Genomic DNA, 144,179 nt, shown 5'->3' with positions numbered 1-144,179 from the left:
CTAGAGCGGTCAGTAATGTAATAATCTGCAGAATATATCACTATGTATCTGTCAGGGTTAGATGAGCAGAGCAATGTTCTGCAGATCTCTAGAGAGATCAGTAAGGTAATAATCTGCAGAATATATCACTATGTGTCTGTCAGGGTTAGATGGAGCAGAGCAATGTTCTGCAGATCTCTAGAGAGATCAGTAAAGTAATATTCTGCAGAATATATCACTGTGTCTGTCATGGGGTAGATGGAGCAGAGCAATGTTCTGCAGATCTCTAGAGAGATCAGTAATGTAATAATCTGCAGAATATATCACTGTGTCTGTCATGGGGTAGATGGAGCAGAGCAATGTTCTGCAGATCTCTAGAGAGGTCAGTAATGTAATAATCTGCAGAATATATCACTATATATCTGTCAGGGTTAGCTGGAACAGAGCAATGTTCTGCAGATCTCTAGAGTGGTCAGTAATGTAATAATCTGCAGAATATATCACTATGTATCTGTCAGGGTTAGGTGGAACAGAGCAATGTTCTGCAGATCTCTAGAGAGGTCAGTAATGTAATAATCTGCAGAATATCACTATGTGTCAGGGTTAGGTGGAACAGAGCAATGTTCTGCAGATCTCTAGAGCGGTCAGTAATGTAATAATCTGCAGCATATATCACTATGTATCTGTCAGGGATAGGTGGAACAGAGCAATGTTCTGCAGATCTCTAGAGAGGTCAGTAATGTAATAATCTGCAGAATATATCACTATGTGTCTGTCAGGGTTAGGTGGAACAGAGCAATGTTCTGCAGATCTCTAGAGAGGTCAGTAATGTAATCATCTGCAGAATATATCACTATATATCTGTCAGGGTTAGGTGGAACAGAGCAATGTTCTGCAGATCTCTAGAGAGGTCAATGATGTAATCAGCTGCAGAATATATCACTATGTACCTGTCAGGGTTAGGTGGAAAAGAGCAATGTTCTGCAGATCACTAGAGAGGTCAGTAATGTAATCAGCTGCAGAATATATCACTATGTATCTGTCAGGGTTAGGTGGAACAGAGCAATGTTCTGCAGATCACTAGAGCGGTCAGTAAAGTAATAATCTGCAGAATATATCACTATGTATCTGTCAGGGTTAGGTGGAACAGAGCAATGTTCTGCAGATCACTAGAGAGGTCAGTAATGTAATCAGCTGCAGAATATATCACTATGTATCTGTCAGGGTTAGGTGGAACAGAGCAATGTTCTGCAGATCACTAGAGCGGTCAGTAAGGTAATAATCTGCAGAATATTTTACTATGTGTCTGTCGGGGTTAGGTGGAACAGAGCAATGTTCTGCAGATCACTAGAGAGGTCAGTAATGTAATCAGCTGCAGAATATATCACTATGTGTCTGTCAGGGTTAGGTGGAACAGAGCAATGTTCTGCAGATCTCTAGAGAGGTCAGTAATGTAATAATCTGCAGAATATATCACTATGTGTCTGTTAGGGTTTGGTGGAACAGAGCAATGTTCTGCAGATCACTAGAGCGGTCAGTAATGTAATAATCTGCAGAATATATCACTATGTGTCTGTCGGGGTTAGGTGGAACAGAACAAAGTTCTGCAGATCTCTAGAGACGTCAGTAATGTAATAATCTGCAGTATATATCTCTATGTGTCTGTCAGGGTTAGGTTGAACAGAGCAATGTTCTGCAGATCGCAATAGCTGTCAGTAAGGTAATAATCTGCAGAATATATCACTATGTGTCTGTCGGGATTAGGTGGAACAGAGCAATGTTCTGCAGATCTCTAGAGAGGTCAGTAATGTAATAATCTGCAGAATATATCACTATGTATCTGTCATGGGGTAGATGGAGCAGAGCAATGTTCTGCAGATCTCTAGAGCGGTCAGTAATGTAATAATCTGCAGAATATATCACTGTGTATCTGTCGGGGTTAGATGGGACAGAGCAATGTTCTACAGATCCCTAGAGAGATCAGTAATGTAATAATCTGCAGAATATATCACTGTGTCTGTCATGGGGTAGATGGAGCAGAGCAATGTTCTGCAGATCTCTAGAGAGGTCAGTAATGTAATAATCTGCAGAAAATATAACTATGCATCTGTCATGGGGTAGATGGACCAGAGCAATGTTCTGCAATTCACTAGAGAGGTCAGTAATGTAATAATCTGCAGAATATATCACTATATATCTGTCAGGGTTAGCTGGAACAGAGCAATGTTCTGCAGATCTCTAGACTGGTCAGTAATGTAATAATCTGCAGAATATATCACTATGTATCTGTCAGGGTTAGGTGGAACAAAGCAATGTTCTGCAGATCTCTAGAGAGGTCAGTAATGTAATAATCTGCAGAATATCACTATGTGTCAGGGTTAGGTGGAATAAAGCAATGTTCTGCAGATCTCTAGAGCGGTCAGTAATGTAATAATCTGCAGCATATATCACTATGTATCTGTCAGGGTTAGGTGGAACAGAGCAATGTTCTGCAGATCTCTAGAGAGGTCAGTAATGTAATAATCTGCAGAATATATCACTATGTGTCTGTCAGGGTTAGGTGGAACAGAGCAATGTTCTGCAGATCTCTAGAGAGGAGAGTAATCTAATAATCTGCAGAATATATCACTATGTGTCTGTCAGGGTTAGGTAGAACAGAGCAATGTTCTGCAGATCTCTAGAGAGGTCAATGATGTAATAATCTGCAGAATATATCACTATGTGTTTGTCAGGGTTAGTTGGAACAGAGCAATGTTCTGCAGATCTCTAGAGAGGTCAGTAATGTAATAATCTGCAGAATATATCACTATATATCTGTCAGGGTTAGTTGGAACAGAGCAATGTTCTGCAGATCTCTAGAGAGGTCAGTAATGTAATAATCTGCAGAATATATCACTATGTATCTGTCAGGGTTAGGTGGAACAGAGCAATGTTCTGCAGATCTCTAGAGAGGTCAGTAATGTAATCATCTGCAGAATATATCACTATGTATCTGTCAGGGTTAGGTGGAACAGAGCAATGTTCTTCAGATCTCTAGAGAGGTCAGTAATGTAATCATCTTCAGAATATATCACTATGTATCTGTCAGGGTTAGGTGGAACAGAGCAATGTTCTGCAGATCACTAGAGAGGTCAGTAATGTAATCAGCTGCAGAATATTTTACTATGTGTCTGTCGGGGTTAGGTGGAACAGAGCAATGTTCTGCAGATCACTAGAGCGGTCAGTAATGTAATCAGCTGCAGAATATATCACTATGTGTCTGTCAGGGTTAGGTGGAACAGAGCAATGTTCTGCAGATCTCTAGAGAGGTCAGTAATGTAATAATCTGCAGAATATATCACTATGTGTCTGTCAGGGTTAGGTGGAACAGAGCAATGTTCTGCAGATCACTAGAGCGGTCAGTAATGTAATAATCTGCAGAATATATCACTATGTGTCTGTCGGGGTTAGGTGGAACAGAGCAATGTTCTGCAGATCTCTAGAGTGGTCAGTAATGTAATAATCTGCAGAATATATCACTATGTATCTGTCAGGGTTAGGTGGAACAGAGCAATGTTCTGCAGATCACTAGAGCGGTCAGTAATGTAATAATCTGCAGAAAATATCACTATGTGTCTGTCGGGGTTATGTGGAACAGAACAATGTTCTGCAAATCTCTAGAGACGTCAGTAATGTAATAATCTGCATTATATATATCTATGTGTCTGTCAGGGTTTGGTTGAACAGAGCAATGTTCTGCAGATCACAAGAGCTGTCAGTAAGGTAATAATCTGCAGAATATATCACTATGTGTCTGTCGGGGTTAGGTGGAACAGAGCAATGTTCTGCAGATCTCTAGAGAGGTCAGTAATGTAATAATCTGCAGAATATATCACTATGTATCTGTCATGGGGTAGATGGAGCAGAGCAATGTTTTGCAGATCTCTAGAGCGGTCAGTAATGTAATAATCTGCAGAATATATCACTGTGTTTCTGTCGGGGTTAGATAGGACAGAGGAATGTTCTGCAGATCACTAGAGAGATCAGTAATGTAATAATCTGCAGAATATATCACTATGTGTCTGTCATGGTTAGGTGTAACAGAGCAATGTTCTGCAGATCACTGGAGAGGTCAGTAATGTACTAATCTGCAGAATTTATCACTATGTATCTGTCAGGGTTAGGTGGAACAGAGCAATGTTCTGCAGATCTCTAGAGCAGTCAGTAATGTAATAATCTTCAGAATATATCACTGTGTATCTGTCAGGGTTAGATGAGCAGAGCAATGTTCTGCAGATCCCTAGAGAGATCAGTAATGTAATAATCTGCAGAATATATCACTGTGTCTGTCATGGGGTAGATGGAGCAGAGCAATGTTCTGCAGATCTCTAGAGAGGTCAGTAATGTAATAATCTGCAGAAAATATAACTATGCATCTGTCATTGGGTAGATGGACCAGAGCAATGTTCTGCAATTCACTAGAGAGGTCAGTAATGTAATAATCTGCAGAATATATCACTATATATCTGTCAGGGATAGCTGGAACAGAGCAATGTTCTGCAGATCTCTAGAGTGGTCAGTAATGTAATAATCTGCAGAATATATCACTATGTATCTGTCAGGGTTAGGTGGAACAGAGCAATGTTCTGCAGATCTCTAGAGAGGTCAGTAATGTAATCATCTGCAGAATATATCACTATGTATCTGTCAGGGTTAGGTGGAACAGAGCAATGTTCTGCAGATCTCTACAGAGGTCAGTAATGTAATAATCTGCAGCATATATCACTTTGTCTGTCATGGGGTAGATGGAGCAGAGCAATGTTCTGCAGATCTCTAGAGAGGTCAGTAATGTAATAATCTGCAAAAAATATAACTATGCATTTGTCATGGGGTAGATGGAACAGAGCAATGTTCTGCAGATCACTAGAGCGGTCAGTAATGTAATAATCTGCAGAATATATCACTATGTATCTGTCAGGGTTAGATGAGCAGAGCAATGTTCTGCAGATCTCTAGAGAGATCAGTAAAGTAATATTCTGCAGAATATATCACTGTGTCTGTCATGGGGTAGATGGAGCAGAGCAATGTTCTGCAGATCTCTAGAGAGATCAGTAATGTAATAATCTGCAGAATATATCACTGTGTCTGTCATGGGGTAGATGGAGCAGAGCAATGTTCTGCAGATCTCTAGAGAGGCCAGTAATGTAATAATCTGCAGAAAATATAACTATGCATCTGTCATGGGGTAGATGGACCAGAGCAATGTTCTGCAATTCACTAGAGAGGTCAGTAATGTAATAATTTGCAGAATATATCACTATATATCTGTCAGGGTTAGCTGGAACAGAGCAATGTTCTGCAGATCTCTAGAGTGGTCAGTAATGTAATAATCTGCAGAATATATCACTATGTATCTGTCAGGGTTAGGTGGAACAGAGCAATGTTCTGCAGATCTCTAGAGAGGTCAGTAATGTAATAATCTGCAGAATATCACTATGTGTCAGGGTTAGGTGGAACAGAGCAATGTTCTGCAGATCTCTAGAGCGGTCAGTAATGTAATAATCTGCAGCATATATCACTATGTATCTGTCAGGGTTAGGTGGAACAGAGCAATGTTCTGCAGATCTCTAGAGAGGTCAGTAATGTAATAATCTGCAGAATATATCACTATGTGTCTGTCAGGGTTAGGTGGAACAGAGCAATGTTCTGCAGATCTCTAGAGAGGTCAGTAATCTAATAATCTGCAGAATATATCACTGTGTCTGTCATGGGGTAGATGGAGCAGAGCAATGTTCTGCAGATCTCTAGAGAGGTCAGTAATGTAATAATCTGCAGAAAATATAACTATGCATCTGTCATGGGGTAGATGGACCAGAGCAATGTTCTGCAATTCACTAGAGAGGTCAGTAATGTAATAATCTGCAGAATATATCACTATATATCTGTCAGGGTTAGCTTCAACAGAGCAATGTTCTGCAGATCTCTAGAGTGGTCAGTAATGTAATAATCTGCAGAATATATCACTATGTATCTGTCAGGGTTAGGTGGAACAGAGCAATGTTCTGCAGATCTCTAGAGAGGTCAGTAACGTAATCATCTGCAGAATATATCACTATGTATCTGTCAGGACTAGGTGGAACAGAGCAATGTTCTGCAGATCTCTAGAGAGGTCAGTAATGTAATAATCTGCAAAAAATATAACTGCATTTGTCATGGGGTAGATGGAACAGAGCAATGTTCTGCAGATCACTAGAGCGGTCAGTAATGTAATAATCTGCAGAATATATCACTATGTATCTGTCAGGGTTAGATGAGCAGAGCAATGTTCTGCAGATCTCTAGAGAGATCAGTAAGGTAATAATCTGCAGAATATATCACTATGTGTCTGTCAGGGTTAGATGGAGCAGAGCAATGTTCTGCAGATCTCTAGAGAGATCAGTAAAGTAATATTCTGCAGAATATATCACTGTGTCTGTCATGGGGTAGATGGAGCAGAGCAATGTTCTGCAGATCTCTAGAGAGATCAGTAATGTAATAATCTGCAGAATATATCACTGTGTCTGTCATGGGGTAGATGGAGCAGAGCAATGTTCTGCAGATCTCTAGAGAGGTCAGTAATGTAATAATCTGCAGAAAATATAACTATGCATCTGTCATGGGGTAGATGGACAAGAGCAATGTTCTGCAATTCACTAGAGAGGTCAGTAATGTAATAATCTGCAGAATATATCACTATATATCTGTCAGGGTTAGCTGGAACAGAGCAATGTTCTGCAGATCTCTAGAGTGGTCAGTAATGTAATAATCTGCAGAATATATCACTATGTATCTGTCAGGGTTAGGTGGAACAGAGCAATGTTCTGCAGATCTCTAGAGAGGTCAGTAATGTAATAATCTGCAGAATATCACTATGTGTCAGGGTTAGGTGGAACAGAGCAATGTTCTGCAGATCTCTAGAGCGGTCAGTAATGTAATAATCTGCAGCATATATCACTATGTATCTGTCAGGGTTAGGTGGAACAGAGCAATGTTCTGCAGATCTCTAGAGAGGTCAGTAATGTAATAATCTGCAGAATATATCACTATGTGTCTGTCAGGGTTAGGTGGAACAGAGCAATGTTCTGCAGATCTCTAGAGAGGTCAGTAATGTAATCATCTGCAGAATATATCACTTTATATCTGTCAGGGTTAGGTGGAACAGAGCAATGTTCTGCAGATCTCTAGAGAGGTCAATGATGTAATCAGCTGCAGAATATATCACTATGTACCTGTCAGGGTTAGGTGGAAAAGAGCAATGTTCTGCAGATCACTAGAGAGGTCAGTAATGTAATCAGCTGCAGAATATATCACTATGTATCTGTCAGGGTTAGGTGGAACAGAGCAATGTTCTGCAGATCACTAGAGCGGTCAGTAAAGTAATAATCTGCAGAATATATCACTATGTATCTGTCAGGGTTAGGTGGAACAGAGCAATGTTCTGCAGATCACTAGAGAGGTCAGTAATGTAATCAGCTGCAGAATATATCACTATGTGTCTGTCAGGGGGCAGACGGTACAGAGCAATGTTCTGCAGATCTCTAGAGAGGTCAGTAATGTTATAATCTGCAGAAAATATAACTATGCATCTGTCATGGGGTAGGTGGAACAGAGAAATGTTCTGCAGATCTCTAGAGTAGTCAGTAATGTAATAATCTGCAGAATATATCACTATATATCTGTTAGGGTTAGTTGGAACAAAGAAATGTTCTGCAGATCTCTAGAGTGGTCAGTAATGTAATAATCTGCAGAATATATCACTATGTATCTGTCAGGGTTAGGTGGAACAGAGCAATGTTCTGCAGATCTCTAGAGACGTCAGTAATGTAATAATCTGCAGTATATATCTCTATGTGTCTGTCAGGGTTAAGTGGAACAGAGCAATGTTCTACAGATCACTAGAGAGGTCAGTAATGTAATCAGCTGCAGAATATATCACTATGTATCTGTCAGGGTTAGGTGGAACAGCAATGTTCTGCAGATCTCTAGAGAGGTCAGTAATGTAATAATCTGCAGAATATATCACTATGTATCTGTCATGGGGTAGATGGAGCAGAGCAATGTTCTGCAGATCTCTAGAGCGGTCAGTAATGTAATAATCTGCAGAATATATCACTGTGTATCTGTCGGGGTTAGATTGGACAGAGGAATGTTCTGCAGATCACTAGAGAGATCAGTAATGTAATAATCTGCAGAATATATCACTATGTGTCTGTCATGGTTAGGTGTAACAGAGCAATGTTCTGCAGATCACTGGAGAGGTCAGTAATGTAATAATCTTCAGAATATATCACTGTGTATCTGTCAGGGTTAGATGACCAGAGCAATGTTCTGCAGATCCCTAGAGAGATCAGTAATGTAATAATCTGCAGAATATATCACTGTGTCTGTCATGGGGTAGATGGAGCAGAGCAATGTTCTGCAGATCTCTAGAGAGGTCAGTAATGTAATAATCTGCAGAAAATATAACTATGCATCTGTCATGGGGTAGATGGACCAGAGCAATGTTCTGCAATTCACGAGAGAGGTCAGTAATGTAATAATCTGCAGAATATATCACTATATATCTGTCAGGGTTAGCTGGAACAGAGCAAAGTTCTGCAGATCTCTAGAGTGGTCAGTAATGTAATAATCTGCAGAATATATCACTATGTATCTGTCAGGGTTAGGTGGAACAGAGCAATGTTCTGCAGATCTCTAGAGGTCAGTAATGTAATCATCTGCAGAATATATCACTATGTATCTGTCAGGGTTAGGTGGAACAGAGCAATGTTCTGCAGATCTCTAGAGAGGTCAATAATGTAATAATCTGCAGCATATATCACTTTGTCTGTCATGGGGTAGATGGAGCAGAGCAATGTTCTGCAGATCTCTAGAGAGGTCAGTAATGTAATAATCTGCAAAAAATATAACTATGCATTTGTCATGGGGTAGATGGAACAGAGCAATGTTCTGCAGATCACTAGAGCGGTCAGTAATGTAATAATCTGCAGAATATATCACTATATATCTGTCAGGGTTAGATGAGCAGAGCAATGTTCTGCAGATCTCTAGAGAGATCAGTAATGTAATAATCTTCAGAATATATCACTATGTGTCTGTCAGGGTTAGATGGAGCAGAGCAATGTTCTGCAGATCTCTAGAGAGATCAGTAAAGTAATATTCTGCAGAATATATCACTGTGTCTGTCATGGGGTAGATGGAGCAGAGCAATGTTCTGCAGATCTCTAGAGAGATCAGTAATGTAATAATCTGCAGAATATATCACTGTGTCTGTCATGGGGTAGATGGAGCAGAGCAATGTTCTGCAGATCTCTAGAGAGGTCAGTAATGTAATAATCTGCAGAAAATATAACTATGCATCTGTCATGGGGTAGATGGACCAGAGCAATGTTCTGCAATTCACTAGAGAGGTCAGTAATGTAATAATCTGCAGAATATATCACTATATATCTGTCAGGGTTAGCTGGAACAGAGCAATGTTCTGCAGATCTCTAGAGAGGTCAGTAATGTAATAATCTGCAGAATATCACTATGTGTCAGGGTTAGGTGGAACAAAGCAATGTTCTGCAGATCTCTAGAGCGGTCAGTAATGTAATAATCTGAACCATATATCACTATGTATCTGTCAGGGTTAGGTGGAACAGTGCAATGTTCTGCAGATCTCTAGAGAGGTCAGTAATCTAATAATCTGCAGAATATATCACTATGTATCTGTCAGGGTTAGGTGGAACAGAGCAATGTTCTGCAGATCTCTAGAGAGGTCTATGATGTAATAATCTGCAGAATATATCACTATGTGTCTGTCAGGGTTAGTTGGAACAGAGCAATGTTCTGCAGATCTCTAGAGAGGTCAGTAATGTAATAATCTGCAGAATATATCACTATATATCTGTCAGGGTTAGTTGGAACAGAGCAATGTTCTGCAGATCTCTAGAGAGGTCAGTAATGTAATCATCTGCAGAATATATCACTATGTATCTGTCAGGGTTAGGTGGAACAGAGCAATGTTCTGCAGATCTCTAGAGAGGTCAGTAATGTAATCAGCTGCAGAATATATCACTATGTACCTGTCAGGGTTAGGTGGAACAGAGCAATGTTCTGCAGATCACTAGAGAGGTCAGTAATGTAATCAGCTGCAGAATATATCACTATGTATCTGTCAGGGTTAGGTGGAATAGAGCAATGTTCTGCAGATCACTAGAGCGGTCAGTAAAGTAATAATCTGCAGAATATATCAGTATGTATCTGTCAGGGTTAGGTGGAACAGAGCAATATTCTGCAGATCACTAGAGAGCTCAGTCATGTAATCAGCTGCAGAATATATCACTATGTATCTGTCAGGGTTAGGTGGAACAGAGCAATGTTCTGCAGATCACTAGAGCGGTCAGTAAGGTAATAATCTGCAGAATATTTACTATGTGTCTGTCGGGGTTAGGTGGAACAGAGCAATGTTGTGCAGATCACTAGAGAGGTCAGTAATGTAATCAGCTGCAGAATATATCACTATGTGTCTGTCAGGGTTAGGTGGAACAGAGCAATGTTCTGCAGATCTCTAGAGAGGTCAGTAATGTAATAATCTGCAGAATATATCACTATGTGTCTGTCAGGGATAGGTGGAACAGAGCAATGTTCTGCAGATCACTAGAGCGGTCAGTAATGTAATAATCTGCAGAATATATCACTATGTGTCTGTCGGGGTTAGGTGGAACAGAGCAATGTTCTGCAGATCTCTAGAGTGGTCAGTAATGTAATAATCTGCAGAATATATCACTATGTGTCTGTCGGGGTTAGGTGGAACAGAGCAATGTTCTGCAGATCTCTAGAGACGTCAGTAATGTAATAATCTGCAGTATATATCTCTATGTGTCTGTCAGGGTTAGGTTGAACAGAGCAATGTTCTGCAGATTGCAAGAGCTGTCAGTAAGGTAATAATCTGCAAAATATATCACTATGTGTCTGTCGGGGTTAGGTGGAACAGAGCAATGTTCTGCAGATCTCTAGAGAGGTCAGTAATGTAATAATCTGCAGAAAATAGAACTATGCATCTGTCATGGGGTAGGTGGAACAGAGCAATGTTCTGCAGATCACTAGAGCGGTCAGTAATGTAATAATCTGCAGAATATATCACTATGTGTCTGTCAGGGGGCAGACGGTACAGAGCAATGTTCTGCAGATCTCTAGAGAGGTCAGTAATGTTATAATCTGCAGAAAATATAACTATGCATCTGTCATGGGGTAGGTGGAACACAGCAATGTTCTGCAGATCACTAGAGTGGTCAGTAATGTAATAATCTGCAGAATATATCACTATATATCTGTCAGGGTTAGTTGGAACAAAGAAATGTTCTGCAGATCTCTAGAGTGGTCAGTAATGTAATAATCTGCAGAATATATCACTATGTATCTGTCAGGGTTAGGTGGAACAGAGCAATGATCTGCCGATCTCTAGAGAGGTCAATGATGTAATAATCTGCAGAATATATCACTATGTGTCTGTCAGGGGGTAGACGGTACAGAGTAATGTTCTGCTGATCTCTAGAGTGATCAGTAATGTAATAATCTGCAGAATATATCACTATATATCTGTCAGGGCTAGTTGGAACAGAGCAATGTTCTGCAGATCTCTAGAGAGGTCAGTAATGTAATAATCTGCAGAATATATCACTATGTATCTGTCAGGGTTAGGTGGAACAGAGCAATGTTCTGCAGATCTCTAGAGAGGTCAGTAACGTAATCATCTGCAGAATATATCACTATGTATCTGTCAGGACTAGGTGGAACAGAGCAATGTTCTGCAGATCTCTAGAGAGGTCAGTAATGTAATAATCTGCAAAAAATATAACTGCATTTGTCATGGGGTAGATGGAACAGAGCAATGTTCTGCAGATCACTAGAGCGGTCAGTAATGTAATAATCTGCAGAATATATCACTATGTATCTGTCAGGGTTAGATGAGCAGAGCAATGTTCTGCAGATCTCTAGAGAGATCAGTAAGGTAATAATCTGCAGAATATATCACTATGTGTCTGTCAGGGTTAGATGGAGCAGAGCAATGTTCTGCAGATCTCTAGAGAGATCAGTAAAGTAATATTCTGCAGAATATATCACTGTGTCTGTCATGGGGTAGATGGAGCAGAGCAATGTTCTGCAGATCTCTAGAGAGATCAGTAATGTAATAATCTGCAGAATATATCACTGTGTCTGTCATGGGGTAGATGGAGCAGAGCAATGTTCTGCAGATCTCTAGAGAGGTCAGTAATGTAATAATCTGCAGAAAATATAACTATGCATCTGTCATGGGGTAGATGGACAAGAGCAATGTTCTGCAATTCACTAGAGAGGTCAGTAATGTAATAATCTGCAGAATATATCACTATATATCTGTCAGGGTTAGCTGGAACAGAGCAATGTTCTGCAGATCTCTAGAGTGGTCAGTAATGTAATAATCTGCAGAATATATCACTATGTATCTGTCAGGGTTAGGTGGAACAGAGCAATGTTCTGCAGATCTCTAGAGAGGTCAGTAATGTAATAATCTGCAGAATATCACTATGTGTCAGGGTTAGGTGGAACAGAGCAATGTTCTGCAGATCTCTAGAGCGGTCAGTAATGTAATAATCTGCAGCATATATCACTATGTATCTGTCAGGGTTAGGTGGAACAGAGCAATGTTCTGCAGATCTCTAGAGAGGTCAGTAATGTAATAATCTGCAGAATATATCACTATGTGTCTGTCAGGGTTAGGTGGAACAGAGCAATGTTCTGCAGATCTCTAGAGAGGTCAGTAATGTAATCATCTGCAGAATATATCACTTTATATCTGTCAGGGTTAGGTGGAACAGAGCAATGTTCTGCAGATCTCTAGAGAGGTCAATGATGTAATCAGCTGCAGAATATATCACTATGTACCTGTCAGGGTTAGGTGGAAAAGAGCAATGTTCTGCAGATCACTAGAGAGGTCAGTAATGTAATCAGCTGCAGAATATATCACTATGTATCTGTCAGGGTTAGGTGGAACAGAGCAATGTTCTGCAGATCACTAGAGCGGTCAGTAAAGTAATAATCTGCAGAATATATCACTATGTATCTGTCAGGGTTAGGTGGAACAGAGCAATGTTCTGCAGATCACTAGAGAGGTCAGTAATGTAATCAGCTGCAGAATATATCACTATGTATCTGTCAGGGTTAGGTGGAACAGAGCAATGTTCTGCAGATCACTAGAGCGGTCAGTAAGGTAATAATCTGCAGAATATTTTACTATGTGTCTGTCGGGGTTAGGTGGAATAGAGCAATGTTCTGCAGATCACTAGAGAGGTCAGTAATGTAATCAGCTGCAGAATATATCACTATGTGTCTGTCAGGGTTAGGTGGAACAGAGCAATGTTCTGCAGATCTCTAGAGAGGTCAGTAATGTAATAATCTGCAGAATATATCACTGTGTGTCTGTTAGGGTTTGGTGGAACAGAGCAATGTTCTGCAGATCACTAGAGCGGTCAGTAATGTAATAATCTGCAGAATATATCACTATGTGTCTGTCGGGGTTAGGTGGAACAGAGCAATGTTCTGCAGATCTCTAGAGTGGTCAGTATTGTAATAATCTGCAGAATATATCACTATGTGTCTGTCGGGGTTAGGTGGAACAGAGCAATGTTCTGCAGATCTCTAGAGACGTCAGTAATGTAATAATCTGCAGTATATATCTCTATGTGTCTGTCAGGGTTAGGTTGAACAGAGCATTGTTCTGCAGATCGGAAGAGCTGTCAGTAAGGTAATAATCTGCAGAATATATCACTATGTGTCTGTCGGGGATAGGTGGAACAGAGCAATGTTCTGCAGATCTCTAGAGAGGTCAGTAATGTGATAATCTGCAGAAAATATAACTATGCATCTGTCATGGGGTAGGTGGAACAGAGCAATGTTCTGCAGATCACTAGAGCGGTCAGTAATGTAATAATCTGCAGAATATATCACTATGTGTCTGTCAGGGGGCAGACGGTACAGAGCAATGTTCTGCAGATCTCTAGAGAGGTCAGTAATGTTATAATCTGCAGAAAATATAACTATGCATCTGTCATGGGGTAGGTGGAACAGAGAAATGTTCTGCAGATCACTAGAGTAGTCAGTAATGTAATAATCTGCAGAATATATCACTATATATCTGTCAGGGTTAGTTGGAACAAAGAAATGTTCTGCAGATCTCTAGAGTGGTCAGTAATGTAATAATCTGCAGAATATATCACTATGTATCTGTCAGGGTTAGGTGGAACAGAGCAATGTTCTGCAGATCTCTAGAGACGTCAGTAATGTAATAATCTGCAGTATATATCTCTATGTGTCTGTCAGGGTTAAGTGGAACAGAGCAATGTTCTACAGATCACTAGAGAGGTCAGTAATGTAATCAGCTGCAGAATATATCACTATGTATCTGTCAGGGTTAGGTGGAACAGCAATGTTCTGCAGATCTCTAGAGAGGTCAGTAATGTAATAATCTGCAGAATATATCACTATGTATCTGTCATGGGGTAGATGGAGCAGAGCAATGTTCTGCAGATCTCTAGAGCGGTCAGTAATGTAATAATCTGCAGAATATATCACTGTGTATCTGTCGGGGTTAGATTGGACAGAGGAATGTTCTGCAGATCACTGGAGAGGTCAGTAATGTAATAATCTTCAGAATATATCACTGTGTATCTGTCAGGGTTAGATGACCAGAGCAATGTTCTGCAGATCCCTAGAGAGATCAGTAATGTAATAATCTGCAGAATATATCACTGTGTCTGTCATGGGGTAGATGGAGCAGAGCAATGTTCTGCAGATCTCTAGAGAGGTCAGTAATGTAATAATCTGCAGAAAATATAACTATGCATCTGTCATGGGGTAGATGGACCAGAGCAATGTTCTGCAATTCACTAGAGAGGTCAGTAATGTAATAATCTGCAGAATATATCACTATATATCTGTCAGGGTTAGCTGGAACAGAGCAAAGTTCTGCAGATCTCTAGAGTGGTCAGTAATGTAATAATCTGCAGAATATATCACTATGTGTCTGTCATGGTTAGGTGTAACAGAGCAATGTTCTGCAGATCACTGGAGAGGTCAGTAATGTAATAATCTTCAGAATATATCACTGTGTATCTGTCAGGGTTAGATGACCAGAGCAATGTTCTGCAGATCCCTATAGAGATCAGTAATGTAATAATCTGCAGAATATATCACTGTGTCTGTCATGGGGTAGATGGAGCAGAGCAATGTTCTGCAGATCTCTAGAGAGGTCAGTAATGTAATAATCTGCAGAAAATATAACTATGCATCTGTCATGGGGTAGATGGACCAGAGCAATGTTCTGCAATTCACTAGAGAGGTCAGTAATGTAATAATCTGCAGAATATATCACTATATATCTGTCAGGGTTAGCTGGAACAGAGCAAAGTTCTGCAGATCTCTAGAGTGGTCAGTAATGTAATAATCTGCAGAATATATCACTATGTATCTGTCAGGGTTAGGTGGAACAGAGCAATGTTCTGCAGATCTCTAGAGGTCAGTAATGTAATCATCTGCAGAATATATCACTATGTATCTGTCAGGGTTAGGTGGAACAGAGCAATGTTCTGCAGATCTCTAGAGAGGTCAATAATGTAATAATCTGCAGCATATATCACTTTGTCTGTCATGGGGTAGATGGAGCAGAGCAATGTTCTGCAGATCTCTAGAGAGGTCAGTAATGTAATAATCTGCAAAAAATATAACTATGCATTTGTCATGGGGTAGATGGAACAGAGCAATGTTCTGCAGATCACTAGAGCGGTCAGTAATGTAATAATCTGCAGAATATATCACTATATATCTGTCAGGGTTAGATGAGCAGAGCAATGTTCTGCAGATCTCTAGAGAGATCAGTAATGTAATAATCTGCAGAATATATCACTATGTGTCTGTCAGGGTTAGATGGAGCAGAGCAATGTTCTGCAGATCTCTAGAGAGATCAGTAAAGTAATATTCTGCAGAATATATCACTGTGTCTGTCATGGGGTAGATGGAGCAGAGCAATGTTCTGCAGATCTCTAGAGAGATCAGTAATGTAATAATCTGCAGAATATATCACTGTGTCTGTCATGGGGTAGATGGAGCAGAGCAATGTTCTGCAGATCTCTAGAGAGGTCAGTAATGTAATAATCTGCAGAAAATATAACTATGCATCTGTCATGGGGTAGATGGACCAGAGCAATGTTCTGCAATTCACTAGAGAGGTCAGTAATGTAATAATCTGCAGAATATATCACTATATATCTGTCAGGGTTAGCTGGAACAGAGCAATGTTCTGCAGATCTCTAGAGAGGTCAGTAATGTAATAATCTGCAGAATATCACTATGTGTCAGGGTTAGGTGGAACAAAGCAATGTTCTGCAGATCTCTAGAGCGGTCAGTAATGTAATAATCTGAACCATATATCACTATGTATCTGTCAGGGTTAGGTGGAACAGTGCAATGTTCTGCAGATCTCTAGAGAGGTCAGTAATCTAATAATCTGCAGAATATATCACTATGTATCTGTCAGGGTTAGGTGGAACAGAGCAATGTTCTGCAGATCTCTAGAGAGGTCTATGATGTAATAATCTGCAGAATATATCACTATGTGTCTGTCAGGGTTAGTTGGAACAGAGCAATGTTCTGCAGATCTCTAGAGAGGTCAGTAATGTAATAATCTGCAGAATATATCACTATATATCTGTCAGGGTTAGTTGGAACAGAGCAATGTTCTGCAGATCTCTAGAGAGGTCAGTAATGTAATCATCTGCAGAATATATCACTATGTATCTGTCAGGGTTAGGTGGAACAGAGCAATGTTCTGCAGATCTCTAGAGAGGTCAGTAATGTAATCAGCTGCAGAATATATCACTATGTACCTGTCAGGGTTAGGTGGAACAGAGCAATGTTCTGCAGATCACTAGAGAGGTCAGTAATGTAATCAGCTGCAGAATATATCACTATGTATCTGTCAGGGTTAGGTGGAATAGAGCAATGTTCTGCAGATCACTAGAGCGGTCAGTAAAGTAATAATCTGCAGAATATATCAGTATGTATCTGTCAGGGTTAGGTGGAACAGAGCAATATTCTGCAGATCACTAGAGAGCTCAGTCATGTAATCAGCTGCAGAATATATCACTATGTATCTGTCAGGGTTAGGTGGAACAGAGCAATGTTCTGCAGATCACTAGAGCGGTCAGTAAGGTAATAATCTGCAGAATATTTACTATGTGTCTGTCGGGGTTAGGTGGAACAGAGCAATGTTGTGCAGATCACTAGAGAGGTCAGTAATGTAATCAGCTGCAGAATATATCACTATGTGTCTGTCAGGGTTAGGTGGAACAGAGCAATGTTCTGCAGATCTCTAGAGAGGTCAGTAATGTAATAATCTGCAGAATATATCACTATGTGTCTGTCAGGGATAGGTGGAACAGAGCAATGTTCTGCAGATCACTAGAGCGGTCAGTAATGTAATAATCTGCAGAATATATCACTATGTGTCTGTCGGGGTGAGGTGGAACAGAGCAATGTTCTGCAGATCTCTAGAGTGGTCAGTAATGTAATAATCTGCAGAATATATCACTATGTGTCTGTCGGGGTTAGGTGGAACAGAGCAATGTTCTGCAGATCTCTAGAGACGTCAGTAATGTAATAATCTGCAGTATATATCTCTATGTGTCTGTCAGGGTTAGGTTGAACAGAGCAATGTTCTGCAGATTGCAAGAGCTGTCAGTAAGGTAATAATCTGCAGAATATATCACTATGTGTCTGTCGGGGTTAGGTGGAACAGAGCAATGTTCTGCAGATCTCTAGAGAGGTCAGTAATGTAATAATCTGCAGAAAATAGAACTATGCATCTGTCATGGGGTAGGTGGAACAGAGCAATGTTCTGCAGATCACTAGAGCGGTCAGTAATGTAATAATCTGCAGAATATATCACTATGTATCTGTCAGGGGGCAGACGGTACAGAGCAATGTTCTGCAGACCTCTAGAGAGGTCAGTAATGTTATAATCTGCAGAAAATATAACTATGCATCTGTCATGGGGTAGGTGGAACACAGCAATGTTCTGCAGATCACTAGAGTGGTCAGTAATGTAATAATCTGCAGAATATATCACTATATATCTGTCAGGGTTAGTTGGAACAAAGAAATGTTCTGCAGATCTCTAGAGTGGTCAGTAATGTAATAATCTGCAGAATATATCACTATGTATCTGTCAGGGTTAGGTGGAACAGAGCAATGATCTGCAGATCTCTAGAGAGGTCAATGATGTAATAATCTGCAGAATATATCACTATGTGTCTGTCAGGGGGTAGACGGTACAGAGTAATGTTCTGCTGATCTCTAGAGTGATCAGTAATGTAATAATCTGCAGAATATATCACTATATATCTGTCAGGGCTAGTTGGAACAGAGCAATGTTCTGCAGATCTCTAGAGAGGTCAGTAATGTAATAATCAGCAGAATATATCACTATATATCTGTCAGGATTAGTTGGAACAGAGCAATGTTCTGCAGATCTCTAGAGAGGTCAGTAATGTAATAATCTGCAGAATATATCACTATGTATCTGTCAGGGTTAGGTGGAACAGAGCAATGTTCTGCAGATCTCTAGAGAGCTCAGTCATGTAATCAGCTGCAGAATATATCACTATGTATCTGTCATGGTTAGGTAGAACAGAGCAATGTTCTGCAGATCACTAGAGCGGTCAGTAAGGTAATAATCTGCAGAATATTTTACTATGTGTCTGTCGGGGTTAGGTGGAACAGAGCAATGTTCTGCAGATCACTAGAGAGGTCAGTAATGTAATCAGCTGCAGAATATATCACTATGTGTCTGTCAGGGTTAGGTGGAACAGAGCAATGTTCTGCAGATCTCTAGAGAGGTCAGTAATGTAATAATCTGCAGAATATATCACTATGTATCTGTCAGGGTTAGGTGGAACAGAGCAATGTTCTGCAGATCTCTAGAGAGCTCAGTAATGTAATCAGCTGCAGAATATATCACTATGTATCTGTCAGGGTTAGGTAGAACAGAGCAATGTTCTGCAGATCACTAGAGCGGTCAGTAAGGTAATAATCTGCAGAATATTTTACTATGTGTCTGTCGGGGTTAGGTGGAACAGAGCAATGTTCTGCAGATCACTAGAGAGGTCAGTAATGTAATCAGCTGCAGAATATATCACTATGTATCTGTCAGGGTTAGGTAGAACAGAGCAATGTTCTGCAGATCACTAGAGCGGTCAGTAAGGTAATAATCTGCAGAATATTTTACTATGTGTCTGTCGGGGTTAGGTGGAACAGAGCAATGTTCTGCAGATCACTAGAGAGGTCAGTAATGTAATCAGCTGCAGAATATATCACTATGTGTCTGTCAGGGTTAGGTGGAACAGAGCAATGTTCTGCAGATCTCTAGAGAGGTCAGTAATGTAATAATCTGCAGAATATATCACTATGTGTCTGTCAGGGTTAGGTGGAACAGAGCAATGTTCTGCAGATCTCTAGAGTGGTCAGTAATGTAATAATCTGCAGAATATATCACTATGTGTCTGTCGGGGTTAGGTGGAACAGAGCAATGTTCTGCAGATTTCTAGAGACGTCAGTAATGTAATAATCTGCAGTATATTTCTCTATGTGTCTGTCAGGGTTAGGTTGAACAGAGCAATGTTCTGCAGATTGCAAGAGCTGTCAGTAAGGTAATAATCTGCAGAATATATCACTATGTGTCTGTCAGGGGGCAGACGGTACAGAGCAATGTTCTGCAGATCTCTAGAGAGGTCAGTAATGTAATAATCTGCAGAAAATATAACTATGCATCTGTCATGGGGTAGGTGGAACAGAGCAATGTTCTGCAGATCACTAGAGCGGTCAGTAATGTAATAATCTGCAGAATATATCACTATGTGTCTGTCAGGGGGCAGACGGTACAGAGCAATGTTCTGCAGATCTCTAGAGAGGTCAGTAATGTTATAATCTGCAGAAAATATAACTATGCATCTGTCATGGGGTAGGTGGAACACAGCAATGTTCTGCAGATCACTAGAGTGGTCAGTAATGTAATAATCTGTAGAATATATCACTATATATCTGTCAGGGTTAGTTGGAACAAAGAAATGTTCTGCAGATCTCTAGAGTGGTCAGTAATGTAATAATCTGCAGAATATATCACTATGTATCTGTCAGGGTTAGGTGGAACAGAGCAATGATCTGCAGATCTCTAGAGAGGTCAATGATGTAATAATCTGCAGAATATATCACTATGTGTCTGTCAGGGGGTAGACGGTACAGAGTAATGTTCTGCTGATCTCTAGAGTGATCAGTAATGTAATAATCTGCAGAATATATCACTATATATCTGTCAGGGCTAGTTGGAACAGAGCAATGTTCTGCAGATCTCTAGAGAGGTCAGTAATGTAATAATCTGCAGAATATATCACTATATATGTGTCAGGATTAGTTGGAACAGAGCAATGTTCTGCAGATCTCTAGAGAGGTCAGTAATGTAATAATCTGCAGAATATATCACTATGTATCTGTCAGGGTTAGGTGGAACATAGCAATGTTCTGCAGATCTCTAGAGAGGTCAGTAATGTAATCAGCTGCAGAATATATCACTATGTATCTGTCAGGGTTAGGTGGAACAGAGCAATGTTCTGCAGATCACTAGAGCAGTCAGTAAGGTAATAATCTGCAGAATATATCACTATGTGTCTGTCAGCGTTAGGTGGAACAGAGCAATGTTCTGCAGATCACTAGAGACGTCAGTAATGTAATAATCTGCAGTATATATCTCTATGTGTCTGTCAGGGTTAGGTTGAACAGAGCAATGTTCTGCAGATCGCAAGAGCTGTAAGTAAGGTAATAATCTGCAGAATATATCACTATGTGTCTGTCGGGGTTAGGTGGAACAGAGCAATGTTCTGCAATTCACTAGAGAGGTCAGTAAGGTAATAATATGCAGAATATATCACTATGTGTCTGTCGTGGTTAGTTGGAACAGAGCAATGTTCTGCAGATCACTAGAGTGGTCAATAATGTAATAATCTGCAGAATATATCACTATGTATCTGTCAGGGTTAGGTGGAACAGAGCAATGTTCTGCAGATCTCTAGAGAGGTCAGTAATGTAATAATCTGCAGAATATATCACTATGTATCTGTCAGGGTTAGGTGGTACAGAGCAATGTTCTACAGATCTCTAGAGAGGTCAATGATGTAATAATCTGCAGAATATATCACTATGTGTCTGTCAGGGGGTAGACGGTACAGAGTAATATTCTGCTGATCTCTAGAGTGATCAGTAATGTAATAATCTGCAGAATATATCACTATATATCTGTCAGGGTTAGTTGGAACAGAGCAATGTTCTGCAGATCTCTAGAGAGGTCAGTAATGTAATAATCTGCAGAATATATCACTATGTATCTGTCAGGGTTAGGTGGAACAGAGCAATGTTCTGCAGATCACTAGAGCGGTCAGTAAGGTAATAATCTGCAGATTATTTTACTATGTGTCTGTCGGGGTTAGGTGGAACAGAGCAATGTTCTGCAGATCACTAGAGCAGTCAGTAATGTAATAATCTGCAGAATATATCACTATGTGTCTGTCAGCGTTAGGTGGAACAGAGCAATGTTCTGCAGATCACTAGAGCGGTCAGTAATGTAATTATCTGCAGAATATATCACTATGTGTCTGTCGGGGTTAGGTGGAACAGAGCAATGTTCTGCAGATCTCTAGAGCGGTCAGTAATGTAATAATCTGCAGTATATATCTCTATGTGTCTGTCAGGGTTAGGTAGAACAGAGCAATGTTCTGCAGATCGCAAGAGCTGTCAGTAAGGTAATAATCTGCAGAATATATCACTATGTGTCTGTCAGGGTTAGGTGGAACAGAGCAATGTTCTGCAATTCACTAGAGAGGTCAGTAAGGTAATAATCTGCAGAATATATCACTATGTGTCTGTCGGGGTTAGTTGGAACAGAGCAATGTTCTGCAGATCACTAGAGCGGTCAGTAATGTAATAATCTGCAGAATATATCACTATGTATCTGTCAGGGTTAGGTGGAACAGAGCAATGTTCTGCAGATCACTAGAGCGGTCAGTAAGGTAATAATCTGCAGAATATATCACTATGTGTCTGCCAGGGTTAGGTGGAACAGAGCAATGTTCTGCAGATCTCTAGAGCGGTCAGTAAGGTAATAATCTGCAGTAAATATCACTATGTGTCTGTCGGGGTTAGGTGGAATAGAGCAATGTTCTGCAGATCACTAGAGCGGTCAGTAAGGTAATAATCTGCAGAATATATCACTATGTGTCTGTCAGGGTTAGGTGGAACAGAGCAATGTTCTGCAGATCACTAGAGAGGTCAGTAAGGTAATAATCTGCAGTATATATCACTATGTGTCTGTCAGGGTTAGGTGGAAAAGAGCAATGTTCTGCAGATCTCTAGAGCGGTCAGTAATGTAATAATCTGCAGAATATATCACTATGTATCTGTCATGGGGTAGATGGAGCAGAGCAATGTTCTGCAGATCTCTAGAGAAATCAGTAATGTAATAATCTGCAGAATATGTCACTATGTGTCTGTCAGGGTTAGATGGAGCAAAGCAATGTTCTGCAGATCTCTAGAGAAATCAGTAATGTAATAATCTGCAGAATATATCACTGTGTCTGTCATGGGGTAGATGGAGCAGAGCAATGTTCTGCAGATCTCTAGAGAGGTCAGTAATGTAATAATCTGCAGAATATATCACTATGTATCTGTCATGGAGTAGATGGAGCAGAGCAATGTTCTGCAGATCTCTAGAGCGGTCAGTAATGTAATAATCTGCAGAATATATCACTATGTATCTGTCGGGGTTAGATGGGACAGAGGAATGTTCTGCAGATCACTAGAGAGATCAGTAATGTAATAATCTGCAGAATATATAACTATGTGTCTGTCAGGGTTAGGTGTAACAGAGCAATGTTCTGCAGATCACTGGAGAGGTCAGTAATGTACTAATCTGCAGAATTTATCACTATGTATCTGTCAGGGTTAGGTGGAACAGAGCAATGTTCTGCAGATCTCTAGATTGGTCAGTAATGTAATAATCTTTAGAATATATCACTGTGTATCTGTCAGGGTTAGATGAGCAGAGCAATGTTCTGCAGATCCCTAGAGAGATCAGTAATGTAATAATCTGCAGAATATATCACTTTGTCTGTCATGGGGTAGATGGAGCAGAGCAATGTTCTGCAGATCTCTAGAGAGGTCAGTAATGTAATAATCTGCAAAAAATGTAACTATGCATCTGTCATGGGGTAGATGGAACAGAGCAATGTTCTGCAGATCACTAGAGCGGTCAGTAATGTAATAATCTGCAGAATATATCACTATGTATCTGTCAGGGTTAGGTGGAACAGAGCAATGTTCTGCAGATCACTAGAGTGGTCAGTAATGTAATAATCTGCAGCATATATCACTATGTATCTGTCAGGGTTAGGTGGAACAGAGCAATGTTTTGCAGATCTCTAGAGAGATCAGTAATGTAATAATCTGCAGAATATATCACTATGTGTCTGTCAGGGTTAGATGGAGCAGAGCAATGTTCTGCAGATCTCTAGAGAGATCAGTAATGTAATATTCTGCAGAATATATCACTGTGTCTGTCATGGGGTAGATGGAGCAGAGCAATGTTCTGCAGATCTCTAGAGAGATCAGTAATGTAATAATCTGCAGAATATATCACTGTGTCTGTCATGGGGTAGATAGAGCAGAGCAATGTTCTGCAGATCTCTAGAGAGGTCAGTAATGTAATAATCTGCAGAAAATATAACTATGCATCTGTCATGGGGTAGATGGACCAGAGCAATGTTCTGCAATTCACTAGAGAGGTCAGTAATGTAATAATCTTCAGAATATATCACTATGTTTCTGTCATGGTAGATGGGACAGAGCATTGTTCTGCAGATCACTAGAGAGATCAGTAATGTAATAATCTGCAGAATATATCACTATGTGTCTGTCAGGATTAGGTGGAACAGAGCAATGTTCTGCAGATCACTGGAGAGGTCAGTAATGTAATAATCTGCAGAATATATCACTATGTATCTGTCAGGGTTAGATGGAGCAGAGCAATGTTCTGCAGATCTCTAGAGAGGCCAGTAATGTAATAATCTTCAGAATATATCACTATGTATCTGTCAGGGTTAGATGAGCAGAGCAATGTTCTGCAGATCTCTAGAGGGATCAGTAATGTAATAATCTGCAGAATATATCACTTTGTCTGTCATGGGGTAGATGGAGCAGAGCAATGTTCTGCAGATCTCTAGAGAGGTCAGTAATGTAGTAATCTGCAGAAATTATAACTATGCATCTGTCATGGGGTAGATGGAACAAAGCAATGTTCTGCCGATCTCTAGAGAGGTTAGTAATGTAATAATCTGCAGAATATATCACTATGTGTCTGTCAGGGGGTAGACGGTACAGAGTAATGTTCTGCTGATCTCTAGAGTGGTAAGTAATGTAATAATCTGCAGAATATATCACTATGTATCTGTCAGGGTTAGATGGAACAGAGCAATGTTCTGCAGATCTCTAGAGCGGTCAGTAATGTAATAATCTGCAGAATATATCACTATATATCTGTCAGGCTTAGGTGGAACAGAGCAATGTTCTGCAGATCTCTAGAGCGGTCAGTAATGTAATCATCTGCAGAATATATCACTATGTATCTGTCAGGGTTAGGTGGAACAGAGCAATGTTCTGCAGATCTCTGGAGCGGTCAGTAATGTAATAATCTGCAGAATATATCACTATGTATCTGTCAGGGTTAGGTGGAACAGAGCAATGCTCTGATCTCTAGAGAGGTCAGTAATGTAATCATCTGCAGAATATATCACTATGTATCTGTCAGGGTTAGTTGGAACAGAGCAATGTTCTGCAGACCTCTAGAGTGGTCAGTAATGTAATCATCTGCAGAATATATCACTATGTATCTGTCAGGGTTAGGTGGAACAGAGCAAAGTTCTGCAGATCTGTAGAGTTGTCAGTAATGTAATCATCTGCAGAATATATCACTATGTATCTGTCAGGGTTAGGTGGAACAGAGCAATGTTCTGCAGATCTCTGGATCGGTCAGTAATGTAATAATCTGCAGAATATATCACTATGTATCTGTCAGAGTTAGGTGGAACAGAGCAATGTTCTGCAGATCTCTAGAGAGGTCAGTAATGTAATAATCTGCAGAATATATCACTATGTGTCTGTCAGGGTTAGACGGTACAGAGCAATGTTCTGCAGATCTCTAGAGCAGTCAGTAATGTAATAATCTGCAGAATATATCACTATGTATCTGTCATGGTTAGGTGGAACAGAGCAATGTTCTGCAGATCTCTAGAGAGGTCAGTAATGTAATAATCTGCAGAATATATCACTATGTGTCTGTCAGGGTTAGGTGGAACAGAGCAATGTTCTGCAGATCTCTAGATTGGTCAGTAATGTAATAATCTGCAGAATATATCACTATGTTTCTGTCAGGGTTAGGTGGAACAGAGCAATGTTCTGCAGATCTCTAGAGCAGTCAGTAATGTAATAATCTGCAGAATATATCACTATGTATCTGTCAGGGTTAGGTGGAACAGAGCAATGTTCTGCAGATCTCTAGAGAGGTCAGTAATGTAATAATCTGCAGAATATATCACTATGTGTCTGTCAGGGTTAGATGGGACAGAGCAATGTTCTGCAGATCTCTAGAGCGGTCAGTAATGTAATAATCTGCAGAATATATCACTATGTATCTGTCAGGGTTAGGTGGAACAGAGCAATGTTCTGCAGATCTCTAGAGCGGTCAGTAATGTAATAATCTGCAGAATATATCACTATGTGTCTGTCAGGGTTAGTTGGCACAGAGCAATGCTCTGCAGATCTCTAGAGCGGTCAGTAATGTAATAATCTGCAGAATATATCTCTATGTATTTGTCAGGGTTAGATGAGCAGAGCAATGTTCTGCAGATCTCTAGAGAGGGCAGTAATGTAATAATCTGCAGAATATATCACTATGGGGCATACTGTATTTACAAATGTTACTTTGTGGGAAATCTCCCAAAAAATAAAACAAGAAAACCCCATTTCTGGTTGATCCCCGCAGAAGGTAGGTATCCCCTAGGTGTAACACGGAGGGAACGCGGCACAAATTTCCGCAATACTAGGAAAACGTACTCTTTCCGGAGCTTGGACCGCGGCCCCTGGCACCAGCATGTATAATTATAAATGATACTTATGGGGCAGATAGGAGGAGAGGGGGGTCCCGGCAGGGTGCTAATGATGGTATATAGGCGAAGACTCGGTCCCTGAGATAGACTATATGTAACCTGTATATATCGTGCTGCACAGCTCAGTACAATCCCCATTCTCTGCACCGTAGCTGGGGAAGGACAATCTCACAGGCTCCTCTCCACTCTCACTGACTGTACCCTAAGCCAGCCCAGTGCTCCCAGTCTTGCAGGGATGCCAGCAGGGGACCTGTTATTTTGGAATGCAGCCCCATTGTCTGCAGCATCTGCCCATTGTCTCTATAAGATGACAGGTCTCCAGCAAAGGGGTTAAAGTCCTGAATGGTGCAGCAAAGATGTCCCTGCACTGCCTGGTGTCGTTATTCGGGGGGACCCAGGGGGTGGGCGACGCTGGAGGAGAGGACATAATAAGGGATGCCTTCCCTCCCATGGTGCACACCTTTCCCAGGCATCTCCTCTGCAGTGCTTAGCACACACCCTGCCCCTTCTGCATGGGAGAAAACCTCCCCCCTCCTCATCCCAGCTGTGACATCATGCAGCATGACAGGGCTCCTTATCATTCAGTGGAGCTGCACTAATAGAGAGGAGCTCAGTGCGCAGCCTCCAGCCTCTTCTCAGTCTTCTGCCAGCAGCAGGGATGCAGCAGATGCATCCACAGGACTCAGCTCCATAAAAGCTCCATTCAATTATCCCCCCCCTTCCCCAGAGTGCGCGTCCTGACACACACGGGGACCTCCGGGACTTACACAAGGAGCAGGGACGATGCCGGTGGAAGCCACGCAGGAGGAGAGGGCTGCGCAGAAAGATGTCAGGACCTTGCAGGCTGCAGGAGGTGAGAGGGAGGGGGCCCTGGGCATGGAATCCTGGCGTGTTTCGGGAAGGTAGAGAAGGACAGGGGGGGGATCAGGATGGGATTAGGGATGGGAGGATAAGATGGGTGGAGGAGCTGGTGACACGGGCGCAGGGATCAGCAGATCATATGATTGTGTACCTAGGAGCATGTGTAATTCACAGGATGACACCAAGCATCTCACTGTCTCCAGGCCTACAGCCTCAGGCTTAGTGTCACTTACAGGGATTAACTCTCTCGGCTAATCACTGCTAGGGCTGGCAGTAGTCCTTGTACGTCAGTGGCAGCCGACGTTTCACCATCATGTGTCTATCCAGTATCTACACCCAAATCCAGTAATACACCCAGACGTGTGGTGCCAGCTGTGGTCACTCAGACAGAGAGAGACCTGGGATAATGGAGAAAATTGTCTGTCCTGTTCCTAAAATGCTAGGCCCCCCACCTCCCCTCCCTTCCCTAGGCCTCAGTAATCGCAGTGACCCACTTACAAAAATTTTATTTTACCTCATTGTCATGTATACACTTACTCCGGTGGCTGGGCTCTGGCACATGCAGGGTTACATTGCTGAGACTTCTGCTCATGATTCTGGTAGAAGATAGAAAGGAATTTCCCAAATCCTCAGGGTGACAGACAGGCAGGTGACATCGGAATATTGGTTATTAGGGAGACTGGCAGTCTGGGCACCGGTAAGAGCAGCAGATTGGATACACAGGTTATTGGGGAGACTGGCAGTCTGGGCACTGGTAAGAGCGGCAGATTGGATACACAGGTTATTGGGGAGAATGGCAGTCTGGGCACCGGTAAGAGTGGCAGATTGGAATCACAGGTTATTGGGTAGACTGGCAATCTGGGCACTGATAAGAGCGGCAGATTGGATACACAGGTTATTGGGTAGACTGGCAGTCTGGGCACTGATAAGAGCGGCAGATTGGATACACAGGTTATTGGTGAGACTGGCAGTCTGGGCATCGGTAAGAGCGGCAGATTGGATACACAGGTTATTGGGGAGACTGGCAGTCTGGGCACCAGTAAGAGTGGAAGATTGGATACACAGGTTATTGGGGAGACTGGCAATCTGGGCACTGGTAAGAGTGGCAGATTGGATACACAGGTTATTGGGGAGACTGGCAGTTTGGGCACCGGTAAGAGTGGCAGATTGGATACAAAGGTTATTGGTGGAGACTGGCAATCTGGGCACCAGTAAGAGCAGCAGATTGGATACACAGGCTATTGGGGAGACTGGCAGTCTGGGCACCAGTAAGAGCAGCAGATTGGATACACAGGTTATTGGGGTGACTAGCAGTCTGGGTACCAGTAAGAGTGGAAGATTGGATACACAGGTTATTGGGGAGACTGGCAATCTGGGCACTAGTAAGAGTGGCAGATTGGATACACAGGTTATTGGGGAGGCTGGCAGTTTGGGCACCGGTAAGAGTGGCAGATTGGCTACAAAGGTTATTGGTGGAGACTGGCAATCTGGGCACCGTTAAGAGTGGCAGATTGGATACAAAGGTTATTGGGGAGACTGGCAGTCTGGGCACCGGCAAGAGCAGTAGATTGGATACACAGGTTATTGGGGAGACTGGCAGTCTGGGCACTGGTAGGAGTGGCAGATTGGATACACAGGTTATTGGGGAGACTTGTAGTCTGGGCACCAGTAAGAGCAGCAGATTGGATACACAGGTTATTGGGGTGACTAGCAGTCTGGGTACCAGTAAGAGTGGAAGATTGGATACACAGGTTATTGGGGAGACTGGCAATCTGGGCACTGGTAAGAGTGGCAGATTGGATACACAGGTTATTGGGGAGACTGGCCGTTTGGGCACCGGTAAGAGTGGCAGATTGGATACAAAGGTTATTGGTGGAGACTGGCAATCTGGGCACCGTTAAGAGTGGCAGATTGGATATAAAGGTTATTGGGGAGACTGGCAGTCTGGGCACCGGCAAGAGCAGTAGATTGGATACACAGGTTATTGGGGAGACTGGCAGTGGGCACCGGTAGGAGTGGCAGTAGATTGGATACACAGTTTATTGGGGTGACTGGCAGTCTGGGCACCAGTAAGAGTGGCAGATTGGATACATAGGCTATTAGGGAGACTGGCAGTCTGGGCACCGGTAAGAGCGGCAGATTGGATACACAGGTTATTGGGGTGACTGGCAGTCTGGGCACCGGCAAGAGCAGTAGATTGGATACACAGGTTATTGGGGAGACTGGCATTCTGGGCACCGGTAGGAGTGGCAGTAGATTGGATACACAGTTTATTGGGATGACTGGCAGTCTGGGCACCAGTAAGAGTGGCAGATTGGATACATAGGCTATTAGGGAGACTGGCAGTCTGGGCACCGGTAAGAGCGGCAGATTGGATACACAGGTTATTGGGGAGACTTGTAGTCTGAGCACCGGCAAGAGCCGTAGGTTCGTTACACAGGTTATTGGGGAGACTGGCAGTCTGGGCACCGGTAAGAGGGGCAGATTGGATACATAGGTTATTGGGAAGACTGGTAGTCTGGGCACCAGTAAGAGCGGTAGACTGGTTACACAGGTTATTGGGGAGACTGGCAGTCTCGGCACCAGTAAGTGTGGCAGATTGGATACACAGGTTATTGGGGAGACTGGCAGTCTGGGCACCAGAAAGAGCGACAGATTGGTTACACAGGTTATTGGGGAGACTGGCAGTCTGGGCACCAGAAAGAGCGACAGATTGGATACACAGGTTATTGGGGAGACTGGCAGTCTCCCCAATAACCTGAAAGAGCACCAGAAAGAGCGACAGATTGGCACCAGAAAGAGCGACAGATTGGTTACACAGGTTATTGGTGAGACTGGCAGTCTGGGCACAGGTTAGTGCGGCTGATTGGAAACACAGGTTATAGGGGAGACTGGCAGTCTGGGCACCGGTAAGAGCGGCAGATTGGATACACAGGTTATTGGGGAGACTGGCAGTCTGGACACCGGTAAGAGCGGCAGATTGGATACACAGGTTATTGGGGAGACTGGCAGTCTGGGCACCAGAAAGAGCGACAGATTGGTTACACAGGTTATTGGGGAGACTGGCAGTCTGGACACCGGTTCGAGCGGCAGATTGGATACACAGGTTATTGGCGAGACTGGCAGTCTGGGCACCAGAAAGAGCGACAGATTGGTTACACAGGTTATTGGGGAGACTGGCAGTCTGGACACCGGTTCGAGCGGCAGATTGGATACACAGGTTATTGGGGAGACTGGCAGTCTGGGCACCAGAAAGAGCGACAGATTGGTTACACAGGTTATTGGGGAGACTGGCAGTCTGGGCACCGGTAAGAGTGGCAGATTGGATACACAGATTATTTGGGAGACTGGCAGTCTGGGCATCAGTTAGAGTGGCAGATTGGATACACAGGTTATTGGGGAGACTGGCAGTCTGGGCACTGGTAAGAGCAGCAGATTGGATACACAGGTTATTGGGGAGACTGGCAGTCTGGGCACCAGTAAGAGCGACAGATTGGTTACACAGGTTATTGGGGTGACTGGCAGTCTGGGTACCAGTAAGAGCAGCAGATTGAATACACAGGTTATTGGGGAGACTGGCAGTCTGGGCACTGGTAAGAGGGGTAGATTGGATACACAGATTATTAGGGAGACTGGCAGTCTGGGCACCGGTAATAGCGGCAGAGTGGATACACAGGTTATTGGGGTGACTGTCAGTCTGGGCAACGATAAGAGTGGTAGATTGGATACACAGGTTATAGGGGAGACTGGCAGTCTGGGCACCGGTAAGAGCGGCAGATTGGATACACAGGTTATTGGGGAGACTGGCAGTATGGGCACTGATAAGTGCGGCAGATTGGATACACAGGCTATTGGGGAGACTGGCAGTCTGGGCACCAGTAACAGCGGTAGATTGGTTGCACAGTTTATTGGGGAGACTGGCATTCTGGGCACCGGTAAGAGCGGCAGATTAGATACACAGGTTATTGGGAAGACTGGCAGTCTAGGCACCTGTAAGAGCAGCAGATTGGTTACACAGGTTATTGGGGTGACAGGCAGTCTGTGCACCAAAAAGAGTGGCAGATTGGATACACAGGTTATTGGGAAGACTGGCAGTGTGGGCACCAGTAAGAATAACAGTTGGGATACACAGGTAGTTTGAGTACCTGAGATTTAGTTGGCAGTAAGAGGCGGTCATTCTGGTACCAGTGAAACGGGTAGTATGGGTAGACATGGGTGCAGCAGTTTGCGTACTTATAAAATAGTAAATTTGACACCAGTGAGACAGGTAGTTTTGGTACCAGTGAGTTATATACTCTGGCTGCAAACAAGTAGGACACTCTGGGTAGTAAAGATATGGGCATCTGAGTGCCAGTGGAGAAAGGTATACTATATACCAGTGGGAAAGGTACTCTTGACAAGGGGATTAAGATAGGCATCGAAATCCCGACACCTATCTTAATCCCGACGCCAGAATCCAGGAGGACGCGTACCCGAACAAAGGTATGCCGGGGTGCTCATAGTGTTAGCCACGGGGGGAGGGTTATGTTTAGGTCAGTTAGCGGGGTTAGCATTAAGTTTTGGGTGGAGGTTAGGGTTAGGCACCCCCAGGGGGGAGGGTTAGGGTCATTCACCACTGGGGGGGTTAGGTTTAGACATTAAGGGGGGAGGGTTAGGGTTAGGCACGAAGGGTGGAGACAGTTTTAGGAACTTCGGTTTAGACAGTTACTCTGAGTATCTGAGAGAGATGTATCTGGGAATTACATAGACAGTTATACTTGGTATTTGGTAGATGTGTAGGGGTATCAAAGAGATGCATACGCTGAGAATCTTGGAGAGAATATTTCTCTGGGTATCGCAAACTCAGTTACTCTGAGTGTATTGTAGAGGAGATGTATCTGGGTATCACAATTACTCTGAGTATCTGGTAGAGGATATGTATCTGGGTATCACAGTTTCTCTGAGTATCTGGTAGAGGAGATGTATCTGGGTATCACAGTTACTGTATCTGGTAGAGGAGATGTATCTGGGTATCAAAATTACTCTGAGTATCTGGTAGAGGAGATGTATCTGGGTATCAGTGTTACTCTGAGTATCTGGTAGAGGAGATGTATCTGGGTATCACAGTTTCTTTGAGTATCTGGTAGAGGAGATGTATCTGGGTATCACAGTTTCTGTGAGTATCTGGTAGAGGAGATGTATCTGGGTATCAGTTACTGTGAGTATTTGGTAGAGGAGATGTATCTGGGTATCAAAGTTACTCCGAGTATCTGGTAGAGGAGATGTATCTGGGTATCACAGTTACTCCGAGTATCTGGTAGAGGAGATGTATCTAGGTATCACAGTTACTCTGAGTATCTGGTAGAGGAGATGTATCTGGGTATCACAGTTACTCCGAGTATCTGGTAGAGGAGATGTATCTGGGTATTACAATTACTCCGAGTATCTGGTAGAGGAGATGTATCTGGGTATCACAGTTACTCCGAGTATCTGGTAGAGGAGATGTATCTAGGTATCACAGTTACTCTGAGTATCTGGTAGAGGAGATATATCTGGGTATCACAGTTACTCCAAGTATCTGGTAGAGGAGATGTATCTGGGTATCACAATTACTCCGAGTATCTGGTAGAGGAGATGTATCTGGGTATCACAATTACTCCGAGTATCTGGTAGAGGAGATTTATCTGGGTATCACAATTACTCCGAGTATCTGGTAGAGGAGATGTATCTGGGTATCACAATTACTCCGAGTATCTGGTAGAGGAGATGTATCTGGGTATCACAATTACTCCGAGTATCTGGTAGAGGAGATGTATCTGGGTATCACAGTTACTCCGAGTATCTGGTAGAGGAGATGTATCTGGGTATCACGGATGTTGCATGTACGTACGCACATTGCTCGATTGTCCACATGTGTATAAGCCGCACTGAGCATGCGTTGTAATAACACTGCAAATTTGCACGCAAAGAGGAATCCATCGCAGAGTGATTGACAGGCTGTGAGCATTTGGGGGTGGTGACGGGGGAAACGCAGTTGCATGGGCGTGTATAAATTAGCCACTACAATTGCATAAGCAGCCTGAGTACTCACTGCGTGCGAGGAGACTTGCAGTTTCTGCGGCTGGTCAGAACTGGTGTAAATTGTGCGTGGTGAGCCAATGTCTGTCGATGGTACCGATGTGCACGCAGGAGTGCAGGTTAGTATGGATGGGAGGAAGCAGCAGTGGGCGTCTCTATATACCGGCTGAGATGTGGCAGGCATTAGCATACATTCACAGCTGCTTTCTGTGTAAATATGCAACTACATACACAATAGCGATCCTTACTGACTCGGGCCCAAAACAGCAAAATCTAATGGGTCTCAACTACCAGAGGTTACACTGACTTTTCTGTTCAGCTCCTGACGCTGCAAAGAAAAATGCTGACTGAATTGGTCAGCTCCAACATTTACCCCACAGATAATTGGATATGCCCCATACTGTGAGTCTCTGGGAGAGATGTATCTGGGTATCACAGAGACAGTTACTGTGAGGGTCTGGGAAAGATGTGTCTGGGTATCACAGAGACAGTTACTGTGAGGATCTGGGAAAGATGTATCTGGGAATCACAGAGACAGTTACTGTGAGGATCTGGGATAGATGTATCTGGGTATCACAGAGACAGTTACTGTGAGGATCTGGGAGAGATGTATCTGGGTGTCACAGAGACAGTTACTGTGAGGATCTGGGATAGATGTATCTGGGTATCACAGAGACAGTTACTGTGAGGATCTGGGAGAGATGTATCTGGGTATCATAGACACAGTTACTGTGAGGATCTGGGAGAGATGTATCTGGGTATCAGAGACAGTTACTGTGAGGATATGGGAGAGATGTGTCTGGCTATCACAAAGACAGTTACTCTGAGTATCTGGGAGAGATGTATCTGGGTATCATAAACCCATTTACTGTGAGTATCTGGGAGAGATGTATCTGGGTATCAAAGACAGTTACTGTGAGGATCTTGGAGAGATGTATCTGGGTATCACAGAGACAGTTACTGTGAGTATCTGGGAAAGATGTATCTGGGTATCACAGAGGCAGTTACTGTGAGGATCTGGGAGATATGTATCTGGGTATCACAGAGACAGTTACTGTGAGGATCTGGGAGATATGTATCTGGGTATCACAGAGACCGCTACTGTGAGAATCTGGGAGAGATGTGTCTGGGTATCACAGAGACAGTTACTGTGAGGGTCTGGTAGAGATGTGTCTGGGTATCACAGAGGCAGTTACTGTGAGGATCTGGGAGGGATGTATCTGGGTATCAGAGACAGTTACTGTGAGGATCTGGGAGAGATGTATCTGGGTATCACAGAGGCAGTTACTGTGAGGATCTGGGAGAGATGTATCTGGGTATCACAGAGACAGTTACTGTGAGGATCTGGGAGAGATGTATCTGGGTATCACAGAGACTGTTACTGTGAGGATCTGGGAGAGATGTATCTGGGTATCACAGAGACAGTTACTCTGAATATATGGGAGAGATTTATCTGGGTATCACAGAGACAGTTACTGTGAGGATCTGGGAGAGATGTATCTGGGTATCACAGAGACAGTTACTATGAGGATCTGGGAGAGATGTATCTGGGTATCACAGACAGTTACTTTGAGGATCTGGGAGAGATGTATCTGGGTATCACAGAGACAGTTACTGTGAGGATCTGGTTGAGCAGATGTCTCGGGTATGACAGAGACAGTTACTGGAGTATCTGGGAGAGATGTATCTGGGTATCACAGAGGCAGTTACTGTGAGTTATCTGGGAGATATGTATCTGGGTATCATAGAGACAGTTACTGTGAGGATCTGGGAGAGATGTATCTGGGTATCACAGAGACAGTTACTGTGAGGATCTGGGAGAGATGTATCTGGGTATCACAGACACAGTTACTGTATCTGGTAGAGCAGATGTCTCGGGTATGACAGAGACAGTTTCTCTGAGTATCCCAGAGAGATGTATCTGGGTATCACAGAGACAGTTACTGTTAGTATCTGGTAGAGCAGATGTCTCAGGTATGACAGAGACAGTTACTGTGAGTATCTGGAAAAAGGAGATGTCTCGGGGCATCACGCAAAGTTACTCTGAGTATCTGGGAGAGATGTTTCTGGGTATCATAAACACATTTACTGTGAGTATCTGGGAGAGATGTATCAGGGTATCAAAGACAGTTACTGTGAGGATCTGGGAGAGATGTATCTGGGTATCAGAGACAGTTACTGTGAGGATCTGTGAGAGATGTATCTGGGTATCACAGTGACAGTTACTGTGAGGATCTGGGAGAGATGTATCTGGGTATCAGAGACAGTTACTGTGAGGATCTGGGAGAGATGTATCTGGGTATCAGAGACAGTTACTGTGAGGATCTGGGAGAGATGTATCTGGGTATCAGAGACAGTTACTGTGAGGATCTGGGAGAGATGTATCAGGGTATCACAGAGACAGTTACTGTGAGGATCTGGGAGAGATGTATCTGGGTATCACAGATAGTTACTTTGAGGATCTGGGAGAGATGTATCTGGGTATCACAGAGACAGTTACTGTGAGGATCTGGGAGAGATGTATCTGGGTATCACAGGGACAGTTACTGTGAGGATCTGGGAGAGATGTATCTGGGTATCACAAAGACAGTTACTGTGAGGCTCTGGGAGAGATGTATCTGGATATCACAGAGACAGTTAGTGTGAGTGTCTGGGAGAGATGTATCTGGGTATCACAGAGACAGTTACTGTGAGGATCTGGGAGAGATGTATCTGGGTATCACAGAGACAGTTACTCTGAATATATGGGAGAGATTTAACTGGGTATCACAGAGACAGTTACTGTGAGGATCTGGGAGAGATGTATCTGGGTATCACAGAGACAGTTACTATGAGGATCTGGGAGAGATGTATCTGGGTATCACAGACAGTTACTTTGAGGATCTGGGAGAGATGTATCTGGGTATCATAGAGACAGTTACTGTGAGGATCTGGGAGAGATGTATCTGGGAATCACAGGGACAGTTACTGTGAGGATCTGGGAGAGATGTATCTGGGTATCACAAATACAGTTACTGTGAGGATCTGGGAGAGATGTATCTGGGTATCACAGAGACAGTTACTGTGAGGATCTGGGAGAGATGTATCTGGGTATCACAGAGACAGTTACTGTGAGGATCTGGGAGAGATGTATATGGGTATCACAGAGATAGTTACTGTGAGGATTTGGGAGAGATGTATCTGGGTATCACAGAGACAGTTACTGTGAGGATCTGGTAGAGCAGATGTCTCGGGTATGACAGAGACAGTTACTGGAGTATCTGGGAGAGATGTATCTTGGTATCACAGAGGCAGTTACTGTGAGTTATCTGGGAGATATGTATCTGGGTATCATAGAGACAGTTACTGTGAGGATCTGGGAGATATGTATCTGGGTATCACAGAGACCGCTACTGTGAGTATCTGGGAGAGATGTGTCTCTCCCAGACAGTTACTGTGAGGGTCTGGTAGAGATGTGTCTGGGTATCACAGAGGCAGTTACTGTGAGGATCTGGGAGAGATGTATCTTGGTATCAGAGACAGTTACTGTGAGGATCTGGGAGAGATGTATCTGGGTATCACAGAGGCAATTACTGTGAGGATCTGGGAGAGATGTATCTGGGTATCACAGAGACAGTTACTGTGAGGATCTGGGAGAGATGTATCTGGGTATCACAGAGACTGTTACTGTGAGGATCTGGGAGAGATGTATCTGGGTATCACAGAGACAGTTACTCTGAGTATCTGGGAGAGATGTATCTGGGTATCACAGAGACAGTTAGGGTGAGTGTCTGGGAGAGATGTATCTGGGTATCACAGAGACAGTTACTGTGAGGATCTGGGAGAGATGTATCTGGGTATCACAGAGACAGTTACTCTGAATATATGGGAGAGATTTATCTGGGTATCACAGAGACAGTTACTATGAGGATCTGGGAGAGATGTATCTGGGTATCACAGACAGTTACTTTGAGGATCTGGCTTACTGGGTATCACAGAGACAGTTACTGTGAGGATCTGGGAGAGATGTATCTGGGTATCACTGGGACAGTTACTGTGAGGATCTGGGAGAGATGTATCCGGGTATCACAAAGACAGTTACTGTGAGGATCTGGGAGAGATGTATCTGGGTATCAGAGACAGTTACTGTGAGGATATGGGAGAGATGTGTCTGGCTATCACAAAGACAGTTACTCTGAGTATCAGGGAGAGATGTATCTGGGTATCATAAACCCATTTACTGTGAGTATCTGGGAGAGATGTATCTGGGTATCAAAGACAGTTACTGTGAGGATCTTGGAGAGATGTATCTGGGTATCACAGAGACAGTTACTGTGAGTATCTGGGAAAGATGTATCTGGGTATCACAGAGGCAGTTACTGTGAGGATCTGGGAGATATGTATCTGGGTATCACAGAGACAGTTACTGTGAGGATCTGGGAGATATGTATCTGGGTATCACAGAGACCGCTACTGTGAGAATCTGGGAGAGATGTGTCTGGGTATCACAGAGACAGTTACTGTGAGGGTCTGGTAGAGATGTGTCTGGGTATCACAGAGGCAGTTACTGTGAGGATCTGGGAGGGATGTATCTGGGTATCATAGACAGTTACTGTGAGGATCTGGGAGAGATGTATCTGGGTATCACAGAGGCAGTTACTGTGAGGATCTGGGAGAGATGTATCTGGGTATCACAGAGACAGTTACTGTGAGGATCTGGGAGAGATGTATCTGGGTATCACAGAGACTGTTACTGTGAGGATCTGGGAGAGATGTATCTGGGTATCACAGAGACAGTTACTCTGAATATATGGGAGAGATTTATCTGGGTATCACAGAGACAGTTACTGTGAGGATCTGGGAGAGATGTATCTGGGTATCACAGAGACAGTTACTATGAGGATCTGGGAGAGATGTATCTGGGTATCACAGACAGTTACTTTGAGGATCTGGGAGAGATGTATCTGGGTATCACAGAGACAGTTACTGTGAGGATCTGGTTGAGCAGATGTCTCGGGTATGACAGAGACAGTTACTGGAGTATCTGGGAGAGATGTATCTGGGTATCACAGAGGCAGTTACTGTGAGTTATCTGGGAGATATGTATCTGGGTATCATAGAGACAGTTACTGTGAGGATCTGGGAGAGATGTATCTGGGTATCACAGAGACAGTTACTGTGAGGATCTGGGAGAGATGTATCTGGGTATCACAGACACAGTTACTGTATCTGGTAGAGCAGATGTCTCGGGTATGACAGAGACAGTTTCTCTGAGTATCCCGGAGAGATGTATCTGGGTATCACAGAGACAGTTACTGTTAGTATCTGGTAGAGCAGATGTCTCAGGTATGACAGAGACAGTTACTGTGAGTATCTGGAAAAAGGAGATGTCTCGGGGCATCACGCAAAGTTACTCTGAGTATCTGGGAGAGATGTTTCTGGGTATCATAAACACATTTACTGTGAGTATCTGGGAGAGATGTATCAGGGTATCAAAGACAGTTACTGTGAGGATCTGGGAGAGATGTATCTGGGTATCAGAGACAGTTACTGTGAGGATCTGTGAGAGATGTATCTGGGTATCACAGTGACAGTTACTGTGAGGATCTGGGAGAGATGTATCTGGGTATCAGAGACAGTTACTGTGAGGATCTGGGAGAGATGTATCTGGGTATCAGAGACAGTTACTGTGAGGATCTGGGAGAGATGTATCTGGGTATCAGAGACAGTTACTGTGAGGATCTGGGAGAGATGTATCAGGGTATCACAGAGACAGTTACTGTGAGGATCTGGGAGAGATGTATCTGGGTATCACAGATAGTTACTTTGAGGATCTGGGAGAGATGTATCTGGGTATCACAGAGACAGTTACTGTGAGGATCTGGGAGAGATGTATCTGGGTATCACAGGGACAGTTACTGTGAGGATCTGGGAGAGATGTATCTGGGTATCACAAAGACAGTTACTGTGAGGCTCTGGGAGAGATGTATCTGGATATCACAGAGACAGTTACTGTGAGGATCTGGGAGAGATGTATATGGGTATCACAGAGACAGTTACTGTGAGGATCTGGGAGAGATGTATCTGGGTATCACAGAGACAGTTACTCTGAGTATCTGGGAGAGATGTATCTGGGTATCACAGAGACAGTTAGTGTGAGTGTCTGGGAGAGATGTATCTGGGTATCACAGAGACAGTTACTGTGAGGATCTGGGAGAGATGTATCTGGGTATCACAGAGACAGTTACTCTGAATATATGGGAGAGATTTAACTGGGTATCACAGAGACAGTTACTGTGAGGATCTGGGAGAGATGTATCTGGGTATCACAGAGACAGTTACTATGAGGATCTGGGAGAGATGTATCTGGGTATCACAGACAGTTACTTTGAGGATCTGGGAGAGATGTATCTGGGTATCACAGAGACAGTTACTGTGAGGATCTGGGAGAGATGTATCTGGGTATCACAGGGACAGTTACTGTGAGGATCTGGGAGAGATGTATCTGGGTATCACAAATACAGTTACTGTGAGGATCTGGGAGAGATGTATCTGGGTATCACAGAGACAGTTACTGTGAGGATCTGGGAGAGATGTATCTGGGTATCACAGAGACAGTTACTGTGAGGATCTGGGAGAGATGTATATGGGTATCACAGAGATAGTTACTGTGAGGATTTGGGAGAGATGTATCTGGGTATCACAGAGACAGTTACTGTGAGGATCTGGTAGAGCAGATGTCTCGGGTATGACAGAGACAGTTACTGGAGTATCTGGGAGAGATGTATCTTGGTATCACAGAGGCAGTTACTGTGAGTTATCTGGGAGATATGTATCTGGGTATCATAGAGACAGTTACTGTGAGGATCTGGGAGATATGTATCTGGGTATCACAGAGATCGCTACTGTGAGTATCTGGGAGAGATGTGTCTCTCCCAGACAGTTACTGTGAGGGTCTGGTAGAGATGTGTCTGGGTATCACAGAGGCAGTTACTGTGAGGATCTGGGAGAGATGTATCTTGGTATCAGAGACAGTTACTGTGAGGATCTGGGAGAGATGTATCTGGGTATCACAGAGGCAATTACTGTGAGGATCTGGGAGAGATGTATCTGGGTATCACAGAGACAGTTACTGTGAGGATCTGGGAGAGATGTATCTGGGTATCACAGAGACTGTTACTGTGAGGATCTGGGAGAGATGTATCTGGGTATCACAGAGACAGTTACTCTGAGTATCTGGGAGAGATGTATCTGGGTATCACAGAGACAGTTAGTGTGAGTGTCTGGGAGAGATGTATCTGGGTATCACAGAGACAGTTACTGTGAGGATCTGGGAGAGATGTATCTGGGTATCACAGAGACAGTTACTCTGAATATATGGGAGAGATTTATCTGGGTATCACAGAGACAGTTACTGTGAGGATCTGGGAGAGATGTATCTGGGTATCACAGAGACAGTTACTATGAGGATCTGGGAGAGATGTATCTGGGTATCACAGACAGTTACTTTGAGGATCTGGCTTACTGGGTATCACAGAGACAGTTACTGTGAGGATCTGGGAGAGATGTATCTGGGTATCACAGGGACAGTTACTGTGAGGATCTGGGAGAGATGTATCCGGGTATCACAAAGACAGTTACTGTGAGGATCTGGTAGAGATGTATCTGGGTATCACAGAGACAGTTACTGTGAGGATCTGGGAGAGATGTATCTGGGTATCACAGAGACAGTTACTGTGAGGATCTGGGAGAGCAGATGTCTCGGGTATGACAGAGACAGTTACTGGAGTATCTGGGAGAGATGTATCTGGGTATCACAGAGGCAGTTACTGTGAGTTATCTGGGAGATATGTATCTGGGTATCATAGAGACAGTTACTGTGAGGATCTGGGAGAGATGTATCTGGGTATCACAGAGACAGTTACTGTGAGGATCTGGGAGAGATGTATCTGGGTATCACAGACACAGTTACTGTATCTGGTAGAGCAGATGTCTCGGGTATGACAGAGACAGTTACTGTGAGTATCTGGTAAAGGAGATGTCTCGGGGCATCTCGCAAAGTTACTGTGAGTATCTGTGAGAGATGTATCTGGGTATCACAGAGACAGTTACTCTGAGTATCTGGGAGAGATGTATCTGGGTATCATAAACACATTTACTGTGAGTATCTGGGAGAGATGTATCAGGGTATCAAAGACAGTTACTGTGAGGATCTGGGAGAGATGTATCTGGGTATCAGAGACAGTTACTGTGAGGATCTGTGAGAGATGTATCTGGGTATAACAGTGACAGTTACTGTGAGGATCTGGGAGAGATGTATCAGGGTATCACAGAGACAGTTACTGTGAGGATCTGGGAGAGATGTATCTGGGTATCACAGATAGTTACTGTGAGGATCTGGGAGAGATGTATCTGGGTATCACAGAGACAGTTACTGTGAGGATCTGGGAACGATGTATCTGGGTATCACAGGGACAGTTACTGTGAGGATCTGGGAGAGATGTATCTGGGTATCACAAAGACAGTTACTGTGAGGCTCTGGGAGAGATGTATCTGGATATCACAGTGACAGTTACTGTGAGGATCTGGGAGAGATTTATATGGGTATCACAGAGACAGTTACTGTGAGGATCTGGGAGAGATGTATCTGGGTATCACAGAGACAGTTACTCTGAGTATCTGGGAGAGATGTATCTGGGTATCACAGAGACAGTTAGTGTCAGTGTCTGGGAGAGATGTATCTGGGTATCACAGAGACAGTTACTGTGAGGATCTGGGAGAGATGTATCTGGGTATCACAGAGACAGTTACTCTGAATATATGGGAGAGATTTATCTGGGTATCACAGAGACAGTTACTGTGAGGATCTGGGAGAGATGTATCTGGGTATCACAGAGACAGTTACTATGAGGATCTGGGAGAGATGTATCTGGGTATCACAGACAGTTACTTTGAGGATCTGGGAGAGATGTATCTGGGTATCACAGAGACAGTTACTGTGAGGATCTGGGAGAGATGTATCTGGGTATCACAGGGACAGTTACTGTGAGGATCTGGGAGAGATGTATCTGGGTATCACAAAGACAGTTACTGTGAGGATCTGGGAGAGATGTATCTGGGTATCACAGAGACAGTTACTGTGAGGATCTGGGAGAGATGTATCTGGGTATCACAGAGACAGTTACTGTGAGGATCTGGGAGAGATGTATCTGGGTATCACAGTGACTGTTACTGTGAGGATCTGGGAGAGATGTATCTGGCTATCAGAGACAGTTACTGTGAGGATCTGGGAGAGATGTATCTGGGTATCAGAGACAGTTATTGTGAGGATCTGGGAGAGATGTATCTGGGTATCAGAGACAGTTACTGTGAGGATCTGGGAAAGATGTATCAGGGTATCACAGAGACAGTTACTGTGAGGATCTGGGAGAGATGTATCTGGGTATCACAGATAGTTACTTTGAGGATCTGGGAGAGATGTATCTGGGTATCACAGAGACAGTTACTGTGAGGATCTGGGAGAGATGTATCTGGGTATCACAGAGACAGTTACTGTGAGGATCTGGTAGAGCAGATGTCTCGGGTATGACAGAGACAGTTACTGGAGTATCTGGGAGAGATGTATCTGGGTATCACAGAGGCAGTTACTGTGAGTATCTGGGAGATATGTATCTGAGTATCACAGAGACAGTTACTGTGAGGATCTGGGAGAGATGTATCTGGGTATCACAGAGACAGTTACTGTGAGGATCTGGGAGAGATGTATCTGGGTATCACAGACACAGTTACTGTATCTGGTAGAGCAGATGTCTCGGGTATGACAGAGACAGTTTCTCTGAGTATCCCGGAGAGATGTATCTGGGTATCACAGAGACAGTTACTGTTAGTATCTGGTAGAGCAGATGTCTCAGGTATGACAGAGACAGTTACTGTGAGTATCTGGTAAAGGAGATGTCTCGGGGCATCACGCAAAGTTACTGTGAGTATCTGGCAGAGATGTCTCGAGGCATCACAGAGACAGTTACTGTGAGTATCTGGTAGAGTAGATATCTCGGGGGATCATGCAGAGAGTTACTGTGAGTATCTGATAGAGCAGATGTCTCGGGGTATGACAGAGACAGTTTCTCATAGTGTAATTCCCTAGTTTGATTGATGATCTTAAGTGTGAATTTCTCACCATTCTAGTCATTCCTATTGCTTCTTCTTTCCCACGCCACAGCAGAGAGGCAGGAGGTCTCCAACCAACCACAATAATTGACACAATCCATAAAATAAACACTTTAGTAAGCTGGAACTCTTTCTCAATTCAGGAACCTCTTATGCAAGTGGTCAGCAATAATACATTACACATTATGACATATTCAGTCACTCATATAATTATGCAACACAGCACTTCAAATATACATATGATAGCACCATAAGTCATGAATTGTTACCATCAATTACTACTGTAATTAGCTATTAAAAGTTGTGGTTGAACTAAAAGTGAAGGTACAGCATCAACTGGAATATACTATAAGAAAGTAACAATACATAAATGTAATTTGTTCTCTCCTCAATATCCTTCACTGCTAAAGAGTTGTGATACTAACGATACCACAATAATCAAATAAAGTGTTCCAAGCACTTAGGGCTTGATTCAGACACGCTCACTATCTGCGTACACTTGCTGGATGCGTATGCAAATTTGTCAAAGTGACGCCACGGGAAGCGAACGCTCGCCAAAGGCATAAGCACGCTCACCATGTCTTAGCGAGCAGCTTACGCCCAATCACACAGGCAGAGCCACCCACCAGCACACGTCATCTCCAGGAAGTGTATTAAAACATTGGTACATCGAGCACCATCGCATGTGAACGCAGTGCTTGCGGTTGCTTTACCCTACCACAAGAATTGCAAGGAAATCAGTGTAAAAAAAAAGGCAAGTGACATGTACTATGACGCTGCCTGTTAATTATGCATGCCTCTAAAACGGCGTTGAAACATTCAGGCGTGCCTGCGTTCACATCTCCAACCCCCCGTTATTAGTGTCCTGCCCGTTACCACTCACAAACGGCCTCTCCTGTCACTCATTACCCTGGGCTGCATTTGCTGGGCGAGCGAGAGGGTTGCGATCACAGTGTGTAGCTCGCGCACGCACAGAATGAAGCATGCGCGTACGCTGAACATCGGGCCACTTGCGAACGCCCAGCGCAAGCAAGCGGCTCTGAATCAGCCCCTTAATTCAGGACAAGAAATAAGCAAGAAGGGAAAAGTTATAATTATACAAATACATAAACATGCCTATACTTTATCAGAAGCATTTCACATTACCCGACAGTTTCAATCTGTTATTCTTCCCCGGCCAGGCTTTATGTGGTGCACTGTTTATGGAAATTAACCCAATGGGCTAATAATCTGTTTAATTGTATGAACTTCTAGCTCAATAGGTTCGCACAGAGACTTGGTTGAAAAATTCTATGCTACTTCATAACAGACGTTCTTCCTCCTACGGGTTAGTTACCACAGGTTAACGACTCTTAGGGCCTGATTCAGAGGCACTCGCTATTTGCGAGCGCTCTCTCTGAATCAGGGTGGATTTTTTAAAAATTTTAAATCCGCCTCCAGGCCGCTCGCATAGCTGTGGGTGACCACCCACAGCTTTTGCGATGGTCGCAATTATTGCGACCATCGGGCTTGCGAAGAGACCCTTGTGGTAGGGTCTCAGGGCCTGATTCAGAGCCGCTCGTAAGCGGCCGCCCGTTCGCTCCGAGCGATGTTCGCACAACTGCGCATGCGTATGGGTCGTAATGCGCATGCGTCAACCAGTCATTGCGGTCGGAAATCGAGCGCTCTCAAAATAGCGAGTGCCTGCTAATTTGAGTGACAGGATGAGGCGTTTGTGGGTGGTAACAGGGGAAGGTGCTTGAAAACGGGGAGTGGTGATCCGAACGCAGGCGTGCCAAACGGTCAAAACGGGCGTTTTAAGGGTGTGCATAATTAACAAAGCAGCGTCATCGGCCACGTCACTTGGTTGTTTCTTAGCCTGAACTGTTCGCATGATTGCGGTAGGAAAATCCTACCACAAGCACTGCGAGCAGTTCATACGCCTTTCGATGTACTCGATTAATCTAATAAATAGCGGAGATGACGTAGGATGCGAGCGGCCAGGGGGCGTCTTTACAAAATAGCGAGCGCATGTTTCGTTCGCTCGCTCAGTCATAGAGGCGTCAACAGACCGCAAAGAGCGAGCGCTCAATTTAAATAGCCGGCCCCTTTTTCTGAACGAGCGAGCGCAAATAGCGTCTGGCTCTGAATCAGGCCCTCAGTTCCCGCAAGCCCGAGTGAAGTTCCTGCTCTAATAGAGGAGGAAGTTCACTACTGACATCACGAATGATGTCAGTAGGGCCGCCCACAAACGGCAGGCGTTCCTTCGGGAACGCCTCCGCTTGTCCAGCCATCCCCCCTCCCCGCCTACAAAACGGGGCGAGCTGTCAATCAACATCGACAGCCGCTCCGTTTTGTAGCGAGCCCTGGAGCGAGTGTAGTTCTCACTCGCTCCGGGAGCGAGTGAAGTTCTCACTCGCTTCGGGGCTCGCGCACGCGCATTGCACACCGCGTGTGCACTGGCCGAGCATCGACCCACTTGCGAGCGCTATGCACTCGCAAGCGGTTCTGAATCAGGCCCTGAGTCTGTATCCTTGATGGGAAAATTTAAAGTAGACGTTTCTATTTTCTTAACTTTTCCACCCTCTCTCTATATCGTCTCTTGCTGAGCACTACTTGTGCCTTAAAGGATTTCTCACTATATTTATTGGCAGACACAATCCAGCAATTAAGCTTGAAGCTAACGTGGCCCTTACAGCTTGTCTTCCTCTGCCAGTATAAAAGCTCTGTAGTAATAAGAGTGCCTCTCTGAGGTGTATAGATATTTTTAAGACTTCAGAGACCCATTTCAGATGAGTGCGTCCAAGTCCACTCCTGATCTCATCTTAGGTACTGCAATCAGACCTCTCTTCCCTTGTAGCCTCAATTCAGATGGGCACTAAAAGCTCCTCCCCAAAGCCATATTCCTCTCACTGGGATTAAGTATTGGATGTGGTCCACCTCCGGCACTGACTGATTCGGAGGGATGGTCGGCCTTGATCCTCAGCACCACAGATCAGTGCCACAAGCAGCTCTGTCTCACGGAGCCATGGTCTCTCAGATGTGGCTCTCACACAGTTGCTGCCAGTGACACCTCACAGCACAGGTCCCACTTTTCAGCAGTTACCTCAGGACCAACTCCTAATGGTCAGTTCCTGATCTTATATATTCTTGGCCTCATGCAGCTCTGTCCTGACCAACTGCCACTCGCTTCCAACTGTCACTTGCCTTACCACCTGACACTGCTCATGTGACCTTCTCCTGACCTCTGTCAGCTGCAGAGGCTGCTGGGAATTGTGACCTGTAATGACATCATACTTGCCTAGTTTTTTCCCTCCTCTTCGGGAGAATACTTCACTAGGAAGTTGTTAGGATGCGGGAGATCCACCTATTCTTCCAGGGGTTGTGGGGGACTACCCAAAAAATCAGGAGACTCCTGCAACATCTGGGAGAGTAGGCAAGTATGAATGATATGCACATGCACTGTAGCACGTTGCACAGTGTCAGACGTAATACTTTGCATAGTGGGATATTACAATAGTATCTGGGAGAGAAGATGCATCTGGGTATGACACAGACAGCTTCTCATAGTACCTGGGAGAGGAGATGTATCTAGGTACAATGAGAGTAGCTTCTGTCTCTCAGATAACAATGACGGTCATGGATGATGATGGCAGATAGGAGTGAGATCACCACAGACAGAACATTATAAAATAGACATTTCTTCCCTGTATAACTCATTGGATCTGTTATTAGAGGATGTTCTCTGTCAGTCAATGGCTGGTTACACAAAGGAGACATTCAGCAACCTCTCTATTTAGAATCCATACATTGTCTGGGGCCTATAAATTGGTTTCCAATACATGAAGCTCCCCTATTCAAGCAGGAGGTGGGGTATTGGGGGTGGGGGGTGGAATCACCCGTGTAACGCTAAGGTCACTACAGAAATTAGATTACATCAGTAAGCGCTAGTATGGAAAGCAAAGTCCAACAGACTGGATGGACCTGCAGGTTCTGTTCTGTCATTGCATTCGGCCACGCGTTGCCCCGGGAATGAGTGGCCATGCGTTGCCCCGGGAATGAGTGGCCATGCGTTGCCCCGGGAATGAGTGGCCATGCGTTGCCCCGGGAATGAGTGGCCATGCGTTGCCTCAGGAATGAGTAACCACATGTTGCTTTAGGAATGAGAGGCCACACATTGTCCCGGGAGTGAGTGGCCACACGTTGCCCTGGGTACGAGTGGCCACACATTGTACCGGGAGTGAGTGGCCACACATTGTCCCAGGAATGAGTGGCCACACATTGGGCCTCATTCAGAGGCGGTCGGAGGATGCAAGCGGTCGCTCAGAAACTGGGCGGCCACTTGCATCCTGACCGCCAGCCTCTGTTGCGGTCGTTAGGCTGTGAGTTTACACCCACAGCTGTAACGACCGCTAGGGTGATGGTCGCGATGGTCTCTGACCGGGGCTTACGACGAGACCCTAGGGTAGGGTCTCACTTGTCGTAAGCCCCGGAGAGCTTCTGGCTCTGTCAGAGCCGGAAGCTCTCCACTGACATCACTAGTGATGTCAGTGGGGCCTCCCCCAAACGGTAGGCGTTCCCATGGGAATGCCTCCGTTTGGGCTGCCACCCCCCCGGCCCGCCTTCCAAACGGGGCGAGCTGTCAATCAACATCGACAGCTCGCCCCCTTTGGAAAGAGACCCGCTACGACCGGCGCTGTCGGTCGTAGCGGGTCTCACACATGCGCACGAAGGAGCCGGCTCCCTCGTGCGCATGCGCACTTGACAAACATCGAGGCGGCCGTGCGGTCGTAGACCGTACGGCCGCCTCTGAATGAAGACCATTGTCCCAGCAGTGAGTGGCCACACGTTGCTCTGAAGTTTTTTGTTATATTTTTTTAAATTGATCCCAGGCTATGGCTAGGAATCTCCTCTTAATAAGATAATTCCATTTAAAGGGGCTGATATCTGGGCAACACCCATATCCAAGTATTGTTCCTCCATATGACAATTACAGTGGGATTGGGTCCTTTTGCCGGGATTTCCCCACTCTTCGCAGACTGTGCTGAACATGTCAAGGGAGGTCGCTCGTCACAGCAGAGGACTCAGGGCCTGATTTACTACGGAGCGCTATTCTGCTTAGACGCACGCAGCGCAGTAGCTAATATCAGCAGTGCGCACGCTATCAGCGCTATGGCTGCTTATGGCCGCGCACGCTATCATCGCTATGGCTGCTTATGGCCGCGCACGCTTTCAGCGCTATGGCAGCTTATGGCCGCGCACGCTATCAGCGCTATGGCTGCTTATGGCCGCGCACGCTATCAGCGCTATGGCAGCTTATGGCCGCGCACGCTATCAGCGCTATGGCAGCTTATGGCCGCGCACGCTATCAGCGCTATGGCAGCTTATGGCCGCGCATGCTATCAGCGCTAGGGCAGCTTATGGCCGCGCACGCTGTCAGCGCTATGGCAGCTTATGGCCGCGCACGCTGTCAGGGCTATGGCTGCTTATGGCCGCGCACGCTATCAGCGGTATGACTGCTTATGGCTACGCACGCTGTCAGGGCTATGGCTGCTTATGGCCACGCACGCTATCAGCGCTATGGCTGCTTATGGCCACGCACGCTATCAGCGCTATGGCAGCTTATGGCCACGCACGCTATCAGTGCTATGGCAGCTTATGGCCACGCACGCTATCAGTGCTATGGCTGCTTATGGCCACGCACGCTATCAGTGCTATGGCAGCTTATGGCCGCGCACGCTATCAGTGCTATGGCTGCTTATGGCCACGCACGCTATCAGTGCTATGGCTGCTTATGGCCACGCACGCTATCAGTGCTATGGCTGCTTATGGCCACGCACGCTATCAGTGCTATGGCTGCTTATGGCCACGCACGCTATCAGTGCTATGGCTGCTTATGGCCACGCACGCTATCAGTGCTATGGCTGCTTATGGTCATGCAGTGGATAATTTATGAATGCCCCTGCAATGGCGTTGCAACACACTGGCACGCCTGCGTCGCCCGACCATCCCCCCATCACCACCCACAAACGACACTTCCTGTCAATCACTCTGCTCTGGGTCGGCGTGGCCTCTGCGATCGCAGTTCCAAACGCAATTACTAGTTCGCACACGCACACTGCGATACATACGCATGCACAGTACGCAGCAATCGACCGATTGCGTGCTTATTAGCAACTGCGTTCCCTGCTGAATCAGGCCCTCAGTCCATCCAGTGCACGACAGAATAGGAATAGGTGGATTGTGGCGCTGATTCAGAGATTTACATTGAAGTGAGATTCACGCAAATCTCTGATTATTTTATTTTTAGATTTGCGCACGCCCAGGAGCAGCAATGCGCGTAACAGTAACGTCATTTACATTCTGTTGGCTTTTGGGGGCGGGTCAGGTGGTATTCCAGGAAATGGGGGCCTGTCCCCGGACGCAGCTTCACTCGCCCCAGCAGCAGAGTTTTCCCGGACATCCTGAGTAACCTGAGGGTTCCTCAGATGTTCGATGGCTGCAATGTTCATGCAGTTGATCTAATGCTGCGTCTTCAGACGCGTTGAATAGATGCCGTGCGCATGCGCACAGTATATTCACAGAAAAGAGGGACTGGTAGCATGCCTAGCAGCTCCCTTCCACGAAAATGGGGCACAGGGCCTGATTCAGAGCCGGATGCTCTGAAAAAGTGCTCGCTCTGAATCAGGGCATTTTTTTGTGTGTGTGTGCGGCCTCCTGGCCGCTCGCGTACCTGTGGGTGACCACCCACAGCTGTTGCGAGCGGCCAGGATGATGGTCGCGATGGTCAAGACCATCGCGACCATCAGGGCTTGCGATGAGACCCTTGTGGTAGGGTCTCGCGGCCGCAAGCCCCAGAGAGCTTCCGGCTCTAATAGAGCATGGGCGCCTCAGACCAATACACATTGAGCCGCACAGATGTACACAAGGGAGGGAGTTTGTATCGGCATCCGCATAAAGTCGCAGACAGGCGGCCGGCAATAGATGCCGCTGAGTGCTCTTCTGCGTCAGGCCGAGTGTTCATGGGGCACTGCTCTTATTTTAGGGACTTGCTCTTGTGGCATTAGCTTTTATGCTGTAATCGGTCCTCATAACTGACTGACAAGCTGATACTATGAGATCCTTTGCCAGGTCACGCTTTCGCAGTTCCTGTATGTTTGCCGGGTGTCTGTGCCCCAGGCCTCGGTGCCTCATTAGCATGCAGTTACTGTGTCTGTGTGTGCTTAACCTCATCTGTACCTCCGGGGAGGTAGAGGGTGAGAAGAATGTATTGGGTGACAGGAGGAGACAGTAGGTGACATCAGGAGGCAGAGAGTAACAGGGAAGGCTGAGGGTGATGGAGAGGCAGAGGGACACAGGGTGAGGCAATGGGTGACAGCAGAAGGTAGAGGGTGATAGGGTGAGGCAATGGGTGACAGTGGGAGGCAGAGGGTGATGGGGAAGCAGAGGGTGACAGGGGGAGACAATGGGTGAGTGGGAGGCAGAGGGTGATGGGGAGGCAGCAGATGATGGGGGAAGTAGAGTGTGACGGGGAGGCAGAGGGTGATAGAAGAATGTATTGGGTGACAGGAAGAGGCAGTAGGTGACAGGGAAGACATAGGGTGACAGGGTGAGGGAATAGGTGACAGCGAAAGGTAGAGGGTGATAGGGTGAGGCAATGGGTGACAGTGGGAGGCAGAGGGTGATGGGGAAGCAGAGGGTGACAGGGGGAGACAATGGGTGAGTGGGAGGCAGAGGGTGATGGGGAGGCAGCAGATGATGGGGGAAGTAGAGTGTGACGGGGAGGCAGAGGGTGATAGAAGAATGTATTGGGTGACAGGAAGAGGCAGTAGGTGACAGGGAAGACATAGGGTGACAGGGTGAGGGAATAGGTGACAGCGAAAGGTTGAGGGTGACAGTGTGAGGCTATGAGTGACAGCAGGAGGCAGAGGGTAACAGGGAAGGCTGAGGGTGATGGAGAGGCAGAGGGACACAGGGTGAGGCAATGGGTGACAGCAGAAGGTAGAGGGTGATAGGGTGAGGCAATGGGTGACAGTGGGAGGCAGAGGGTGATGGGGAAGCAGAGGGTGACAGGGGGAGACAATGGGTGAGTGGGAGGCAGAGGGTGATGGGGAGGCAGCAGATGATGGGGGAAGTAGAGTGTGACGGGGAGGCAGAGGGTGATAGAAGAATGTATTGGGTGACAGGAAGAGGCAGTAGGTGACAGGGAAGACATAGGGTGACAGGGTGAGGGAATAGGTGACAGCGAAAGGTAGAGGGTGACAGTGTGAGGCTATGAGTGACAGCAGGAGGCAGAGGGTAACAGGGAAGGCTGAGGGTTATGGGGAGGCAGTGGGTGACAGGGAGGCAGAGGATGATGGGGAGGTAGAGGGTGAGAAGAATGTATTGGGTGACAGGAGGAGACAGTAGATGACATCAGGAGGCAGAGAGTAACAGGGAAGGAGTGTCTGTACAGTGTGATGCAGGGAGGGTGTGTTTACAGCGTGACACAGGGAAGTGGTGTCTGTACAGTGTGATGCAGGGAAGTGGTGTCTGTACAGTGTAATGCAGGGAAGGTGTATCTGTAGGGAAGGAGTGTGTACAGTGTGACCCAGGGAAGGAGAGTCTCTACAGTGTGACACAATGAAGGAGGGTCTCTACAGTGACACAGTGAAGGAGGTTCTCTACAGTGTGACACAGGGAGGGTGTGTCTGTATAGTGTGACAGGGAAGGTGTGTCTGTACAGTGTGATGCAGGGAGGGTGTGTCTGTACAGTGTGACAGGGAGGGCGTGTCTGTACAGTGTAATGCAGGGAAGGCGTGTCTGCACAGTGTGATGCAGGGAGGGTGTGTCTGTACAGTGTGATGCAGGGAGGGTGTGTCTGTACAGTGTGACAGGGAGGGCGTGTCTGTACAGTGTAATGCAGGGAAGGCGTGTCTGCACAGTGTGATGCAGGGAGGGTGTGTCTGTACAGTGTGATGCAGGGAGGGTGTGTCTGTACAGTGTGACACAGGGAGGGTGTGTCTGTACAGTGTGACAGGGAGGGTGTGTCTGTACAGTGTGACACAGGGAGGGTGTGTCTGTACAGTGTGACAGGGAGGGTGTGTCTGTACAGTGTGATGCAGGGAGGGTGTGTCTGTACAGTGTCACACAGGGAAGGCGTGTCTGTACAGTGTGACAGGGAGGGCGTGTCTGTACAGTGTAATGCAGGGAAGGCGTGTCTGCACAGTGTGATGCAGGGAGGGTGTGTCTGTACAGTGTGATGCAGGGAGGGTGTGTCTGTACAGTGTGACAGGGAGGGTGTGTCTGTACAGTGTCACACAGGGAAGGCGTGTCTGTACAGTGTGATGCAGGGAGGGTGTGTCTGTACAGTGTGATTCAGGGAGGGTGTGTCTGTACAGTGTCACGCAGGGAAGGCGTGTCTGTACAGTGTCACGCAGGGAAGGCGTGTCTGTACAGTGTGACAGGGAGGGTGTGTCTGTACAGTGTGATGCAGGGAAGGCGTGTGTGTACAGTGTGATGCAGGGAGGGTGTGTCTGTACAGTGTGATGCAGGGAAGGCGTGTGTGTACAGTATGATGCAGGGAGGGTGTGTCTGTACAGTGTGATGCAGGGAGGGCGTGTCTGTACAGTGTGATGCAGGGAGGGTGTGTCTGTACAGTGTGACAGGGAGGGTGTGTCTGTACAGTATGATGCAGGGAGGGTGTGTCTGTACAGTGTCATACAGGGAAGGTGTGTCTGTACAGTGTGATGCAGGGAAGGCGTGTGTGTACAGTGTGATGCAGGGAGGGTGTGTATGTACAGTGTGATGCAGGGAGGGTGTGTCTGTACAGTGTGATGCAGGAAGGGTGTGTCTGTACAGTGTAACACAGGGAAGGAGTGTCTGTACAGTGTGACGCAGGGAAGTGGTGTCTGTACAGTGTAATGCAGGGAAGGTGTATCTGTAGGGAAGGAGTGTGTACAGTGTGACCCAGGGAAGGAGAGTCTCTACAGTGTGACACAATGAAGGAGGGTCTCTACAGTGACACAGTGAAGGAGGTTCTCTACAGTGTGACAGGGAGGGTGTGTCTTTACAGTGTGACACAGGGAGGGTGTGTCTGTATAGTGTGACAGGGAAGGTGTGTCTGTACAGTGTGACAGGGAGGGTGTGTCTGTACAGTGTGATGCAGGGAGGGTGTGTCTGTACAGTGTGACAGGGAGGGCGTGTCTGTACAGTGTAATTCAGGGAAGGCGTGTCTGCACAGTGTGATGCAGGGAGGGTGTGTCTGTACAGTGTGATGCAGGGAGGGTGTGTCTGTACAGTGTGATGCAGGGAGGGTGTGTCTGTACAGTGTGACAGGGAGGGTGTGTCTGTACAGTGTCACACAGGGAAGGCGTGTCTGTACAGTGTGATGCAGGGAGGGTGTGTCTGTACAGTGTGATGCAGGGAGGGTGTGTCTGTACAGTGTCACACAGGGAAGGCGTGTCTGTACAGTGTCACACAGGGAAGGCGTGTCTGTATAGTGTGACAGGGAGGGTGTGTCTGTACAGTGTGATGCAGGGAAGGCGTGTGTGTACAGTGTGATGCAGGGAGGGTGTGTCTGTACAGTGTGATGCAGGGAGGGTGTGTCTGTACAGTGTGATGCAGGGAGGGTGTGTCTGTACAGTGTCATACAGGGAAGGTGTGTCTGTACAGTGTGATGCAGGGAAGGCATGTGTGTACAGTGTGATGCAGGGAGGGTGTGTCTGTACAGTGTGATGCAGGGAGGGTGTGTCTGTACAGTGTGATGCAGGGAGGGTGTGTCTGTACAGTGTCACACAGGGAAGGTGTGTCTGTACAGTGTGATGCAGGGAAGGCGTGTGTGTCATACTTACTGACTCTGCAGGGAACCTTTCTGGTAGCAGCTGCTTCTCTCATCACGGCATTAGGCCTAGGCAATGTGTACCCAGCCCGATCGGGGGAGCAGGTGTCGGCACTGCATACCCACCTGCTGATGCGGGCAGCGACGGCGAGAGCTATGCTGCATTCAGCAACATGGCCCTCGCTAACGACATCCCCAGTTGGCCCTTTATGTAGAGCCGACAGAGGATGTAGCTGACCACGTGCCAGAGTGAGCATCGTCAGCGTCATAGAGGGTACACACTAGATGATGTGCCTAATATGTCGGTCCAATCCATCAGATCGGACGACATATTGTCTAGTGTGTGCCCAGCATGAGACTGCAGGGGGAAGACAGCTGCAGCTGTCAAGAGCAGGTTAGTGACTGCTGGGCCCCCTTAAGTGTGCCCCAAGCTCCTGTCCTTCCCTATTTACCACTGTGTGTCTGTGTGTGTGTGTGTGTGTGTATAACTATATATACACACACATATATATATATATATAAACACTTATATATATGTGTATATATAATATATATATACACACACCACAACCAGCACCTACCGCCCCGGGTTGCTGGGGATAGCCCCGGGCTATCAGCCTGGGGTGCCCTGGAGAGGGGGACCCCTTTATTGGGGGGTCCCTAGCTCCCCAGGGATCCCCGGCCTGAGCTGACTAGCGGTCAGGGCTGATGCTTTGGCTGGGGTTCCCCTGGCTGTGGCATCACCCCCCACTAGAAAGAGTCCAGTGCTGGTTCTGGTAAATACAGGGGGATCCTACGCATTTTTTTCCCCCTGTATTTCCAGAACCGGGGCTGGCTCAGAGCCCAGTGTTGGTTGCGCTGAATACAGGGGACCCCTACGTCATTTGTCCCCCATATTTTGGCAACCAGGGCTGGTTCTGACTAGCCCAATGCTGGTTGTTCTTAAGTACAGGGGACCCCTACGTTATTTTTCCTCTGTATTTAAACACAACCAGGACTTTTTAACATAGATGCGTAGATGGATCTCACTGCTGTGTTTGTGCCTCTGTGACTTATTGATTTTATTCTTCTCAGGTGCATATGCACACTACCAGTGAGCCCTCTGTCACCCGCTGATGCCCCTTTGCTCTGCACCACAGCTGCTGCCACTACCCCACACGCCTACAGCCGTCTTGCACTCTGCACCTCCCAAACCAACCTCCTGTGTGCTGTCTCCTCTTCCACCTGCGTTAGTGCACCATTGTGTTGCCATACTCCTCTGCAGGTGGCCCGGTTTGCTCATCCAAACCCTGATAGTTAATACATTTTAAAAAAGCTATGAAATTCCATAGACAAAAAACCTTACGGTTTCATATGTCCCATTAAGGCTTCTTAGACTTGATCTGAAAATTCACAAAACCTACTGAATATCTGCCACTCAAACTCCAAATAGCAATTAAATTACGATCATTAAGGCTGAAATCTTAATGGGCGTGTTCCTTGCACAATACAGATATGGTATGCCATCACACCCTTTGGTTAACGGCAGATTCAGCACTCTCACAGAATGAGATTGCTGTCACTCACAAAATGGTGGAGCTGCTAATTCACAGAATTGTGTGGTCATTGGAATACACACATACAGTCTATGCAACTGAGGTCTGAGCAGTTATGTGGCTCCCACATCTCATTCAGTGCCCACAATCATCCCATTCAGTCACCACAATAATCCCACTGGGTTCCAACATCCTTCTCACTCCATACATCCATCTCATTCATTATACACATTCAGCTCCCTAATTGCTAAAACTATCATACTCTGTCTATGCATGTACACTATCTGTGCCTCTATGCTGCTATAACTTCCCCAATCCCTACAGCTGTGTGATCTCTGAACTGTGCTAGTCTGCCCTCATCCACACCAATATGTCTTTCTCCATGTGCACCGTCCTGTCTATCTTTCCATCTGCACCACTGCCTTGCCCCCAGCCTTGTCATGGTGTCTGCCCCTCATCTCTGCCACTCTTTCTTCCTCCATCTGCACCACTCTGTCCCCCCCAACCATGCCACTCTGTCTTTTCCCTCCCTTCCGCGCCAATCTGTCTCCCCCAATCCCTATTGTTGTGTGTTCTCCCATTGTGCTGGTCTGTGTTCCTCATCCACACCCATCTGTCTTTACCCATCTGCACTGCTCTATCTTCCCGCATCCATGCTACTCTGTATTCCCTATTCATGTTGCTGTTCCCCCAAACCGTGCCACTCTGTCTCCCCCCCATGTGCACCACTATTTTCAACCTATCTGTACTGCTTAATCTTCCCCTCTGCACGCCTTTCTGTCTGCCCCATCCACAATGTCCTGTCTTCTCCTCCCATCCACCATACTCTTATGTCATCTGCGCAGCTCTATTCTCTGCTCAGACGTGTATTCCAATGAGCACACAATTCTGTGAATTAGCAGCTCCACCATTGTGTGTGACAGCAATCTCACTCTGTGAGAGTGCTGAATCTGCAGTTATCCACATGGTGCATGGCAAACCATATCTGTATTACGCAAGGAACATGTCCGTTAAGGCATCAGCCTTAATGATCGTAATTTCATTGCTTTTTGGAGTTTGAGAGGCAGAAATTCAGTAGGTTTCGTGAATTTTCAGATCATGTCTAAGCAGCCTTAATGGGACACGTGAAACCGTAAGGTTTTTTGTCTATGGAATATATATATATATATACACATATATATATATACAGTATATGCTCCTGTTCTCACCTTAACACATATATAAAGATAGATAAATAATTTACTTAGAAATAAATAAATTATATAACTCTCCAAGATCCGGCACTCACAGGTATACTTTATAGCTGTACCGGGTGCCCTCCTCACTGTGACCTCCAAGTGGGGATACACTGACACATACTCCAACAACAGGCGGCACTCCGGATGAAAAACGCTACGGACACATAGCTGGATTCAGCAACGTTTCAGCGCCTTTAATCAGCGCTTTTATCAAGCTTATACAATAATACAAATGCAAATGACAAACTTAAATAGCTCACTCCCAGCAAGCCAAACCTCCGGTGTTACACACGTGCGCTGCCAGACAGCAGTCGCACAGGAAATAACGTCATAGTCAGCCCTTGGTGTAACCATGGTGCTATGAATACACACTAATACAAGCTGTAACAGCTAATCAAATGATCACAGGGTATGTGCACACTCTGTGTCAAATCCGCTAACCGGCTTAAAACAGAATTTGCACCATTAAGTGACAGTAAATGGAAACACTGATACTATAAAGTAGGGATGTGCAGGCTCGGATAGGTTCGAGTTTGCACGTGGAGTTCGGATTTTTCCCTCCAAAAAAACGGAACTCAGAACGAGGCAAAACGTCATCTTACATGGACGAACATCATCATTCCTGGACAAAAGACCAGGAATGATGATGTTCGTCCATGTAAGATGACGTTTTGCCTCGTTCTGAGTTCCGTTTTTTTGGAGGGAAAAATCCGAACTCCACGTGCAAACTCGAACCTATCCGAGCCTGCACATCCCTACTATAAAGTTACCCTCGGCAAACGGCCGTAATTATATTAAAAACACCATGAGCACTACCTACACCTATACATACACGATTGACAACATCAATACGACATACCTTAAAAGTAAAACACATAACATTAAACACATGGAACAGCATCAATCACAATGTACAATAGCATATTAATGTACACGGTAATAAGACATCCAGTAGTAGACATGTACCCACTTTGCGTCAACCCTCAAAAATTTTTATGTTTTGACTATAATCAGGCCAAAGATATCATAAACTTCATTGTGGTGTAGAATAATACACAAACCTAACCAACAACCCCCATAGGTATGATAATCTACTAACCACTGCAGCAGTAAACACTGAATATTAGATAACTAACTGACTCACTGCTTATACAAAGCATTGTAGTCCTAAAGTCTCGTTCAAACCACGAGGTGCCAATGTATCTAACCTCATGATCCAATTGGCTTCACACTGCAGCAGTTTCTTACCACGATCACCACCTCTATATAGGGGAGGCACATGGTCAATAATGCGATAGCGTAACGTCACAATGCTGTGTTTGGCCACAGAAAAGTGTCTCGCTACTGGCTGTTCACTGGTACCACTAGCAATAGCAGCCCTAATAGCCGACCCATACGGACTCTGAGTGTACACTCTGTCTTCCCTATGTACATTTTAGAACATGGGCAGATGATCGCATAAACAATATACGAACTGGTACATGTAAGGTGATAACGTATATTATATTTCTCACCTGTAAATGGATGGAACAATGAGGGCCCTGTCTGTAAATAACTGCAAGTGGTGCAGTTGGAACATTTGTAGCAACCCAATTTTGGATTTCCCAAAAAGCTACTTTTCTTGGATTTACCCAATTGTGTGATGTCGTTACGCACTAAAAGATCTCTGAGGTCTTTACCTCTGCGATAGCAAGACATAAGAGATTAATTCCTAAAGGGTTTTAGATGCTTATCTGTACTAATGATTGGCCACAAACATTTAGTTGTCGGTTAATAGTGGAACTCATGTGGTTAAAGTTATTAACCCATATATGCCTGTTGGACTGAGCATTCTTGACGGTCCAAGGAACACCCAGGAGTTTATCTGCAGGAACTGCCAAAGCTTTAAGTTTGGCTTGTTCCAAAGATGACAAACTGTACCCTCTTTGTAAAAAATTAGTCAGCATCCTATCCAGTTGTTTAATACCTTCTTCACAGTCTTTGGCTATTCGCAAAGTGCGTAGAAACTGTGAGTATGGCAAAGAATTTTTTAATGGTGCTGGATGTGCACTACTGGCCAATAACACATTGTTCCTGTCGGTGGCCTTAATAAATAATGAGGGAACTAATCTACCTCCACACTTAGTAACCGTAACATCTAAGAAGTTCACCGTAGTGAAACTTGTGTGGTACGTGAATCTCACTGGTCTATGCAACTCATTATATTGCTCAATCATATTAACAATTGACTGTGTGGTACCTCCCCACACAATCAACAAATCATCGATATATCGGAAAAAAGCCAATATGTTTTTGGCAATATTAGGATCAGAAAAAAATACTTCATGTTCAATGGCGAACATATACGAATTAGCATATGATGGGGCCACATTGGACCCCATAGTGCAACCGAACAGCTGCAAGTAATAAGCGCCATTGAACATGAACTAATTTCTAGTAAGTGTTAATTCTAACAACTGTAGAAATACTTCCTCATTGATGCCCTTAAATAAGGGATTATCATGTATTAAATTCCTGGTGGCATGTAAACCTTCCCCATGGGGGATACACGTGTAGAGGCTACATACGTCCACCGAACACAAAACACAATCAAGGGGTAAATCAGGAAGATCCACAAAGGCCTTTAACAGAGTGTTGGTGTCCTTTAAATATGATGATCTAGCTTGAACACATGGTTGCAGCAAAGCGTCCAAATAAGTAGATGTCGGTTGGTACAGTGAGCCACGAGCAGCTTCCTCTATGTAATCCGCGAGGTTTAAAACAACAATCCCTCCACCCTTATCCGTTTGGCGGAATACGATGTCATCATATGCAGCTAGAAGTTTAAGGGCCATGCGTTCATCTTTAGTAAGATTCCAAAAAGCAGGTGTCTTATTGCTAGGAACCATCCCGGCAACTCAGTGATGTAACTACATATAAAAAGCTTGCACAAGATCCAACGTGTATTTTTAAAAAGGAATTGGACGCCATATTGGATGAAGCTTGTCGTATGGGAACTATTCCTGCTGCTATTAAAAAATTTTTGGAAGTAAAGTTTCCCATTAGACCATTGTTTTATTTGATTCCTAAGTTACATAAAGATCCCATCAGGCCGCCGGGTCGGCCCATCATTGCTGCTCGTGGCTCACTGTACCAACCGACATCTACTTATTTGGACGCTTTGCTGCAACCATGTGTTCAAGCTAGATCATCATATTTAAAGGACACCAACACTCTGTTAAAGGCCTTTGTGGATCTTCCTGATATACCCCTTGATTGTGTTTTGTGTTCGGTGGACGTATGTAGCCTCTACACGTGTATCCCCCATGGGGAAGGTTTACATGCCACCAGGAATTTAATACATGATAATCCCTTATTTAAGGGCATCAATGAGGAAGTATTTCTACAGTTGTTAGAATTAACACTTACTAGAAATTAGTTCATGTTCAATGGCGCTTATTACTTGCAGCTGTCCGGTTGCGCTATGGGGTCCAATGTGGCCCCATCATATGCTAATTCGTATATGTTCGCCATTGAACATGAAGTATTTTTTTCTGATCCTAATATTGCCAAAAACATATTGGCTTTTTTCCGATATATCGATGATTTGTTGATTGTGTGGGGAGGTACCACACAGTCATTTGTTAATATGATTGAGCAATATAATGAGTTGCATAGACCAGTGAGATTCACGTACCACACAAGTCTCACTACGGTGAACTTCTTAGATGTTACGGTTACTAAGTGTGGAGGTAGATTAGTTCCCTCATTATTTATTAAGGCCACCGACAGGAACAATGTGTTATTGGCCAGTAGTGCACATCCAGCACCATTAAAAAATTCTTTGCCATACTCACAGTTTCTACGCGCTTTGCAAATAGCCAAAGACCGTGAAGAAGGTATTAAACAACTGGATAGGATGCTGACTAATTTTTTACAAAGAGGGTACAGTTTGTCATCTTTGGAACAAGCCAAACTTAAAGCTTTGGCAGTTCCTGCAGATAAACTCCTGGGTGTTCCTTGTACCGTCAAGAATGCTCAGTCCAACAGGCATATATGGGTTAACAACTTTAACCACATGAGTTCCACTATTAACCGACAAGCTAAATGTTTGTGGCCAATCATTAGTACAGATAAGCATCTAAAACCCTTTAGGAATTCATCTCTTATGTCTTGCTATAGCTCCACCCGCCCCATTGTTAATCCGGCCCTGCCAATAACACATATCTGTGAGTGGCAAAAGTATGTGAACCTTTGCTTTCAGTATCTGGTATGACCCCCGTGTGTAGCAATAATGGCTTCTAAACATTTCCAGTAATTGTTGATTAGTCCTGAACATCAGCTTGTAGGAAGTTTACTCCATTCCTACGTACAAAACAGCTTCAACTCTGTAATGTTGGTGGGTCTCCTCCCATGAGCTGCACATTTCAGGTCCTTCCACAACATTTCCATTGGATTAAGGTCAGGACTTTGACTTGGCCATTCCAAAACTTTAAATGTATTTTTCTTTAACCATTCTTTGGTGGATGACTCTGTGCTTTGGGTCGTTGTCTTGCTGCGCGAACAACGTTCTCTAGAGATGCAGCTCATGGACAGATGTCCTGACATTTTCCTTTATTATATCCTGGTACTTTTAGGAGCCAGCACACTGCACGCGGCAAGTGTCAAGCCTGTGGTTTTTCCTTTATTGCTCCTCTCCCTGATGTCACACTGAGATAATACATATCTCAGTTTCTTTCTACAGTTGGTGACTAATCTATACGATATTGAAAACCCAATCCAAATTCATCCCGCAGTTTTTCTATGTACCGACACAACCATTACAACTTTATTATAAGTATAGATATGGAAACATATACATATAATATATATAGCAAATATATACAAAACATGTGTACAAAACTGTGTTATATAGACAAAAAACATGTCACTTACCCAAATCCCCAAATGAAAACAACTGCAGTCAGCCATTGGGGAATTGGGGTAAGTGACATGTTTTTTGTCTATATAACACATTTTGTTCACGTTTTGTATTGATGTTGTCCTGAGGAAGGGGATACAGTCCCCGAAACGTTGACCAAACAAATCACCATGGTATAGGGTTCTCCTTTGATTGAAAAGACTCTGAGTGCCGCCTTTCTCTATATATTTGGTGTATTGTGGGCGCGCCGACCCTCTAGAAGGGCACCAGAGCAATATATTGGATATGGAGTGCCGGGGCTTAGTTGATGGATATATATATATATATATATAGAACAAATGTAGGTGTCACTCTCTGGTCTTGATAATAATCCACACAGGTAACTCTGTCACATATCAACGTTTCGAGTTTATTATCAAACGCGTCATCAGGACAAGTACAAACACCTACTTCTCACCTTATATACACCTGTATGCCCCCCTCGGACGCGCGTTTCTGGCCCCGTTCAGCGCGGCTTCCGGCTGCCGCTCAGGCATCGGCGCTCACCGATGACGTCACCGCTGCCGTCGCGTTGCCTAGGGAACCGTGCACGCACTGTCCGTGTACAAAAATCACATATCATGTGAAACATCACCTAATAAATGTTGCAAAATAAACAAATAAGTGCACTAAAAAGTACAGCTAATTTCTGTATATATAAGTAAATACTTCGATCCTAAGAGTAGATAATTTTTAGGATAATGATTGTTACTAATGCATATGTCAAAAGCACACATTCTAGAGAACAATGTATACACTGTATTACATACATAGGGTTAATATATCTCTAATATCACATCTTATGTATCTATTGAATAATTATTTTTAAAAGTAGAACCCTACTGATTTATAACTATCAATCCTCAACATACTAGTACTACAATACATAGTCTTATTTCATCTCAAATGAATGCTGAAAAGACCAACTGCTCATTAAGACCCTTAGGTTTGATGGTGTCTAATAAATATATCCATTTGGTTTCTAATCTTAACAAGGCTTTATGTCGATCGCCACCCCTGAGATTTTCCGGTATGTGGTCTATGACCATGTGTCTTAGATTAGCCATATTGTGCTTTTCACAGAAGTGTCTGGCCACCGGCTGTTCTGACATTTTCCCATTAATTGCCATTCTGATGGCTGATCTGTGTAGTGCCATCCGTTCTTTGAAAGTACGGATGGTCTTACCCACATAGCACAGCCCGCATGGGCACTTAATCAGATATATAACAAATGAGCTTGAGCAGGTAAGTGGGTGTTTTATTGGGAATTTGCGTCCTGTATGGGGATGCGTGAAAAATGTGCCCGCGATCATATGGCCACACGTCACGCAGCCCATACATTTGTAGCAACCTCCGCTTTTCTTTTGTATATTAGGTAATTTATTCAACTCTGTGATGTCAGATTTAACTATTAGATCTCTAAGGTTCCTATTCCTCTTTAAACACGGACGTATTATTATGTGTTTAAGGCCTTTAAGGTCCTTATCATTTTGTACAATAGGCCACAGGGAGCGAGTGCTATTATTTATAATGCTATTGGCAACACTATACTTGCGTGGCCAAATAATCTTCCCCACGTTCTCATCACTTTTTTTAATACTTTTCTTTAATAAATCACTTCTAGTGAGTTTTTCCATGTATGGGCTGCGTGACGTGTGGCCATATGATCACGGGCACATTTTTCACGCATCCCCATACAGGACGCAAATTCCCAATAAAACACCCACTTACCTGCACAAGCTCATTTGTTATATATCTGATTAAGTGCCCATGCGGGCTGTGCTATGTGGGTAAGACCATCCGTACTTTCAAAGAACGGATGGCACTACACAGATCAGCCATCAGAATGGCAATTAATGGGAAAATGTCAGAACAGCCGGTGGCCAGACACTTCTGTGAAAAGCACAATATGGCTAATCTAAGACACATGGTCATAGACCACATACCGGAAAATCTCAGGGGTGGCGATCGACATAAAGCCTTGTTAAGATTAGAAACCAAATGGATATATTTATTAGACACCATCAAACCTAAGGATCTTAATGAGCAGTTGGTCTTTTCAGCATTCATTTGAGATGAAATAAGACTATGTATTGTAGTACTAGTATGTTGAGGATTGATAGTTATAAATCAGTAGGGTTCTACTTTTAAAAATAATTATTCAATAGATACATAAGATGTGATATTAGAGATATATTAACCCTATGTATGTAATACAGTGTATACATTGTTCTCTAGAATGTGTGCTTTTGACATATGCATTAGTAACAATCATTATCCTAAAAATTATCTACTCTTAGAATCGAAGTATTTACTTATATATATACAGAAATTAGCTGTAGTTTTTAGTGCACTTATTTGTTTATTTTGCAACATCTATTAGGTGATGTTTCACATGATATGTGATTTTTGTACACGGACAGTGCGTGCACGGTTCCCTAGGCAACGCGACGGCAGCGGTGACGTCATCGGTGAGCGCCGATGCCTGACCGGCAGCCGCGCTGAACGGGGCCGGACACGCGCGTCCGAGGGGGGCATACAGGTGTATATAAGGTGAGAAGTGTGTGTTTGTACTTGTCCTGATGACGAGTTTGATAATAAACTCGAAACGTTGATATGTGACAGAGTTACCTGTGTGGATTATTATCAAGACCGGAGAGTGACACTTACATTTGTTCTATCCACTATTCAGTGAGCACCACGGCAAGCTTACCTTGGATAAGGAGTGCCTACACCCTGGAAATTGTGTATATATATATATATATATATATATATATATTTACACACATTTAGGTAGTTTGTATACAGTATGTACTCCTTAAATTTACTTATAAATAATTGACATCTCACATTTGTTTGTTTTTGTATTTCAGGTTTATCACCGGTGGCTTCCACGGCATCAACTCCAAGTAGTGACTCTGCAACCCCCAAATGTTTAACCCCATTAGAGGAAACTCTGCTGGTGAGCCCATCATGTGCCACCAACATAGACCTTGTATCTTCATATCTAGAGGCCAAAGAAGGAGATAGACCTCAACCAGAAGGAGCGAGCTGTGAAGCGTCAGCTGGGGGCACCACCGGTGTCCTGCACCTGGACTGTATGGCAGCGGACGAGTCACCTGTAGCTCCAGAGGAGGAGGAGACAGAAGAAGCCATAGAACGTTCTCCTTCTGAGGTTCAAAACCCAGACACTCTCGATACAAGAATCGTAATGGGGGAAGAGACATCTTGTAGCCCTGAGGAAACAGGAATTATAAACAGGGTGCGCACCATGGTTCCTGAGAATCAGGCTATTCCTGAGGACACGTTGGATGAAATGACAATGCACTTACATCACCCTAAAGCTGAAACGTCTGTGGGGAATCTGGGACGGGACAGTGAGGAAGCCGTTGAGCCTGAGTCTTCTGATGATTTGCACTTTGAATACAAAGACACCTGCAGACAGTGCCCTTTAAAAGATGGCCTATTTTCTCAGGGTGAATCAGTAGCTGAAGTGCCTTCATTTGTCAAACCCACCAAAGAGTCACCCTACAGCTTCACAGAAGGTGATGTCTCTTCATTACACTCCAGACCTGCTTGTAACGCAGACTCTGACCTATACACCACTGCTCCGTCCACGCCAGTAAAAAACATCTACACCCAGTTTAGACAGCATTCATTTTCAAAGACTGTTCTGAACGATGAGCAGAACGACACTGAAAATGACAATATGTCTTCTCCTCCCACATCACCTTCAGGGTCCTACATCACTGCAGAGGGCGGTAGCTGGGCCTCCTCAGTCACCTCTAGTGGCTCTCCCTCCTGTTCTCCAAACTTGATGGCTGAGGCGGACACGGCCGAATCTCCCAGTCCTTACCCAGACCACATGACAGCTCATGGGGAAGGTCTGTGTGAAGACCCCTGTTGCATGTCCCCTGACATGTTAGATGAAGATCTTCCAGAACTCTATGATGGAGACCTAGACCCCGAAGACTTCTCTCCAGCCAATGAGGAGCTCTTAGATGGGTACCCTAGCGATATACAGTCCAGTGTCGAGGATGAGGATGGGGATGAATGGGAAACTGACTTTTCACCTTCCTTTACTAGCATTCCTTTGTGTCCTGAATATATTAATACTGCTGCCTCCATTGTTCAAGAAGTAGAGGAGGACCCGCAAGCATCTCAGGCTAGCTGCTCTATCTATCTTGATGGCACCCTACAGTCATCAAGCTCAACTGAAACATATTCAGAATTACCAAGAACAAATCTGCCAAGCACTGAAAATGACCACATGATTCCTGCTTTCATGCTGCCATTCCAAGGAAGTCTCGTTTTTGAAGCAGAGTCTATGGAGATCACCTTGTTCCCCCAAGGAGAATCAGCTGAAAGCGAGGTGGTTTTTGGGGAAGAAGCAGAAGCTGGTGGCAGCGATGATGATGATGATGATAGTACCTCTGCCTCATATCTCCATTCGTTGTCTGAGACTTCCATCAATGAAGGGGTTGACGAGTCCTTTGCTTACCAAGATGACACATCAGAGTCCTCAGACTCAGCCTCTTATAATGGGGATGAGGATGACAAGAAATACAGCACAGAGGAGTATGCTGTAACTACCGATACTGATCCCAACACCGTAGAGGCCCCTGTCCCAGCCCAACATGACACCTCTAATTCCGGGTGCGAAAGTGAGATGGAAACATCATCAGACCTGTCTGATACTGATGACGAGCGTGCAACGTCGTCAGCTCTTGACGTGAATGGTGCAGGTGTGGTCAGACATGATAAACCACTTTCAGAGGAAAATTCCAACCTTGATGAAGGTGCTTCTGCAAATGAAGAGAGAGAATTAAGTAGCGGAGAAGTACATGACGAAAGTGTTGTATTATCCCATGCAGCAGAAGGTCTTCCGATACCAGAGTCTAAAGAGACTTGTACCACTCAAGATAGTTCGAGCGAACTAGAAGACTCTACTGCTAGCGATGTGCACCATGAAATGTTCAGGGAAGACCTGGCAAGCAGTTTAGTATTAACACCAGAGGCTGAAACTGGGGCTAACTTTGTAAATCCAGATTTTTCCCAGAGATTAGAAGAAAGAGACATGAGGTTGTGGTCTGACAGTGTAGTAGAACAGCCATCATCGTCATCATCATCATCAGATATGGAGCGTTTTCTAGCAGCAGGGATTAGCAATGTCGGTGAGTGTCTAATTGCTTGCTTTGATACCGACGAAGAGCTCGATACTCTGCCCCCTCTAAGTGCCATGGGGCAAAGCCAGCAAGATGAAAACAAAGAGCGTCATGTAAGTGGAAGGCAGTCCTCCATGGCAGTGCAACTGGCTGAGGATGGTAATTATTTCACTGCTCACTGTCAGGATTATGAAAATGCAGAAAAGTCATTGCTGCGGATGGACCCAGATACCCTCAGAATCTCAGAAGACACAAAATATTCAACGTTTACTTTAGAAACGGAGGAAAAATACAATTTGGAAAGAGAAAAGAAAGGCACAACATCAGAATCTGGGTCACAGCATATAATTAAGGACACCCATTTAGAGGAAGAGTGCCTGTTTGTATGCTATGATTCTGAAGACGATCCAGCAGATGTGGTACCACTAGATCGCCCGTCTCTCCTTGCTCAGATACATAAACAACAAGAGGAAGCTGCTAATCACGTCACACGCCAGTCATCATGTACCACAGATACAACACGTGTAGCACTGCAGAAAGAGACACAACGAGAGAAAACGCACACACATCTTGGAGGATGTATGGTGGAAACGAGCTCTATGGAAAATAGGACTATGCTTAGGAGTCTAGAAAGTGAAGTTCTGGACAAAAGATATGAGATTTGTCAACGCCCAGGTAGAGCTGTTACTGGTGATGAAGAACCAGAAACATCCTTGATTAATGTAGACGTTAAAGAGGATTCTAACAATCCCATTACAAATGAAATCCCCTCAAAGGCAAATCAAAATAATTCTCCATACAGCACTGTCCCTGATCGAACAGACTTCAAAGTTTCCCCAAATTATGAAACATCCAGCTATAGTGAAACAAATGCAGCTAAAGAGGCGAACATTGCCATAACATCCCATATTCTATTGACACAACCCATGACCTCTCCATCACCGCATTTAACTTCAGATAAACCCACAGATATAATCAAATCAGTTGAATCACAGAAGGGCAATGTGCCCACGGAACCCTCAGAGGACCTCCAAACGTTTAGTGCATTTCAGGGTACATTTAAAAAATGCCCTTATTCAGCAAGAGAAGTGCAGGATGAACACTCTCCAGGGTCCAGCAATGCAACTGCTGTAGGTCTTGTGAAAAAGCAGATGCCAAAAACAAGTTGTGGGACAACAGTTTCCAAAATTGAAGAGTCCACTAACCTACATGACCAAAGTGTTTGTAAGGAGCCACCAGATCGGGAGAGTGTTCTTGAGGGCAACAAACCGTCCAAGGAACATGGAGTTTGCCCACTATCTGCTGATGTTGGCCTCGCTGATTTATGGAAGAGCAATACCTCAGACGCGGAATTGAAGAGCAGCGTTATGGGTGATAGTCAAGCAACTTTGGGCACAGATGATAATTCCTCCAAAATTTCATGGACGACAAACAAATTGGAACTTGAACAAAACACAGCAGGGGAAAATGTCACTTTACGAAACAAGTTGCTATCCTTCCATAATCAAGACTCCGGTATTTCATATGCAGATGGAGGAGACAGCACCCTTAGCCAGCTGACCCAGCCTTGTTCCTCACTTTGCCCAAATGTTCTCTTCACCGAGGAGTCAGCAGGAACAGATATTTGGGGAAATCCTGGCCCCACAAAAAACAACTCTGCAGATACCAAAGAGTGTGTTGGTATAGGACAGTTAGATAACCCTGAATCACGTAAACTTTCTGAAGACCACATAGATAATAGTGTAAATAACTACGGTCCTGTTGTCTCAGACAATGATCATGCTGTGTCCTTGAATACTAAAGCCGGACTATTAATAAATGCAAACCACAAACTGAGAGACACATTTTCCATTTTTGAAGCAACAGAACATCCATTGGGGGATACCCGTAAAGAAGAGCATAGATTTTGTGACACCGCAAGGCAAGAGGCCCTACCACAGGCTGCCAGGACCTTGCCAGCCATAACTTCTACAACACGGAAAGACAAAGTGGAGATGTCCAGGGACTTTCAAGAGATGTCCGAGTTGCTGCAAGGTTCGTTTGGCAAGCTGGAGGCTTTGGATCTCAGTGTTCGGTTGGGTTCTACAGAAACCTGCGCTTACACCACTTCGAGTAAAACTACTAAGGTGACGGATAATGACGGCGCTGAGGGTGTATCACAAAACAAGCAGATTAAGGCAAAATCTCCAGCACCCCAGGCACAGAAGGTTGGAAGTGTCTGCGAATTGGCGAAGCAGCAGATAGACTGGGTAAACCAAGCCAATCCAGAAGTCTCAAAGAAATCCCCGAAAGAGATGGAAGCCACATTTATATTCAATACAAAAAAGGAGGATATTACTTCTTATAAAAAACATCTGGCCCAGGAGAACAATGACGATGCTGGGAGGGTGGGGGAAAATGTTGGCCTTGAATTACAGAAGTTACCTGATCAGTCATCACATGATAAAAGACAAAGTGAGGTGTACAGTGATAACAGAAAACGGGACAGGTGTGTAAATAGTAGGTTTAGTGAGGATCTGAGGACCTCCCACCTCGCCACCAAGAACCTGGCAGATGAAAAGAAGGGCCGGTCTAATAACCGGGCTCAGCCATCGGACATTGCCCCCCAGATTGAAACTGCACTAAACTCTCCCAATTATGCACTAGAAACAACAAACCTATGCTCTGCTGTAAGTAAAGTGCCTCCTGTGAAATCTTTCTACACGGTGCCTGGTGGGGGCCCTCAGGATCAAAGAGTGGTCAAACCTCTGGCTGCTTCTGAAACCCTGGTTACCAACAAGCTTCCATCAGGTAACTTTAGTTCATTATATTAATATGTATATGAACAGTTGTGCCAAAAGTTGCGCTCAATCAGATAGATAGATAGATAGATAGATAGATAGATAGATAGATAGATAGATAGATAGATAGAAGGATATATTGGAGGCATGGGGAAAAAAAATCTAAATTAAATAAAACTTCCCCTGGGATGTGTATAGATGCTCTCTAGTCACACTCAGTAACATGAACACATAAGAGAGAGAGAAACAGGACCATAGACTCAAACTCATACATTTAGCAAAAACAATTAAAACAGTCATATATCGAAATATGGCGATAAACATGAGCAATGAGCCAAAACAATCCAAAAACACAAATGAAGCGTTCCACAGGCGCTGTCACATCTCACGAGTCCTCTCTCTTTCCTCTCCACCTTGTTGTAGAATTTCTCAAGTGAGGAAAGAAATAGACAATTATACTCCAAGCAGAGCAAATAAGTCTACAATGTGGTGAGGTGATCACCTGAAGGGACTCACCTATATAAGGTGCCCTAAATTCCCATAACAGTTTCTTTCACCTGCCACACATATTCGTATCTCCGCTGGGTTTTGTACCAAAAAAACCTCCTCGCAGGGAATAGACTGACCTGGGATCAGGTATCGACGTTCCCCAAAAGGTTTCTTTAAAGGTTTCTCTGGTCCCTCAGCACATAATGCACCGATGTGTTTGTATGGATGAACAGGAATATAGTAAGTATTAGAGGTCTATTAGATGGATTTCTCTATCAGAGGTTTCCAGGAAAGTACTTGCAGGGAGATTTTTTTGGCACATGTGAGAAAAGACAGCGCCTGTGGAACGCTTAATTTGTGGTTTTGTGTATTTCTGAAGGAGCAGTTTGGACCATTGTTACTTATTTGTCTGAGCCAAAACAATAGACTGTTTCCCCGGGCGATACAGTTTCCACGGTCAGTGATGTTACAAATTAGGAGGTTCTAGATTCCCCAAAGACTGTGAGAATACTGCAAGCTCCAAAAAATGTATTTTAGGCTGCGTGTGTCTGGCGCTGGTGCCAATGCATTTGGAGAGTTCAGGGCATGAATATCAGCTCCAGTTATCTGTGGTGCTTAAAGAGCACGTGTGGATAATGCTTCAGTTTTTCGGCGACTTCTAGTTTCGCCGGGACCCAGAGTTATGTGAACTTTAATTCGCATTGTGTGCAGTATGATGTAATATGGTGATAAAGTCAGTTATGATGAGATTAGTCAATACAGGATATTTGATATAGGATAGATTTGTGGATCCCTATCTTTACGGTTGCTGCTAGATTCTAGTTGGAGAAAGGACCTCACTGACGTTGCAACCACGTGATCGCTTTGGCAGCGCCGGACTGCTCCAGTGTTACCATCCACATGGGCGTAGAGGGGGAATATATTTTCATGGCAAGCGTAGCGTCAGAGGTTCTTTGCAGCACCCAATTCTAGACCTAACCTTAACTTTAACCGCTGGCCGTAAATTACATCATCCTGTAGTTCTGCCAATACAGGAAGTGACATCATCCTGTAGTTCTGCCAATACAGTAAGTGACATCATCCTGTAGTTCTGCCAATACAGTAAGTGAAATCATCCTGTAGTTCTGCCAATACAGTAAGTGAAATCATCCTGTAGTTCTGCCAATACAGTAAGTGAAATCATCCTGTAGTTCTGCCAATACAGTAAGTGAAATCATCCTGTAGTTCTGCCAATACAGGAAGTGACATCATCCTGTAGTTCTGCCAATACAGGAAGTGACATCATCTTGTAGTCCTGTTTTCATAGATTTTATTAAATGTAGAGTTTTACTTTATGGTCCCTGATTCATATGTATGATTTACCTATTTTTAATATCTCTTACTTTTGTATATGTATTATCACAACCTGACGTTGTAATCTCTTATGTTTCCATGTCCCTGAGTGCAACTATAAACACATCCCAAAGGAAGTTTTATCTAATGTATATTTTTCTCACCCTGCCTCCTATATATCCCTCTATCTATCTGATTCAGCACCAGTTTAGGAACACCTATTCATTTCACACACATTTGTCCCTGGTATACTGTGGGTGAACCATTAAAGTGTGCCATATCTCTCCCCAGAACCGCGAATTGGGTTTCACTCAGAGCTCGAAGTAGGAATTTAGAGGTGGAGATATGAAAACTTGAATCCCCCCAACACTCACAGCTGATTCCCTGTACTCACTGTTGATCCCATGTGCACATAGCTGATCCCCTGTACTCACAGCTAGTTCCCTGTACTCACAGCTGATCCCCAATACTAACAGCTAATCCGATGTATTCACGATTAATCTCCTGCACTCAACGCTGACCCCCTGCTGCACTCATAGTGGACCCCCTGCACTCACAGCTGATCCCCTGCACTCGTAGCTGACCCCCTGCACTCTCAACTGATCCCTTGCACTTGTAGCTGATCCCCTGCACTCACAGCTGATCCCCTGCACTCACAGCTGACCCCTTGTACTCATAGCTGATCCCCTGCACTCACAGCTGACCACTTGTACTCATAGCTGATCCCCTGCTCTCATAGCTGATCCCCTGCACTCACAGCTGATCCCCTGCACTCACAGCTGATCCCCTGCTCTCATAGCTGATCCCCTGCACTCACAGCTGATCCCCTGCACTCACAGCTGATCCCATGTACACACAGTGGATCCCATGTACTTACAACACCCACATCTCTTCCCATGTACACACAACTGTGATCCCCTGCACTCACAGCTGATCCCCTGCACTCACAGCTGACCCCTTGTACTCATAGCTGATCCCCTGCACTCACAGCTGACCCCTTGTACTCATAGCTGATCCCCTGCACTCATAGCTGACCCTTTGTACTCATAGCTTATCCCCTGCACTCACAGCTGACCCTTTGTACTCATAGCTGACCCTTTGTACTCATAGCTGATCCCCTGCACTCACAGCTGACCCCCTGCACTCACAGCTGACCCCTTGTACTCATAGCTGATCCCCTGCACTCACAGCTGACCCCTGCACTCACAGCTGACCCCTTGTACTCATAGCTGATCCCCTGCACTCACAGCTGACCCCCTGCACTCACAGCTGACCCCTTGTACTCATAGCTGATCCCCTGCACTCACAGCTGATCCCCTGCACTTACAGCTGACCCCCTGTACCCACAGCTGATCCCTTGTACTCACAGCTGATCCCCTGCACTCACAGCTGATCCCCTGCACTCACAGCTGATCCCCTGCACTCACAGCTGACCCCTTGTACTCATAGCTGATCCCCTGCACTCACAGCTGACCACTTGTACTCATAGCTGATCCCCTGCACTCACAGCTGACCCCTTGTACTCATAGCTGATCCCCTGCACTCACAGCTGATCCCCTGCACTCACAGCTGACCCCTTGTACTCATAGCTGATCCCCTGCACTCATAGCTGATCCCCTGCTCTCATAGCTGATCCCCTGCACTCACAGCTGACCCCTTGTACTCACAGCTGATCCCCTGCACTCATAGCTGATCCCCTGCTCTCATAGCTGATCCCCTGCACTCACAGCTGATCCCATGTACACACAGTGGATCCCATGTACACACAGCTGTGATCCCCTGCACTCACAGCTGATCCCCTGCACTCACAGCTGACCCCTTGTACTCATAGCTGACCCCCTGCACTCACAGCTGACCCCTTGTACTCATAGCTGATCCCCTGCACTCACAGCTGACCCCTTGTACTCATAGCTGATCCCCTGCACTCACAGCTGATCCCCTGCACTCACAGCTGACCCCTTGTACTCATAGCGGATCCCCTGCACTCACAGCTGACCCCCTGCACTTACAGCTGACCCCTTGTACTCATAGCGGATCCCCTGCACTCACAGCTGACCCCCTGCACTTACAGCTGACCCCTTGTACTCATAGTGGATCCCCTGCACTCACAGCTGACCCCCTGCACTTACAGCTGATCCCCTGCACTCACAGCTGACCCCCTGTACCCACAGCTGATCCCCTGCACTCACAGCTGACCCCCTGTACCCACAGCTGACCCCCTGTACCCACAGCTGATCCTCTGTATGCCCAGCAAGAGTCAAACACAAGCACAGATAGAGCACAGGACCCCGGATAGGCGCCACTGTGTGTACCAGCTGCCACTGCGCCGTCCACTAGTTCTCTAGTCTTCATTACTAGACTGACCCTTCCCAGCTTGCGGTTGATGGTTTAGAAATGTATTTTTTTATTTTATTTATACTCCAGAATAATCCCTAATCACCTAATGATAATACCAAGCAAATGGTTTAGCAGATCTCTGTATTGGGGGGTTGGATGACACAACAAATAGTCTTTATTCGTGTATTTGTTACCAGCAGTGAACACCAGGTCACCGACTCCATCGTTATTACACATTTATGTCATTTACAGCTCTTCCTGAAAGCAGCTCCGCGCCCCCCATACTCAGCGCAGAGACCCCTCTCTCCAGCCGGTGCCCAAGAGCCCAAGAACACACGGGGAAGAAAATCCAGCTGGTCTGCCCCCCATCTGAGCCCAGCTCATCCAGTGACAGCGAGCTGACTTCCAGGGGCCCCGAGACGCAGCTCCTGACGGAGTCCTCCGCCGTCACCCTGCTGGGCATCACCAAGCCTCTCCTGAGACAGCGAGGCTGCGAGGCACTAAGTCACCGAGGTAAGGGAGGCCGGGGCGACAAGGGCATAATCTGCAGCGTGACTCTAACATGATACAGTGAATTTATGAGGTGAAGCAGGGAGGCAGGGGGCTTGAAACCTGTACATAATAGATATGTCTGTACTATGTGTACGTATTAGATATGGGTGTACTATGTGTACGTATTAGATATGTGCGTACTATGTGTACGTATTAGATATGTGTGTACTACGTGTACGTATTAGATATGCGCGTACTACGTGTACGTATTAGATATGTCTGTACTATGTGTACGTATTAGATATGTGGGTACTATGTGTACGTATTAGATATGTGTGTACTATGTGTACGTATTAGATATGTGCGTACTATGTGTACGTATTAGATATGCGCGTACTATGTGTACGTATTAGATATGCGCGTACTACGTGTACGTATTAGATATGCGCGTACTACGTGTACGTATTAGATATGCGCGTACTACGTGTACGTATTAGATATGTCTGTACTACGTGTACGTATTAGATATGTGGGTACTATGTGTACGTATTAGATATGTGCGTACTATGTGTACGTATTAGATATGTGCGTACTATGTGTACGTATTAGATATGTGCGTACTATGTGTACATATTAGATATGTGCGTACTATGTGTACATATTAGATATGTGCGTACTATGGCCCTCATTCAGAGCCACTCGCTAGCGGCAGTACGCTCGTTCCGAGCGATGTTCGCACATCTGCGCATGCGTACGGTTTTTAGTACGCATGCACGAACCAGTCAGTGCGGCCGCAAATCGTTTGTACGCTATATAGCGAGTGCCTGCTTTTTTGAGTGACAGAATGAGGCGTATGTGGGTGGTAACAGGGGAAGGTGCTTGAAAATGGGGGAGTGGAATTCGAATGCAGGCGTGCTTAAAGGTCAAAACGAGCGTTTTAAGGGAGTGCATAATTAATACAGCAGCGTCATTGACCACGTCACTTGGTTTTTTTTAACTCAGAACTGCTCGCAAAATAGCGGTTGAAAACACCAACCACAAGAATAGCGAGCAGTTCATATGCTGTACGATGTACTCGATTAATCTAATAAATAGCGGACATGACGTATGGTGCGTGCGGCCAGGGGGCGTTTTTATCAAATAAACGAGCGTATGTTTTGCTCGCTCGTTCAGACTTAGAGGTGGGAACAGACTACAATTTGCGAACGGATCATTTGAATAGCCACCCCTTGTTTTTGAACGAACGACCACAAATAGCGAACGGCTCTGAATCAGGCCCTATGTGTACATATTAGATATGTGCGTACTATGTGTACATATTAGATATGTGTGTACTATGGACCTCATTCAGAGTCTCTCGCTAGATGCGATTGCTCGCCCCCAGCGTATGCAAATTTGTCAAAGTGACGCCACGGAAAGCGATTGCACGACAAGGGATAAGCACGCCCACCATGTCTTAGCTAGCGGCCAGTGTACGCCCAATCGTACAGGACAGAGCTGCCCACCAGCAAACGTCATCTCCAGGAAGTGTATTAAAACACTGGTACATCGAGGACAATTGGAAGCGATCGCAGCGCTTATGGTTGCCTTACCCTACCGCGAGCACTGCGAGGACTTCAGTGTAAAAAACAGGCATGTGACGTGTACTATGTCACTCATTTCACTGGGCTGTCTTTGCTGGGCGAGCGAGTGGCCTGCGATCGCACAGAGCAGTTCACGCACGTGCAGAACGAAGCGTGCACATGCACGTACACAAGCCATCGGGCCTCTTGCGAGCGCACAGCGCTAGCGAGAGACTCTGAATGAGGTCCTATGTGTACGTATTAGATATGTGTGTACTATGTGTACATATTAGATGTGTGTACTATGTGTACGTATTAGATATGTGGGTACTATGTGGTCATATTAGATATGTGGGTGCTATGTGTACGTATTAGATATGTGTGTACTATGTGTACGTATTAGATATGTCTGTACTATGTGTACGTATTAGTTATGTGTGTACTATGTGTACGTATTAGATATGTCTGTACTATGTGTACGTATTAGATATGTGTGTACTATGTGTACGTATTAGATGTGTCTGTACTATGTGTACGTATTAGATATGTGTGTACTATGTGTACGTATTAGTTATGTGTGTACTATGTGTACGTATTAGATATGTCTGTACTATGTGTACGTATTAGATATGTGTGTACTATGTGTGCGTATTAGATATGTGTGTACTATGTGTACGTATTAGATATGTCTGTACTATGTGTACGTATTAGATATGTGTGTACTATGTGTACGTATTAGATATGTGTGTACTATGTGTACGTATTAGTTATGTGTGTACTATGTGTACGTATTAGATATGTCTGTACTATGTGTACGTATTAGATATGTGTGTACTATGTGTACGTATTAGATATGTGTGTACTATGTGTACGTATTAGATATGTGGCTACTATGTGTACGTATTAGATATGTGTGTACTATGTGTACGTATTAGATATGTGTGTACTATGTGTACGTATTAGATATGTCTGTACTATGTGTACGTATTAGATATGTCTGTACTATGTGTGCGTATTAGATATGTGTGTACTATGTGTACGTATTAGATATGTGTGTACTATGTGTACGTATTAGATATGTGGCTACTATGTGTACGTATTAGATATGTGTGTACTATGTGTACGTATTAGATATGTGTGTACTATGTGTGCGTATTAGATATGTCTGTACTATGTGTACGTATTAGATATGTCTGTACTATGTGTACGTATTAGATATGTGTGTACTATGTGTACATATTAGATATGTGTGTATGTATTAGATATGTGTGTACTATGTGTACGTATTAGATATGTCTGTACTATGTGTACGCATTAGATATGTGTGTACTATGTGTACGTATTAGATATGTGGCTACTATGTGTACGTATTAGATATGTGTGTACTATGTGTACGTATTAGATATGTCTGTACTATGTGTACGCATTAGATATGTGTGTACTATGTGTACGTATTAGATATGTGGGTACTATGTGTACGTATTAGATATGTGTGTACTATGTGTACGTATTAGATATGTGGGTACTATGTGTACGTATTAGATATGTGTGTACTATGTGTACGTATTAGATATGTGGGCACTATGTGTACGTATTAGATATGTATGTACTTTGTGTACGTATTACATATGTGTGTACTATGGGCCTGATTCAGACCCGGTTGCAAGCGCTGAGCGCTCGCAACCGGGTCGATGGTGCCCCGGAGCCCATGCGCACGACGGAGCCGGGCACTCCGTCGCTCCGGGTCTCGCAACAAAGGGGGTGATGTTGAGTGACAGCTCGCCCCCTTTGGTGGGCGGGCCGGGGGGGGGGGGGTGGCTGCCCAAACGGAGGCGTTCCCATGAGTGATGTCAGTGGAGAGCTTCCGGATCTGTTAGAGTCGAAAGCTCTCTGGGGCTTGTGGCCACGAGACCCTACAACAAGGGTCTCGTCGCGCAAACCCAATGGTCGCGATGGTCTTGACCATCGCGACCATCATCATGGCGCTCGCTCTGTAAGAGCGACCGGGTCTAAATCAGGGCCTCTGTGTACGTATTAGATATGTGTGTACTATGGGCCTGATTCAGAGCCGGACGCTCTGACCAGAGCGCTCGCTCTGAATCAGGGCCCTCCTCCCTCTTGGAGCGGCCTCATGGACGCTCGCATACCTGTTGGTTACCACCCACTGCTATAGCGAGCGTCCATGATGATGGTCGCGATGGTCAAGACCATCGCGACCATCGGGCTTGCGACGAGACCCTGCAGTAGGGTCTCAGTGACCGCAAGCCCTGGAGTGATTTTGGCTCTATAAGAGCCAAAATCACTCCCACTGACATCACTAGTGATGTCAGTGGGGCCGGACTCAGACGGTAGGAGTTCCCATCGGGACGCCTCCGTCTGGCAGCCACGCCCCCGGCACGCCCACCAAAGGGGGCGTGCTATCACTCACCATCGACAGCACGCCCCCTTTCGCGTTCGCGAGTGCAGGACGCTCGCAAGCGGGTCGATGGTGCTGAATTGCGCATGCGCACGACGAAGGGAGCTCCGTTGTGCGCATGCGCGAGACCCGAATCACGACGGCTTGGCCGTCGTGCGCATGCGCAATTCAGCACCATCGGCCCGCTTGCGAGCGTCCTGCACTCGCGAACGGGTCTGAATGATCCCCTATGTGTACGTATTAGATATGTGTGTACTATGTGTACGTAACCTAGGCACATACACTACTGTTCTCTCCTGGTGTAACCCAGGCGCATATACTACTGTTCTCTCCTGGTGTAACCCAGGCACATATACTACTGTTCTCTCCTGGTGTAACCCAGGCACATACACTACTGTTCTCTCCTGGTGTAACCCAGGCGCATATACTACTGTTCTCTCCTGGTGTAACCCAGGCGCATACACTACTGTTCTCTCCTGGTGTATAGCAGGCGCATACACTGCTGTTCTCTCCTGGTGTAACCCAGGCACATACACTACTGTCCTCTCCTGGTGTAATCCAGGCGCATACACTACTGTTCTCTCCTGGTGTAACCAAGGCACATATATTACTGTTCTCTCCTGGTGTAACCCAGGCACATATACTACTGCTCTCTCCTGGTGTAACCCAGGCGCATATACTACTGTCCTCTCCTGGTGTAACCCAGGTACATATACTACTGTTCTCTCCTGGTGTAACCCAGGCGCATATACTACTGTTCTCTCCTGGTGTAACCCAGGCGCATACACTATTGTTCTCTCCTGGTGTAACCCAGGCACATATACTACTGCTCTCTCCTGGTGTAACCCAGGCGCATATACTACTGTCCTCTCCTGGTGTAACCCAGGTACATATACTACTGTTCTCTCCTGGTGTAACCCAGGCGCATATACTACTGTCCTCTCCTGGTGTAACCCAGGTACATACACTACTGTTCTCTCCTGGTGTAACCCAGGCACATACACTACTGTCCTCTCCTGTGTAACCCAGGCACATACACTACTGTTCTCTCCTGGTGTAACCCTGACACATATACTACTGCTCTCTCCTGGTGTATAGCAGGCGCATATACTACTGCTCTCTCCTGGTGTAACCCAGGCGCATATACTACTGCTCTCTCCTGGTGTAACCCAGGCGCATACACTACTGTTCTCTCCTGGTGTAACCCAGGCACATGTACTACTGTTCTCTCCTGGTGTAACCCAGGCGCATATACTACTGCTCTCTCCTGGTGTAACCCAGGCGCATATACTACTGCTCTCTCCTGGTGTAAACCAGGCGCATACACTACTGTTCTCTCCTGGTGTAACCCAGGCGCATACACTACTGTTCTCTCCTGGTGTAACCCAGGCACATGTACTACTGTTCTCTCCTGGTGTAACCCAGGCACATACACTACTGTTCTCTCCTGGTGTAACCCAGGCGCATATAAAACGGTCCTCTCCTGGTATAACCCAGACACATATACTACTGTTCTCTCCTGGTGTAACCCAGGCACATATACTACTGTTCTCTCCTGGTGTAACCCAGGCACATATACTACTGTTCTCTCCTGGTGTAACCCAGGCGCATATACTACTGTTCTCTCCTGGTGTAACCCAGGCGCATACACTACTGTTCTCTCCTGGTGTAACCCAGGCGCATACACTACTTGTCTCTCCTGGTGTAACCCAGGCGCATATACTACTGTTCTCTCCTGGTGTAACCCAGGCACATATACTACTGTTCTCTCCTGGTGTAACCCAGGCGCATATACTACTGTTCTCTCCTGGTATAACCCAGACACATATACTGCTGTTCTCTCCTGGTGTAACCCAGGCTCATATACTACTGTTCTCTCCTGGTGTAACCCAGTCGAATATACTACTGTTCTCTCCTGGTGCAACCCAGGCGAATATACTACTGTTCTCTCCTGGTGCAACCCAGGCACATATACTACTGTTCTCTCCTGGTGTAACCCAGACGCATATACTACTGTTCTCTCCTGGTGTAACCCAGGCGCATATACTACTGTTCTCTCCTGGTGTAACCCAGACACATACAGTACTGTTCTCTCCTGGTGTAACCCAGGCACATACACTACTGTTCTCTCCTGGTGTAACCCAGGCACATACACTACTGTTCTCTCCTGGTATAACCCAGGCACATATACTACTGTTCTCTCCTGGTGTAACCCAGGCGCATACACTACTGTTCTCTCCTGGTGTAACCCAGGCGCATATACTACTGTTCTCTCCTGGTGTAACCCAGGCACATACTCTACTGTTCTCTCCTGGTGTAACCCAGGCGCATACACTACTGTTCTCTCCTGGTGTAACCCAGGCGCATACACTACTGTTCTCTCCTGGTGTAACCCAGACGTATACACTACTGTTCTCTCCTGGTGTAACCCAGGCACATATACTACTGTTCTCTCCTGGTGTAACCCAGGCACATACATTTCTGTTCTCTCCTGGTGTAACCCAGGCGCATACACTACTGTTCTCTCCTGGTGTAACCCAGGCACATACACTACTGTTCTCTCCTGGTGTAACCCAGGCACATACTCTACTGTTCTCTCCTGGTGTAACCCAGGCGCATACACTACTGTTCTCTCCTGGTGTAACCCAGGCACATATACTACTGTTCTCTCCTGGTGTAACCCAGGCACATACACTACTGTTCTCTCCTGGTGTAACCCAGGCGCATACACTACTGTTCTCTCCTGGTGTAACCCAGGCACATACACTACTGTTCTCTCCTGGTGTAACCCAGGCGCATACACTACTGTTCTCTCCTGGTGTAACCCAGGCGCATACATTACTGTTCTCTCCTGGTGTAACCCAGGCGCATACACTACTGTTCTCTCCTGGTGTAACCCAGGAGCATATACTACTGTTCTCTCCTGGTGTAACCCAGGCGCATACACTACTGTTCTCTCCTGGTGTAACCCAGGCGCATACACTACTGTTCTCTCCTGGTGTAACCCAGGCAAATATACTACTGTTCTCTCCTGGTGTAACCCAGGCACATACACTACTGTCCTCTCCTGGTGTAACCCAGGCACATACACTACTGTCCTCTCCTGGTGTAACCCAGGCACATATACTACTGTCCTCTCCTGGTGTAACCCAGGCACATATACTACTGTCCTCTCCTGGTGTAACCCAGGCACATATACTACTGTTCTCTCCTGGTGTAACCCAGGCGCATACACTACTGTTCTCTCCTGGTGTAACCCAGGCGCATACACTACTGTTCTCTCCTGGTGTAACCCAGGCACATATACTACTGTTCTCTCCTGGTGTAACCCAGGCAAATATACTACTGTTCTCTCCTGGTGTAACCCAGGCGCATATACTACTGTTCTCTCCTGGTGTAACCCAGGCGCATACACTACTGTTCTCTCCTGGTGTAACCCAGGCGCATATACTACTGTTCTCTCCTGGTGTAACCCAGACACATATATTACTGCTTTCTCCTGGTGTAACCCAGGCGCATACACTACTGTTCTCTCCTGGTGTAACCCAGGCGCATACACTACTGTTCTCTCCTGGTGTAACCCAGGCACATATACTACTGTTCTCTCCTGGTGTATCCCAGGCGCATATACTACTGTTCTCTCCTGGTGTAACCCAGGCGCATACACTACTGTTCTCTCCTGGTGTAACCCAGGCGCATATACTACTGTTCTCTCCTGGTGTAACCCAGGCGCATATACTACTGTTCTCTCCTGGTGTAACCCAGGCGCATACACTACTGTTCCCTCCTGGTGTAACCCAGGCAAATATACTACTGTTCTCTCCTGGTGTAACCCAGGCGCATACACTACTGTTCTCTCCTGGTGTAACCCAGGCGCACATATACTACTGTTCTCTCCTGGTGTAACCCAGGCGCATATACTACTGCTCTCTCCTGGTGTAACCCAGGTGCATATACTACTGCTCTCTCCTGGTGTAACCCAGACGCATATACTACTGTTCTCTCCTGGTGTAACCCATGCGCATATACTACTGTTCTCTCCTGGTGTAACCCAGGCGCATATACCACTGTTCTCTCCTGGTGTAACCCATGCGCATATACTACTGTTCTCTCCTGGTGTAACCCAGGCACTTATGCTACTGTTCTCTCCTGGTGTAACCCAGACACATATACTACTGTTCTCTCCTGGTGTAACCCAGACACATATACTACTGTTCTCCCCTGGTGTAACCCAGGCACATATACTACTGTTCTCTCCTGGTGTAACCCAGGCACATATACTACTGTTCTCTCCTGGTGTAACCCAGGCACATACACTACTGTTCTCTCCTGGTGTAACCCAGGCACATACACTACTGTTCTCCCCTGGTGTAACCCAGGCACATACACTACTGTTCTCTCCTGGTGTAACCCAGGCACATAGACAAACGTGTGACAGCAGAATTTGCATCATTCTCTCCATTATGCTCCTGTACTAATATCTGACTTATCTTTGTGTTTGTCCCAGGTTCCTGCAATGACACTGAAAGTAACGATGAATCGCTCCCTGAGCTGGAGGAGCCAGACCTGGTAGAGCCGCGGACATCGTCCAGCCAGGTACTGTCTGCAGAGCTCCAGTCACTCCTCTAGGCTTCATGGGCGGCTGGTCTGTAACCTATGACTGGTGCCAGCACTAAGCCTGCGGGAATATGGTAGAGTCATTTATTCTGTATAATGACAAATATCAGGATACATTATTCTCCTTAATTCCTTCCCCATCATGAAGCGCTAATTGTCCCTTCTCCTCCTCCCGCTTCCACAGCCCAAACGCCATCTGCCCTAACTGGCCTGTGATTCGCTGTTACGTGAGAATGTCCAGTGATTACGTCATCACTTCTCATGTATCATGCTGGTATTACTAGTAGTCACCTCGCTGTGATGTCAGCAGGGCACACTCTGCGGGATAGGCTGTAAGGGCTTGTTCCGCCCCCCTGCACTAAAGTGCGCTGATAGTGAACCCCGCGTTTCACACACAAACACACTAATATCTGCCACATCAGGAAAGCCGGACAAAGAGTCTGACTACTTATATATCAATACCAGCTGTCAGCCAGAGTACCATAGGCTGTACAAGCCAACCTGTCAGATCATTGCTGGAACTTGTTGTCCTCCCACACACAGAGGCCTAGTCATTGATGAACCATTAATGGGACGGCCTAGTACATTACCTCTGGCTGTCTTATATCTATAACGTCCATTAAGCCTGATCTCAGGAGATACAGGAGACAAGAGCATTAATGCTGTAAAACAATTAGCTGACATTCCCATCTCCTGATGGATTGTGGGGGGGGGGGGGGGGGGGGGGTGAGGGGATCACCAGATAAACTGCTCTGATTGCTAAACAACATCATCTGAAGTACCATCCATTGTGTTCCTGCAGAACCAGCTGGCTCACTGCGTAGCCTCCGGGGAGGAATGCATCAGCAAGGCCAAGCAGAGCCGCAGCGAGAAGAAGGCCAGGAAGGTGAGTGAATAATACATGAGAGGAAATGCTGAGCTCAGTACAAACATATGGCTGCGCACAGACCCAGCCCCTGCAAAGCTGGCACAGAACCCCCGATTATACAGTGGCAAACGCAGGATTTCTAGAGGGGGGGTTTCCAAATGCCTGATTTTAGAGTGAGTGTGGCCAGTCCATGAAGAGAGTATAATTAGGACTTACCCAGCTTTAATATGCGTCATACATAGTGTATTGTGTGTCATAATTCCAGCATATACAGGACCAGCGATCACAGTAACATAAAACATTAGATGTTTTTATTTCAGATGTGGCCACAATCCAGAGCATTGTAGCAAGTCCAGGAGACTAGGGGAACAGCAAAAGAACCTAGCACTGCCCTGGATATATACAGTCAGATGCATAAATATTGGGACATTGACAGAATTTTCATATTTTGTCCTCTATTCACCACCACAATGGCTTTGAAATGAAACAAACAAGATGTGCTTTACCTGCAGACTTTCAGATTTAATTTGAGGGTAATTACATCCAAATCAGGTGAACGGTGTAGGAATTACAACAGTTTCTATATGTGCCTCCCACTTTTTAAGGAGCCAAAAGTAATGGGACAAACTAAACAATCCTAAATCTAACTTTCACTTTTTAATACTTTGTTGCAAATCCTTTGCAGACAATTACAGCCTGAAGTCTGGAACGCATAGACATCACCAGACGCTGGGTTTCATCCCTGGTGATGCTCTGCCAGGCCTCTACTGCAAATGTCTTCAGTTCCTGCTTGTTCTTGGGGCATTTTCCCTTCAGTTTTGTCTTTATCAAGTGAAATGCATGCTCAATCGGATTTAGGTCAGGGGATTGACTTGGCCATTGCATAACATTCTACTTTTTAGCCTTAAAAAACTCTTTGGTTGTTTTTGCAGTATGCTTCGGGTCATTGTCCATCTGCACTGTGAAGTGCCGTCCAATGAGTTCTGAAGCATTTGACTGAATATGAGCATATAATATTGCCCGAAACACTAAAGAATTCATTCTGCTGCTTTTGTCAGCAGTCACATCATCAATAAATACAAGGGAACCAGTTCCATTGGCAGCCATACATGCCCATGCCATGATACTACCACCACCATGCTTCACTGATGAGGTGGTATGTTTTGGATCATGAGCAGTTCCTTTCCTTCTCCATACTCTTCTCTTCCCATCACTCTGGTACAAGTTGATCTTTGTCTCATCTGTCCATAGGATGTTGTTCCAGAACTGTAATGGCTTTTTTAGATGTTGTTTGGCTAACTCTAATCTGGTCTTCCTGTTTTTGTGGCTCACCAATTGTTTACATCTTGTGGTGAACCCTCTATATTCACTCTTGTGAAGTCTTCTCTTGATTGTTGACTTTGACACATATACACCTACCTCCTGGAGAGTGTTCTTGATTTGGCGAACTGTTGTGAAGGGGTTTTTCTTCACCAGGGAAATAATTCTTCTGCCATCCACCACAGTTGTTTTCTGTGGTCTTCCGGGTCTTTTGGTGTCGCTGAGCTCTCTGGTGAATTCTTTCTTTTTAAGAATGTTCCAAACAGTTGATTTGGCCACACCTAATGTTTTTGCTATCTCTCTGATGGGTTTGTTTTGATTTTTCAGCCTAATGATGGCTTGCTTCACTGATAGTGACAGCTCTTTGGATCTCATATTGAGAGTCGACAGCAACTGATTCCAAATGCAAATGTCACACCTAGAATCAACTCCAGACCTTTTACCTGCTTAATTGATAATGAAATAAAGAGGGAATAGCTCACACCTGTCCGTGAAATAGCTTTTGAGTTGATAGTCCCATTACTTTTGGCCCCTGAAAAAGTGGGAGGCACATAGAGAAACCGTTGTAATTCCTACACCGTTCACCTGATTTGCATGTAATTACCCTCAAATTAAATCTGAAAGTCTGCAGTTAAAGCACATCTTGTTTGTTTCATTTCAAAGCCATTGTGGTGGTGAATAGAGGTGGTGAATATGAAAATTCTGTCAGTGTCCCAATATTTATGCACCTGACTGTATGTACATAATAGTCTCTAACAGTGCATGTTTTACAGATCTCCTAGTTGGTGCATTGGTGTATTTATAACTGGCTGACACATTTTAAGATTCATAGGTGGTGCTAATTATTTCATTTGTAATACTTAGACGAACATGCAGCACTAGTAAAACTCTATTACATTACTATTTCTATTGTGGGCATGGTGTGGGCTGGGGAGGGGGGTTTCCAGGCAACCGGAAACCCCCCTGCGTTTGCCTATGGGATACAGATTCCTTCCTACCGCCCAGATGAAGAAGCCTATGAGGACTCTCTGAACGCAGCTCTTAGGGCCTGATTTATTACAGATCGCTATTGCGATTACGCACGCAGACAGCCGATTGTTGCATACTGCAATCGTACTGCAATCGCAGAGACCACGCAAACCCATTACAGAGTGACTGACAGGAAGTGAGCGTTTGGGGGTGTTGACGGGGGCTGGTTGGCAAAACACAGGCGTGTTAGTACGTTTGAACGCCGTTACAGGGTTGTGCATAAATTATCCACTGGCGCGGCATACGCAGCCTGAGCTCTCCCTGCGTGCGACGAGGTTAGCGATTCCTGAGTAAGGTCAGACCTGCTGTAATTGTGCGTGAGGGGCCGATGTTACTTGATGGTACCGATGTATACGCAGGACTGCAAGATATTATGGATGTGAGAAAGCAGTAGTTGGCGTCTCTATGATGGGTCTGCGGTAGCAGTCATTACCATATTTTTGCAGTGCGTCGGCGTGCGTAATCACAGCTGCGCAATAGTGATCTGTAATGAATCAGGCCCTTAGCTCCAAATGTAAGGACACCGACCACCATGAATGTCCTGAAATAGATACTCAGAAAACCATTCAGGGGTTGCTCACAGTACGCTGCCATATTTTAGCAAATGCCCCATTTGAAGTCACGGATCTTATGGTCCTTCTTATGGCGTGTTATGGGAAGACGCTGGGAATGATCATCTCAGTCCTTGCACATGAAGACGCACGCTTGTACACCAGGGAAGGGCAATACCGGCAAAAGACGCTGCAGCGTCCGACTTAGAATCAGGTCCTCTATGTACAAAGTACTAAACCATAACTCACAGATACACTGTTATATCATACTGACAAGTGACTCAATATATTACAGGCCTGAGGGCCTGATTCAGAGCCGGACGCTATTTGCGCTCGCTCGTTCAGAAAAAGGGGCTGGCTATTTAAATTGAGCGCTCGCTCTTTGCGGTCTGTTGACGCCTCTATGTCTGAACGAGCGAACGAAACATGCGCTCGCTATTTTTTTAAAAACGCCCCCTGGCCGCTCGCATCCTACGTCATCTCCGCTATTTATTAGATTAATCGAGTACATCGAAAGGCGCATGAACTGCTCGCAGTGCTTGTGATAGCATTTTCCTACCGCAATCATGCGAACAGTTCAGGCTAAGAAACAACCAAGTGACGTGGTCGATGACGCTGCTTTAATTATGCACACCCTTAAAACGCCCGTCTTGACCATTTGGCACGCCTGCGTTCAGATCTCCACTCCCCGTTTTCAAGCACCTTCCCCTGTTACCACCCACAAACGCCTCATCCTGTCATTCAAATTAGCAGGCATTCGCTATTTTGCGAGCACACAATTTCCAACTGCAATGATTGGTTCGCGCATGCGTATTACAACCCATACGCATATGCAGTAGTGCGAACATCGCTCGGAGCGAACGAGCGGCCGCTTACGATCGGCTCTGAATCAGGCCCTGAGACCAGAGACGGGTGTGCAAAAATAATGGTCATTTAAAACATAGAATTTTCATTAGTAGTTTCTCCGGCAATGCTCCGCCCATTCGCGGGAGACATCGTAAAACGCAAGGGATTGTAAAATTACCGCAATACGAACACAGCGTCTGTCGCACCTTAGTGTAGGAATAGATGCTCTTACCTATACCATATAGCGCCTAATTCAGAGCCGCACGCAATGGCGATGTTCATGGCGTTGAGGATTTATTGTTACTGCATGTGCGCAAAAATACTTAAAAGCTCCTACGGCGCAGGTGCCAGATGTCTATACACAAAGGCGCGTTCAGACACGCAGTATCGGAAATATCTTGGAAAAGTGCTGGGTGTTCCTGGGCGGTGGCTAAACAGCCGCACTGACATGGTCCGTCCTACGGGTGTGTTATGGGGGTGTCCTGTACGTGTTATGGGCGTGTCCTGACGTGTTATGGGGGTGTCCTATGGGCGTGTTATGGGTGTGTCCTGTACGTGTTATGGGGTGTCCTATGGGTGTGTTATGGGTGTGTCCTGTACGTGTTATGGGGGTGTCCTATGGGCGTGTCCTGGACGTGTTATGGGGGTGTCCTATGGACGTGTTATTGGGGTGTCCTGGACGTGTTATGGGGGGTGTCCTGGACGTGTTATGGGGGGTGTCCTATGGGTGTTATGGGGGTGTCCTAGACGTGTTATGGGGGTGTCCTATGGTCGTGTTATGGGGGGTGTCCTGGACGTGTTATGGGGGTGTCCTGGATGTGTTATGGGGGTGTCCTATGGGCGTGTCCTGGACGTGTTATGGGGGTGTACTATGGGCGTGTTATGGGGGTCTCCTATGGGCGTGTTATGGGGGAGTCCTGGATGTGTTATGGGGGTGTCCTATGGGTGTGTTATGGGGGTGTCCTATGGGTGTGTTATCAGGGCCGAAACTAGGATATCTGTCACCCGGTGCAAGACAGCAATTTTGCGCCCCCTCCCTTCCCATACCTGGATTTTGTCCTTGCTCCTCCATAAGGCAGTGCACTAGTCAAACGTCCCTGGTATAGTGACACATACATGCTTGTTGCCAGGGGGTTCCATGCTCGTTGACAGGTGGTTTCATGCTCGTTGCCAGGAGGTTTCATGCTCGTTGCCAGGGGGTTTCATGCTCATTGCCAGGGGGTTTCAAGGGAGAAGATGCAGCTTTCAGCACCTTCTACCAGCACTTGTGCTGGCCTAACAGACACTAGAGGTCCAGTAGTGTCTGTCTCCTCCTTGGCGGTGGCCATTTTTGGATGGCCGTTTTCAGCAGAGTCCATGCGGACGGCTAGACCACATGGAATCTGCTGAAAATGGCCACCGCCAAGGAGGAGACAGACACTAGAGGTCCAGTAAGGACCTCTAGCATTTGTCTCCTCCTTGGCGGCGGCCATTTTTTAATGGCCGTTTTCTGAATCTGCAGCCCCCAAGCCACCGTGAGTCAGCCCTTTTTCACCCCCTGCATTTTGGCACCCGGTGCACGTGCACCTCTAGCCCCCCCCTAGTTGCACCCCTGGTGTTATGGGGGTGTCCTATGGGCATGTTATGGCCGTGTCCTGGATGTGTTATGGGGGTGTCCTATGGGCGTTATGGGCGTGTCCTGGATGTGTTATGGGGGTGTCCTATGGCCGTGTTATGGGGTGTCCTATGGGCGTGTTATGGGGGTGTCCTATGGGCGTGTTATGGGGTGCCCTGGACGTGTTATGGGGGTGTCCTATGGGCATGTTATGGGGTGTCCTGGATGTGTTATGGGGGTCTCCTATGGGCGTGTCCTGGATGTGTTATGGGAGTGTCCTATGGGCGTGTTATGGGGTGTCCTGGACGTGTTATGGGGGTGTCCTATGGGTGTGTCCTAAATGTCTTATGGGGTGTCCTGGACGTGTTATAGGGGTGTCCTATAGGTGTGTCCTGAATGTGTTATGGGGTGTCCTGGACGTGTTATGGGGGTGTCCTATGGGCGTGTCCTATGGGTGTGTCCTGAATGTGTTATGGGGTGTCCTGGACGTGTTATGGGGGTGTCCTATGGGCGTGTTATGGGCTGTCCTGGACGTGTTATGGGGGGTCTCCTATGGGCGTGTTCTGGACGTGTTATGGGTGTGGCCTATGGGCGTGTCCTGAATGTGTTATGGGGTGTCCTGGACATGTTATGGGGGTGTCCTATGGGCATGTCCTATGGGTGTGTCCTGAATGTGTTATGGGGTGTCCTGGACGTGTTATGGGGGTGTCCTATGGGCGTGTTGCTGAAGTGTTGTGTACACAGACATTCAGCTGTTCACAGTGTAGGCCATACTCAGATGCAAAATGTGCACCTGCCACAGGGCTGGTGAAAGTACCGATGGCGCGACTGATGATGGCGTCTGATGACACCCCAGGGTGGCATTACAGGGTCTCCAGCCGCTGGCAGTGGGTGTCTCAGTCACATGTACGGGTGTACACCAGGGAAAGGGTTTTGTAGCAGCGTTTGCATAAAGTTGCAGAGGGATGACCGCCAATGGCGGCATCTGCGTCCGCCTCTGAATGAGTTCCATGGTCTTAGTTCGAGGTAATGACTGTTACCCTGCCTGTAAAATGTATTGGGTGCTCCTGCCAAGCAATGAAGGTCGCCCAACTTTTTAGTTAAACTTCTTTGTAGAAGACTGCGTAGGAAACCTAGGGTCTCATTCAGACCCGCTCACAAGCGTCTATGCGCTCACAAGTGGGTCGATGTTGAGGCCCACCGGAGCGAGAGAGAAATTCGATGGTGATCGACAGCTCGCCCCGTTTTGTAGGCGGGGCGGGGGGCTGGCTACACAGACGGAGGCGTTCCCAACGGAATGTCTGCAGTTTGTGGGCGGCCCCACTGACATCACTCGTGATGTCAGTGGTGAGATTCCGGCTCTAATAGAGCGGAAAGCTCACTGGGGCTTGCGGTAGACGAGACCCTACCACAAGGGTCTTGTCGCAAGCCCCGATGGTCGCGATGGTCTTGACCATCAACCTGGCCGCTCGCTAAAGCTGTGGGTGGTCACCCACAGCCTAGCGAGTGGCCAGAAGGCCGACTCAGAACATAGAAGCGGCGGCCCTCATTCAGAGCGAGCGCTCACATTTTGCAAGCGCCTCTGAATGAGGTCCCTGGGGTGCAACCTCGTTCTCTTACTCCTAATCTAGATGTTGTCGTTATACTGGAATTTTGCACCTTAATCTACATGTAACTCACCGTTCTCTGTTCTTGCTCCCTACTCTAGGCCATGTCCAAACTGGGTCTACGGCAGATACATGGCGTCACCAGAATCACCATCCGGAAATCCAAAAATATCTTATTTGTGATAACCAAGCCGGACGTGTTCAAGAGCCCCGCGTCTGACATCTACATTGTGTTTGGAGAGGCCAAGGTGAAAGCTGTAACTAAAAAGAAATCGTGCTCAACCCACCTGGTATTTTATTGTATTTCAGGATATAAACAGAGAGACAGTGAGTGAGGAGCATAGAGCGGTGGGTGAGGATGAGAGCTTACACTCTATAGGGGAGGGGCAGACAGACAGGAGTGACACAGAGGGGAGAGACAGTGAGTGAGGAGCATAGAGCGGTGGGTTAGGATGAGAGCTTACACTCTATAGGGGAGGGGCAGACAGACAGGGGTGACACAGGGGAGAGACAGTGAGTGAGGAGCATAGAGCGGTGGGTTAGGATGAGAGCTTACACTCTATAGGGGAGGGGCAGACAGACAGGAGTGACACAGAGGGGAGAGACAGTGAGTGAGGAGCATAGAGCGGTGGGTTAGGATGAGAGCTTACACTCTATAGGGGAGGGGCAGACAGACAGGGGTGACACAGGGGAGAGACAGTGAGTGAGGAGCATAGAGAGGTGGGTTAGGATGAGAGCTTACACTCTATAGGGGAGAGACAGACAGGGGTGACACAGAGAGGGGAGACAGTGAGTGAGGAGCATAGAGCAGTGGGTTAGGATGAGAGATTACACTCTATAGGGGAGGGGCAGACAGACAGACAGGGGAGACACAGAGAGGAGAGACAGTGAGTGAGGAGCAGAGAGAGGTGGGTTAGGATGTGAGCTAACACTCTATAGGGGAGGGGCAGACAGACAGGGGTGACACAGAGGGGAGAGACAGTGAGTGAGGAGCATAGAGCAATGGGTTAGGATGAGAGCTTACACTCTATAGGGGAGAGACAGACAGGGGTGACACAGAGAGGGGAGACAGTGAGTGAGGAGCATAGAGCGGTGGGTTAGGATGAGAGCTTACACTCTATAGGGGAGGGACAGACAGGGGTGACACAGAGGGGAGAGACAGTGAGTGAGGAGCATAGAGCGGTGGGTTAGGATGAGAGCTTACACTCTATAGGGGAGGGACAGACAGGGGTGACACAGAGAGGGGAGACAGTGAGTGAGGAGCATAGAGCGGTGGGTTAGGATGAGAGCTTACACTCTATAGGGGAGGGGCAGACAGACAGGAGTGACAAAGAGGGGAGAGACAGTGAGTGAGGAGCATAGAGCGGTGGGTTAGGATGAGAGCTTACACTCTATAGGGGAGGGGCAGACAGACAGGGGTGACACAGGGGAGAGACAGTGAGTGAGGAGCATAGACAGGTGGGTTAGGATGAGAGCTTACACTCTATAGGGGAGAGACAGACAGGGGTGACACAGAGGGGAGAGACAGTGAGTGAGGAGCATAGAGCAGTGGGTTAGGATGAGAGATTACACTCTATAGGGGAGGGGCAGACAGACAGGGGAGACACAGAGAGGAGAGACAGTGAGTGAGGAGCATAGAGAGGTGGGTTAGGATGTGAGCTAACACTCTATAGGGGAGGGGCAGACAGACAGGGGTGACACAGAGGGGAGAGGCAGTGAGTGAGGAGCATAGAGCAATGGGTTAGGATGAGAGCTTACACTCTATAGGGGAGAGACAGACAGGGGTGACACAGAGAGGGGAGACAATGAGTGAGGAGCATAGAGCGGTGGGTTAGGATGAGAGCTTACACTCTATAGGGGAGGGACAGACAGGGGTGACACAGAGGGGAGAGACAGTGAGTGAGGAGCATAGAGCGGTGGGTTAGGATGAAAGCTTACACTCTATAGGGGAGGGACAGACAGGGGTGACACAGAGAGGGGAGACAGTGAGTGAGGAGCATAGAGCGGTGGGTTAGGATGAGAGCTTACACTCTATAGGGGAGAATCAGACAGGGGTGACACAGAGAGGAGAGACAGTGAGTGAGGAGCATAGAGCGGTGGGTTAGGATGAGAGCTTACACTCTATAGGGGAGAGGAAGACAGACAGAGGTGACACAGAGGGGAGAGACAGTGAGTGAGGAGCATAGAGTGGTGGGTTAGGATGAGAGGTTACACTCTATAGGGGGGCAGACAGACAGGGGTGACATAGAGGGGAGAGACAGTGAGTGAGGAGCATAGAGCGGTGGGTTAGGATGAGAGCTTACACTCTATAGGGGAGGGACAGACAGGGGTGACACAGAGGGGAGAGACAGTGAGTGAGGAGCATAGAGCGGTGGGTTAGGATGAGAGCTTACACTCTATAGGGGAGGGACAGACAGGGGTGACACAGAGAGGGGAGACAGTGAGTGAGGAGCATAGAGCGGTGGGTTAGGATGAGAGCTTACACTCTATAGGGGAGAGACAGACAGGGGTGACACAGAGAGGAGAGACAGTGAGTGAGGAGCATAGAGCGGTGGGTTAGGATGAGAGCTTACACTCTATAGGGGAGAGGAAGACAGACAGAGGTGACACAGAGGGGAGAGACAGTGAGTGAGGAGCATAGAGTGGTGGGTTAGGATGAGAGGTTACACTCTATAGGGGGGCAGACAGACAGGGGTGACACAGAGGGGAGAGACAGTGAGTGAGGAGCATAGAGTGGTGGGTTAGGATGAGAGGTTACACTCTATAGGGGAGGGGCAGACAGACAGGGGTGACACAGAGGGGAGAGACAGTGAGTGAGGAGCATAGAGCGGTGGGTTAGGATGAGAGCTTACACTCTATAGGAGAGGGGCAGACAGACAGGGGTGACACAGAGGAGAGAGACAGTGAGTGAGGAGCATAGAGCAGTGGGTTAGGATTAGAGCTTACACTCTATAGGGGAGGGGCAGACAGACAGGGGTGATACAGAGGGGAGAGACAGTGAGCGAGGAGCATAGAGCGGTGGGTTAGGATGAGAGATTACACTCTATAGGGGAGAGATAGACAGGGGTGACACAGAGGGGAGAGACAGTGAGTGAGGAGCATAGAGCGGTGGGTTAGGATGAGAGCTTACACTCTATATGGGAGAGACAGACAGACAGGGGTGACACAGAGAGGAGAGACAGTGAGTGAGGAGCATAGAGCAGTGGGTTAGGCTGAGAGCTTACACTCTATAGGGGAGGGGCAGACAGACAGGGGTGACACAGAGGGGAGAGACAGTGAGTGAGGAGCATAGAGCGGTGGGCTAGGATGAGAGATTACACTCTATAGGGGAGAGACAGACAGGGGTGACACAGAGGGGAGAGACAGTGAGTGAGGAGCATAGAGCGGTGGGTTAGGATGAGAGCTTACACTCTATATGGGAGAGACAGACAGACAGGGGTGACACAGAGAGGAGAGACAGTGAGTGAGGAGCATAGAGCAGTGGGTTAGGCAGAGAGCTTACACTCTATAGGGGAGGGGCAGACAGACAGGGGTGACACAGAGGGGAGAGACAGTGAGTGAGGAGCATAGAGCGGTGGGCTAGGATGAGAGATTACACTCTATAGGGGAGAGACAGACAGGGGTGACACAGAGGGGAGAGACAGTGAGTGAGGAGCATAGAGCGGTGGGTTAGGATGAGAGCTTACACTCTATAGGGGAGAGACAGACAGGGGTGACACAGAGGGGAGAGACAGTGAGTGAGGAGCATAGAGCAGTGGGTTAGGATGAGAGCTTACACTCTATAGGGGAGAGACAGACAGACATGGGTGACACAGAGAGGAGAGACAGTGAGTGAGGAGCACAGAGCTGTGGGTTAGGCTGAGAGCTTACACTCTATAGGGGAGGGACAGACAGACAGGGGTGACACAGAGAGGGGAGAGACAGTGAGTGAGGAGCATAGAGCGGTGGGTTAGGATGAGAGCTTACACTCTATAGGGGAGGGACAGATAGACAGGGGTGACACAGAGGGGAGAGACAGTGAGGGAGGAGCATAGAGCAGTGGGTAAGGATGAGAGCTTACACTCTATAGGGGAGAGGAAGACAGACAGAGGTGACACAGAGGGGAGAGACAGTGAGTGAGGAGCATAGAGTGGTGGGTTAGGATGAGAGGTTACACTCTATAGGGGGGCAGACAGACAGGGGTGACACAGAGGGGAGAGACAGTGAGTGAGGAGCATAGAGTGGTGGGTTAGGATGAGAGGTTACACTCTATAGGGGAGGGGCAGACAGACATGGGTGACACAGAGGGGAGAGACAGTGAGTGAGGAGCATAGAGCGGTGGGTTAGGATGAGAGCTTACACTCTATAGGAGAGGGGCAGACAGACAGGGGTGACACAGAGGAGAGAGACAGTGAGTGAGGAGCATAGAGCAGTGGGTTAGGATGAGAGCTTACACTCTATAGGGGAGGCGCGGACAGACAGACAGGGGTGATACAGAGGGGAGAGACAGTGAGCGAGGAGCATAGAGCGGTGGGTTAGGATGAGAGCTTACACTCTATAGGGGAGAGATAGACAGGGGTGACACAGAGGGGAGAGACAGTGAGTGAGGAGCATAGAGCGGTGGGTTAGGATGAGAGCTTACACTCTATAGGGGACAGACAGGGGTGACACAGAGAGGAGAGACAGTGAGTGAGGAGCATAGAGCAGTGGGTTAGGCTGAGAGCTTACACTCTATAGGGGAGGGGCAGACAGACAGGGGTGACACAGAGGGGAGAGACAGTGAGTGAGGAGCATAGAGCAGTGGGTTAGGGATGAGAGCTTACACTCTATAGGGGAGAGGAAGACAGACAGAGGTGACACAGAGGGGAGAGACAGTGAGTGAGGAGCATAGAGTGGTGGGTTAGGATGAGAGGTTACACTCTATAGGGGGGCAGACAGACAGGGGTGACACAGAGGGGAGAGACAGTGAGTGAGGAGCATAGAGTGGTGGGTTAGGATGAGAGGTTACACTCTATAGGGGAGGGGCAGACAGACAGGGGTGACACAGAGGGGAGAGACAGTGAGTGAGGAGCATAGAGCGGTGGGTTAGGATGAGAGCTTACACTCTATAGGAGAGGGGCAGACAGAAAGGGGTGACACAGAGGAGAGAGACAGTGAGTGAAGAGCATAGAGCAGTGGGTTAGGATGAGAGCTTACACTCTATAGGGGATGGGCAGACAGACAGGGGTGATACAGAGGGGAGAGACAGTGAGCGAGGAGCATAGAGCGGTGGGTTAGGATGAGAGCTTACACTCTATAGGGGAGAGATAGACAGGGGTGACACAGAGGGGAGAGACAGTGAGTGAGGAGCATAGAGCGGTAGGTTAGGATGAGAGTTTACACTCTATAGGGGAGGGGCAGACAGACAGGGGTGACACAGAGGAAAGACAGTGAGCAAGGAGCATAGAGCGGTGGGTTAGGATAAGAGATTACACTCTATAGGGGAGGGGCAGACAGACAGGGGTGACACAGAGAGGAGAGACAGTGAGTGAGGAGCATAGAGCGGTGGGTTAGGATGAGAGCTTACACTCTATAGGGGAGGGGCAGACAGACAGGGGTGACACAGAGAGGAGAGACACAGAGAGGAGAGACAGTGAGTGAGGAGCATATAGCAGTGGGTTAGGATAAGAGTTTACACTCTATAGGGGATGGGCAGACAGACAGGGGTGACACAGAGAGGAGAGACAGTGAGTGAGGAGCATAGAGCGGTGGGTTAGGATGAGAGCTTACACTCTATAGGGGAGAGACAGACAGGGGTGACACAGAGGGGAGAGACAGTGAGTGAGGAGCATAGAGCAGTGGGTTAGGATGAGAGCTTACACTCTATAGGGGAGGGGCAGACAGACAGGGGTGACACAGAGAGGAGAGACAGTGAGTGAGGAGCATAGAGCGGTGGGTTAGGATGAGAGCTTACACTCTATAGGGGAGAGACAGACAGGGGTGATACAGAGAGGAGAGGCAGTGAGTGAGGAGCATAGAGCAGTGGGTTAGGATGAGAGCTTACACTCTATAGGGGAGAGACAGACAGGGGTGACACAGAGAGGAGAGACAGTGAGTGAGGAGCATAGAGCGGGGGGTTAGGATGAGAGCTTACACTCTATAGGGGAGGGACAGACAGGGGTGACACAGAGGGGAGAGACAGTGAGTGAGGAGCAAGCATAGAGCAGTGGGTTAGGATGAGAGCTTACACTCTCTAGGAAGGGACAGACAGGGGTGACACAGAGGGGAGAGACAGTGAGCATGGAGCATAGAGTGGTGGGCTATGAAGAGAGCTTACACTCTATAGGGGAGGAGCAAATAGACAGGGTGAGTGAGGAGCATAGAGCGGTGGGTTAGGATGAGAGCTTACACTCTATAGGGGAGAGACAGACAGACAGGGGTGATACAGAGAGGAGAGATAGTGAGTGAGGAGCACAGAGCAGTGGGTTAGGATGAGAGCTTACACTCTATAGGGGAGAGACAGACAGGGGTGACACAGAGAGGAGAGACAGTGAGTGAGGAGCATAGAGCGGTGGGTTAAGATGAGAGCTTACACTCTATAGGGGAGAGACAGACAGGGGTGACACAGAGGGGAGAGACAGTGAGTGAGGATCATAGAGCAGTGGGTTAGGATGAGAGCTTACACTCTATAGGGGAGGGGCAGACAGACAGGGGTGACACAGAGAGGAGAGACAGTGAGTGAGGAGCATAGAGCGGTGGGTTAGGATGAGAGCTTACACTCTATAGGGGAGAGACAGACAGGGGTGATACAGAGAGGAGAGGCAGTGAGTGAGGAGTATAGAGCAGTGGGTTAGGATGAGAGCTTACACTCTATAGGGGAGAGACAGACAGGGGTGACACAGAGAGGAGAGACAGTGAGTGAGGAGCATAGAGCGGTGGGTTAGGATGAGAGCTTACACTCTATAGGGGAGGGACAGACAGGGGTGACACAGAGGGGAGAGACAGTGAGTGAGGAGCATAGAGCTGTGGGTTAGGATGAGAGCTTACACTCTCTAGGAAGGGACAGACAGGGGTGACACAGAGGGGAGAGACAGTGAGCATGGAGCATAGAGTGGTGGGCTATGAAGAGAGCTTACACTCTATAGGGGAGGAGCAAATAGACAGGGTGAGTGAGGAGCATAGAGCGGTGGGTTAGGATGAGAGCTTACACTCTATAGGAAGGGACAGACAGGGGTGACACAGAGGGGAGAGAGGGTGAGCAAGGAGCATAGAGTGGTGGGCTATGAAGAGAGCTTACACTCTATAGGGGAGGAGCAAATAGACAGGGGTGACACAGAGGGGGAGACAGTGAGTGAGGAGCATAGAGCGGTGGGTTAGGATGAGAGCTTACACTCTATAGGGGAGAGGAAGACAGACAGAGGTGACACAGAGGGGAGAGACAGTGAGTGAGGAGCATAGAGTGGTGGGTTAGGATGAGAGGTTACACTCTATAGGGGGGCAGACAGACAGGGGTGACACAGAGGGGAGAGACAGTGAGTGAGGAGCATAGAGTGGTGGGTTAGGATGAGAGCTTACACTCTATAGGGGAGGGGCAGACAGACAGGGGTGACACAGAGAGGAGAGACACAGAGAGGAGAGACAGTGAGTGAGGAGCATATAGCAGTGGGTTAGGATAAGAGTTTACACTCTATAGGGGATGGGCAGACAGACAGGGGTGACACAGAGAGGAGAGACAGTGAGTGAGGAGCATAGAGCGGTGGGTTAGGATGAGAGCTTACACTCTATAGGGGAGAGACAGACAGGGGTGACACAGAGGGGAGAGACAGTGAGTGAGGAGCATAGAGCAGTGGGTTAGGATGAGAGCTTACACTCTATAGGGGAGGGGCAGACAGACAGGGGTGACACAGAGAGGAGAGACAGTGAGTGAGGAGCATAGAGCGGTGGGTTAGGATGAGAGCTTACACTCTATAGGGGAGAGACAGACAGGGGTGATACAGAGAGGAGAGGCAGTGAGTGAGGAGCATAGAGCAGTGGGTTAGGATGAGAGCTTACACTCTATAGGGGAGAGACAGACAGGGGTGACACAGAGAGGAGAGACAGTGAGTGAGGAGCATAGAGCGGGGGGTTAGGATGAGAGCTTACACTCTATAGGGGAGGGACAGACAGGGGTGACACAGAGGGGAGAGACAGTGAGTGAGGAGCAAGCATAGAGCAGTGGGTTAGGATGAGAGCTTACACTCTCTAGGAAGGGACAGACAGGGGTGACACAGAGGGGAGAGACAGTGAGCATGGAGCATAGAGTGGTGGGCTATGAAGAGAGCTTACACTCTATAGGGGAGGAGCAAATAGACAGGGTGAGTGAGGAGCATAGAGCGGTGGGTTAGGATGAGAGCTTACACTCTATAGGGGAGAGACAGACAGACAGGGGTGATACAGAGAGGAGAGATAGTGAGTGAGGAGCACAGAGCAGTGGGTTAGGATGAGAGCTTACACTCTATAGGGGAGAGACAGACAGGGGTGACACAGAGAGGAGAGACAGTGAGTGAGGAGCATAGAGCGGTGGGTTAAGATGAGAGCTTACACTCTATAGGGGAGAGACAGACAGGGGTGACACAGAGGGGAGAGACAGTGAGTGAGGATCATAGAGCAGTGGGTTAGGATGAGAGCTTACACTCTATAGGGGAGGGGCAGACAGACAGGGGTGACACAGAGAGGAGAGACAGTGAGTGAGGAGCATAGAGCGGTGGGTTAGGATGAGAGCTTACACTCTATAGGGGAGAGACAGACAGGGGTGATACAGAGAGGAGAGGCAGTGAGTGAGGAGTATAGAGCAGTGGGTTAGGATGAGAGCTTACACTCTATAGGGGAGAGACAGACAGGGGTGACACAGAGAGGAGAGACAGTGAGTGAGGAGCATAGAGCGGTGGGTTAGGATGAGAGCTTACACTCTATAGGGGAGGGACAGACAGGGGTGACACAGAGGGGAGAGACAGTGAGTGAGGAGCATAGAGCTGTGGGTTAGGATGAGAGCTTACACTCTCTAGGAAGGGACAGACAGGGGTGACACAGAGGGGAGAGACAGTGAGCATGGAGCATAGAGTGGTGGGCTATGAAGAGAGCTTACACTCTATAGGGGAGGAGCAAATAGACAGGGTGAGTGAGGAGCATAGAGCGGTGGGTTAGGATGAGAGCTTACACTCTATAGGAAGGGACAGACAGGGGTGACACAGAGGGGAGAGAGGGTGAGCAAGGAGCATAGAGTGGTGGGCTATGAAGAGAGCTTACACTCTATAGGGGAGGAGCAAATAGACAGGGGTGACACAGAGGGGAGAGACAGTGAGTGAGGAGCATAGAGTGGTGGGTTAGGATGAGAGGTTACACTCTATAGGGGAGGGGCAGACAGACAGGGGTGACACAGAGGGGAGAGACAGTGAGTGAGGAGCATAGAGCGGTGGGTTAGGATGAGAGCTTACACTCTATAGGAGAGGGGCAGACAGAAAGGGGTGACACAGAGGAGAGAGACAGTGAGTGAAGAGCATAGAGCAGTGGGTTAGGATGAGAGCTTACACTCTATAGGGGACGGGCAGACAGACAGGGGTGATACAGAGGGGAGAGACAGTGAGCGAGGAGCATAGAGCGGTGGGTTAGGATGAGAGCTTACACTCTATAGGGGAGAGATAGACAGGGGTGACACAGAGGGGAGAGACAGTGAGTGAGGAGCATAGAGCGGTAGGTTAGGATGAGAGCTTACACTCTATAGGGGAGGGGCAGACAGACAGGGGTGACACAGAGGAAAGACAGTGAGCGAGGAGCATAGAGCCGTGGGTTAGGATAAGAGATTACACTCTATAGGGGAGGGGCAGACAGACAGGGGTGACACAGAGAGGAGAGACAGTGAGTGAGGAGCATAGAGCGGTGGGTTAGGATGAGAGCTTACACTCTATAGGGGAGGGGCAGACAGACAGGGGTGACACAGAGAGGAGAGACACAGAGAGGAGAGACAGTGAGTGAGGAGCATATAGCAGTGGGTTAGGATAAGAGTTTACACTCTATAGGGGATGGGCAGACAGACAGGGGTGACACAGAGAGGAGAGACAGTGAGTGAGGAGCATAGAGCGGTGGGTTAGGATGAGAGCTTACACTCTATAGGGGAGAGACAGACAGGGGTGACACAGAGGGGAGAGACAGTGAGTGAGGAGCATAGAGCAGTGGGTTAGGATGAGAGCTTACACTCTATAGGGGAGGGGCAGACAGACAGGGGTGACACAGAGAGGAGAGACAGTGAGTGAGGAGCATAGAGCGGTGGGTTAGGATGAGAGCTTACACTCTATAGGGGAGAGACAGACAGGGGTGATACAGAGAGGAGAGGCAGTGAGTGAGGAGCATAGAGCAGTGGGTTAGGATGAGAGCTTACACTCTATAGGGGAGAGACAGACAGGGGTGACACAGAGAGGAGAGACAGTGAGTGAGGAGCATAGAGCGGTGGGTTAGGATGAGAGCTTACACTCTATAGGGGAGGGACAGACAGGGGTGACACAGAGGGGAGAGACAGTGAGTGAGGAGCAAGCATAGAGCAGTGGGTTAGGATGAGAGCTTACACTCTCTAGGAAGGGACAGACAGGGGTGACACAGAGGGGAGAGACAGTGAGCATGGAGCATAGAGTGGTGGGCTATGAAGAGAGCTTACACTCTATAGGGGAGGAGCAAATAGACAGGGTGAGTGAGGAGCATAGAGCGGTGGGTTAGGATGAGAGCTTACACTCTATAGGGGAGAGACAGACAGACAGGGGTGATACAGAGAGGAGAGATAGTGAGTGAGGAGCACAGAGCAGTGGGTTAGGATGAGAGCTTACACTCTATAGGGGAGAGACAGACAGGGGTGACACAGAGGGGAGAGACAGTGAGTGAGGATCATAGAGCAGTGGGTTAGGATGAGAGCTTACACTCTATAGGGGAGGGGCAGACAGACAGGGGTGACACAGAGAGGAGAGACAGTGAGTGAGGAGCATAGAGCGGTGGGTTAGGATGAGAGCTTACACTCTATAGGGGAGAGACAGACAGGGGTGATACAGAGAGGAGAGGCAGTGAGTGAGGAGCATAGAGCAGTGGGTTAGGATGAGAGCTTACACTCTATAGGGGAGAGACAGACAGGGGTGACACAGAGAGGAGAGACAGTGAGTGAGGAGCATAGAGCGGTGGGTTAGGATGAGAGCTTACACTCTATAGGGGAGGGACAGACAGGGGTGACACAGAGGGGAGAGACAGTGAGTGAGGAGCATAGAGCTGTGGGTTAGGATGAGAGCTTACACTCTCTAGGAAGGGACAGACAGGGGTGACACAGAGGGGAGAGACAGTGAGCATGGAGCATAGAGTGGTGGGCTATGAAGAGAGCTTACACTCTATAGGGGAGGAGCAAATAGACAGGGTGAGTGAGGAGCATAGAGCGGTGGGTTAGGATGAGAGCTTACACTCTATAGGAAGGGACAGACAGGGGTGACACAGAGGGGAGAGAGGGTGAGCAAGGAGCATAGAGTGGTGGGCTATGAAGAGAGCTTACACTCTATAGGGGAGGAGCAAATAGACAGGGGTGACACAGAGGGGGGAGACAGTGAGTGAGGAGCATAGAGCGGTGGGTTAGGATGAGAGCTTACACTCTATAGGGGAGAGACAGACAGGGGTGACACAGAGGGGAGAGACAGTGAGTGAGGAGCATAGAGTGGTGGGTTAGGATGAGAGGTTACACTCTATAGGGGAGGGGCAGACAGACAGGGGTGACACAGAGGGGAGAGACAGTGAGTGAGGAGCATAGAGCGGTGGGTTAGGATGAGAGCTTACACTCTATAGGAGAGGGGCAGACAGAAAGGGGTGACACAGAGGAGAGAGACAGTGAGTGAAGAGCATAGAGCAGTGGGTTAGGATGAGAGATTACACTCTATAGGGGACGGGCAGACAGACAGGGGTGATACAGAGGGGAGAGACAGTGAGCGAGGAGCATAGAGCGGTGGGTTAGGATGAGAGCTTACACTCTATAGGGGAGAGATAGACAGGGGTGACACAGAGGGGAGAGACAGTGAGTGAGGAGCATAGAGCGGTAGGTTAGGATGAGAGCTTACACTCTATAGGGGAGGGGCAGACAGACAGGGGTGACACAGAGGAAAGACAGTGAGCGAGGAGCATAGAGCGGTGGGTTAGGATAAGAGATTACACTCTATAGGGGAGGGGCAGACAGACAGGGGTGACACAGAGAGGAGAGACAGTGAGTGAGGAGCATAGAGCGGTGGGTTAGGATGAGAGCTTACACTCTATAGGGGAGGGGCAGACAGACAGGGGTGACACAGAGAGGAGAGACACAGAGAGGAGAGACAGTGAGTGAGGAGCATAGAGCGGTGGGTTAGGATGAGAGCTTACACTCTATAGGGGAGGGACAGACAGGGGTGACACAGAGGGGAGAGACAGTGAGTGAGGAGCATAGAGCTGTGGGTTAGGATGAGAGCTTACACTCTCTAGGAAGGGACAGACAGGGGTGACACAGAGGGGAGAGACAGTGAGCATGGAGCATAGAGTGGTGGGCTATGAAGAGAGCTTACACTCTATAGGGGAGGAGCAAATAGACAGGGTGAGTGAGGAGCATAGAGCGGTGGGTTAGGATGAGAGCTTACACTCTATAGGAAGGGACAGACAGGGGTGACACAGAGGGGAGAGAGGGTGAGCAAGGAGCATAGAGTGGTGGGCTATGAAGAGAGCTTACACTCTATAGGGGAGGAGCAAATAGACAGGGGTGACACAGAGGGGGGAGACAGTGAGTGAGGAGCATAGAGCGGTGGGTTAGGATGAGAGCTTACACTCTATAGGGGAGAGGAAGACAGACAGAGGTGACACAGAGGGGAGAGACAGTGAGTGAGGAGCATAGAGTGGTGGGTTAGGATGAGAGGTTACACTCTATAGGGGGGCAGACAGACAGGGGTGACACAGAGGGGAGAGACAGTGAGTGAGGAGCATAGAGTGGTGGGTTAGGATGAGAGGTTACACTCTATAGGGGAGGGGCAGACAGACAGGGGTGACACAGAGGGGAGAGACAGTGAGTGAGGAGCATAGAGCGGTGGGTTAGGATGAGAGCTTACACTCTATAGGAGAGGGGCAGACAGAAAGGGGTGACACAGAGGAGAGAGACAGTGAGTGAAGAGCATAGAGCAGTGGGTTAGGATGAGAGATTACACTCTATAGGGGACGGGCAGACAGACAGGGGTGATACAGAGGGGAGAGACAGTGAGCGAGGAGCATAGAGCGGTGGGTTAGGATGAGAGCTTACACTCTATAGGGGAGAGATAGACAGGGGTCACACAGAGGGGAGAGACAGTGAGTGAGGAGCATAGAGCGGTAGGTTAGGATGAGAGCTTACACTCTATAGGGGAGGGGCAGACAGACAGGGGTGACACAGAGGAAAGACAGTGAGCGAGGAGCATAGAGCGGTGGGTTAGGATAAGAGATTACACTCTATAGGGGAGGGGCAGACAGACAGGGGTGACACAGAGAGGAGAGACAGTGAGTGAGGAGCATAGAGCGGTGGGTTAGGATGAGAGCTTACACTCTATAGGGGAGGAGCAAATAGACAGGGTGAGTGAGGAGCATAGAGCGGTGGGTTAGGATGAGAGCTTACACTCTATAGGGGAGAGACAGACAGACAGGGGTGATACAGAGAGGAGAGATAGTGAGTGAGGAGCACAGAGCAGTGGGTTAGGATGAGAGCTTACACTCTATAGGGGAGAGACAGACAGGGGTGACACAGAGGGGAGAGACAGTGAGTGAGGATCATAGAGCAGTGGGTTAGGATGAGAGCTTACACTCTATAGGGGAGGGGCAGACAGACAGGGGTGACACAGAGAGGAGAGACAGTGAGTGAGGAGCATAGAGCGGTGGGTTAGGATGAGAGCTTACACTCTATAGGGGAGAGACAGACAGGGGTGATACAGAGAGGAGAGGCAGTGAGTGAGGAGCATAGAGCAGTGGGTTAGGATGAGAGCTTACACTCTATAGGGGAGAGACAGACAGGGGTGACACAGAGAGGAGAGACAGTGAGTGAGGAGCATAGAGCGGTGGGTTAGGATGAGAGCTTACACTCTATAGGGGAGGGACAGACAGGGGTGACACAGAGGGGAGAGACAGTTAGTGAGGAGCATAGAGCTGTGGGTTAGGATGAGAGCTTACACTCTCTAGGAAGGGACAGACAGGGGTGACACAGAGGGGAGAGACAGTGAGCATGGAGCATAGAGTGGTGGGCTATGAAGAGAGCTTACACTCTATAGGGGAGGAGCAAATAGACAGGGTGAGTGAGGAGCATAGAGCGGTGGGTTAGGATGAGAGCTTACACTCTATAGGAAGGGACAGACAGGGGTGACACAGAGGGGAGAGAGGGTGAGCAAGGAGCATAGAGTGGTGGGCTATGAAGAGAGCTTACACTCTATAGGGGAGGAGCAAATAGACAGGGGTGACACAGAGGGGGGAGACAGTGAGTGAGGAGCATAGAGCGGTGGGTTAGGATGAGAGCTTACACTCTATAGGGGAGAGACAGACAGGGGTGACACAGAGGGGAGAGACAGTGAGTGAGGAGCATAGAGTGGTGGGTTAGGATGAGAGGTTACACTCTATAGGGGAGGGGCAGACAGACAGGGGTGACACAGAGGGGAGAGACAGTGAGTGAGGAGCATAGAGCGGTGGGTTAGGATGAGAGCTTACACTCTATAGGAGAGGGGCAGACAGAAAGGGGTGACACAGAGGAGAGAGACAGTGAGTGAAGAGCATAGAGCAGTGGGTTAGGATGAGAGATTACACTCTATAGGGGACGGGCAGACAGACAGGGGTGATACAGAGGGGAGAGACAGTGAGCGAGGAGCATAGAGCGGTGGGTTAGGATGAGAGCTTACACTCTATAGGGGAGAGATAGACAGGGGTGACACAGAGGGGAGAGACAGTGAGTGAGGAGCATAGAGCGGTAGGTTAGGATGAGAGCTTACACTCTATAGGGGAGGGGCAGACAGACAGGGGTGACACAGAGGAAAGACAGTGAGCGAGGAGCATAGAGCGGTGGGTTAGGATAAGAGATTACACTCTATAGGGGAGGGGCAGACAGACAGGGGTGACACAGAGAGGAGAGACAGTGAGTGAGGAGCATAGAGCGGTGGGTTAGGATGAGAGCTTACACTCTATAGGGGAGGGGCAGACAGACAGGGGTGACACAGAGAGGAGAGACACAGAGAGGAGAGACAGTGAGTGAGGAGCATATAGCAGTGGGTTAGGATAAGAGTTTACACTCTATAGGGGATGGGCAGACAGACAGGGGTGACACAGAGAGGAGAGACAGTGAGTGAGGAGCATAGAGCGGTGGGTTAGGATGAGAGCTTACACTCTATAGGGGAGAGACAGACAGGGGTGACACAGAGGGGAGAGACAGTGAGTGAGGAGCATAGAGCAGTGGGTTAGGATGAGAGCTTACACTCTATAGGGGAGGGGCAGACAGACAGGGGTGACACAGAGAGGTGAGACAGTGAGTGAGGAGCATAGAGCGGTGGGTTAGGATGAGAGCTTACACTCTATAGGGGAGAGACAGACAGGGGTGATACAGAGAGGAGAGGCAGTGAGTGAGGAGCATAGAGCAGTGGGTTAGGATGAGAGCTTACACTCTATAGGGGAGAGACAGACAGGGGTGACACAGAGAGGAGAGACAGTGAGTGAGGAGCATAGAGCGGTGGGTTAGGATGAGAGCTTACACTCTATAGGGGAGGGACAGACAGGGGTGACACAGAGGGGAGAGACAGTGAGTGAGGAGCAAGCATAGAGCAGTGGGTTAGGATGAGAGCTTACACTCTCTAGGAAGGGACAGACAGGGGTGACACAGAGGGGAGAGACAGTGAGCATGGAGCATAGAGTGGTGGGCTATGAAGAGAGCTTACACTCTATAGGGGAGGAGCAAATAGACAGGGTGAGTGAGGAGCATAGAGCGGTGGGTTAGGATGAGAGCTTACACTCTATAGGGGAGAGACAGACAGGGGTGACACAGAGAGGAGAGACAGTGAGTGAGGAGCATAGAGCGGTGGGTTAGGATGAGAGCTTACACTCTATAGGGGAGAGACAGACAGGGGTGACACAGAGGGGAGAGACAGTGAGTGAGGATCATAGAGCAGTGGGTTAGGATGAGAGCTTACACTCTATAGGGGAGGGGCAGACAGACAGGGGTGACACAGAGAGGAGAGACAGTGAGTGAGGAGCATAGAGCGGTGGGTTAGGATGAGAGCTTACACTCTATAGGGGAGAGACAGACAGGGGTGATACAGAGAGGAGAGGCAGTGAGTGAGGAGCATAGAGCAGTGGGTTAGGATGAGAGCTTACACTCTATAGGGGAGAGACAGACAGGGGTGACACAGAGAGGAGAGACAGTGAGTGAGGAGCATAGAGCGGTGGGTTAGGATGAGAGCTTACACTCTATAGGGGAGGGACAGACAGGGGTGACACAGAGGGGAGAGACAGTGAGTGAGGAGCATAGAGCTGTGGGTTAGGATGAGAGCTTACACTCTCTAGGAAGGGACAGACAGGGGTGACACAGAGGGGAGAGACAGTGAGCATGGAGCATAGAGTGGTGGGCTATGAAGAGAGCTTACACTCTATAGGGGAGGAGCAAATAGACAGGGTGAGTGAGGAGCATAGAGCGGTGGGTTAGGATGAGAGCTTACACTCTATAGGAAGGGACAGACAGGGGTGACACAGAGGGGAGAGAGGGTGAGCAAGGAGCATAGAGTGGTGGGCTATGAAGAGAGCTTACACTCTATAGGGGAGGAGCAAATAGACAGGGGTGACACAGAGGGGGGAGACAGTGAGTGAGGAGCATAGAGCGGTGGGTTAGGATGAGAGCTTACACTCTATAGGGGAGAGACAGACAGGGGTGACACAGAGGGGAGAGACAGTGAGTGAGGAGCATAGAGTGGTGGGTTAGGATGAGAGGTTACACTCTATAGGGGAGGGGCAGACAGACAGGGGTGACACAGAGGGGAGAGACAGTGAGTGAGGAGCATAGAGCGGTGGGTTAGGATGAGAGCTTACACTCTATAGGAGAGGGGCAGACAGAAAGGGGTGACACAGAGGAGAGAGACAGTGAGTGAAGAGCATAGAGCAGTGGGTTAGGATGAGAGATTACACTCTATAGGGGACGGGCAGACAGACAGGGGTGATACAGAGGGGAGAGACAGTGAGCGAGGAGCATAGAGCGGTGGGTTAGGATGAGAGCTTACACTCTATAGGGGAGAGATAGACAGGGGTGACACAGAGGGGAGAGACAGTGAGTGAGGAGCATAGAGCGGTAGGTTAGGATGAGAGCTTACACTCTATAGGGGAGGGGCAGACAGACAGGGGTGACACAGAGGAAAGACAGTGAGCGAGGAGCATAGAGCGGTGGGTTAGGATAAGAGATTACACTCTATAGGGGAGGGGCAGACAGACAGGGGTGACACAGAGAGGAGAGACAGTGAGTGAGGAGCATAGAGCGGTGGGTTAGGATGAGAGCTTACACTCTATAGGGGAGGGGCAGACAGACAGGGGTGACACAGAGAGGAGAGACACAGAGAGGAGAGACAGTGAGTGAGGAGCATAGAGCGGTGGGTTAGGATGAGAGCTTACACTCTATAGGGGAGGGACAGACAGGGGTGACACAGAGGGGAGAGACAGTGAGTGAGGAGCATAGAGCTGTGGGTTAGGATGAGAGCTTACACTCTCTAGGAAGGGACAGACAGGGGTGACACAGAGGGGAGAGACAGTGAGCATGGAGCATAGAGTGGTGGGCTATGAAGAGAGCTTACACTCTATAGGGGAGGAGCAAATAGACAGGGTGAGTGAGGAGCATAGAGCGGTGGGTTAGGATGAGAGCTTACACTGTATAGGAAGGGACAGACAGGGGTGACACAGAGGGGAGAGAGGGTGAGCAAGGAGCATAGAGTGGTGGGCTATGAAGAGAGCTTACACTCTATAGGGGAGGAGCAAATAGACAGGGGTGACACAGAGGGGGGAGACAGTGAGTGAGGAGCATAGAGCGGTGGGTTAGGATGAGAGCTTACACTCTATAGGGGAGAGGAAGACAGACAGAGGTGACACAGAGGGGAGAGACAGTGAGTGAGGAGCATAGAGTGGTGGATTAGGATGAGAGGTTACACTCTATAGGGGGGCAGACAGACAGGGGTGACACAGAGGGGAGAGACAGTGAGTGAGGAGCATAGAGTGGTGGGTTAGGATGAGAGGTTACACTCTATAGGGGAGGGGCAGACAGACAGGGGTGACACAGAGGGGAGAGACAGTGAGTGAGGAGCATAGAGCGGTGGGTTAGGATGAGAGCTTACACTCTATAGGAGAGGGGCAGACAGAAAGGGGTGACACAGAGGAGAGAGACAGTGAGTGAAGAGCATAGAGCAGTGGGTTAGGATGAGAGCTTACACTCTATAGGGGACGGGCAGACAGACAGGGGTGATACAGAGGGGAGAGACAGTGAGCGAGGAGCATAGAGCGGTGGGTTAGGATGAGAGCTTACACTCTATAGGGGAGAGATAGACAGGGGTGACACAGAGGGGAGAGACAGTGAGTGAGGAGCATAGAGCGGTAGGTTAGGATGAGAGCTTACACTCTATAGGGGAGGGGCAGACAGACAGGGGTGACACAGAGGAAAGACAGTGAGCGAGGAGCATAGAGCCGTGGGTTAGGATAAGAGATTACACTCTATAGGGGAGGGGCAGACAGACAGGGGTGACACAGAGAGGAGAGACAGTGAGTGAGTAGCATAGAGCGGTGGGTTAGGATGAGAGCTTACACTCTATAGGGGAGGGGCAGACAGACAGGGGTGACACAGAGAGGAGAGACACAGAGAGGAGAGACAGTGAGTGAGGAGCATATAGCAGTGGGTTAGGATAAGAGTTTACACTCTATAGGGGATGGGCAGACAGACAGGGGTGACACAGAGAGGAGAGACAGTGAGTGAGGAGCATAGAGCGGTGGGTTAGGATGAGAGCTTACACTCTATAGGGGAGAGACAGACAGGGGTGACACAGAGGGGAGAGACAGTGAGTGAGGAGCATAGAGCAGTGGGTTAGGATGAGAGCTTACACTCTATAGGGGAGGGGCAGACAGACAGGGGTGACACAGAGAGGAGAGACAGTGAGTGAGGAGCATAGAGCGGTGGGTTAGGATGAGAGCTTACACTCTATAGGGGAGAGACAGACAGGGGTGATACAGAGAGGAGAGGCAGTGAGTGAGGAGCATAGAGCAGTGGGTTAGGATGAGAGCTTACACTCTATAGGGGAGAGACAGACAGGGGTGACACAGAGAGGAGAGACAGTGAGTGAGGAGCATAGAGCGGTGGGTTAGGATGAGAGCTTACACTCTATAGGGGAGGGACAGACAGGGGTGACACAGAGGGGAGAGACAGTGAGTGAGGAGCAAGCATAGAGCAGTGGGTTAGGATGAGAGCTTACACTCTCTAGGAAGGGACAGACAGGGGTGACACAGAGGGGAGAGACAGTGAGCATGGAGCATAGAGTGGTGGGCTATGAAGAGAGCTTACACTCTATAGGGGAGGAGCAAATAGACAGGGTGAGTGAGGAGCATAGAGCGGTGGGTTAGGATGAGAGCTTACACTCTATAGGGGAGAGACAGACAGACAGGGGTGATACAGAGAGGAGAGATAGTGAGTGAGGAGCACAGAGCAGTGGGTTAGGATGAGAGCTTACACTCTATAGGGGAGAGACAGACAGGGGTGACACAGAGGGGAGAGACAGTGAGTGAGGATCATAGAGCAGTGGGTTAGGATGAGAGCTTACACTCTATAGGGGAGGGGCAGACAGACAGGGCTGACACAGAGAGGAGAGACAGTGAGTGAGGAGCATAGAGCGGTGGGTTAGGATGAGAGCTTACACTCTATAGGGGAGAGACAGACAGGGGTGATACAGAGAGGAGAGGCAGTGAGTGAGGAGCATAGAGCAGTGGGTTAGGATGAGAGCTTACACTCTATAGGGGAGAGACAGACAGGGGTGACACAGAGAGGAGAGACAGTGAGTGAGGAGCATAGAGCGGTGGGTTAGGATGAGAGCTTACACTCTATAGGGGAGGGACAGACAGGGGTGACACAGAGGGGAGAGACAGTGAGTGAGGAGCATAGAGCTGTGGGTTAGGATGAGAGCTTACACTCTCTAGGAAGGGACAGACAGGGGTGACACAGAGGGGAGAGACAGTGAGCATGGAGCATAGAGTGGTGGGCTATGAAGAGAGCTTACACTCTATAGGGGAGGAGCAAATAGACAGGGTGAGTGAGGAGCATAGAGCGGTGGGTTAGGATGAGAGCTTACACTCTATAGGAAGGGACAGACAGGGGTGACACAGAGGGGAGAGAGGGTGAGCAAGGAGCATAGAGTGGTGGGCTATGAAGAGAGCTTACACTCTATAGGGGAGGAGCAAATAGACAGGGGTGACACAGAGGGGGGAGACAGTGAGTGAGGAGCATAGAGCGGTGGGTTAGGATGAGATCTTACACTCTATAGGGGAGAGACAGACAGGGGTGACACAGAGAGGAGAGACAGTGAGTGAGGAGCATAGAGTGGTGGGTTAGGATGAGAGGTTACACTCTATAGGGGAGGGGCAGACAGACAGGGGTGACACAGAGGGGAGAGACAGTGAGTGAGGAGCATAGAGCGGTGGGTTAGGATGAGAGCTTACACTCTATAGGAGAGGGGCAGACAGAAAGGGGAGACACAGAGGAGAGAGACAGTGAGTGAAGAGCATAGAGCAGTGGGTTAGGATGAGAGATTACACTCTATAGGGGACGGGCAGACAGACAGGGGTGATACAGAGGGGAGAGACAGTGAGCGAGGAGCATAGAGCGGTGGGTTAGGATGAGAGCTTACACTCTATAGGGGAGAGATAGACAGGGGTGACACAGAGGGGAGAGACAGTGAGTGAGGAGCATAGAGCGGTAGGTTAGGATGAGAGCTTACACTCTATAGGGGAGGGGCAGACAGACAGGGGTGACACAGAGGAAAGACAGTGAGCGAGGAGCATAGAGCGGTGGGTTAGGATAAGAGATTACACTCTATAGGGGAGGGGCAGACAGACAGGGGTGACACAGAGAGGAGAGACAGTGAGTGAGGAGCATAGAGCGGTGGGTTAGGATGAGAGCTTACACTCTATAGGGGAGGGGCAGACAGACAGGGGTGACACAGAGAGGAGAGACACAGAGAGGAGAGACAGTGAGTGAGGAGCATATAGCAGTGGGTTAGGATAAGAGTTTACACTCTATAGGGGATGGGCAGACAGACAGGGGTGACACAGAGAGGAGAGACAGTGAGTGAGGAGCATAGAGCGGTGGGTTAGGATGAGAGCTTACACTCTATAGGGGAGAGACAGACAGGGGTGACACAGAGGGGAGAGACAGTGAGTGAGGAGCATAGAGCAGTGGGTTAGGATGAGAGCTTACACTCTATAGGGGAGGGGCAGACAGACAGGGGTGACACAGAGAGGTGAGACAGTGAGTGAGGAGCATAGAGCGGTGGGTTAGGATGAGAGCTTACACTCTATAGGGGAGAGACAGACAGGGGTGATACAGAGAGGAGAGGCAGTGAGTGAGGAGCATAGAGCAGTGGGTTAGGATGAGAGCTTACACTCTATAGGGGAGAGACAGACAGGGGTGACACAGAGAGGAGAGACAGTGAGTGAGGAGCATAGAGCGGTGGGTTAGGATGAGAGCTTACACTCTATAGGGGAGGGACAGATAGGGGTGACACAGAGGGGAGAGACAGTGAGTGAGGAGCAAGCATAGAGCAGTGGGTTAGGATGAGAGCTTACACTCTCTAGGAAGGGACAGACAGGGGTGACACAGAGGGGAGAGACAGTGAGCATGGAGCATAGAGTGGTGGGCTATGAAGAGAGCTTACACTCTATAGGGGAGGAGCAAATAGACAGGGTGAGTGAGGAGCATAGAGCGGTGGGTTAGGATGAGAGCTTACACTCTATAGGGGAGAGACAGACAGGGGTGACACAGAGAGGAGAGACAGTGAGTGAGGAGCATAGAGCGGTGGGTTAGGATGAGAGCTTACACTCTATAGGGGAGAGACAGACAAGGGTGACACAGAGGGGAGAGACAGTGAGTGAGGATCATAGAGCAGTGGGTTAGGATGAGAGCTTACACTCTATAGGGGAGGGGCAGAAAGACAGGGGTGACACAGAGAGGAGAGACAGTGAGTGAGGAGGATAGAGCGGTGGGTTAGGATGAGAGCTTACACTCTATAGGGGAGAGACAGACAGGGGTGATACAGAGAGGAGAGGCAGTGAGTGAGGAGCATAGAGCAGTGGGTTAGGATGAGAGCTTACACTCTATAGGGGAGAGACAGACAGGGGTGACACAGAGAGGAGAGACAGTGAGTGAGGAGCATAGAGCGGTGGGTTAGGATGAGAGCTTACACTCTATAGGGGAGGGACAGACAGGGGTGACACAGAGGGGAGAGACAGTGAGTGAGGAGCATAGAGCTGTGGGTTAGGATGAGAGCTTACACTCTCTAGGAAGGGACAGACAGGGGTGACACAGAGGGGAGAGACAGTGAGCATGGAGCATAGAGTGGTGGGCTATGAAGAGAGCTTACACTCTATAGGGGAGGAGCAAATAGACAGGGTGAGTGAGGAGCATAGAGCGGTGGGTTAGGATGAGAGCTTACACTCTATAGGAAGGGACAGACAGGGGTGACACAGAGGGGAGAGAGGGTGAGCAAGGAGCATAGAGTGGTGGGCTATGAAGAGAGCTTACACTCTATAGGGGAGGAGCAAATAGACAGGGGTGACACAGAGGGGGGAGACAGTGAGTGAGGAGCATAGAGCGGTGGGTTAGGATGAGAGCTTACACTCTATAGGGGAGAGACAGACAGTGGTGACACAGAGAGGGGAGACAGTGAGTGAGGAGCATAGAGCGGTGGGTTAGGATGAGAGCTTACACTCTATAGGGGAGAGACAGACAGGGGTGACACAGAGAGGAGAGACAGTGAGAGAGGAGCATAGAGCGGTGGGTTAGGATGAGAGCTTACACTCTATAGGGGAGAGACAGAAAGGGGTGACACAGAGAGGAGAGACAGTGAGTGAGGAGCATAGAGCGGTGGGTTAGGATGAGAGCTTACACTCTATAGGGGAGAGACAGACAGGGGTGACACAGAGAGGGGAGACAGTGAGTGAGGAGCTTAGAGCGGTGGGTTAGGATGAGAGCTTACACTCTATAGGGGAGAGACAGACAGGGGTGACACAGAGAGGAGAGCCAGTGAGAGAGGAGCATAGAGCGGTGGGTTAGGATGAGAGCTTACACTATAGGGTAGAGACAGACAGGGGTGACACAGAGGGGAGAGACAGTGAGTGAGGAGCATAGAGCGGTGGGTTAGGATGAGAGCTTACACTCTATAGGGGAGAGACAGACAGGGGTGACACAGAGAGGAGGGACAGTGAGAGAGGAGCATAGTGCAGTGGATTAGGATGAGAGCTTACACTCTATAGGGGAGAGACAGACAGGGGTGACACAGAGGGGAGAGACAGTGAGTGAGGAGCATAGAGTGGTGGGTTAGGATGAGAGCTTACACTCTATAGGGGAGAGACAGACAGGGGTGACACAGAGAGGGGAAACAGTGAGTGAGGAGCATAGAGCAGTGGGTTAGGAAGAGAGCTTACACTATAGGGGAGGGGCAGACAGACAGGGGTGACACAGAGGAGAGACAGTGAGTGAGGAGCATAGAGCGGTGGGTTAGGATGAGAGCTTACACTCTATAGGGGAGGGGCAGACAGACAAGGGAGACACAGAGGGGAGAGACAGTGAGAGAGGAGCATAGAGCGGTGGGTTAGGATGAGATCTTACACTCTATAGGGGAGAGATAGACAGGGGTGACACAGAGGGTAGAGACAGTGAGTGAGGAGCATAGAGTGGTGGGTTAGGATGAGAGATTACACTCTATAGGGGAGGGGCAGACAGACAGGGGTGACACAGAGGGGAGAGACAGTGAGTGAGGAGCATAGAGCAGTGGGTTAGGATGAGAGCTTACACTCTATAGGGGAGGGGCAGACAGACATGGGTGACACAGAGGGGAGAGACAGTGAGTGAGGAGCATAGAGCGGTGGGTTAGGATGAGAGCTTACACTCTATAGGAGAGGGGCAGACAGACAGGGGTGACACAGAGGAGAGAGACAGTGAGTGAGGAGCATAGAGCAGTGGGTTAGGATGAGAGCTTACACTCTATAGGGGAGGGGCAGACAGACAGGGGTGATACAGAGGGGAGAGACAGTGAGCGAGGAGCATAGAGCGGTGGGTTAGGATGAGAGATTACACTCTATAGGGGAGAGATAGACAGGGGTGACACAGAGGGGAGAGACAGTGAGTGAGGAGCATAGAGCGGTGGGTTAGGATGAGAGCTTACACTCTATAGGGGACAGACAGACAGGGGTGACACAGAGAGGAGAGACAGTGAGTGAGGAGCATAGAGCAGTGGGTTAGGCTGAGAGCTTACACTCTATAGGGGAGGGGCAGACAGACAGGGGTGACACAGAGGGGAGAGACAGTGAGTGAGGAGCATAGAGCAGTGGGTTAGGATGAGAGCTTACACTCTATAGGGGAGAGGAAGACAGACAGAGGTGACACAGAGGGGAGAGACAGTGAGTGAGGAGCATAGAGTGGTGGGTTAGGATGAGAGGTTACACTCTATAGGGGGGCAGACTGACAGGGGTGACACAGAGGGGAGAGACAGTGAGTGAGGAGCATAGAGTGGTGGGTTAGGATGAGAGGTTACACTCTATAGGGGAGGGGCAGACAGACAGGGGTGACACAGAGGGGAGAGACAGTGAGTGAGGAGCATAGAGCGGTGGGTTAGGATGAGAGCTTACACTCTATAGGAGAGGGGCAGACAGAAAGGGGTGACAAAGAGGAGAGAGACAGTGAGTGAAGAGCATAGAGCAGTGGGTTAGGATGAGAGCTTACACTCTATAGGGGACGGGCAGACAGACAGGGGTGATACAGAGGGGAGAGACAGTGAGCGAGGAGCATAGAGCGGTGGGTTAGGATGAGAGCTTACACTCTATAGGGGAGAGATAGACAGGGGTGACACAGAGGGGAGAGACAGTGAGTGAGGAGCATAGAGCGGTAGGTTAGGATGAGAGCTTACACTCTATAGGGGACGGGCAAACAGACAGGGGTGACACAGAGGAAAGACAGTGAGCGAGGAGCATAGAGCGGTGGGTTAGGATAAGAGATTACACTCTATAGGGGAGGGGCAGACAGACAGGGGTGACACAGAGAGGAGAGACAGTGAGTGAGGAGCATAGAGCGGTGGGTTAGGATGAGAGCTTACACTCTATAGGGGAGGGGCAGACAGACAGGTGTGACACAGAGAGGAGAGACAGTGAGTGAGGAGCATATAGCAGTGGGTTAGGATAACAGTTTACACTCTATAGGGGATGGGCAGACAGACAGGGGTGACACAGAGAGGAGAGACAGTGAGTGAGGAGCATAGAGCGGTGGGTTAGGATGAGAGCTTACACTCTATAGGGGAGGGACAGACAGGGGTGACACAGAGGGGAGAGACAGTGAGTGAGGAGCATAGAGCAGTGGGTTAGGATGAGAGCTTACACTCTCTAGGAAGGGACAGACAGGGGTGACACAGAGGGGAGAGACAGTGAGCATGGAGCATAGAGTGGTGGGCTATGAAGAGAGCTTACACTCTATAGGGGAGGAGCAAATAGACAGGGTGAGTGAGGAGCATAGAGCGGTGGGTTAGGATGAGAGCTTACACTCTATAGGGGAGAGACAGACAGACAGGGGTGATACAGAGAGGAGAGATAGTGAGTGAGGAGCACAGAGCAGTGGGTTAGGATGAGAGCTTACACTCTATAGGGGAGAGACAGACAGGGGTGACACAGAGAGGAGAGACAGTGAGTGAGGAGCATAGAGCGGTGGGTTAGGATGAGAGCTTACACTCTATAGGGGAGAGACAGACAGGGGTGACACAGAGGGGAAAGACAGTGAGTGAGGATCATAGAGCAGTGGGTTAGGATGAGAGCTTACACTCTATAGGGGAGGGGCAGACAGACAGGGGTGACACAGAGAGGAGAGACAGTGAGTGAGGAGCATAGAGCGGTGGGTTAGGATGAGAGCTTACACTCTATAGGGGAGAGACAGACAGGGGTGATACAGAGAGGAGAGGCAGTGAGTGAGGAGCATAGAGCAGTGGGTTAGGATGAGAGCTTACACTCTATAGGGGAGAGACAGACAGGGGTGACACAGAGAGGAGAGACAGTGTGTGAGGAGCATAGAGCGGTGGGTTAGGATGAGAGCTTACACTCTATAGGGGAGGGACAGACAGGGGTGACACAGAGGGGAGAGACAGTGAGTGAGGAGCATAGAGCAGTGGGTTAGGATGAGAGCTTACACTCTCTAGGAAGGGACAGACAGGGGTGACACAGAGGGGAGAGACAGTGAGCATGGAGCATAGAGTGGTGGGCTATGAAGAGAGCTTACACTCTATAGGGGAGGAGCAAATAGACAGGGTGAGTGAGGAGCATAGAGCGGTGGGTTAGGATGAGAGCTTACACTCTATAGGGGAGAGACAGACAGGGGTGACACAGAGGAGAGACAGTGAGTGAGGAGCATAGAGCGGTGGGTTAGGATGAGAGCTTACACTCTATAGGAAGGGACAGACAGGGGTGACACAGAGGGGAGAGAGGGTGAGCAAGGAGCATAGAGTGGTGGGCTATGAAGAGAGCTTACACTCTATAGGGGAGGAGCAAATAGACAGGGGTGACACAGAGGGGGGAGACAGTGAGTGAGGAGCATAGAGCGGTGGGTTAGGATGAGAGCTTACACTCTATAGGGGAGAGACAGACAGGGGTGACACAGAGAGGGGAGACAGTGAGTGAGGAGCTTAGAGCGGTGGGTTAGGATGAGAGCTTACACTCTATAGGGGAGAGACAGACAGGGGTGACACAGAGAGGAGAGCCAGTGAGAGAGGAGCATAGAGCGGTGGGTTAGGATGAGAGCTTACACTCTATAGGGGAGGGACAGACAGGGGTGACACAGAGGGGAGAGACAGTGAGTGAGGAGCATAGAGCAGTGGGTTAGGATGAGAGCTTACACTCTCTAGGAAGGGACAGACAGGGGTGACACAGAGGGGAGAGACAGTGAGCATGGAGCATAGAGTGGTGGGCTATGAAGAGAGCTTACACTCTATAGGGGAGGAGCAAGTAGACAGGGTGAGTGAGGAGCATAGAGCGGTGGGTTAGGATGAGAGCTTACACTCTATACGGGAGAGACAGACAGGGGTGACACAGAGGAGAGACAGTGAGTGAGGAGCATAGAGCGGTGGGTTAGGATGAGAGCTTACACTCTATAGGAAGGGACAGACAGGGGTGACACAGAGGGGAGAGAGGGTGAGCAAGGAGCATAGAGTGGTGGGCTATGAAGAGAGCTTACACTCTATAGGGGAGGAGCAAATAGACAGGGGTGACACAGAGGGGGGAGACAGTGAGTGAGGAGCATAGAGCGGTGGGTTAGGATGAGAGCTTACACTCTATAGGGGAGAGACAGACAGGGGTGACACAGAGAGGGGAGACAGTGAGTGAGGAGCATAGAGCGGTGGGTTAGGATGAGAGCTTACACTCTATAGGGGAGAGACAGACAGGGGTGACTCAGAGAGGAGAGACAGTGAGAGAGGAGCATAGAGCGGTGGGTTAGGATGAGAGCTTACACTCTATAGGGGAGAGACAGAAAGGGGTGACACAGAGAGGAGAGACAGTGAGTGAGGAGCATAGAGCGGTGGGTTAGGATGAGAGCTTACACTCTATAGGGGAGAGACAGACAGGGGTGACACAGAGAGGAGAGCCAGTGAGAGAGGAGCATAGAGCGGTGGGTTAGGATGAGAGCTTACACTATAGGGTAGAGACAGACAGGGGTGACACAGAGGGGAGAGACAGTGAGTGAGGAGCATAGAGCGGTGGGTTAGGATGAGAGCTTACACTCTATAGGGGAGAGACAGACAGGGGTGACACAGAGAGGAGGGACAGTGAGAGAGGAGCATAGAGCGGTGGGTTAGGATGAGAGCTTACACTCTATAGGGGAGAGACAGACAGGGGTGACACAGAGGGGAGAGACAGTGAGTGAGGAGCATAGAGTGGTGGGTTAGGATGAGAGCTTACACTCTATAGGGGAGAGACAGACAGGGGTGACACAGAGAGGAGAGACAGTGAGAGAGGAGTATAGAGCGGTGGGTTAGGATGAGAGCTTACACTCTATAGGGGAGAGACAGACAGGGGTGACACAGAGGAGAGATAGTGAGTGAGGAGCATAGAGCGGTGGGTTAGGATGAGAGCTTACACTCTATAGGGGAGAGACAGACAGGGGTGACACAGAGAGGAGAGACAGTGAGTGAGGAGCATATAGCGGTGGGTTAGGATGAGAGCTTACACTCTATAGGGGAGAGACAGACAGGGGTGACACAGAGGAGAGACAGTGAGTGAGGAGCATAGAGCGGTGGGTTAGGATGAGAGCTTACACTCTATAGGAGAGAGATAGACAGACAGGGGTGACACAGAGGGGAGAGACAGTGAGTGAGGAGCATAGAGCGGTGGGTTAGGATGAGAGCTTACACTCTATAGGAGAGAGACAGACAGGGGTGACACAGAGGGGAGAGACAGTGAGTGAGGAGCATATAGCGGTGGGTTAGGATGAGAGCTTACACTCTATAGGGGAGGGGCAGACAGACAGGGGTGACACAGAGGGGAGAGACAGTGAGTGAGGAGCATAGAGCGGTGGGTTAGGATGAGAGCTTACACACTATAGGGGAGGGGCAGACAGATAGGGGTGACACAGAGGGGAGAGACAGTGAGTGAGGAGCATAGAGAGGTGGGTTAGGATGAGAGCTTACAGTCTATAGGGGAGGGGCAGACAGACAGGGGTGACACAGAGGAGTGACAGTGAGTGAGGAGCATAGAGCGGTGGGTTTGGATGAGAGCTTACACTCTATAGCAGAGAGGCAGACAGACAGGGGTGACACAGAGGGGAGAGACAGTGAGCGAGGAGCATAGAGCGGTGGGTTAGGATGAGAGTTTACACTATAGGGGAGGAGCAGACAGGGGTGACACAGAGGGGAGAGACAGTGAGTGAGGAGCATAGAGCAGTGGGTTAGGATGAGAGCTTACACTCTATAGGGGAGGGGCAGACAGACAGTGGTGATACAGAGGGGAGAGACAGTGAGTGAGGAGCATAGAGCGGTGAGTTAGGCTGAGAGCTTATACTCTATAGGGGAGGGGCGGACAGACAGGGGTGACACAGAGGGGAAACAGTGAGTGAGGAGCATAGAGCAGTGGGTTAGGAAGAGAGCTTACACTATAGGGGAGGGGCAGACAGACAGGGGTGACACAGAGGAGAGACAGTGAGTGAGGAGCATAGAGCGGTGGGTTAGGATGAGAGCTTACACTCTATAGGGGAGGGGCAGACAGACAAGGGAGACACAGAGGGGAGAGACAGTGAGAGAGGAGCATAGAGCGGTGGGTTAGGATGAGATCTTACACTCTATAGGGGAGAGATAGACAGGGGTGACACAGAGGGTAGAGACAGTGAGTGAGGAGCATAGAGTGGTGGGTTAGGATGAGAGATTACACTCTATAGGGGAGGGGCAGACAGACAGGGGTGACACAGAGGGGAGAGACAGTGAGTGAGGAGCATAGAGCAGTGGGTTAGGATGAGAGCTTACACTCTATAGGGCAGAAATAGACAGGGGAGACACAGAGGGGAGAGACAGTGAGTGAGGAGTATAGAGCAGTGGGTTAGGATGAGAGCTTACACTCTATAGGGGAGACAGAGAGGGGAGAGACAGTGAGTGAGGAGCATAGAGCGGTGGGTTAGTATGAGAGATTACACTATAGGAGAGGGGCAGACAGACAGGGGTGACACAGAGGAGAGACAGTGAGTGAGGAGCATAGAGCGGTGGGTTAGGATGAGAGCTCACACTCTATAGCAGAGAGGCAGACAGACAGGGGTGACACAGAGGGGAGAGACAGTGAGTGAGGAGCATAGAGCGGTGGGTTAGGATGAGAGCTTACACTCTATAGGGGAGGGGCAGACAGACGGGAGACACAGAGGGGAGAGAAAGTGAGTGAGGAGCATAGAGCAGTGGGTTAGGATGAGAGCTTACACTCTATAGGGGAGGGGCAGACAGACAGGGGTGACACAGGGGAGAGACAGTGAGTGAGGAGCATAGAGCGGTGAGTTAGGCTGAGAGCTTACACTCTATATGGGAGAGGAAGACAGACAGAGGTGACACAGAGGGGAGAGACAGTGAGCGAGGAGCATAAGGCGGTGGGTTAGGATGAGAGATTACACTATAGGGGAGGGGCAGACAGACAGGGGAGACACAGAGGGGAGAGACAGTGAGTGAGGAGCATGGAGCAGTGGGTTAGGATAAGAGATTACACTCTATAGGGGAGGGGCAGACAGACAGGGGTGACACAGAGGGGAGAGAGTGAGTGAGGAGCATAGAGCGGTGGGTTAGGATGAGAGCTTACACTCTATAGGGGAGGGGCAGACAGGGGTGACACAGAGGGGAGAGACAGTGAGTGAGGAGCATAGAGCAGTGGGTTAGGATGAGAGCTTACACTCTATAGGGGAGGGGCAGACAGACAGTGGTGATACAGAGGGGAGAGACAGTGAGTGAGGAGCATAGAGCGGTGAGTTAGGCTGAGAGCTTATACTCTATAGGGGAGGGGCGGACAGACAGGGGTGACACAGAGGGGAAACAGTGAGTGAGGAGCATAGAGCAGTGGGTTAGGAAGAGAACTTACACTATAGGGGAGGGGCAGACAGACAGGGGTGACACAGAGGAGAGACAGTGAGTGAGGAGCATAGAGCGGTGGGTTAGGATGAGAGCTTACACTCTATAGGGGAGGGGCAGACAGACAAGGGAGACACAGAGGGGAGAGACAGTGAGAGAGGAGCATAGAGCGGTGGGTTAGGATGAGATCTTACACTCTATAGGGGAGAGATAGACAGGGGTGACACAGAGGGTAGAGACAGTGAGTGAGGAGCATAGAGTGGTGGGTTAGGATGAGAGATTACACTCTATAGGGGAGGGGCAGACAGACAGGGGTGACACAGAGGGGAGAGACAGTGAGTGAGGAGCATAGAGCAGTGGGTTAGGATGAGAGCTTACACTCTATAGGGCAGAAATAGACAGGGGAGACACAGAGGGGAGAGACAGTGAGTGAGGAGCATAGAGCAGTGGGTTAGGATGAGAGCTTACACTCTATAGGGGAGACAGAGAGGGGAGAGACAGTGAGTGAGGAGCATAGAGCGGTGGGTTAGGATGAGAGATTACACTATAGGAGAGGGGCAGACAGACAGGGGTGACACAGGAGAGACAGTGAGTGAGGAGCATAGAGCGGTGGGTTAGGATGAGAGCTCACACTCTATAGCAGAGAGGCAGACAGACAGGGGTGATACAGAGGGGAGAGACAGTGAGTGAGGAGCATAGAGCGGTGGGTTAGGATGAGAGCTTACACTCTATAGGGGAGGGGCAGACAGACGGGAGACACAGAGGGGAGAGACAGTGAGTGAGTTGCATAGAGCAGTGGGTTAGGATGAGAGCTTACACTCTATAGGGGAGGGGCAGACAGACAGGGGTGACACAGGGGAGAGACAGTGAGTGAGGAGCATAGAGCGGTGAGTTAGGCTGAGAGCTTACACTCTATATGGGAGAGGAAGACAGACAGAGGTGACACAGAGGGGAGAGACAGTGAGCGAGGAGCATAAGGCGGTGGGTTAGGATGAGAGATTACACTATAGGGGAGGGGCAGACAGACAGGGGAGACACAGAGGGGAGAGACAGTGAGTGAGGAGCATGGAGCAGTGGGTTAGGATAAGAGATTACACTCTATAGGGGAGGGGCAGACAGACAGGGGTGACACAGAGGGGAGAGACAGTGAGTGAGGAGCATAGAGCGGTGGGTTAGGATGAGAGCTTACACTCTATAGGGGAGGGGCAGACAGGGGTGACACAGAGGGGAGAGACAGTGAGTGAGGAGCATAGAGCGGTGAGTTAGGCTGAGAGCTTACACTCTATAGGGGAGAGGAAGACAGACAGAGGTGACACAGAGGGGAGAGACAGTGAGTGAGGAGTATAGAGCAGTGGGTTAGGGTGAGAGCTTACACTTTATAGAGGAGGCGCTGTGAATAAGTACGTAGCTTGGGATCACCATCGCAAAAATCTCGATGGTCGCAAACATTGCCCTTTTTTTTTTAGAGACTACGGTAGCTAAAGTTTACCACAGCCTGGCCGGGTCCTACTGCAAGGCCTGGAAATCTGTGTCCACTGATGCAGACTCTGGCCTCGTCCCTATCGGAAAATGGGGGTGACGTGCCTCAGTTTCCGGGAATGGTGGCCAGCCACACCCCTGCTCCGCCCTCCAACCCTCTACATGCTGCGGTATCAGAGATGTGCGCTAACCATCAGATTAGTGTACATCTCTGAATCAAGCCCAGCGTTCCAGTGGTGATGAGCAGCACAGTAAGTGGGAGAAGAGGCGGCAGTGGGTGGGTGTGTGCAGTGGCGTCCCTACCTCTCTTTGCACCCGGTGTGGGCAGCGGCGGGGAGCTTGTACTGCGCGCAGCAGAGCCGCATGCCGGCAAATAAGGGGGCGTGACCTTGCAGGTGTGGGCGTGACCTCACAGCTGGAACCCTCATTTTTTTGTCACACCAGGGGTGCCCGAGGTATAGGCTGCCCCCCGGGGACCAGCCTGTGTGCAGTGCCGGCTCCCTCACTGTGCTAGGAGCCGAGTGACGCACTTAATACTACAGTACAGCACCCGGCTCCTGTCACTGAGGGGGAGCCAGCACTTTAGTGTCACCCCTCGCTGGTGACAGCCGGGTGCTCCCCGCACTCCCCCTTGTGACGCCAGTGGGTGTGTGAAAGGAGATGAATTTGGAGATGTAGGGGGAGAGGATTGGGAGGGAACTTTATATCTGAATGTGAGAAGCTTTAATTGGGTTCTGAGGGGAAGAGGAGCCAGTGTAAGGCTTGTAGGAGAGGGGAGGCAGATGTAGAGTGTTTGGAGAGGAAGATGAGCCGGGCAGCAGCACTGAGGACAGACTGGAGAGGAGAGAGGTGGGAGTCGGTGAGGCCAGATAGGAGGTTACAGTAGTCCAGTTGGGAGAGGACGAGTGAGCGGATGATGGTCTTCGTTGCCTCCAGGGTGAGAAAGGGATGGATCCTGGAGATATTTTGCAGGGGACTGTGAGAGAGACAATGTGTGATTTGGATAAATCGCAGAGGTAGCAGGAGACGTGACTAGAGGAGAGAGGGGGAGTGGTCAGGGGAGTGGAAGTAGGTCTGAGTATTATCTGCACAGAGATGGTTCTGGAGGCCAGTAGACCTAATGAGCCGTCTCTCTTCCCTACACCAGATTGAAGACCTCTCACAGCAAGTCCACAAAGCAGCTGCTGAGAAATTCAAGGTCCCGATGGAACATTCCCCACTTATCACCGAGACCGCCCCCACTCTGACGATCAAAGAGGAGAGTGAGGAGGAGGAGGAGGTGAGGGCTCTACTTTGAGCAGCAGTCTCCCAGAACTGTCACTGTAACCAATAAAAGCGAGAACAACTAAAACCTAGTAATGTAAAGGGCAAAACCACACAGTAAAGGTATAACGCAAAGCTCAGAAACCGAAGACTTAACTAGTTCCTTGCTCCAATTTCAGGGGGGCATTATCTTTAGGACTTCTCTGTCCTAGCTCCATTGTGCTTCCTGGCCTGCTTCATAGTTCCTGGAAAATCCCTACTATTACATGTCTGCACAGGTAACGGAGGGACCTCCCCAAACTCTTTACCAGTTACATAAGGCCCGTTGTCCGTATATAATAATCCGATATATAGTACAGGGCCTCTGTATTCAATTCTCGGGGGGGGGGGGGGGGGGAGATCGGTTATGATGGTCAGATGCGCTCATCCCCATGAATTACGGTACAGCAACATTGCAAGTTTTCCAGCTCACCTCTATTAAGGAAGAGGAAAGATCTGCAATGTTGGTGACTGTGAGGGGCCGAAGTACCTGCCAGAACGCCATCGTCTTGCGCCCATCACTGTTTCTTGAACAGCTCCCTATATTGGGAAATGTATAGGAGTCAGTCCACCCTTGTAAGGCTACATCAGCTAACAGATAGGAACCAATCCGCCACTAAGATGAAACACTTTGCCGAATCGCCAACAAGCAGATAGTCGGCAACGGTCTGTGTGTAGGGGGGCTCAGATCTTGGCTTCTAGTGCGTACAGGTTAAACATCCCTAATATCTGTGTATGATCACAGCAGACCTTGTATACCGGCTCTTTCCAGCTTTTGCGTTGGTCTTCACTTACCTTTTTGCCCGCAGGTGGATGAGACTGGGTTGGAGGTGCGGGACATTGAGCTGGTGATGGCTCAAGCCAACGTATCCCGAGTGAAGGCGGTGCGGGCGCTCAGGCACAACAACAACGACATTGTCAACGCCATCATGGTAAGAACTTCCCCGTGCATCACAAGGTTGTGCGAGTATCAATAGAGACAGCAATGGGCTTTCTTTGGGATGGGTGCAGGTATACCGGAATTGTGCGAGTATCAATAGAGACAGCAATGGGCTTTCTTTGGGATGGGTGCAGGTATACCGGAATTGTGCGAGTATCAATAGAGACAGCAATGGGCTTTCTTTGGGATGGGTGCAGGTATAACGGAATTGTGCGAGTATTAATAGAGACAGCAATGGGCTTTCTTTGGGGTGGGTGCAGGTATACCGGAATTCTGCGAGTATCAATAGAGACAGCAATGGGCTTTCTTTGGGAAGGTTTATATACCAGTACATTGTATTTGAACACTTTAAAAGATGAATTCAATGTTTATTAATTTCTCCAATATTGAAGTAGAGGACAAACCGTACTTTGTAGTTACCAATAGCATATGACGCGTTTCTCTGGACACAACCGGCTTCATCAGATTATGAAATGCGCCGTTACAGCAAGTTCATGGTGCGATTGTGGTGATCTCCGGTGTGGTCTTTGGGTAAAGTCCACATGTAAAATCTGCAGTCTTCATGCAGCAGAACTGTCCGTCACCACAACACATTACAATGTCCTTTAGCAATAAGCTGAGGCATGATGTAATTACGTGGATTACTGGACCCCAATGGCTCATCCAAGTCTGTGAAATATCCAGATGAATATCAGAATAGAACAGGGAAAACAATCATTTTACCTGTGCACGTTGCGATTTGTCAGATAATGACGGAATATATTCTTTCAGGGAGGGAGGTAAAGCGTCAGCTTCTGAGCCTAATGCTTTTCATGTCTTTCTCTTCCTCTGCAGGAATTAACAATGTAGCTGCCGGTCTGACAGCTGAGCCCGGACCCTCCAGCCGCCTCTTATTGGATTCACACTGTATAGATGCACAGCTGCCCATTACTTTCCGCTCTCTTAGACCTGCATATATTCCTACTAGGATGCACCAACAATGCTGCTCAATAAACCTTGCCTCTTACATCCAAATTGTGCCAGATGTTACTGGTGATTGGGGGAAGGGGGTACGGGAGGGACAATCCCCTAAATGTACCCGGAATCCCCCAAAGCCAGAAGGCACTGTCCGCAAGATGCAAAAGCAGAGAAATACATTGCAGCATATATTATATTACAGCCCAGTTTGTGTGGAGATCCATGCTTGAGTCAATGGCGGAGTTTGGGAACCTCTGTATTATGGCATGCTTATATTTGTTACTGGCTCAGAATGCCAACGCCCAAATCCTGACTGTAAGTATTGGGATGAGGAGGAGGCTTCGGCACTAGGGGGAAGGTTAGGCGGCAGGGCTGTTAGGTTTAGGCTGCAGGGAGGGAGGGTTAGGTTTAGAGGTAGGGTTAGGGTACTTACTGGCTGGTGTCAGTGTTTTAACCAGGGGCGTTTTAAGAGAGGAGGCCCGAGTGCACTCCTCGTGTGGGGCCCCCTCCTCTCTCCCTGGTGGCTGGAAGCCGACTGACACGGCTGGCCAGCCACCGGAGCATTAGTAAACTCGCCGCGGCAGCCATTTTTCAGCAGTGACACCCGACACGGGACTTCGGACAGGTAAGTTTAAAAAAAATATGGGTGCGGTGTGGGGCTCCCCTGGACCCGGGGGCCTGTGTGCCCCGCACACACTGCACCCATTATAGATACGCCACTGGTTTTAACCCAGTTGGGAAGCCAGCATCGGGATTCTCAGGGCCAGGGTCCTGAGTGCCGTGCCCAACCCACTGGATGCTATCTGTAAACAGTTTATCATTGGAAATACCCACAAATGGAACTACAAGTCCCAGCATAGACTTCTAGCCAGTGCTGCTTAAGTGTCAACTATTTTATTTGTATATTTTATATGTCATAGCTGTTTATAATTAAGTTAAACGGAGCAGCCCCCCCCCCAGTAAAATCATCCACTTCAGTGAAGAGCTACACAATGACTAGAGGTGGCTTCCCATTGGATGCACCACCTGCCAGTCACGCTGAAGACAGGCAGCCAGGGGGAGATGTCTCCTCCCCCTGGGACTGCCAGTCCGGGCTGAGATTAGCAGGGAGTGGCTTCCATTGGAAGTCGCTCCTCTGCCTTCCTGGCAGCACTACAGGGTTTCTCGGGGCTGCAAACAATGCAGTCCCCAGAAGCCGGTGTTATGCGCATGCGCGGAGCCACCATCGCTAATGCGTTGGCCCCGGGGCCTGTTAGATTCATTGCGCAGGCGTCGGGGCCCAGAAAGACTAGGAGCAGCAGCGGCAGCCCCCCTCAGGGAAGAGTAGGCAACAAGCTGTGTCAGAGTTTAACGTTTCAGTCTTGCGACCTTTATCAAGAACACATTACAAGACCTTGGAGTGCCGCCTATATCCCATCATACAATGGCTTACTGGTTGCTCTGGAGGGCACCTGGGCAAGTGTTAACCCTTTATCTGTGGAGTGTCTGCTTAGCTTGTGTGTAATATATAGTAATGTGCAACAAGTCTTAGGCAGGTGTGGGAAAAATGCTGCAAAGTAAGAATTCTGTCAAAAATAAACTACTAACAATTAACAAAATGCAAAGTGAATGAACAGAAGAGAAATGTAAATCAATACTTGGTGTGACCACCCTTTGCCTTCAAAACAGCATCAGTTCTTCTGGGTACACTTGCACACAGATTTTGAAGGAACTCGGCAGGGAGATTGTTCCAAACATCTTGGAGAACAATAATGAGTCTTCAGGCAATAGTGACGCACGGTGGAGGTTCTGTGGAAATTTGAGGCTACAAATGGAGTTGGGGATTGGGTCAGGAATAATGGTGTCCTCATTGCTGAGAAATACAGGAAGGTACTTATCCATCATGTAATACCATCAGGGAGGCGTCTGATGGCTCCAAATTTATTCTGCAGCAGGACAACGACCCCAAACATACAGCCAATGTCATCTACAACTATTTTCAGCTTAAAGAAGAACAAGGAGTCCTGGAAGTGATGATATGGCCCTCACAGAGCCCTGATCTCAACATCATGGAGTCTGTCTGGGATTACATGAAGAGACAGAAGGATCTGAGCAATTCTACATCCACAGAAGAGTTGTGGTTAGTTCTCTAAGATGTTTGGAACATCCTCCCTGCCGAGTTCATTCAAAAACTGTGTGCAAGTGTACCTAGAAGAAGTGATGCTGTTTTGAAGGCAAAGGGTGGTCACACCAAGTATTGATTTGATGTAGATTTATCTGCTGTTCATTCACTTTGCATTTCGTTAATTGATAAATAAAATAAACTATTAAGACTTCTACTTTTGAAAGCACTCTTACGTTGCAGCATTTTTTCCACACCTACCTAAAACTTTTGCACAGTTTATTATATATATATATATATATATATTCTGATCGCTGGTAAAATAAATAAATGAGTACTTAAAACTGCCCAGTAAACAGTTTTAGCCATTGGGTACCTTGTTATATATGACAATGAGAGGAGAACGTTAAAAGAAACTGGTCATCCCATGCGCTGATGGGTAGTGCTCCATCATCATTATGGATTAAGGACGTGTTGATAAATCCATTATTATGTACACCCATGGTAAATGAGAATCTTCAACACTGAATTCCTGTGGGAAGCAGTAAGTCCTATGTGCATAGTGTTATTAGAGGGACAAGACCCGTAGGCCTTATAGCCAGCCAGCCTACGGCTACAATACAGAAACTAATCACTGTTGGGATAAACAAACTAAACCTCTACACTTGAAATTAACAAATCAGATGAAATCGGCGTAGATTCCCCTTGCCTAAATTGGTGGCCATTACCCCTATGGAGGTGCCTCTGATGGTTGTAACCATAGTGAATGAGAGTACCAACATCCACTCACAAAAATATTGGCGTCCTTGCAGGTTTTTTATTCAAGAAAATGCACCATTCTTTCTATAAAATAGTTGAAAATTAAAATAAAAGTATTTTTGGTTTCCGCACCGGTATTTGTTCAGATTGCAGCGGAAAAAAAAAAAAAAAAAGATAGAAAACTATACTAGGACTTCTTTTGTTCCACACAGAGGGTCTCATTCAGACCCAGTCACAAGTGCTGAACGCTCACAACTGGGTCGATGTCAAGGCCCTGCGCACGCGCAGCGGCCGCACTGCGCGTGCGCAAGCCCCGGAGCGAGAGTCCGGAGCTCACTACAAAAGGGGCGGCTGTCGATGTTGATTGACAGCTCGCCCCGTTTTGTAGGCGGCTACACAAACGGAGGAGTTCTTGACGGAACGCCTGCCGTTTTGTGGGCGGCTGCACTGACATCAGCAGTGATGTCAGTGGGGAGCTTCCTGCTCGATCAGAACAGGAAGCTCCCTGGGGCTTAAGGTTGACGAGACCCTACCTTAGGGTCTCGTCGCAAGCCCCAATAGTCTTGACCATCGCGACCATCACCCTGGTCGGTCGCTGAAGCTGTGGGTGGTAACCCACAGCTTAGCTAGCGACCAGGAGGCCGCATTAAAAAAAAACAAGCAGCTGCCCCCATTCGGAACGAGTACTTGCTTTTTGTGAGCGCCTCTGAATGGGGGCCTGAAACCCTTAAGGTCCAGACACAAGCATTGGCCCAGTTTAGAAATAATGAGAGTTATGGTAAAACTTACCCTTGTTAACTCTCTTTCTTCGAAGTCCCTATGGTCGACAAGGAGACCTTGGGGAGTAGGTGGGACCTGGAGGATCAGACGCCAACAGCAAAGCTTTTCAATCCCAGGATGCTCCAGTCCTTCCCCATATACCCCGGACACAGCCTAAAGGTGCCTACACACATGCAATTTTTTACACGATTTGCCTGATTTCGACGAATCGTGATGACAAATCGTGTAAAATATGTCCAAATCGTGAGTTTCTACCCACGATCACGACGCCGATGCGCGTCCCACTCGTCGTACATTGCATCTTCAGATCTGCTGTGCTGTAGGGCAGATTTGCCAATCTGGGACACAATGTACTGGATGCACGATAGATCTTAAGTCAGATTGGACATTTTTTACTTCAAATCGTGACCACGACTACCGGGGAACTGCCTGGGGAGAGTTCAGGGGAAATCGTGCCTCAAGTTGGATTGTGAGCACATCGCTATGTGTGTAGGACCCTTGAGGGCAACTCAGTTTTGTTAACAAGCCCAAAGCAGGATAGGAGAGGGGGAAGACTGGTACACTGAGGAATCACACTCTCACACAGAGAAGGAAACAAGTGACCAAGAGAAGAAACCCATAGAAGCCAAGTGCGTCAGGGAGGGGGCCCTGTGGACCCTATGGACTTCGAAGAAAGAGTTAACAAAGGTAAGTTTTACCATAACTCTCATTTTCTTCTTCAAGGTCCAGAGGGCTCCACAGGGAGACATTGAGGATGTCCCAAAACAGGTTTTCAAGAGCGGGAAACGCTCCTGCGCTGATAGGAGAACCCAAAGTCCAAAAGAAGCATCCTGAGAGGCAAATTAATCAAAACCATAAAACCTAAGAAAGGTGTGTACAGAAGATAGGTGGCTGTCTTGCATAGCTGTTCAGCTGAGGCGCCATGCCGGGCTGTCCACGAGGGACCCACAGAGTGAGTAGAATGAGCAGATACTGTAGCCGGCACAGGAAGGCCAGTCTGTGTGTAAGCCTGTGAGATAGTCATGCGAATCCATCTTGCCAGAGTCTGTTTGTTAGCTGGCCATCCCTTCTTGTGGAATCCATATAGGACAAAGAAGGAGTCCTATTTCCTGATGGAAGTAGTACGGTCCAGGTAGAAATTTAGAGCATGGACAACATCCAAAGAGCCCTCACCTGACGAGAGGTCTGCTGAATTAAAGGCCGGAACCACAATTTCTGTATTCAGGTGGAAGTGAGAAACTACCTTGGGAAGGAAGCCTGAGCGAGTTCGAGGAACAGCCCTATTCTGATGAAATATCAAAAAAGGGGAACAGCATGACACCGACAAGGCGTCTATGAAGGCTGCATCGGGATCCTTTGTTCTTGCTCCATAAACTGGAAGTTTGTTGTGTCTTGAGGCCATGAGATCCACTTTCGGAAGACCCCATTTGTCCACCAGAAGCTGAAAGACTTCTGGGTGTAGAGACCATTCTCCTGCATGCACGTCGTGACGGCTGAGAAAATCCGCTTCCCTATTGAGAATCTCCGGAATGTACGCTGAGGAGATGGCTGGGAGATTGCGTTCGGCCCAGGTGAGCAAGCGCGACACCTCCATCATTGCTGATTGACTTTGAGTGCCCCCTTGATCATTGAGGTAGGCCACAGGCATGGTGTTGGAGGACTATACTTGTACTGGCCTGTTTTTTAGAATATTTTGAGCCAGAGTGAGGACTCCGTATATGACTCGAAGTTCCAGGATGTTGATTGTCAACATTGCCTCAATTGGGGACCATCGGCCCTCGAAGGAGTGTTGGCCGGTTACTGCGCCCCACCCTCGGAGGCTTGCATCTGTAGTGAGGAGAGCCCAGTCCAGGATCCAAAAGGGATGACCCTGGTTCAAATGGGGAGTCTGTAGCCACCAGGCTAGGGACAAGCGAATCTCTGGGGGGAGGCTTATCATCTGGGATCTGAGCAGATGAGGTAGTCCATTCCACCAGGAGAGGATCAGATGTTGTAGGGGCCTGGAGTGAAACTGGGCGAACTCCACCATGTCGAAGGTGGACACCATTGATCCCAAGGCCTGCATTGCAGAGTGAATCGACACTCTGTGACTGTGAAGCAGTCTGCATAGTCTGTACTTTATCACTGAAATCTTGTCTAATGTCAGGAAAATTATCTGGACTCGAGAGTCCAGGAGGGCTCCCAAATGTACCATCCTTTGAGAGGATGTCAGAGAAGACTTCTTCCAGTTGATCAGCCAACCGTGCATGTGTAGAAAGGTAATGGTTACCTGCAGATGGCGTTGAAGTGTCTCTGGGGAGCTTGCCAACAGCAAAAGATCATCCAAGTATGGAAGCAGTCTGATCCCTTGACGATGAAGTGAGGCCGCCATGACTGCCTTGGTAAAAACCTGAGGGGCCGTTGAAAGGCCAAACAGTAGAGCCTGAAATTGGTATTGTTGCTGTAGTATAGCAAACCGGAGATATTGTTAATGAGAAGGCGCTATAGGCACATGTAGGTAAGCGTCCTGAATGTCCAGGGAAACCATAAAATCTCCAGGCTCCAAAACTAGGATAATAGAATGGACAGTTTCCATACGAAACTTGGGTACCCTGATAAACTTGTTCAGAGATCGGAGATTGAGGATAGGCTGATGAGACCCATTGGGCTTCTGAACTAAGAAAAGGGTATAATAATAGCCCTTGCCCCGTTGTGAGGAGGGGACCTGAATTATTACTCCTGAATTCAGTAAGGACTGAATGGCTTTGTGGAGCAGCAGGGCCTTGGTTGGGTTCGATGGAGGTCCTGTGCAAAAGAACTGTTGGGGGGGGTTGCCTTAGGAAGGAGTGGGAGTATCTGTGGGAGACCAGTTCTCTTACTCAAGCAGCTGATGTAGTCTGTTGTCAAACCTGGGCGAATTGAAAAAGTCGGCCTCCCGCCCTGTGAGCCTCTTGGGAGAGGCCTGCCCAGTCAGACTGCAGGCTTGTCCGTAGACATCTAGTAGCCCAGGCCTGTTTGGCCCTAGGCTTGGTGGCCTTGGCTGACGTCTGGTGCCGTGGAAAAGACTGACATTTATTTTCCTTGAGGGCAAAAGGACCGAAAGGATGACGTCCGAGGCTTTGTATTATATGCAAAGGACACGAACGCCGTCTTGTTAGCCACCAAGGTAGTCCCAATTTTATCTAGCTCTGGACCAAATAGGATGTCCCCTGAATAGGGGAGAGACTCCAGAGCCCGTTTTGAATCTGCTTTCCAGGAACGGAGCCAAATGATACGGCAGGTCACTACCGAAGTGGCAGATATCCTGGAGGCCAGGAGAGCTATATCCATAGCTGCCTCACCTAAGTAGGAGGCTACATCTCTAATGTGAGATACATAGGAGAGTTGTTACTGTGAAACCTTTTACCAGGCATGATCCATGCGCCACTCATGTGATCAGATAGCTGGTCTGATTGGGGGAACTCTAGTAAAACTACCTTTTGTCGTTTACAAAGTGCATTCTTTTTCTTAGGAGCAGGTTCCTCCTATTCAATTTGTAAAATGGATTTTACAGCTCTAACAAGAGCAGGTATATCTGGCTAAGAGGGTGGCTCCTCTTCTCCTGAGACGGAGCCAGTGTGAGAGAGGTCTGCGTCTTCTGCCTCCCTAGATGATATGCCAGAATCAGATAACTAAGTGGACTGGGAGGATAACAGAGCACGTTTAGAGGGTTTGGTAGGTAAAGGCATTTTCTTGTGTAGCATTTGCTGTACGGCTGTAGAAGTATTAGCCAAATTCTGTAATGAGGTAGACAGCATGTCTACCCATGGGAGAGGCAAAGGATTTGCAGGGAATACCTGCTGTGGCCATCCCCCAGGGGGAGCCACTACGGGGACCGCTCTCTCTTCTGAAATTTTTGCCAGCATTTGTGAAAAGGGAGGGTCCTGAGGGAGAGACATCGGGGCCGAGGGACCAGGGGCTGTGTAGCAATTAGTGCAAAGCCCATTCTGAATAAAGTCTCCTGCAGCCAAACCAATGAGCAGGCTTTACAGGACAACAGAATAGGGGCAGGATCCTGCGGTAGATCTGGCACCATGTAGTGTGCAACGCGGTGTTCATTATGTGATAGCCCTCACAAATGTGAGGTACAATGACCCTCTATACCTTAGTATGACAGGGTACAATAGAAGAGATAGTTATAATTGACAGTATAGAAAAGGATAAGTTAGCGCTAGCACAAGTCACAGACAAATCAGAAAAGAATATTATTTGTCTGCAATGGGCACTATTATCAACAACACAGACCACAGTGGCTGGTAGGAAATAGCGCTGTATAACCTGGCCCTTGGGAGAGGTATACAGCGAGACTGGACCCAGCGATTCCCGGAGACCTGCTTGCCTAAAATGGCTGCCGTGTGTCTCTGAGGGGGCGGTGGAATGGCGCCCTGAGTTAGTGGAGGGGCTGCATGGAGAGGGCCTTTTTCCCTTGGCTGACGTTAACCACCGGGTCCCCTGGCCTTAATTATGCCTCTGCGCCAGTATGTTAATGCCCCAGTGGTCTAGTGGAGTGGTGGGCTGCTTCCCCAGTGTCCACATCAGCGCCTCCGGTCTGTCTCTGTAGACCGTAAGTAAGACTGCACTATTATGCTGGCCCCCGTGAACGGGGTTCCGCCTTACCTGTCCCCTGGATTCCGGGCTGCAGTCTGGGATGCTTGCTCGCTAGTCCCCCTCAGAACCCCGGCGGGAGTACCTAGCACAGACTTCTAGTCACGGCGTAGCGGAGAAGTGATGGGGCGTCAGTACAGACGTCCGGAGGATAGTCTGGAGCTGCTCACCCTTCTGGTAGAAATAAAAATGAAATAAATGAAAATAAAAGCTTGGTCTGCTTAATGCAGCCCCGTTATAATGGTGGCTCAGCTCCTGCCGGACACCAACGAAACTGAAGTGCCCTCAGGCTGTGGGCAGGGTATAGGGGGAAGGGCCGGAGCATCATGGGATTGAAAAGCTTTGCTGCTGGTGTCCGGTCCTCCAGGTCCCACCTACACCCCAATGTCTCCCTGTGGAGCCCTATGGACTCTGAAGAAGAAAACTAAATTTCAAGCAGCTGGTTCTCCTTCAGTTTGGACCGAGGTGACACCTGGAGCCTGCAGTATGAGAGGACTCATTCTCCTGTTTTGTGTCACTGTGTGTATGGCGACCAGCATGGTATAAAGAAAGGGACGGGGACGTGTCTGAGGAGGACAGACGATGGTAGCCAAGCATGGACAACACCAAGGATACAATTCCCGCTTCCACCATTCATTAGGATATCAGAAACCCCTATGGTACCATAGTCTACCTCCTCGGTTGTGACCGCAAGAACACTTGATCAGAGAGTGCAGCGTATTATCGTTTGAAAGGTGGAGAGAGCACCATTCCCCACAAACGTAATGCGAGGGCATTATATGGTGGGGGTGAGGGAGCCAGAGAGATGAAACCCAACTGGACTGTCACAGTCTGGTTATTTTGTAGATCTGACTCGGGACCCCTGGGCCTAGCCGACGTGCATAGAAAACGCGATGGCTTGATCCACCTTTGGCTCATGAGTAAAAACAGTAGGAACCACAGACTTGTGATAAGCTAAGATGTTAGACCGGAACAGAGGCGATTACCCAGGCCACTGGGCGCTCCCTCGCCTAGTGACCTCAGTAAGCCAACCAGACCAGGGATATGCTCCAAAGACAAGGGTGACCCCGAAACTCGGAATAGCAGAGTAGTGGCAGATAGGAAAACAAGAATCAGGATCCTATGTATGAAGTGTACAACTTAAGAAAGTTGCAACCCTGGTACAGCTCGGACGCAAGACCTGGAACCTGTGCGGAACTCAGTAACTGAGTTTATACCTCATACTGAACTACAGCCCTGGAACCAGCCCAAGACAGCAGCACACACAGTGCAGGGAAACCTACCACTTAGCAGAATAGTATCACTATATACCTGAATAAAAGCTCAGCACAGAGTAGAACAGCAAAACAAGTAACATGCAATGTCCCAGCGGTATGATGGAATAAGACCCGCAGATGAATACAGATCACAGGCTAATGGAAGTGGTATACTTGTAGGCTGGAGTGCGATGGTAAGCTGACTTGCACGCAGTATGGGAACTGCAGGCCTAGCAGGTAACAGAGCACAGCGGTGGATGGTTCCAAGACGGTGAATAGCGTGGACGTTGTAATGCTGGCGGTGTGAAGACACAGTAGCAGGTCAGTGCACAGTGCGGAAGCTGCAGCGCTGACAGAACCGGACCACAGCGGCAGATGGAGCTCAGAAGGGGAGCGTGGACGCTGCGGTGCTGGTAGTTGGCAATATCACAGCCATAGGTGTATAGCAGGTCTGTAGCAGCGTGGACGCTCCGATGCTGGAAGGTGAGCGATACTCAGCGAATGATGATAACTAGCTGGAATCAACGGAGTAGCAAAGAAGTCACAGGGGACACAACACCGGGGTAAGGAAGAGATTGTTCAGGCTATGGTTTGCACGCAGGACCCTCATTCAGAGCCGCTCGCAAAATGCGAGCGCTCGCTCTGAATGAGGGTGGCCGCAACATAAAAATGATCAGGCCTCCTGGCCGCTCGCTAGGCTGTGGGTTACCACCCACAGCCTTAACGAGCAACCAGGATGATGGTCGCGATGGTCAAGACCATCGTGACCATTGGGGCTTGCGACGAGACCCTTGAGGTAGGGTCTCGGCTGCCGCAAGCCCCAGAGAGCTTTCGGCTCTAATAGAGCCGGAAGCTCTCCCATTGACATCAATGATGATGTCAGTGGGGCCACCCACAAAAGGCAAGCGTTCGCTTGGGAACACCTCAGTTTGTGAAACCACCCCCCTGCCACGCCTAAAAAACGTGGCGAGCTGTCGATCAACATCGACAGGCGCCCCTTTTGTAGTGAGCCCCAAAGCGAGAATTTCTCTCTCGCTCCGGGGCTTGCGCACGCGCAGTGCGGCCGCTGCGCGTGCGCACAGCCAAACATCGACCCGGTTGCGAGCGCTCAGGTGCTTGCCAGCGGGTCTGAATGCGGTCCTTAGTTTAAATAGGCCAATGACTAGAGACCACTCCCTAGCAGACCAGGGGAGCGCAACAGGTGCAGTAATGATCTCGGGGAGGAGTCCCTGTGGTGTTTTGAGACAGAAATGAAAGAATGTCTGATCTTACAGGGATTGCTAAGACCCGATGCGTGACATGGACTTTGCCAAAAGACACCTGAATAAAGTTAAGATCAGTCTGGACAGGTGAGAGCAAATCAGAGCTTTTACATAAAACAATATCTATCTAATGAAGAGAGTCATTTCCCTACAGTCAAACATGGCGGTTGGATCAGTGATGTTTTGGGCATGTTGCGCTGCATTGGGCACTGGGCGCGTTGATCATGTGCAGAGGGATCACAAACTCTGTATATTAGGTCATTTTGGCAAAGCTGAACCCAGTAGCAGAAAGCGGAGTCTCCGTCAAAGGTAATGGTCCAGCAGTGACCCCAAGCAAACTTCAAAAGAGCACCCATGAAAGGTTCAACACAAGACTCTGGTGTGTTCTGAAGTGGCCAGCAACGCGCCCAGATCTACATCCCGGGACAAACCCGTGGAGAGATCTTAGAACAGTAGTTGGGAGAAGGGACCTGGAGTAGCTTGTACAAATAAAGAGCACAAACATGGCTACAGAAAGCACCACATGTTACATTTAAATGAACGGAGGAATTCAATTGTTTTGGGCGCCCATTAACTATTGCGCCCAAAAGCTCCGGGTTTAGCCGCTTTAAGTGTAAAGTGACAGACTTTTTGCACATTTCTCCTCACTACCTGAGGAGGCTGTGCGCAGAAATGACGGTGACCGCGGCACTCCAGCCCGATTGGGGCATCAATTGAATTGCTCCATCTGAATTGCTCCATTACTGGGCAACGCACAAAGATCTCCCCCCTAGGCTGTGAATAATTTTGTCAATGCCATTTCCAGGTACAGCACTAAATCCTGAAACCAAGACAAAGGTTCTGTAATATCAACAAAGAAAGAATTATGGAGACCAAATATTGTTGTGAATGTTTCATGGGAATGGCGACAGAACTCACCAGCCGGGTACCTCTTCCCCGAGAGACCCCCCGGCCACAACAATCACTTGCTCCTTGTTCTCATGTCCATCTGGGAATGGGGACAGTTTTCTTCTAGGAATGCATTGCAACCAAAAAATGAAAAGCTTGGTACATATTTGGGTGTAATTTTCCACGTTCCACTTCAACGTACAGGAAATGCTCCTGACTATGGCCCTGATTCAGAGCCGGACGCTCTGACCAGAGCGCTCGCTCTGAATCACGGCCCACCTCCATTAATATGGAGCGTCCTCCTGGACGCTCGTATAGCTGTGGGTCACCACCCACAACATATACGAGCGTGCAGGATGATGGTCGCGATGGTCTTGACCATCGCGACCATCGAAACTGCGAGCAAAAGCCTGCGTTTGAGTTTTTCAACCGCAAGGCCAGGAGTGATTTTGGCTCTATCAGAGCCAAAATCACTCCCACTGATATCACTAGTGATGTCAGTGGGGCCGGCTTCAGACGGTAGGCGTTCCCTTGGGAACGCCTCCGTCTGGCAGGCACGCCCCCGACACGCCCACCAAAGGGGGCGTGCTGTCAGTCGACATCGACAGCACGCCCCCTTTGATGAGACACTCCGAGCGAAGGAAAGTCCTTCGCTCGTCGGGTCTCGCGCATGCGCACTACGGAGCTCCCTCCGTCGTGCGCATGCGCAGTGCGGACCATCGACACACTTGCGAGCGGACAGCCGCTCGCGAGTGGGTCTGAATGAGGGCCAATATGCACTTCCAGATCCTCAGCAGTTTTTTGTACCAGTGCTTAATATGCCTCCAAACAACAGGTAACAAGGAAATGGAGAAAAACAAAAACTGTCCATACAGGATATATTTAGAATTCCATCATAACCCAAAGACCACCCAGCAATCTTGTGACAACTGCCCCCACACAGTCAGCGCTGGAAGCCTCAGGGGGCCCTGCCGGTGAGTCAATCGTCATTACGGGGCACTCGGGGAACTCTGCAGTCAGAGGGGCTCGCACGGTCTATGTGATGATCTACTGCCGTATTCCTTATTCATCTCTCCATGGGCTCATAGCATTAAGGACCCGATTCATTACCGATAGCTACTGCGTTTACGCACGCCATCGGCCGATTGTTCCGTTCTGCGCATGCATATGCAGTGCACAACCGGCCACTGCGATCGGGACTGCAGTCGCAGTGACTACGCAGACCCATCGCAGAGTGATTGACAGGAAGTGCCGTTTGTGGGAGGTGATGGGGCTGGTCGGCGAAAAGCAGGCGTGTCAGTGCGTTTGAACGCCGTTGCATGGTCGTGCATTAATTAGCCACTGCGATGCGTTACGCAGCCTGAGGTCTCATAGAGTGCGACGAGGTTATCAATTCCTGAGTAAGGTCAGACCTTGTGCAAGTCTGCATGAGGCTGCGATGGTACTCTATGTTACCGATGGTTTCGTGGTCTTGCTAAGTATTACGGATGTGTGTAAGGTAAAGGCGTCCTTATGTTGTGCTGTGGTGGTATAGCGATCGCTATGGATTAGCATACTATCACAGTGAACTGCGTGCGCAATCGCTATTACATTCGCAGTTGCGATTCAAAATGAATCACGCCCCTGAGTCACTTGTTGTCTATAATCTCTCAGGCCAGAGAAGGGGCTAATTGGCACAGCAGAAGTTTAACTTGGAATAACGACCTAAGCAGATTGGGGATTCCTAACACATTACCTACTGTAACCCCGGCTGGAGTGTGATAAGTGAGTATGCGATATGTGTGTGTGTGATATGTAAGTGTGTGTTGTGCTATGGCTCTATTATCTGAATCCATAGAGCGATGTATGTGGCTATGAAGCAAATAGTCAGCGGCAGGGGATAAGATGGGGATGAGACAATAACGCCAGGAGCCGTTTGGATGCACTCATGTATTTACAGATAAAAATAGCACAAAATGAAGCATACACACAGCCGAGTAACAAAGAATATAAAAGCAAAGCATAAAAATCAAACTAAAAATACAACAGAGCAGCACCTCAGCCTGGTCCCATCACACCGCAGTATCCAGCAGTAATAACAGAGCAGCACCTCAGCCTGGTCCCATCACACCGCAGTATCCAGCAGTAATAACAGCTCCTCAGTCTGGTCCCATCACACCGCAGTATCCAGCAGTAATAACAGCACCTCAGCCTGGTCCCATCACACCGCAGTATCCAGCAGTAATAACAGCACCTCAGCCTGGTCCCATCACACCGCAGTATCCAGCAGTAATAACAGCACCTCAGTCTGGGCCCATAACACCGCAGTATCCAGCAGTAATAACAGCACCTCAGTCTGGTCCCATCACACCGCAGTATCCAGCAGTAATAACAGCACCTCAGTCTGGTCCCATCACACCGCAGTATCCAGCAGTAATAACAGCACCTCAGCCTGGTCCCATCACACCGCAGTATCCAGCAGTAATAACAGCACCTCAGCCTGGTCCCATCACACCGCAGTATCCAGCAGTAATAACAGCTCCTCAGCCTGGTCCCATCACACCGCAGTATCCAGCAGTAATAACAGCTCCTCAGCCTGGTCCCATCACACCGCAGTATCCAGCAGTAATAACAGCACCTCAGCCTGGTCCCATCACACCGCAGTATCCAGCAGTAATAACAGGGCAGCACCTCAGTCTGGTCCCATCACACCGCAGTATCCAGCAGTAATAACAGCACCTCAGTCTGGTCTCATCACACCGCAGTATCCAGCAGTAATAACAGAGCAGCACCTCAGTCTGGTCCCATCACACCGCAGTATCCACTAGTAATAACAGCACCTCAGTCTGGTCCCATCACACCGCAGTATCCAGCAGTAATAACAGCACCTCAGCCTGGTCCCATCACACCGCAGTATCCAGCAGTAATAACAGCACCTCAGCCTGGTCCCATCACACCGCAGTATCCAGCAGTAATAACAGCACCTCAGCCTGGTCCCATCACACCGCAGTATCCAGCAGTAATAACAGCACCTCAGCCTGGTCCCATCACACCGCAGTATCCAGCAGTAATAACAGAACCTCAGTCTGGTCCCATCACACCGCAGTATCCAGCAGTAATAACAGCCCCTCAGTCTGGTCCCATCACACCGCAGTATCCAGCAGTAATAACAGCACTTCAGCCTGGTCCTATCACACCGCAGTATCCAGCAGTAATAACAGAGCAGCTCCTCAGCCTGGTCCCATCACACCGCAGTATCCAGCAGTAATAACAGCTCCTCAGCCTGGTCCCATCACACCGCAGTATCCAGCAGTAATAACAGCCCCTCAGCCTGGTCCCATCACACCACAGTATCCAGCAGTAATAACAGCACCTCAGTCTGGTCCCATCACACCGCAGTATCCAGCAGTAATAACAGCACTTCAGCCTGGTCCTATCACACCGCAGTATCCAGCAGTAATAACAGAGCAGCTCCTCAGTCTGGTCCCATCACACCGCAGTATCCAGCAGTAATAACAGCCCCTCAGTCTGGTCCAAACACACCGCAGTATCCAGCAGTAATAACAGCACCTCAGTCTGGTCCCATCACACCGCAGTATCCAGCAGTAATAACAGCACCTCAGTCTGGTCCCATCACACCGCAGTATCCAGCAGTAATAACAGCACCTCAGCCTGGTCCCATCACACCGCAGTATCCAGCAGTAATAACAGCACCTCAGTCTGGTCCCATCACACCGCAGTATCCAGCAGTAATAACAGAGCAGCACCTCTGGTCCCATCACACCGCAGTATCCAGCAGTAATAACAGTAATAACAGAGCAGCACCTCAGTCTGGTCCCATCACACCGCAGTATCCAGCAGTAATAACTGTACAGGACCTCAGTCTGGTCCCATCACACCGCAGTATCCAGCAGTAATAACAGCCCCTCAGTCTGGTCCCATCACACCGCAGTATCCAGCAGTAATAACAGCACTTCAGCCTGGTCCTATCACACCGCAGTATCCAGCAGTAATAACAGAGCAGCTCCTCAGCCTGGTCCCATCACACCGCAGTATCCAGCAGTAATAACAGCACCTCAGCCTGGTCCCATCACACCGCAGTATCCAGCAGTAATAACAGCACCTCAGTTTGGTCCCATCACACCGCAGTATCCAGCAGTAATAACAGAGCAGCTCCTCAGTCTGGTCCCATCACACCGCAGTATCCAGCAGTAATAACAGCACCTCAGTCTGGTCCCATCACACCGCAGTATCCAGCAGTAATAACAGCACCTCAGCCTGGTCCCATCACACCGCAGTATCCAGCAGTAATAACAGCACCTCAGCCTGGTCCCATCACACCGCAGTATCCAGCAGTAATAACAGCACCTCAGTCTGGTCCCATCACACCGCAGTATCCAGCAGTAATAACAGCACCTCAGCCTGGTCCCATCACACCGCAGTATCCAGCAGTAATAACAGAACCTCAGTCTGGTCCCATCACACCGCAGTATCCAGCAGTAATAACAGCACCTCAGCCTGGTCCCATCACACCGCAGTATCCAGCAGTAATAACAGCACCTCAGTCTGGTCCCATCACACCACAGTATCCAGCAGTAATAACAGCACCTCAGTCTGGTCCCATCACACCGCAGTATCCAGCAGTAATAACAGCCCCTCAGTCTGGTCCCATCACACGCAGTATCCAACAGTAATAACAGCACCTCAGCCTGGTCCCATCACACCGCAGTATCCAGCAGTAATAACAGCACCTCAGTCTGGTCCCATCACAACGCAGTATCCAGCAGTAATAACAGCACCTCAGTCTGGTCCCATCACACCGCAGTATCCAGCAGTAATAACAGCACCTCAGCCTGGTCCCATCACACCGCAGTATCCAGCAGTAATAACAGCACCTCAGTCTGGTCCCATCACACCGCAGTATCCAGCAGTAATAACAGCACCTCAGCCTGGTCCCATCACACCGCAGTATCCAGCAGTAATAACAGAACCTCAGTCTGGTCCCATCACACCGCAGTATCCAGCAGTAATAACAGCACCTCAGCCTGGTCCCATCACACCGCAGTATCCAGCAGTAATAACAGCACCTCAGCCTGGTCCCATCACACCGCAGTATCCAGCAGTAATAAGAGCACCTCAGCCTGGTCCCATCACACCGCAGTATCCAGCAGTAATAACAGCACCTCAGTCTGGTCCCATCACACCGCAGTATCCAGCAGTAATAACAGCACCTCAGCCTGGTCCCATCACACCGCAGTATCCAGCAGTAATAACAGCACCTCAGCCTGGTCCCATCACACCGCAGTATCCAGCAGTAATAACAGCACCTCAGTCTGGTCCCATCACACCGCAGTATCCAGCAGTAATAACAGCACCTCAGCCTGGTCCCATCACACCGCAGTATCCAGCAGTAATAACAGAGCAGCACCTCAGTCTGGTCCCATCACACCGCAGTATCCAGCAGTAATAACAGAACCTCAGTCTGGTCCCATCACACCGCAGTATCCAGCAGTAATAACAGCCCCTCAGTCTGGTCCCATCACACCGCAGTATCCAGCAGTAATAACAGCACTTCAGCCTGGTCCTATCACACCGCAGTATCCAGCAGTAATAACAGAGCAGCTCCTCAGCCTGGTCCCATCACACCGCAGTATCCAGCAGTAATAACAGCTCCTCAGCCTGGTCCCATCACACCGCAGTATCCAGCAGTAATAACAGCACCTCAGTCTGCTCCCATCACACCGCAGTATCCAGCAGTAATAACAGCACCTCAGTCTGGTCCCATCACACCGCAGTATCCAGCAGTAATAACAGCCCCTCAGTCTGGTCCCATCACACCGCAGTATCCAGCAGTAATAACAGCACTTCAGCCTGGTCCTATCACACCGCAGTATCCAGCAGTAATAACAGAGCAGCTCCTCAGCCTGGTCCCATCACACCGCAGTATCCAGCAGTAATAACAGCTCCTCAGCCTGGTCCCATCACACCGCAGTATCCAGCAGTAATAACAGCCCCTCAGCCTGGTCCCATCACACCACAGTATCCAGCAGTAATAACAGCACCTCAGTCTGGTCCCATCACACCGCAGTATCCAGCAGTAATAACAGCACTTCAGCCTGGTCCTATCACACCGCAGTATCCAGCAGTAATAACAGAGCAGCTCCTCAGTCTGGTCCC

At 48.0% G+C, this 144,179-nt stretch overlaps 1 protein-coding gene across 1 annotated transcript; it reads left to right on the top strand.

The window, feature by feature from the left end:
* Positions 1 to 26,921: 26,921 nt before the first annotated feature.
* LOC148443123 (uncharacterized) lies at positions 26,922 to 126,411 on the top strand. Its single transcript, XM_088463184.1, has 9 exons — positions 26,922 to 27,132; positions 64,727 to 69,808; positions 74,209 to 74,469; positions 82,934 to 83,022; positions 83,846 to 83,929; positions 90,960 to 91,106; positions 124,303 to 124,434; positions 125,267 to 125,389; positions 126,232 to 126,411. Exons 1-9 carry the CDS (start codon positions 27,063 to 27,065, stop codon positions 126,244 to 126,246), a joined length of 6,003 nt encoding a protein of 2,000 aa, XP_088319310.1. The 5' UTR covers positions 26,922 to 27,062; the 3' UTR covers positions 126,247 to 126,411.
* Positions 126,412 to 144,179: the final 17,768 nt, after the last annotated feature.

The sequence above is a fragment of the Taudactylus pleione genome, unplaced genomic scaffold (assembly GCF_031769625.1).
Source record: "Taudactylus pleione unplaced genomic scaffold, aTauple2 ptg001330l, whole genome shotgun sequence".
NCBI classification, from domain to species: Eukaryota; Metazoa; Chordata; class Amphibia; order Anura; family Myobatrachidae; genus Taudactylus; species Taudactylus pleione.
Note: the sequence above shows the minus strand (reverse complement) of the source record. Positions and strands in the feature narration are given on the sequence as shown.

Bases quoted from the DNA above. Each gene is read 5' to 3' on its own strand.
- LOC148443123 (XM_088463184.1), top strand. From the start codon at position 27,063: ATGCCGGTGGAAGCCACGCAGGAGGAGAGGGCTGCGCAGAAAGATGTC. The intron at 69,809-74,208 runs GTAACTTTAGTT...TGTCATTTACAG, and splicing joins TACCAACAAGCTTCCATCAG to CTCTTCCTGAAAGCAGCTCC. The intron at 91,107-124,302 runs GTGAAAGCTGTA...TCCCTACACCAG, and splicing joins TTGTGTTTGGAGAGGCCAAG to ATTGAAGACCTCTCACAGCA.